The following is a 105596-nucleotide window of genomic DNA, read 5'->3' as shown; positions in this document are numbered from 1 at the left end:
TCTTGGTATCAATCAATGCTCTGTTTAATTTAAATACAATCTCACCCAGCTTCTCTCCACAATATCCGGGAATGTTCACATGACAAGATAGACCAAAACAGTATGAATAGAGAAAACATGTTTCAAATAATGAATAAATACCCGAATGACTGAATGTTAAAAGGGAATTCTAACATTTGTTACACATCTCGTCACAGTTTGTTTTTTTAAAAGACGGTGAGGATGATCATATACGTCAGTTCGTTATAACAGAGTTCGTTATAAACATAGTACATTGCATTTCTTTGAGGAAAATAGAATTGTCCAAGAATTTATGAAAAAATGCCATTTTACATTATGGTTGCCCAGAAAAAATAGTTCGATCCTGCTATCAGAGAAAAATTGCGTTCTTGAAGCAGTGACAGACGGAAATCACATCTTGTCAAAAACAGAAAACCTTCACTATCGATTAGTGACATGAACACAATGCCAGTGATCGATACAGATTGTTCACATTATGTTCGAGAACAGACATTTACCAGCCATTGCCAAACGTCCTCTCACTGTCGGCTGTGTACCAAAAACGAACGAGTTCCGCTTTGGTGCAAGAATTTTCTTAAATCGAAACTTGTTTGTTTTAATCATTTGTTTATTTAAAAAATTGTAATGCAGGTTATATTTGGTTTTGCTATTTCAAAGTTACTTACATGTTCCTCTTTTCTCTTTGCTTCGATTATTTCCGTGTTATTTATTTTCGAATGTTGACGTTTTTGTCCCGTCGATTCTTTTTCCAGTAGTTGCGTTCGAGTTATCTGAATTTTCTTTCGAAAAGTACGACATTTCGAATAACTTCGTTTATTTGCTCGAATGTCCGACTTTTGAAAATACACTTGAAAGTATACTGAACCACAAAAGAAACGTCGCTTTTCAAAACCAAATGCAAGATTTTGCTCTTGCAAAATGGTGTTTTTATTATGATATCGTTTTGTTAACATGTTTTTCAATCCATATTGACAGTAAGTACCAACATCAGTGTGTTTTCTGATGTAAAAGCATATCGACCAAACGCACCTAAAAAGGCAGACTTGGTAAAAGGTCCGTATGACATTCGTCAAAATGAAACTGCGCGTGCATATCGTGACAAACCTACCAATGAAAGCTAGTCCCCAACTCGCCTGAAATCATTTTTGTTTTGACACAATCGTCATGGCACGAATTACGAGAGATCAGAGGAACCAAGTCTTGGGACGATTGCAAGTTGGCCAGACTGGCAATCATTTCAATGTTCATGTTAGGACTCCGACTGCAGGAGTGGTATCAGGTCACTAACAGCATCCAAGACCATCCACGCAGTGGGCGACCTTCAGTAACATCACAATGTCAAGACCGACAGATTGGGCGCCACCATCTGCAGGATCGCTTCCCTAGAGCGACGGAAAGAGCACACCAGACTATTGGGACTCACAACTGACCCATCAGTGCCGCTACAGTGCGTCTGCGTTCGCGCTGAAGAAACCTCTGTTGTCACAGACCATATCGTAGTCCTGTCCTCACCGATCATCACCCCCAAAACCGATTGCAGTGGGCAACTCAGCATCGGAATTGGCGTTATCGACAATGGATAACTGTTCTTTTTTCTCATGACAGCCCATATTGTGTTTCGACAGTCAATGGCAGAGTAAGAGTATGGTGAAGGCGTGGGGAACTGTTTTCTAGTGAGTGTTTTGTTGAATAAGACTCGTGGGGTGGTCCAAGCATCAAGGTGTGGGGTGCAATCGGTCTGAACCAGATAGCTGGCACTGTGGTGTTCCAGAGTCTCGGTCCGGGATGAGGAAATGACGTGACAGTTGCTCGCTATATTGATTAAGTCATGAAACCTCGTTGTACCACAAGTTGGACGTTACAGAAATAACATCTTCAAGCAAGACAACGTTCGTGCCCACACGGCCAGAGTAACATTGGACTTCCTAAAACAACATGGCATTCAAACTCTACTATAGCCTGCACTCAGTCTTGATTTGAGTCCAATAGAACACCTTTGAGACGAAATTTAAAGAAGACCGAATGACCGCTACCCAAGGCCGACAATTGCTGCTGGACTCAATCAGGCATTTTACAGAGTATGGATCCTAAGTGCCTATGGCCTTCATTAACCGGCTAATCCATTCCGTGTACAGACGATGCAACGCTTTCAGCGATGCCCATTTAGGCCACACACAATACTGACTTTGGGGTATCTTAATGATACCATTTTTTGTGATTTTATGTGTGTGAACTCTAAATGTGATTCCCGAAAATGTGTTAACCATAACTGTCAAGTTTGAACTCAATCCTCCGTTTTGATTGTTCATTAGAGTGAATTAAAGTGTGTGTTTTAAGAAACCGCTATCAGTGCGACATTTCTTTTGTGGTTCAGTATATTAGAAAATAATCGAACTAGCGAGAGAAAAAAAGTGAATTTTTGAGCAAATAATTGGGTGATAAACTTTGATGTCCGAAAATAATTTATGCCACCATAGTGGCACCATTAAGCCTTTGTAGTGGTATGGTTGTCCGTTCCATACAGACTAATACCAGGATTAAGTGCAGGAATAGATTCACCTTTGTCCTTCCAGCGATTATATCACGTTGGTCACGGCAAGGGCATGTATTCACACCAGCTTTATCTCCGTCTCAGAGAATCAGATTTACAGCCTCGCCATAACATCAATACAAGCGTGAAACAAGGTTCAGTAATAAAACAAATTACTGCCCTTTATCCAGGCGAAAATGGCTGCTGAGAGCGTTACATGGAAGAATGATGAATATACTTTATGTCACTTAAAAGCGCAAAGGAAAAAGGTTTCAAACAGCACCGAAGCAGCTTTCAAACAGGCAGGTGTTTGTGGTTAGCTCCAAAGTTTTCAAAACAGACAGGGATACAGGCGTAGAAAGCGGGCACTGCCCGAAGATACAGGAACAATTGTAAGGGACAAATAAGTAGCTAAATGTTGGATCATTAAGTTGTTGCAACAATTATCAAAATGTCAGGTGTATCAAGAAGGTCTGCACTTTTAGCCGGTGTTGAACGTTAGGTACTACTTAAAACAACCGTTTGTCTAACTGTGTTGTGTAACCCCGAACGTTATGCTTGTTCTGATGGAGTGTCTGTGGCATGTTTAGTACTCATAATTGATGATTGGTACATTACAACCGATCAATCATCGAAAATAATTGGTTAGCGTCATTTATCAATTTTTCCTGGTTATGTTTGTTAATGCACAAAAAATAAAGAAAAAACATGTAGTTCTCTCGTTTTTTTTCGCAAATTGCACAAAATGCATTTGCAAATTTCACATCTTTAAAGGATGACTAGTGTGTTAGGAACATACATTTCCTGGAGTTGTTAAGATAAACTTAATCATGACTTGGAACGAGCTTGTAGTGCTTATGCAATGTCGAGACAAAATCAACCTTTTGAAAAATATTGTTATTGCAAACAAGTGGTCCAAAATTGTTTGTGCTCGATTATGAGAAAACATGATCGATTGCTTGGTCGTTTTGTCATTGCGACCAATCTTCGATTATTTCAATTAACCGGACCACCACCAATGTACACTAACGCTTAGTGTCTAAAATATACAATTCTGAGAGAAACAAACACTCGAAGTAATATGAAAAGGAGCCCCATTTAGGCGGGAGCTTCAGAGCCGGCGAAAATCTAGACTTTCTTCATTAAGGGCTTCACAAAAAGGGCTGAGTGGTGGGGAATAAATATGCATAAGGGACTGTGAGACAGGCTATTGACCGTGCAGTGGTTCCCGTAGGAGGGCTGGGGAGGGTGGGGTGTGTGTCTTATCAATAACTTGAATTCGAACAGTGGCTTATCACAGCTGGTTTGTTCTCAAAACATTGCATAAGTCAGGTGTATATCATAACCCTGCTCTTGCCGACCTCTTTCTTTGTTATTCTGAGTATTTCCCGCAGTGTCTGCCGAACTCCAGGAGTCCTGAACTCAATAACAGGTAGGTTCTATTCCCAAAGTGGCTTTAGTGACTCGGTTTTATTCCCAAACTGGCTTTGATGGTTCGTCCCACTTTACAGCCGAGAATTAAATCGTTTTTTCAACAGACCATTCTAATAATGAATTCTATTTAAATTGAAATGTTTCATATGTACAGATATGGTGCCGGGCAGAAGTAATTTTAGATATTTCATGGAATTAGTTTTATTGAAAAAACTTGATGCAGATGATTGCCCTTTGAACCTAAAGTTTGCAACGCTTCAGGAACTATTTCAATCCAAGTAGCATTTTGACAGTTTGTAATTTATCGATCAACTTCGAATTTAATGTGTCCATTTTCTTTTCTCCGGCAGGTTAGTTGGTTTAGTGCACCCTCGAGTGTTGATTTCATTGACATTTCGGTAATTTTACTTGTGGTTTAAGATAAATGTGTGGTTTTCGAAAAAGGGATAGTAATATGTTTGCCTGTTAACTACAATGTGGAATTCTGAGTTCACTATTTATCCTTGGTGTGTGTGTGAAATGCAACTGCTACAAACCTTTGAGGTTACCTAACAGTCTTAGAATGAAGTTTCTCGTCCTCTTCACCCTGGTTCTCCTGGCTTCTGGGGGAGACGCCGGTAACGTCAAAGACTTTTTCATAACGTTGGACAAAAACTAGGAGACTTCTTCAAAAATGCTGGAAACACCATTCTGCACGAGCTGGACAAACATGGCGGGGAGCTGCTCAATGCTGGGGTACAGGCTGGGAAGATGTTACTCTCTCAGGGGATTCAAGGTACGTTGTACGTTTTCAGGGCAGCCAAAGCGTATCAGGGTATTCAAGGTACGTTGTACCTTTTCAGGGCAGCCAAAGCGTATCAGGGCATTCATGATACGTTGTGCGTTTTCAGGGCAGCGAAAGCGTATCAGGGTATTCAAGGTACGTTGTACCTTTTCAGGGCAGCCAAAGCGTATCAGGGTATTCATGATACGTTGTGCGTTTTCAGAGCAGCCAAAGCGTATCAGGGTATTCAAGGTACGTTGTGCGTTTTAGGGCAGTGAAAGCGTATCAGGGTATTCAAAGTACATTGTGCGTTTTCAGGGCAGCGAAAGCGTATCAGGGTATTCAAGGTACGTTGTGCGTTTTAGGGCAGTGAAAGCGTATCAGGGTATTCAAGGTACGTTGTGCGTTTTCAGGGCAGCCAAAGAGTGCCAGGTATGCACTGAAGGTAATTCTATTTCCGAGACTCCGAGGCTCGTAGTGGGCATATACGTACTTCCAGGCATTCAGGGCAATCAAGGTTCATTGTATTTTTGTATTCCCGTACCTCAAGGTATTGCAATTGTTATTATTTGCATGAAAACTATGAGCCCGAACATATTTTGTTCTGAAAAGCATCAATATACATTTACTCGCAGACAAATTGCTCTATTTCCAACATTCTGAAGCATAATAAAAAATTCCAAACAGATCGGTCAGTTTATGATTTCACTATCTCAGCAATAAAATAACACATATGATGTCTTTCTAGCATGCTGTGTTTTGCAGCTCTGGCGATGAACACAGCAAATGCCTTTACGAAACCAGCTAAACGATCGGATATGATCAGGTAAGAATATCGAACAATACCACATAACATCAGTCAGACATAAAGATCTATAACAGGTTTAAGGACCACGAAACAAAGCTTCGGACAACTTTAGATATTTTGTCTTGTGAAGAAAAGTATACCAACTTTGAATAAGAAATATGATGATCCAAGAATATAAATATAACAAGAGCTGATAATTGATTCTGGAAAGTTGCTCCAATAGTATTGCGCTTCGGCTTCCACATGCTTGCTCCGTCATGATCCTTGTTAGAACTGGGATTTAGCAATCCATACTTGTCGTCAGAGGCAACTAACGGGATCGGGTGGTCAAGTTCGCTACGGTTCTACGATGAGTAGACCGATGCTCATGACGTCAACCACTGGCCTGTGTGACGCAGATCCCGTTATAAACACGCTGCCAAAACAGGTTCTATAGAAATGACCCAATGACACACTCGACGGAATAGTTCTTCGGCATTAATTGTTTGTCGCCACAACCCACTAGAAAAGATGCAATGTATGATTTATGCGAGTGAGTGAGTTAACATTTTACATCGCATCGGCAATATAACAGCCATATAGCGAGGAAAACAAGGTAATCATTTTAAAAGTATGACTTATGTGATATCGCACTCAACGACGTTGCATTTACTGGAGCACCCTTTACTGGACGCTGTGATACGGCTCCATGTCGGCGTAAAACAACATTCACCTACTTATTCACTGAAATGCAGATGTATAATACGGCATTTTTTTCACATGGACCTGCACATACGACATGCGTTGCACGTGTACGGACACTCGTAAATCAAATAGTTTTTTCATGTGTGCAAAAAAAACCACAAAAAAACCCACCGAAATCTTCGTTGCACGATTCCGGTTACATCGTAGGCATGTGTTTATGAATTTATATGGAATATTATTGAGGTTCGTAAAAGGGAGCGCGTATCCCGTAGCAGCGGTCACAAACACATGCATAGGCAAATCAATTGTTCATCTGAAAACAAATAGGAATCACCACTGGACGTCTTTCTTTGGAACTACGTTACAAAGAGTGGGTGGGTATTTCTGAAACATGATGACTGGGTAAACCATAAAATAGGTCTCATCCATTCTACCTTTGTGTGTCGAATCCGGGTCTCCGGCGTGACAAGCGGGCGCTTTAACAACGAGGCTCCCCAACGCCACTCCCACTTTTAGAACTGTATTTTATAGAAGGATTTAATATTAACTGGTTATTGTGTCTCGATGTTGCCAACAGTCAGTGGTTCACCACTCTGGAGAAAGATGTCCATGGGGTCATCAACAAAGGCCAGGAAGAACTTAAGGCTGTTATGGCGTGGTTCCGGCAAGGTCTCAGCGACGTAATCGACATGGCTGCCAATCTGGAAATGACACCAGAAGAAATAGTTAAGAAGATTGATGCTCTTGTCGGTGAGATATGTAACGTCAAACGACCCGTAAAGATCCGGGTTAGAATTGGCCTTCAGTAACCCATGCTTGACGTAATCTAATTTCAATGTACAAACCGTTTTTCATGTTAAGGTTCTAGATTATATTATAAAAAAATGTTTAACAAAAACATGACGTAAGTTCGCAGAAGACATGATTGTGTCAATGTCCGATGTTTCATTCCCATGAAGTGGTAAGTAGTCTAAAGCGACGCAGGTCACATTACAGACTTACGCCCCTTGCTCGTTCCAGGAACCTGCGATCAGATTCACTCTGACTCTCTTTCTAGGTTGTCAGCACTATAAGCATGTTTTTGAGTCTCTCGAAATAAATAAACATCTGAGATATGCGTCAGTTAGGGATTTCCTTTCACAAAAGGCCTCCACGTTTTAGCACTAAATACTTGTCACTTAGCACTAATACTCACTCGTATTACTTCAGGGGTACACAACAGCATGGTGGACTCGTTCCTCACCACAGTGATATCTGGAATCGAGAGCGTCATCAGGTCGGCTCTCAAGCTTCACAAGAGAAATGGCTTCACTGACTTCTTCTCCCATGTCGGCAGCTCCATTGCATCGGCCTTCTCCCCCATGGTTGACGGTGTGAAACAGGTAGGAATTACGTTTCAAACATTACCTCGTCCTATATTTCATTTATGTTGTCTGCACAAGTGATTTGGGCGAGTTGTAACAATGAATCCTATTTCTGTATCCCCTTTTCAATACTATATGGTTTAAATTACTGTAATTTGTGAAGAACGCAACGCATGATCATAAGTTCAGTATTTCGAACTTCTTTCCTTCTAATATTGACATTTGATATTGTTACAAAGCTGTGAGAACACGTTCGAAAAAAATGTTTAATATTACCACATTGGTGTGCTTGTCAGATATAGATATCAGCTTTTAGATATAGTTTAAGAAAGATATAAAGTATAACACCATCATGTTAAATCGTGGTTTCAAATGAATGAATTGGTATTTCAATGTGGAATAAACATGTCAGCCTCATCAAAATATCGATATCATTGTCTAGGAATACTTGTACTTCAGGGAAACTTTGATAAATCTTCTTCTGGAAATATATCAAGTTATAGGTAATTCGATGCTCCATGTGCCGAGATTTAATGGTAGTTTAGATACTATGAGAGGCGTTCGGGTTAGAGTCGTTTAAAACGCAATAAAACAACATCAGTTACTTACTTGGATGTTTGAATATTGCGAAAATAGCTTCTTGACGACAAAGTCCCACTATAGATGTAAATGTTGACAAACTGTTGTAGATTAGTAAAACATCTAGTTGCGTGACCCACTCACTCACTCATGCAAATGTTTTCAAGATGGCGGCTTCAGCTGGAAATGCCATCAAAACAAGTGCACTAGGTTTCTCCGCGGCAGCCAAGGACTCCATGAACCAGCTGGGCGAGAAGCTCAAGGAACACCTGCACACACTCGGCCAGCACGCGGGCAAGCTCGTGGAGCACGGAAAGAATGCACTGAGTGCCATGAAGGACGCAGCTGGTGATATCATGAGTATGGTCGAAAGATGAAATCAGTTAAATAGATTTAAATATATTTTAACCATCTTTATCATTCACAGAACAAAATACATTGGCAAAAATTCGTTCCTGTTGTCCCTAATAAAAGACAGGCTAGAAGTACTTAGAAACCATTTGTGTGAGGTTGCCCTTACCCCGAGTAGTATAGACATTTGGGAGTCTGGACCACTATGCATCTCGTATAGGTAAGGAAATATATTCATAATTGATTTATTTTGTGGGTTTAGTTAATATGTTGACTATCATATCTCTCTGATTAAACCAGTCGGTTTCAGATTCTTTCAATAATTCATGTGTAAAGACCTAATTATCACTTCAACGGTCTAAGGTGTATAGGTCTAATGTGTTAGCTGTGGGTATCAATGTATCATGGGTAAAATCAAGATTTATGTTCCATAACCCGTCCGCAAAATTCACGAAAGTGGATTCCATTAAAGGTTGAAAGGTATGAGGCAAACAGCACTGAGTTTCTCGAACTAAATCACGTAATATGCCTGCAAAGTGTTGTTAACCATGAAGGGCTGCTATAGCAGAATTGATTCCAAGTAGACTGTGACCCTAAAATTTGACTGAAATGACTGGCTTGTCAGTCTCTTCCCCGATGTCAAGGATCGTTATTGTTGCTTTCAGTCGGTCTAATGGCCACAACGATCCTTGGAAATATATGATGATGATGATGATCCTTGGAAATATATGATGATGATGATGATGATGAGGGAGATGTTTTTACGCTTCATTTGGGACCTACTTGGGCAAACACATAAAGTTGTGATGATGAGTATTATTAACTTATTATACAAATCATAAATCAGATATACTTTTAATTGTTTGGACACAGGGTATCAATTGTAGTGATACAGGTGATACAGTGATACAGCCATTGTCTTTCTCTCTTTCAGAGCAGACACTCAGCAACATGAAAGATCCCCTGACAGGGATTAAACAGACCTTGACCAGCGCTGGGGGCACTATTGTCCAGCAGGTGGTTAACGCCATGAGTGGAGGAGACCACGCCCTAGGCGATAAGGACACCGTCCCTACTAATCAGTAGATGCAGTTGTCCTCTGTTTCATCACTTGCATGATCACCAGCTTCATCCTTTCCTAATAAAACTACAATGGTCACGATCGTTTTGTTTTTTCTAACATGGAATCACCTTGGAGCCTCAATGCATTTTGCAGAGGTACTTTGGCAGAACCCTGTGTTCGTGAGTTCGAATTCCATTTTTATTCATAATTTCGGACCATTCTTGGAAGAAAATGTCCTGAAGACGTTGCTTAAAAACATATAAAAAATTACATTCATTTCCAACCTTTTGTGAAATCCACACATGAGAAAATCCAGTAGAAAAAAGTAACTGTCTAACCTCTGATACCCAATTAAGCTTGCCAATATCATTTTGTAGCTTTAGGAAAATATAACTTTTGCCTAGGGTACCTATAAGAATCCATTTTAAATAATTTTAGCCCTTACCCCGGCTATGCGTAATCATCACCTTTTCTTAAAACTGATTCAAAACATAGTTTTGTTACCACACTCTGCAAGCAATATGACATGAGTCTGTGAATAGTCCTAACTGGACAATCCAGTGATTTACACTATGAGTGTCGATCCTCTCAATTATGACGCAATGACATATCAGCGAGTGAGTGAGTGAGTTTAGTTTTACGCCGCACTCAGAGCAATATTCTAGCTATATGGCGGAGGTTTTACATAATCAAGTCTGTACCAGACAATCCAGTGATCAACAGCATGAGCATCGATCTACGCAAGTGGGACACGATGACATGTGTCAACCAAGTCCACGATCCTGACCACACGATCCAGTTAGTCGCCTCTTATGACCAGCATGGGTTGCTGAAGATCTGTTCTAACCCGGATCTTCACGAGCACAATGACATGTATTCGACCACGTCACAGAGCCTGGCGATCTGATTCATTTAGTCAGTACTTGTTCGCTGTAACCTTATAGTCTTTCCGGGATTTCCCATGGTCCTATATATGTCATCACGATCTGTGGACGTGAAGCATTCTTCGTCCTTGGGGTATAATGCTGAGCAATCAGCTCTTGAAGCTTTGGCGATTCAACCTCCCTCCGACCAAAGCAGAAGGTCGGTAGTTCGATACAAGGTTGCAGCACTCCAAAAGAAGCTAAACTATGGTACTTGTTGTTTTCCTGACCTTCTCAATTCAAAGAATGTCCGTTAATGTCTATATAATTCCAGAGGGGATATATATCTTGAAGCATGCTCAAAGCATCTGATCTCTAATATTAAACCCTACATTAAACTGAATTTCCTTGCATCTGTGTTGATTCGACATTACAAAGGTTTCGTTAAATGCACGCAAATAAGGCAAACACAAATTTATAAAAACCCACCTTTATGTGGTACCATGTGTTTATATGCGCGCGTGTATATTTAGAACTCATTTGAGTGACTGGTATGTGACAATTGTATAAATCATAGCACTTCACCGTTCAGTATCAGTATTAACTATTAGCATGAGTGGACATCTGTGTGTCTCGGTTGGCTGGTCTAGACTAGTACACTTAGCCACACACACGGGCAGGCACGTCGATATGTGTGGCAAATAATATTGAACTCAGCGTTTAGCCCCATTTTCATTTTACTCATTAATCATTGGCTATTTAGAATTATTATTTTTCGATACCACAAAAGTCTCATTTACAGCAAACAGATACGATAAACGCAAAATTATCAAAGCCATTTCTATAGCAACATACATTTGCACTTGTGTGTAATTTGGGGATGACAGAGTTCGTGTGTGAGTCTGTGATTTGGTGAGTATGTGTATTAGTGTGCGAGTGAGAGGGTGCAGAGAGAGACAGAAATGTACTTATAATGATCCGAGATAGTAGTGCACAACATACATACATAAAGTGTGTGTCAAATGGGCTCCCTTTCCCGTTTCAGCAACACAAAAGCTGCTGAATTTACAACAGTGTGACAGTAAATCCTCTCACCAACACATTATATGTAACAACCATGTTTACATCCCATCTGTAGCTCTGTGTATCAGTTAACCCAGTAAAATAAGGTTTTGACATCAACCATAAGCTTCACATCTGTTCTGTTACAAGTATTCCTATTATAAACTTCTAAATGGAAATGGAAATGGAAACATCCTTGAATTTAAAGACCATCACTATTCATTCCATATTCCATAAAACCTGTACGAACAAATATGAAATGAACACAACAGTAACAAGATCAGAACACAAACATGACACAATGCAATCACGAAGCAATCACGATTGGTATACGAATTATGCACGATGTTACACAATATTATGACTAATCAGAATTCTTAACTCCAAACGTACTCCCCTTCACGTCCGTGCTATGGGTATATGCTATGACCAAAAATTATTGAGAATTTTAGAAATATGTTTCATTGGATTTCTGGTATAAACAACCTTGTCCAGCTATCAAGTGCTTGGTTTCATTCAAGAGAGACAACTCCGTTAATCCCTTTTCATAAGTTGCTTTACTTGTTAGCAGACGACATTTTCAGTGACCCTCAGTATGGATGATTTAGAGAAGAGGAAGTTGATTTTAGAGGATTATAACAAGGACATCAGATCAGCTAAAGTGATTTCAAGTAGAACAGGCATCCCTTTGTCCACTGTTTATCGTGTTTTGAAAAATATTGCAAATGGATATGGCATTGAGCACCAGGGAGGCGCAGGTAGGCCCAGAAAATTGACTGTCGGTGACAGGAGGTGGCTTGGTATTCTTGTTTCTAAAAACAAACGAAGGAGCTTAGAAAACTTAAGGCTGAATATGATTGATAGAGGAACGATGGCTGTCTGTAAGGAGACAATTAGAACTGAGCTGCATGCAATGGGTTGGCAGAAAAGTCGAGAAAATCCATCACCGATCATGAAACCTGAACAAAAGGAGCGAGGAACTGGGACAATGTGATTTTCTCAGATGGAAATTCTGTGTGGCTGTTTCCTAATACACTGACATTCTGGACCAAACAAACTGAAAAACCTTTGTATCAGCGCCCAAAGTACAGTCCGAAATTTAACGAAATGTTTGAATTTTCCAGCAGGACAACGACACAAAACATCTTTCAAAGCATTCACAGGCCTGGTTTCGGACCCAAAACATGACATTATTTGATTGACGCAGCTATAGCCCTGACCTAAATCCAATAGAAAATGTTTGGGGACTTATGAGGAAAGTGTCAATAAGAAAAATCTGACACTTATTGCTGAAACAAAAGAAGATGTGGACACTCAGGTGGTCCGATATTGGGACAGCATGGACCACGACTTTCTAACTTCTTTGATCAGTAGTATGCCCCGCCGCATTGAAGCCTGCATTGCTGCCCATGGTGACTTGACAAAATACTAACTGTTCACCTGTCTTTGAATCTGGAGTGAATCTGTTCTGCTAATATTCACATTTAATACGTGAGTAATGAGTGAAAAAAAATTACAATCTTCAATTCTCAATAATTTCTGGTTGTACTGTATAATGCAGTCGAAATGAGGGAAAAGGCCTCAGTGTACAGCAGGTTTCCAAGATGACAACCAGGAGAGGACGATTGGGACTGGAGCTGGAAGTGATTCAAGTGGATTTGGAGATGATGGATGTGGAGGAGAAGATGAGGGAGAGGAGGAGGATGTTGGGGGAAAGGCCACCAAAGAAGAAACGAAAAAGAGGAGTAAGGGCAATGTGGACATGCGATTGGTTGCTCCTCTGTATGGACAGTATGAGATTCTGCTAGTGAAGCTGATCAATGAAGAACTTCCTCAGGTTGGACAATGCTCTCTTCCAAGAGTTGGTCACTCGAATCGGCCCTTACATCAAAAAGACCTAGCAGGAAAGCACTCGACCCAGGCTTGAAGATTGCTGTTACTCTTCTCTGAGGGGAACAGTTACTTGGACCTGCAATGCTCCTTCAGAGTCGGCAAGAACACCATTGGACTCTTCGTGCCACAAGTCTGCGAGACCGTCATAGAAGTATACTCATCAGAAGTCATGTCTCCATGCATTACTCCTGAACAGTAGAAAGTAATTGCTGATGGCTTCCTGGGCAATCTGAACATGCCCCACGCCTGCAGAGTTCTGGATGGGAAATACGTACGCATCAGGTGCCCGAGGAACTCTGGGTAGTTGGCTAGAGTCCCGATCAAAAGTTGATTTCTAACGTAGTTTGGTCTGAAATTAGTCACCAATATTGGTATGTGCTGGAGAGGTCGGGTATGAGCGGCAGTTGGTCGTTATCAATCGGCAGCATCTTTTAGATCGGAGGCCAAGTTCAAAAACATTTCCCGACCTTCCCGACCTGACAAAAGTCGTAGTAACACCGTAACGTAATTGTAAGTTGATCGCAATTTGTCGTGAATTGATCGAATTAGATCGGCATTGATCGTGTACAGCGGGAACGCATCGTGAAAACAGCGGGAATAGACCTTCAACTCATGATCGCAGAAGTTTTATACCCACTCCATTCACAACTTATCCACTCTACTCGCGCGGACATCCGACCTACTCCAAACATATTGTCGTCCTAACACCATTTTAAGGACGCTTTGACACCCCTAATAAGTATTACCAAAGACGTGATTACACTGTTGCCACGCTCCACTGCCAGTGTGCTCCAGACCAATAAGATCGACTACAATTCACTGCCATTCTACTCCCGCTCTACCTCCACTCTGTGTCGATCTAGTCAGGACTATCCCTTTCCTATAAGCCCCAATCTCTACCAATCATTCCGACCTGTGAAAGTCATCATACACACGATGCCAAGAGGAAAGAACCACCAAGCAAATCCAACTCCCCTCACCTGCTAGCAGCCATTGCCTAACACAGCTAGATGATCACATCGGCCGTTGAGGAACAGCCAAAGGCCACGAAATTAAGGCTTAACCGATTGAATCCTGAGGAGGAGGCGGAAATGGTCCAGTTCTCCTCTTACTCTTGCCTCTACAATAAGAAGTTGAGGGACTGGACCAACAAAGGCATGAAAGAGAAGTTGCGGCAGGACCAGGCAGAAAGGATGGGGAAGACGGTCCACGATATCAAAATCTGGTACAATAGTATTCACATCAGGCTGGGGTGGCTGAGAAGGATCAAGTCTTGCTAGATGGACATAGAATTGTCACTGCCACTGGATCTTCGATACTTTTAAGCTTCTTTGGCCCCTTATGGTCAAACGCTGTGTCTTCTAAGTCAAAGGTTGCTGCTGCTGCTTGCTCTGGTCCTGCCCCACCAAATCCATCACAAGATCCAGGAAGACGTTCCCCTGCTGCCATCTCAGGATACACCTGTCACTGAGTTTTTTCCAGAGAGATCCCTGACAACCACTCCAATGTCCACGCCATCCACAATCACACACAGATAAGAAGATCTGATGCATCTGACATAGCCACTGATATCCAAGACAGGGACCTCCGGATATCACAGCATATCATCCAGCAGGTCCTTCCGGACGTAGCTGATACAGAGAGTGCCATCTGTTCCACATGGGTTACAAGTTGCATCCATCAGCTGCCTCAGGACCTGTTCAGGAAGGCAGAATTGGGAGATTTGGAACATCATCAACCGAGTCAATAAGGAGAACGACAGGAGACAGAGTCAATTGCCCCAGACGTCACAGCCTCGGACGCTTTCTGAGCCACAGCTACAGCAGCCTCCGATATCATTGTGGCGTATCCACGGGTATCATGATACTCGCAATGGGTCAACCAGCCGTTCCAGGGGCCTGGGCAGGAACGGATGCAGCAATCAACACCCGTAACATCCCCCGTTGAACCATATCCATCAGTCAGCTGCCCCACATGAGTAATAAGTATGAACCCCAAGAGTGAATACAGCTTAGACAGGGTACCTCATATGCATGATATTGTGTAAACAAACTGCCGCCTCCTCCCTACCGTTGGTAGTTGTTAGTTCGCAGTGCCTGCCAATGGTTTGCAAGGATGCCAAAGGCATTTTCCACAACTCTTCTGGCCCTGGACAATCTGTAGTTGGTGATGACCTCTGCTTCATTCATTCCTGTGTTAGAATAAGGCTTCATAAGGTATGTTCGGAGGGCAAATTCATCATCAGCTACTGTGAAATAGGGCATGTCGACGTCACCATAGGGCATAGGATCCTCATACCTCAATTCTGCCCTGAGTCTGTCATATGTAGCCAAACTGTAGTCTTCTTTCTGTATAAAGCCATCGACGTTCCCCAAAGTCCTTTCTTCTCCTCCTTTTCCTTTTGCGATGCGTAGTAACGTATTTCTGTGTTGGAGTAGTCGGGTTTTTAACTCGATTTTAGGTGATTTTTGCAGCTTTTTACGGGAATACGTCGTAGATTGATCTTACTGAATCGTATACAGCGCAGTAACATGAATCGGATCGTATTAGTTCGATATCAATCGTTGGAATATCGACAAGGAACGGGAATATATTGGCAATGATATAAGTGTATCATATATCTAACGTGAGATATCGCGAAAGACCGGCTTTTAGATCGGTCGAAATTCGTAACTACACTGTACCTTGGTCGTATGTACGTGGATTTTATGTACATCATCAGTTACTCGTCATGTACACGTACATTCAGCGTAGGTGGCCAAAATTGGCCCGACCATGGCGAGTTGGTCGAGAGGAGGAAATCGGGTTGGAACGGGGTGGATTGGCATGGTCGGATAAAAACCGGCTATAGTGAAATGGGGGTATAAAATTATCGATTGCGATTGCAACACGAGAAATTGCTTAAAAGTGTTGTGCTCGTGATGGAATCGTGTCGAGAAGATGAGGCACGATCAACACAATCATAACAGGAACACTAATCGAATTCCTATACAATGACTACACGATCGACACGACCTCATCACGATTTATAAATAAAATAAAACAGGTTTTAATTTGAATAATCGTGATGGGCTAAGATCATGATCAACACAATCACTGTAGGATCACAACACAATCACAACACGATGCCTGCACGATGCCCAAATTATATACTAGGCACATAAAGAAACTGTGCATACAAAATTTAAAATCTAAATTAATCAAACCTGTGTAGACACATAAGGATTTAAACTCAGAGATTAGTGACATGTATCCAACATGCATGCACGTGCCACGTTCCGTGACGTCAGTGGGTTCGTCCTTGAGACGTGCAATACGTTGTTGTACGTGCATTCCGGGAAAGAGAAACAGAGCAAATGAATGCCACACAATACTGTCCCTTTGGAAAGCTCAACCCCTGCCCTTGCGATCTTTCAAAAATTAAACGGCTATTGAAACGCATAGCATGCCAAGGCTCACGTCTGCACAACGTCATGAGGCCATTGGGATGGTCCGTGGGGGGAATGTCTCAACGACAAGTGGTTGCACATTTCCACTGCCACCGGAACACCATTTCTGCACTGGTGAGACGCTACCAGAACACAAATGACGTCATCGATCGGCCACGTTCTGGACGTCCACGTGTAACAACGCCAAGACAGGACAGATGGATAAGGGTGACCTATCTTCGCCACAGGTTTCAGACTGCATTGATGACTGCCCGAACCATCCCAGGACTTCGCCGTAGCCACCCCAACACAGTTCGACAACGTTTACGTCATCACGGGATCAGACCACGACGTCCCGCCATACGGCCTATCCTGACACAATGTCATCGACAAGCTCGCCGAATGTGGTGCCGAAATCATGTCCGCAGACCCTTGTTTTGGTGGAGAAATGTTGTTTTTTACAGATGAGTCCAGGTTTAAAATTTCCCATAGTGATGGACGTCAACGTGCCTATAGACGCGTGGGAAAACGTTATGCACAGGCCTGTGTCTTGGATAGGAATCGCTTTAGTGGTGGTTCCGTGATGATTTGGGGAGGAATAACAGCACGCCAAAGAACTCCTTTGGTGATTGTTCAGGGCAACTTAACTGGTGTGGACTACAGGGATCAGATTCTTCGACCTGTGGCAATTCCTTTTCTGCAATGTCATGGCCCTGGGTTAACATTCCAACAGGACAATGCCCGCCCTCATACGGCAAGGGTTGCTATGGATTTCTTGCAACACCACAACGTTGACTTGCTGCCTTGGACTGCAAATTCACCGGATCTCTCCCCGATAGAGCATGTTTGGGACGAGATGGATCGACGTCTACGCCGTCTTCCTCATCCACCAGATAACGTCCTTGACCTTGCAACAGAACTTGAGAGAATATGGCGTGACATCCCACAAGCCTTCCTTACACGTTTGATAGGCTCTATGCGTCGTCGATGCACTGCTGTTCTCAATGCCGATGGTGGACATACCCGTTATTGAGCTTGTGCCATGGCCGTTTGATCCCTGTCCCGCTTGTGGACTCGTGAGGGGCGGTGGGGTAGCCTAATGGTTAAAGCGTTGGCTCGTCACGCAGAAGACCCGGGTTCGATTCCCCACACGGGTACAATGTGTGAAGCCCATTTCTGGTGTCCCCCGCCGTGATGTTGCTTGAATATTGCTAAAAGCTGTGTAAAACCAAACTCAGTCAGTCAGTCAGTTGTGGACTCGTGACGTCATTGTGATTGACTTTTAAATTGAAATTATCCCGACTTGTTATGGTCTCATGATCCCTCCATTAAAGTTTATATGTACCTTTGACATTGTTATCGTACTTATCAACTGGGATAATATTTTGACAATGCACAGTTTCTTTATGTGGCTAGTATACATTCGTACAGAGATCATGCTTTAGTGCAAATTGGGCTTAAATAAACAAGTCAATATACATACTGTATGTTTACCGTGTGCGTGCAAACATATACCAAAAATAATTTGCCACTTAAATATTTTGCCACTTAAATATTTCGTATTTCAGTTTACACTTGTAAAGATTACTGCGCTGTCATGTGGTTCCATGCGAACTAACATATGAACTAAAACGTTTTTCATGACAGTATATGACAATGCAATCTGGTTGTCAGCATGTGTCAATAAAACAGTGCAGATAAGTCCATATGACACTTTGGAACAGATCCTCATAAAAATCCACTGATAAAATCACGTGATTTCAAACTTTAAAAGGCACATTGACCCATCCTTATTCCAGTTCTGATTCTCACAGGACCATCAGGTAGGTCGAGATTCCGACTGTCATCGCTTTTATAAACAACCCCTTTAACCATTAGGCTATCACTGTCGGGTGACTATTTATCTTAAGATGGGCTTGAAAAGGAGCTGTTTTGAAATTTTAGAAAAACAACTGAAAATAACAAGTTTGTTCTCCAGGTTGCTGAATGTTTTGACAAACGTTATGGTTTTGTTCCTTCAATAATTAAACTGTCTTGATTCTCTTTTTGGTATGATGTTAGCTGTTGGCAATCGGCAGTTGCAATGTATACCGTTACATGGTCAAGATTGCTTTGCGTGACACAGATGAAACAACTTACATAGGTCTTATATAACATGAACTTATTTCAGCACCATGAAGCTCCTGTTCATTTTGTCCGCTGTTTTTCTAACCACGGCCCAGGCCAACTTCTTCACCGATCTCGGTCAAGGTTTCACCAACCTCTTCAAGGCCCTTGGACAGAGCATCTTGCACCAGCTGGACACTACTGGAGTTCAACTTCTGAACGCTAGTGTCGCAGCAGGGAAGACCCTTATATCGCAAGGAATTCAAGGTATGTAACCGTGAGAGTATGTTTTCACCTGGTTTTAACAAAAAAAATCCGTGATCACAGCGGGGGACAACTGAACTTCAGTGGGGACACCTGAACCTGTCTTCATACATGTTACTCATTTTGGGGGTTGAACCCGTGCCTTTGGCTTGACGAACGAATGCAATAACTAAAGACTGTAGCAATGTTAATGGGTGGGCTCAGCTTGACGAAACTATGGAAAGTCCAAAATGATGTTTGCAACGTTTAAACTTTGACTAAATCCATGGTACTGGAAAGCCAAGGAACGCTCTTAAAGACAATGTCGACAGGTTTCAGACAAGCCAAAGGGTTGCAGTCCCTGTACAGTGCACCAGAGACGAGTGTCCAGTATGTAATATAATAATTTCTATGTAGCCCCATTATTCATGTTGACGAAGACATTCCTGTCTGTGTGCTATGTGTCCAGCACCACTTAATAACATGGAGGTTGCCACATCCAACGTGGCTGACCAATGCCTAGGGTGACTTCTAATTAGCAGGGTATGTGTAATGAAATCATCATTACTCCTGAATTGAACTCAATGTGGCTAAATTTGTATTACCTTTGCGCTGATAAAGCATGAAGTACCATTCCTGGATTTAAACTGATTCTGGAAAGATCTCATTCTTTTGGGATTCTAGGAGACATTGAATGCTACTCTATATGATCGTGATCACACGAATTTTCTGCAATATGTTAGTGAGACATTAGTGTGTAACATTGCTTTGAAGATTATATATACGACCAGCTTGTTTGTTTGTTTGGTGTTTAGAGCTGCACTTATTAATATTCCCCCAATGTGACGCTGGTCTGTAACTAATCAAGTCTGTTCCAGACAATCCTGTGATTAACATCATGAGCATCATAAAGTCACGTCGGCATTATGTCGGCCATATTGTGACTCGAACATGTTCTATTGTTGCTATAGCTTAACAACTGCTATATAACTACAGTGTAATAAGTAGTACAGATGTTACTCATTTGCACAGTACAAATGCAAAAGAAGCTGTTATCCATAAATGCCACTTATTTAAACTGTTGGTTAGTTTTCAGATTGACAGTTGGGAATGTGTTTCAACTTAAAGCTCTGTAACTATATTTGAAGGCCAATATGCATTATACCAGACCATGCTTCTTATTTCTATGATTATCTAACACATGTTTCAGCCCTTGCTCTGAATACTGCAAATGCTCTTGCAAAATCATCCCGAGACATACAGTAAGTAAAGACACCGATTCATGTTGTAAACCCATTGTGACTTTGAGGTACTGGCTCTTGTATAACAGTTGGTGCAGTGGGAAGTGACATTTACCTCCTCATCCAGTTCCCATTGTTTCCAACAGGCTCCCCGCCATGCTCAAGAACGTGGAGTCCCCCCTCCACAACGTTGTGGACACTCTGATGGGTGAGATGAAGAACGTGTTCGGTTTCCTGGTCAAGGGTCTGCAGGGCGTCGTGGACAAGATGACCAAGCTGGAGATCACCCATGAGGAGGTCATCAAGGAGGTCGACAAGTTTGTCAGTGAGTTGATTACTGTGTCATCAAACAGAACAATGTGAAATCTGTATGACACAGCTTCAGATGTTGTTTGTCAAAGTTGATTTTTTTCTGTTTTTATGAAAATAACATATTATATAATATGTGAATGTATATAATTTAGTTAGCAAATTGAATATCATTACCGGCATGTTTGGGTTATTTCTTTTTCATAACAAATGCAAAACCCATAAAAAATATTGTCAACAAAATCCACCGACACATGGAGTTGGATAAAGAAACAGAAAAACTTCAGAAAACAACAAAAACGAACAAGTAAAGCTAAACAATCTACAGTTAATCTACATGTACTATTAGACTTATTGAAAGAATCAATTGTGACTGTATCATAAACGCGGGATTTTACCAGGTTTCCACAACAGGGGGGTGATATTCTCATCCTTGTTCTATTGCTGTTCACCTGAATAGAAATGAGAGCATGTCAAAATAATGAATTGATTCAGACGTAATTTTGTTCACAAATTCGTCAAATATTGAAACGCTTCATCCTCGTGTTTTGACACATGTGAACATTGAATGGGCATTGATCTCCTGGGCACAAATAAATAATAAGACAACTTTAATTATTGCGTCTCCAGACACCCACAACCTTATTGCTGATTCCTTCCTGAAGACGACCAAGGACAAGGTCGAGGAGGTCATCTTCAGCCTCATCAAGAGCAAGAGGAATAACTTTACAGATTTCTTCGCAGGCACTGGGGAAAGTCTGACTAAAACCTTCAAGCCAATGGTTGATGGTGTCAAGACTGTACGTGTCGTGTCAATGATTTTCTAATACCTGAAAACCTTCCACGGCTTGTTTTTATGAGGCAGTGTTATACTTTGTGCAACAGTTGTTATTCGTTGTACCTGTATATTCATGTGTGTTATAAAGTAGACTTCACCAGATTAAAACCTAAACATCTTGTTATACAAAATTCAAATTAACATTATTCCGATGGGTTTATGGAGAATCTTGTAGACTTTTTTTCTTGGGTACAAAGGGAAGCACATTACATCCCGAACCACTAAACTCGATTATAAGTAGTTTTTTGTTTTTAAAAACTTCTTGCAATATATATTGCAATATATGCTTTCGCATGACAATATATTGCAATATGAAAATTCTCTGCAATACCCACCCCTAATGGTTTCACACCTCATTATTTCACGGACTGATTCCGGGCGAACCTTTTCGTGTCGTCATCTTGGCCTCCACACGTAACTCGTCAGAAACTCATCGTTCAGTTCAGTTACAGTTGTGTGACTTTATCTGGGAATTCCAGATATTTTTTGTTTGTTCAAATGATATAACTGATTATGAATGACTGAACCACCGATGACCAATAAACGGCCTTTCGTGCATTTGTTCTTTTCCCACAGCTGGCTACCGCAGCTGGAGCGATCCATCAAGAGCGGATCTACCATCCTCCTCCTGAAGGCCAAGGACTCCGTCACCCAGCTGGGGCAGACGTTCCGGCGCACCGTTCAGTGCCCAGCCGGATGCAACTATGTCATATGTTGTTCCCTGTTACCCCCAACGTATGTACTCCATCCAAACTGTATGTCACACAGAGTGTATCTAAGATGTTGTGAACATATGTGGGTAACAGATGTGAGTGTAACCTTTACATGGAAGGAAGACGTTGTGTGGAAGAGATGTGGCAGAGCATGTGTTCATATTGCATGTGTTCTTGCCTAATACAGAATGTGTGAGGATTGTGTTGACCTCCATGCCCTTGCGTGAGAGGGATGTGTTGACATTACAGCCTGTGTGCCACGGCCTTGTATACTTGACAGCTCAGGCTTAAAACAGGTCGTGTGACCTTATTTCTATAAACCTTTGAAACCCCTGTGTGTGAAGGGGATATCAATTTTACATACATACATACATACATACTAACATTTGAATAGCGTCGATATCCAGCTCAGCTCTGCTGCTCAAAGGCGCTTAGTTTTTCCCTCGTTCACTGGATGTCAATCTCAACGGCACATCGTATTGTCAATCTCAACTCCCTGGGGAGTATACAACTCTTGCAGCCATTAGGCGCACCGAGTTACTGTGGCATTCCTATCCTTACGAGGTACCCATTCACAGCTGGGTGGACTGGGACACATAGTCACAGTACTTTGTCCAAGTTTTACTGCACGTTGCTGTACCCGCAACTAGGTGTTTGCACGTATTCACGTGGCCACCATCTGACCATATACCAACGGATTCGTGGGTTCTTTTAAGTGCACTGGGCTGTGCACTGTACACTAGGGGTTGTGACAACACTGAAAGAGTCTGTACACAAAGTTGACTCCAAGGTTTTTACACCCGGTCACAGGTGTGCTCGATCCCGTCACCTCGAGCTCGATGGATCACTAGCCTGGCGCCTTAGCCAGTTCGCCCACCGCCCATGCCAATGTTTACATGTGTCGTGCAATGTTTGCAATTAGTGTCTTTGACAAGAGTCCCTGTGTGTAAACGCTACGCAAATAGATTACATGGACTTTACTTCTCTTGTGTGTGTAGGGTTGGCGAGAGTTTACAGCTTGAAACGCGTGTAAGATATTTGGGAATAGTGAAACCTCTGCATGAGAGGTTCGCATGATTGGTATTAAGTTTGAAAAATCTGTGTGTGAGAGGTTGGATGAGAATGAAGACAATTGTCAAGTTCTGTTTGTAACAAATTGTGTTGGAGGTTATCTTGACTCGGCCTCGATGCTAAAGGTGATTTGGGTGAGGTGAAATGGGCTGCAGTTAAGCATGTATATCCTAATCAGACACATTATACTGACTCCGAGCCGACCAGTCCTTGTTGTACCCATTAATGCCGAGCGCCAGGCAGGGACCAACAAGTACCATATTTTAACGTCTTTTGGTATGACGCGGCCAGGGATCGAGCCCGCGACCCATTCGTAACTACTCGTGTCATTCCGGCAAGCCGGATGGAGCCTCGTACCCCTTTAGTGGCCATGTTTACGACTGGGCCCTGTCACAGCGCAAACAGGCATGGAAATGAAAATAGTCTAGTACTATTATCAAGGAAATATAACTCTGAATTTCCAAACATGGCTACTCCTAGAATATCCTATGTTCCGTGGGCAAAACAGCAATACAGTCATTCTCTTGTAAATATGTTTCAGGTAGAGTAAGTTGCTGATCCTTTAGTTCAAACTTTATGTTTAAAGTGTGCTTTGCGTAGTTCAGCAAAATTTCAAATTTCCACGGTGCCGCCGTTTTCATGCTTTGAAATGCGTTTTACTACGATTCTTGGCAATAATGGCGTATGATAGGGGTACGAGTCTTCTTGTAGATCATCGAAAGAGGCGAGTTGTTACGAATGGCCCGCGACCTTCCTCTCTCCGGGCGGACGCTATAACCACTGCAAGGGGTTGTGGTGATAGTACAGTCTACAATGTTGTTGTGGTTGCCAAGCTTGTATTTGAACGAAGCTCTGACGATTGTAAAACCTATTTGTGTAAAACATGTGTGATGACTCTTGTGTAACAGGTAACAGGTTGTGATTAATGTTTATCTTTTGTGTACAGAAGCATGTCAAGGAGGAAATGTCATGCACGGCTCTAATGCCCTGAACGCCTTGAAACAAGCTGGCGCCAACATACTTCGTACGTACTTCATCCAAACAGTATTCTACACAGAGTGTCGCCAGTGTGTTGTAAATATTCGTATAGCAGTTAAAGTAATGTGGCAGAAGTGTAGGTATTGCAATGTTTTTTGTTGCCTACCACAGCCCTGTGTATGAGGGTTGTGTCGACCTTCAAGCCCTGGTGTGCCTGGAATGTCTTGACGTATAGCCCTCTGTGTGAGGGTTGTATCGACCTTCAAGCCCTTGTGTGCCTGGAATGTATTGACGTATAGCCCTCTGTGTGAGGGTTGTGTCAACCTTTAAGCCCTTGTGTCCCTGGAATGTATTGACATTACAGCCCTGTGTGTGAGAGGTGTGTCGACCTTCAAGCCCTTGTGTGCCTGGAAGGTATTGACATTATAGCCCTGTGCGTGAAGGTTGTGTCGACCTGCAAGCCCTTGTCTGCCTGGAATGTATTGACATCACAGCCCTGTGTGTGAGGGTTGTGTCGACCTTCAAGCCCTTGTGTGGCGGATGTGTGTAAAACCCTGCGGAGGAGGAACGATAAACCCTTGTTCTTGTTGCAGAGCAAACCCTCACCAACATGAAGGAGCCCGCTAACAAGATTGCCCAGACCGTCGTAGATGCTGGACAAACCGTAGTCGGGCACGCCGCTGGGGCTCTCCTTGGCACCAACACCGATCCGGACGCCACAACCGTAGCCCCTTCCACATAGTCTGTTATCAGTTTTTGTGGAATAAATACTTAACCAAGGACTGTTGTCTCGGTTCTTGAGTGAGTGAGTGAGTGAGTGAGTGAGTGAGTGAGTGAGTGAGTGAGTGAGTGAGTGAGTGAGTGAGTGAGTGAGTGAGTGAGTGAGTGAGTGAGTGAGTGAGTGAGTGAGAATCATTCAGAAAAAATATATCAAACCTCGACTCTTTGTCTGGTTAAGTCTAGACGTCTTTTAATGGATTTGTTGAGGGACTGTTCGTTTCGATCTGGTATCCGGGGTAATAATTAATAATGATAAATCATTGAAGGATTGTCGACCTCTTTGGAGAGTGTCCTACTTTGAGAGACCCGTAGCCTAGTGGTTAAAGCGTTGGTTCGTCACGCCGAAGAGCCGGGTTCGAATCCTCACATGGGTAAAATGTGTGAAGCCTATTTCTGGTGTTCCCCGCCTTGATGTTGCTAGAATATTGCTAAAAGCGGCGTAAAACTAAACTCACTGGAAAATGTGCGGAAGGGAAATGACCATGTCAGTTGAGAGACCCATTATCTTGGTATCACACAATGCTCTGTTTAATTTAGATACAATCTCACCAAGCTTCTCTCCCCAATATCCGGGAATGTTCATATGACGAGATAGACCAAAACAGTATGAATAGAGAAAACATGTGTCAAATAATGAATAAATACCCGAATGACTGAATGTGAAAAGGGAATTCTAACATTTGTTACACATCTCGTCACAGTTTGTTTTTCTTTTAAAAGACGGTGAGGATGATCATATCCGTCAGTTCGTTATAACAGAGTTCGTTATAAACATAGTACATTGCATTTCTTTGAGGAAAATAGTATTGTCCGAGAATTTATGAAAAAATGCCATTTTACATTATGGTTGCCCAGAAAAAATAGTTCCCTGCTAAAAAAATGGCGTTCGTGAAGCAGTTACAGAAGGAAATCAAATCTTGTCAAAAACAGAAAACCTTTACTATCGATTAGTGACATGAACACAATGCCAGTGATCGATACAGATTGTTGACATTATGTTCGAGAACAGACATTTACCATCCTCTCACTGTCGGCGATGTACCCAAAACGAACGAGTTCCGCTTTGGTGCAAGAATTTTCTTAAATCGAAACTTGTTTGTTTTAATCATTTGTTTATTTTTCGTTTCGAAATTTCGTTTGTTTTTGGTAAAAACGTCGATATTTAGATAAAAAGTTTGTAATTCAGGTTATATTTGGTTTTGCTATTTCAAGCTTAAGGTTATTTACATGTTCCTCTTTTCTCTTTGCTTCGATTATTTCCGTGTTATTTATTCTCGAAATTGTGACGTTTTTGTCCCGTCGATTCTTTTTACATTAGTTGCGTTCGAGTTATTTGAATTTTCTTTCGAAAAGTACGAAATTTCGAATAACTTCGTTTATTTGCTCGAATGTCCGACTTTTGAAAATACTCTTGAAAGTATACTGAACCAAAAAGAAACGTCGTTTTCAAAACCAAATGCAAGATTTTGCTCTTGCAAACTGGTGTTTTTATTATGATATCGTTTTGTTAACATGTTTTGAATCCATATTGACAGTAAGTACCAACATCAGTGTGTTTTCTGATGTAAAAGCATATCGACCAAACGCACCTAAAAAGGCAGACTTGGTAAAAGATTCCGTATGACATTCTTGAAAATGAAACTGCGCGTGCATATCGTGACAACCCTACCAATGAAAGCTAGTCCCAAACTCGCCTGAAATCATTTTTGTTTTGACACAATCGTCATGGCACGAATTACGAGAGATCAGAGGAACCAAGTCTTGGGACGATTACAAGTTGGCCAGACTGGCAATTATTTTAATGTTCTTGTTAGAACAATCTACCGACTGCAGGAGTGGTATCGGGTCACCAACAGCATCCAAGACCGTCTTCGCAGTGGGCGACCTTCAGTAACATCACAATGTCAAGACCGACAGATTTTGGCGCCACCATCTGCAGGATCGCTTCCCCAGAGCGACGGAAAGAGCACACCAGACCATTGGGACTCACAACAGACCCATCAGTGCCGATACAGTGCGTCTGCGTTTGCGCGGAAGAAACCTCTGTTGTCACAGACCACATCGTAGTCCCGTCCTCACCTGTCATCACCCCCAAAACTGATTGCAATGGGCAACTCAGAATCGGAATTGGCGTTATCGACAATCGAGAACTGTTCTTTTTTCTCACCACAGCCCATATTGTGTTTCGACAGTCAATGGCAGAGTAAGAGTATGGTGAAGGCGTGGGGAACTGTTTTCTAGTGAGTGTATTGTTGAAAGAGACTCGTGGGGTGGTCCAAGCATCATTGTGTGGGGTGCAATCGGTCTGAACCAGATAGCTGGCACTATGGTGTTCGAGGATCTCGGACCAGGATGAGGAAATGACGTGACAGTTGCTCGCTATATTGACCAAGTCATAAAACCCCATGTTGTACCACATTTTGGACGTTACAGAAATCACATCTTCCGGCAAGACAACGCTCGTGCCCACACTGCCAGAGTATCATTGGACTTCCTAAAACAACATGGCATTCAAACTCTACAATAACCTGCACTCAGTCTTGATTTGAGTCCAATAGAACACCTTTGAGACGAGATTCAAAGGTCGACAATTGCTGCTGGACTGGATCAGGCACACACACAATACTGATTTTGGGGTATCTTAATGGTACCATTTTTGTGATTTTTTATGTGTGAACTCTAAATGTGATTCCCGAAAAATGTGTTAACCATAATTGTCAAGTTTGAACTTAATCCTCCGTTTTGATTGTTCATTAGAGTGAATTAAAGTGTGTGTTTTAACAAACCGCTATCAGTGCGAATTTTCGAGCAAATAATTTGTCGAGAAACTTTGATGTTCGAAAATAATTTATGCCACCCAAGTGGCACAATTAAGCCTTTGTAGTGGTATGGTTGTCCATTCCATACAGACCAAACCAGGATTAAGTGCAGGAATAGATTCACCTTTGTCCTTCCAGCGATTATATCACCTTGGTCACGGCAAGGGCATGTATTAACACCAGCTTTATCTCCAGCTCTGAGAATCAGGTTTACAGCCTCGCCATAACATCAATACAAGCGTGAAACAAGGTTCAGTAATAAAAATGTTACTGCCCTATATCCAGAGCGTTACATGGAAGAATGATGAAAATACTTTATGTCACTTAAAAGCACAAAGCAAAACAAAAAAGTTTTCGAACAGCACCGAAGCAGCTTTCAAACAGGCAGGTTTTGTGGTTAGCTCCAAAGTTTTCAAAACAGACAGGGATACAGGCGTAGAAAGCGGGCACTGCCCGAAGATACAGGAACAATTGTTAGGGAAAAATAAGTAGCTAAGTGTTGGATCATTAAGTTGTTGCAACATTCATCAAAATGTCAGGTGTATCACGAAGGTCTGCACTTTTAGCCGGTGTTTAACGTTAGGTACTTCTTAAAACAACCGTTTGTCTAACTGTGTTGTGTAACCCTGAACGTTATGCTTGTTCTGATAGAGTGTCAGTGGCATGTTTAGTACTTAACGTTTCCACGTCGCTGACAATGTACACTAGTGTTGGGAATTGGTGTAAATCTCATAATTGATGATTGGTTCATTACAACCGATCAATCATCGAAAATAATTGGTTAGCGTCATTTATCAATTTTTCCTGGTTATGTTCGTTAATGCACAAAAAATCAAGAAAACACATGTAGTTCTCTCGTTTTTTTCGCAAATTGCACAAAATGCATTTGCAAATTTCACATCTTTAAAGGATGACTAGTGTGTTAGGAACATACATTTCCTGGAGTTGTTAAGATAAACTGAATCATGACTTGGAACGAGCTTGTAGTGCTTATGCAATGTCGAGACAAAGTCAACCTTTTGAAAAATATTGTTATTGCAAACAAGTGGTCCACAACTGTTTGTGCTCGATTATGAGAAAACATGATCGATTGCTTGGTCGTTTTGTCATTGCGACCAATCTTCGATTATTTCAATTAACCGGACCACCACCAATGTACACTAACGCTTAGTCTCTAAAATATACATTTCTGAGAGAAACAAACACTCGAAGTAATATGAAAAGGAGCCCCATTTAGGCGGGAGATTCAGAGCCGGCGAAAATCTAGACTTTCTTTATTAAGGGGGGGCGGTGGGGTAGCCTAATGGTTAAAGCGTTGGCTCGTCACGCCGAAGACCCGGGTTCGAATCCCCACATGGGTAAATTGTGTGAAGCCCATTTCTGGTGTCCCCCGCCGTGATGTTGCTAGAATATTGCTAAAAGCGGCGTAAAACCAAACTCAGTCAGTCAGTCAGTCATTAAGGGCTTTACAAAAAGGGCTGAGTGGTGGGGAATAAATATGCATTAGGAACTGTGAGACAGGCTATTGACCGTGCAGTGGTTCCTGTAGGAGGGGTGGGGGAGGGGTGTTCGTGTGTCTTATCAATAACTTGAATTCGAACAGTGGCTTATCACAGCTGGTTTGTTCTCAAAACATTGCATAAGTCAGGTGTATATCATAACCCTGCTCTTGCCGACTTCTTTCTTTGTTATTCTGAGTATTTCCCGCAGTGTCTGCCGAACTCCAGGAGTCCTGAACTCAATAACAGGTAGGTTCTATTCCCAAAGTGGCTTCAATGACTCGGTTTTTTTCCCAAACTGGCTTTGGAGGTTCGTCTCACTTTACAGTCGAGAATTAAATCGTTTTTTCAACAGACCATTCTAATAATAATTTCTATCTAAATTGAAATGTTTCATATATACAGATATTTTGCCGGGCAGAAGAAATTTTAGATATTTCATGGAATTAGTTTTATTGGAAGAAAAAAAGTTGATGCAGTTGATTGCCCTTTGAACTTAAAGCTTGCAACGCTTCAGAAACTAATTCAATCCAAGTAGCATTTTGACAGTTTGTAATTTTTCGATCAACTTCGAATTTAATGTTTGCATTCCTTTTCTCCTGCAGGTTAGTTAGTTTAGTGTACCCTCGAGTGTTGATTTCATTGACATTTAGGTAATTTTACTTGTGGTTTAAGATAAATGTGTGGTTTTCGAAAAAGGGATAGTAATATGTTTACCTGTTATCCACAATGTGGAATTCTGAGTTCACTATGTATCCTTGGTGTGTGTGTGAAATGCAACTGCTACAAACCTTTGAGGTTACCTAACAGTCTTAGAATGAAGTTTCTCGTCCTCTTCACCCTGGTTCTCCTGGCTTCTGGGGGAGACGCCGGTAACGTCAAAGACTTTTTCCATAACGTTGGACAAAAACTAGGAGACTTCTTCAAAAATGCTGGAAACACAATTCTGCACGAGCTGGACAAACATGGCGGCGAGCTGCTCAGTGCTGGCGTACAGGCTGGGAAGATGTTACTCTCTCAGGGGATTCAAGGTACGTTATGCGTTTTCAGGGCAGTCAAAGCGTACCAGGGAAGTCACGGTACATTGTTGTTTTAGGAACTAAAGCTTACCAGTGCATTCTAGGTACGTTGTAACCTTTCTGGGTAGCCAAAGCGTATCAGGGTATTCATGATACGTTGTGCGTTTTCAGGGCAGCCAAAGCGTATGAGGGTATTCAAGGTACGTTGTGCGTTTTTAGGGCAGTGAAAGCATATCAGGGTATTCAAGGTACGTTGTGCGTTTTCAGGGCAGCCAAAGAGTGCCGGGTATGCACTGAAGGTAATTCTACTTCCGAGACTCCGAGGCTCGTAGTGGGCATTTACGTACTTCCAGGCATTCAGGGCATCAAGGTTCATTGTATTTTTGTATTTCCGTACCTCAAGGTATTACAATTGTTATTATTTGCATGAAAACTATGAGCCCGAACATATTTGGTTCTGAAAAGCATCAATATACATTTACTCGCAGACAAATTGCTCTATTTCCAACATTCTGAAGCATAATAACTGTTTTTCCAAACAGATTGGTCAGTTTATGCTTTCACTCTCTCAGCAATAAAATAACACATATGAAGTCTTTCTAGCATGCTGTGTTTTGCAGCTCTGGCGATGAACACAGCAAATGCCTTTGCGAAACCAGCTAAACGATCGGATATGATCAGGTAAGCATAGCGAAGACTTACACATAGCGTTGTCAGACATAGAGATCTATAACAGGTTTAAGGACCACGAAACAAAGCTTCGGACCACTTTAGATATTTTGTCTTGTGAAGAAAAGTATACCAACTTTGAATACGAAATATAATGATCCAAAAATATAAAAATAACAAGACCTGATAATTGATTCTGGAAAGTTGCTCCAATAGTACTGCGCTTCGGCTTCCACATGCTTGCTCCGTGATGATCCTTGTTAGAACTGGTCTTCAGCAACCTGTACTTGTTGTCAGAGGCAACTAACGGGATCGGGTGGTCAAGTTCGCTACGGTTCTACGATGCGTAGACCGATGCTCATGATGTCAATCACTGGACTGTTTGACGCAGATCCCATTATATACACGCTGCCAAAGCAGGTTCTATAGAAATGATCCATTGACACACTCGACGGAATAGTTCTTCGGCATTAATTGCTTGTCGCCACAACGCACTAAAAAAGATGCAATGTATGATAAATGTGAGTGAGTGAGTTAACATTTTACATCGCATCGGCAATATTACAGCCACATAGCGAGGAAAACAAGGTAATCATTTTAAAAGTATGACTCATGTGATATCGCACTCAACGACGTTGCATTTACTGGAGCACCCTTTACCGGACGCTGTGATATGGCTCCATGTCGCATAAAACAACATTCACCTACTTATTCACTGAAATGGCGATGTATATTACGGCATTTTTTTCACATGGACCGGCACATACGACATGCGTTGCACATGTACGGACACTCGTAAATCAAATCGTTTTTCATGTGTGCAAAAAAGCACACAAAAAACCCCGAAATCTTCGTTGCACGATTCCGGTTACATCGTAGGCATGTGTTTCTGAATTAATATGGAACATTATTGAGGTTCGTAAAAGGGAGCTCGTATCCCGTAGCAGCGGTCACAAACACATGCAGAGGCAAATCAATTGTTCATCTGAAAACAAATAGGAATCACCACTGGACGTCTTTCTTTGGAACTACGTTATGAAGAGTGGGTGGGTATTTCTGAAACATGATGACTGGGTAAACCAGAAATAGGTCTCATCCATTCTACCTTTGTGTGTCGAATCCGGGTCTCCGGCGTGACAAGCGGGCGCTTTAACAACGAGGCTCCCCAACGCCACTCCCACTTTTAGAACTGTATTTTATAGAAGGATTTAATATTAACTGGTTATTGTGTCTCGATGTTGCCAACAGTCAGTGGTTCACCACTCTGGAGAAAGATGTCCATGGGGTCATCAACAAAGGCCAGGAAGAACTTAAGGCTGTTATGGCGTGGTTCCGGCAAGGTCTCAGCGACGTGATCGACATGGCTGCCAATCTGGAAATGACACCAGAAGAAATAGTTAAGAAGATTGATGCTCTTGTCGATTGAGATATGTAACGTCAAATCGACCGTAAAGATCCGGGTTAGAATTGGCCTTCAGTAACCCATGCTTGACGTAATCTAATTTCAATATACAAACCGTTTTTCATGTTAAGGTTCTAGATTATATTATAAAAAAATGTTTAACAAAAACATGACGTAAGTTCGCAGAAGACATGATTGTGTCAATGTCCGATGTTTCATTCCCATGAAGTGGTAAGTAGTCTAAAGCGACGCAGGTCACATTACAGACTTACGCCCCTTGCTCGTTCCAGGAACCTGCGATCAGATTCACTCTGACTCTCTTTCTAGGTTGTCAGCACTATACGCATGTTTTTGAGTCTCTCGAAATAAATAAACATCTGAGATATGCGTCAGTTAGGGACTTCCTTTCACAAGAAGCCTCCACGTTGAAGCACTAAATACTTGTCAATGTGGCGTAAAACATAACTCACTCTTATTACTTCAGGGGTACACAACAGCATGGTGGACTCGTTCCTCACCACAGTTATATCTGGAATCGAGAGCGTCATCAGGTCGGCTCTGAAGCTTCACAAGAGAAATGGCTTCACTGACTTCTTTTCCCATGTCGGCAGCTCCATTGCATCGGCCTTCTCCCCCATGGTTGACGGTGTGAAACAGGTAGGAATTACGTTTCAAACATTACTTCGTCCTTTATTTTATTAATGTTTGTCTGCACAAGTGATTAGGGCGAGTTGTAACAATGAATCCTATTTCTGCATTCCCTTTTCAATACCATATGGTTAAAATTACTGTAATTTGTGAAGAACGCAACGCATGTGTCCAGTATTTCGAACTTCTTTTCTTCTAAGTTTGACATTTGACATTGTTACAAAACTGTGAGAACACTTTCGAAAAAGAAAATGTTTAATGTTACCACATTCTTGTGCTTGTCAGATGTAGATATCGGCTTTTAGATATAGTTTAAGAAAGGTATAACGTATAACTCCATGTTAAATCGTGGTATCAAATGAATGAATTGGTATTTCAATGTGGAATAAACATGTCAGCCTCATTAAAATATCGATATTATTGTCTAGGAATACTTGTACTTCAGTGAAGTTTTGATAACGCTTCTTCTGGAAATATATCAAGTTATAGGTAATTCGATGCACCGTGTGCCAAGATTTAATGGTAGTTTAGATACTATGCGAGGCGTTCGGGTTAGAGTCGTTCAAAACACAATAAAAACATTAGTTACGTACTTGGATGTCTGAATATTGTGACAATAGCTTCTTGACGACAAAGTCCCACTATAGATGTAAATGTTGACAAACTGTTGTAAATTAGTAAAATATCTAGTTGCGTGACCCACTCACTCACTCATGCAAATGTTTTCAAGATGGCGGCTTCAGCTGGAAATGCCATCAAGACAAGTGCACTAGGTTTCTCCGCGGCAGCCAAGGACTCAATGAACCAGCTGGGCGAGAAGCTCAAGGAACACCTGCACACACTCGGCCAGCACGCGGGCAAGCTCGTGGAGCACGGAAAGAATGCACTGAGTGCCATGAAAGACGCGGCTGGTGATATCATGAGTACGGTCGAAAGATGAAATCATTCAAATAGATTTTAACCATCTATATAATTCACAGAACAACATACATTAGTAAAAGTTCGTCCCTGTTGTCCCTTATAAAAGACAGGCTAGAAGTATTTAGAAATCATTTGTGTGAGGTTGCCCTTACCCTGAGTAGTATAGACATTGGGGAGTCTGGACCACTATGCATCTCATAAGGAAAAATATTCATAATTGATTTACTTTGTGGGTTTAGTTAATATGTTGACCATTATATCTCTCTGATTAAACCAGTCGGTTTCAGACTCTTTCCATAATTCATGTTTAAAGAACTTATTATGTAACACGACTTCTAATTGGTCAATGCTATAAATTTCCGACTGTATAATCAGCATATATGGTCGCAATTTGAAAACCTATTCATCAAAAGCTTTGAATGTATCCCTACACTAATTACTGGAGTAACGCTGGTTTTCAGGGCATTGTCATTTTCAGAAGCCCTAGGTCAGTTTAACTCCCATATTCCGCAAAAATGGATGGAATTTGTGTTAAAAGAGAAAAAACAGTATCATAAATTTAATTGTAAGTTCAAACAACTTACTCGCAACGGGCTGTTGACCCAACACTGTTAGATCATGAAACTAAATTTATGACGTCATTATGGAGCGTCACCTGCTGTGACGTCATTTGACAACAAAACAGATAGTGGCCCATAGTTGAGGAATCACCGGGCTCATTTCTGATAATTATACGGCGGTTTCATGATAATCCCATTAGCTATAACGCTATAATTTATTCATCATTGTCAGATTTAGTCAGTGTGCACATAATAAACAAGTTGAAGTTTGGAATAGCTTACGCATCGCCGATATAACTAAAATTTGCGGCTATATAACCACTGGTATACGTCCCCAATTCGTCAAGCAGAGTACAGTTATCCCCATTCTAATTCAACTCGTTTTACGCTGTTTTTGACAATGTTGAATAGATCATAGTATTATAGATAAAATGGACGGAATTATCATGAAACCGCCCTCTAGTTACAGAAATGAGCGACCCACTGATTCCTCAACTACGGGTCATTATCAGTTCTGTCGTCACATGACGTCACAGCAGATGACGTCACGCTCCATAATGAAGTCATTAAACTTGTTTCATGATCTAACAGTGTTGAGTCAACAGCCTGTTGCGCGTAAGTTGTTTGAACTTAAACTTAAATTTATGATACTGTTTTTTCTTTTATAACACAAATTCCACCCTATTAGCTGGATAGGGGTGTTAGTTGACCTATGGCTTTTGAAAATGACAATGTCCCTCAAAGCAGCGTTACCCCAGTAGTGTAGGGATACATTCAAAGGTTTTGGTGAATCGGTTTTCAAATTGCGACCGTATATGCTGATTATACAGTCGGAAATTTATAGCATTGACCAATCAGAACTCTTGTTACATACTAAGTTGATTTAGAATAACTTATAATACAATTCATAAATGAGATATAATTTTAATTGTTTGGACACAGGGTATTAGTTGCAGTGATACAGGTGACTGTGATGTGACATTACATCACTTTAATCAGCGTCTGACAGCCATTGTCTTTCTCTCTTTCAGAGCAGACACTCAGTAACATGAAGGATCCCCTAACAGGGATAAAACAGACCTTGACCAGCGCTGGGGGCACTATCGTCCAGCAGATGGTCAACGCCATTAGTGGAGGAGACCACGCCCTGGGCGATAAGGACACCGTCCCTGCTAATCAGTAGATGCACTTGTCCTCTGTTTCATCACTTGCTTGACCACCAGCTTCATCCTTTCCTAATAAAACTACAATTTTGTCACAATCGTTTTGTGTTTTCTGACATGGAATCAACTTGGAGCCGCAATACATTTCGCACATGTGCGTTGCCAGAAACCTGTGGTCGTGAGTTTGAATCCCAGATAAAGCCCTTAGGCCAGATATGCGTAATCATCATCACCAAACCAGATGCAAAAAACTAATTTTTGTTACACACTCTGCACCATGCAAGCAATATGGCAGGAGTACGTTAATAGTCAAGTCATAACTGGACAATCCAGTGACTGGCATCATGATCGTCGATCCTCACAATTTTGGCACAAAGACATGTAGTCGGCCAAGTCACAGAGCCTGACGATCTGATCCATATAATCACCCCTTGCAGGATACACTTGTTTCTTTGCAAACCTATTCTTTCCCGGAAATCCCACAGGTCCAATACCGTCACAGGGTCTGCATAATCTGTAGATGTGAAGTAGTCTTCGTCCTTCGGGCATGATGATGAACAATGATCTCTTCAGTCCTGGGTGAGTAAACCTCCCTCTGCCCAAAGTGGAAGGTCGGTATTCGATCCAAGATTGCAACATTCCAAAAGAAGCTAAACTATGGTACTTGTTGCTTCCCTGACTGTCATGATCCAAGGACAACCCGTTTATGTCTGTATAATGCCTGAGTAATGATGTATGTTGAAGTGCAGCAAAGCTACTGGGTGGGCACTAATAGTGGCATAAGTCCAGATGAGACACACACACGTGCAAGCACGTCGCTATGATATTAAGCCCTACGTTAAGCCGAATTTTGCATCTATTTTGATTCGAAATCACCAGGATTTTGTTAAAAAGCAAACAAATAAGGCAAAGACAAATTTATCAAACCTGTTCATTTACTAACGTGTGTTAATGGGCATACATGTGTAGGCGTGTGTATTTAGAGATTACATGTATGTGAATGAGCGGTCTGTGACAATTGCATAAATCATAGGACGTGACCGTTCGGTATCAGTATTCTTAGGACATTGTCACAGTGGGCTACTAAACCACACACACACATGCAAGCAAGCCGATATACGTGGCAAATAATCTAGAACCCAACGTTAAATCCCATTTTCCTTTCACTCACTTTTCGAAAAATCATTGGCTATTTGGAACTATTTATACTAATAATAACAATGAGAGTGCTTATACCGCACAATGCTCCACGCCACAAAGGGGCATACTCAATGTGCGCACAAACCTTTAAAAACATGCACATCAAAAGTCACATGAATCAGTATGGTAGAAGATAGTCGTAAATATGAGCTTGGAGAGAGTTAGTTTTTGTATCTGTTGAAAAGGTGTGTTTTGAGGTTACGCTTGAACACTTGAAGGGATGGAGATATACGTAGTTTAAGTGGAAGTGAGTTCCATAGTGCGGTTGCAACTGAAGCAAAAGAACGGGCACCAAATGTCTTGAGGTTGAATGATGGAGGTACCAGCAGGTGTTGGTTACTGGATCTGAGGGCACGAGCAGGAGTGTATGGTGCGAGGAGATCCCACAAGTATGAGGGAGATGTGGAGTTAACAGATTGCAAGGAATCCAGAACGAAATCTACGTCATAGGAGGGCTTAGGAAGGGTAACACGACGGACAGTTTTACTTGGAAAGATTGATAGTGCTTTATCTTGGTTTTGGAGGCACGTGTAAGCAGACTGTTGCAATAGTCCAATCTTGACAGAATGAGGGAGCGAACAAGTGGAGCAGTGGTATCTTGGGTCAGTTGGTGGCGAATGCTGGAGTCTGGAGACTCTGGAGAGACTGCTATCCAAGTAGACTCCAATATTTTTCATAGCACAACTGCATGTCGTGTATGGTGGAGGATCAGATCCAATTTCTCAAGCAATTGCGAATCATCAACACAGAAGTGGCTAATGACCCGGTACTGTGATATAAGGTGACCCAAGGATTTGGTATACATCCTGAAGGGGACTGGTCCCAACACGGAACCCTGGGGTACGCCGCATTTGGGCACTGCGGGAGATGATTGGAGCTCACCAATTTGTACCGAGTCCTGTTAGACAAGTATAAGAGGCACCATTTCAGAACTGTTCCATAGATACCAAATTCGGTATGCAGCCGATCCATTTACCTGTCATGGTCAATGGTATCAAATGCAGACGAAAGGTCAAGCATAACAAGCAATGCAATGCAATTATAGTCGACAGCACTAATGACCTTGTCCAACACACAATCCAAAGCTGTTTCTGTACTGTGTGATGTTCTGTATGCAGATTGATGCTTGTTCATTAACTGAAATTTGTTAAGGTGTCGAGTTAACTGGTGTTTCAGAACTTTCTCCAGCACTTTATACGACAAAGATAAGTTGAAACTGGTCGGGAGCTGGAATACTGTTCAGAATTTAGTGAAGGCTTCTTTATAAGAAGCTTAATCACGGCGGGTTTGAAGCAGGAGGGAAAGATGCCAGTTTCCAAACTTTTGTTGACAATACTGGTGACTGTGGGTAGAAGAGTGTCCAGAGATTTTTTGTAATTTGTAATATCACCTTGAATAACTGATAGTTTCTACAGTATTATGGGTCACAGAGTTTAAAGTTTTGAGTGTGGATTTTGACTCACATCTCGCATCATGTACTTTCAATGGCAATAGAATTTTTAGCTGCACGTCTTTTGAGATAGCGCTTTGTAGTTACCTGCCCTTGGCTGCCTTGTGTATTTGTTTTGGTTCCTGGTGCTGGCCATGGTCTCGCGTGGTGTCTTGTGTTTTCGATGGCGTCCTTTAACGTTCTGAGAGGATAATGATGTAGCCTAGCTTTGCTAGAATGCTCGAGAACTGCATAAGAGCGATATAAAGGATGATTGCTGAGTTGTGTGACGGGACTAACACATGACTTGTCCGTGTTCCATTTTGCTGGTTCAAAGGGTACTCTTAAACCCTTTGTCATGGCAAATTATTAACCGTAACAAAGGGCACAGGACCCAGGTGACAACGTGTTATCTTGGACATAAGGATCTTTCTAATATCAGCATCAAAGACAGGCTCACAAGAAACTATTCCTCATGACGAGATATCCTCACACACCCTAGAGTGACGTAACTTGGCGATTTTCTACATGAAGTATGTGTTGGAACCCTCGGCAGTGGTTTGATATCATAAAGGTTCCGTTCAAAGCAAACACATATGATGAACAAAGTTTCTTTAAAAAGGGCGGGGGTGGTGGGGTGGGGGTGGGGGTTAGCCTAGTGGTTAAAGCGTTTGCTCGTCACACCGAAGACCCGGGTTCGATTTCCCACATGGGTAACATGTGTGAAGCCCATTTCTGGTGTCCCCGCCGTGATATTGCTGTAATATTGCTAAAAGCGGCGTAAAACCATACTCACTCACTCACTCTTTAGAAACATGTGTCAACTGACATTTACGCTTGTGTGTAATTTGGGATGAGCGAGTGAGTTGAGTGGGTGGCTGTCGAAAGATTGAAATGTATCATGGATAATTTTGCGAGATATCATGCACAGCGTACATATACAAGATGTGTTAAATGGGCTCACTTCTCCATAACAACGTAATTTGCTGCTGATTTTACAACAATGTGACAAGAAATCCTCTCACTAACACATTATATGTAACAACTACATAATTATATGCTATCTGTAGCTCTGTGACTTGTTAACCCAGTCACAAAACACATGGAATCAACCATTAGCTTCAAATCTGTTCTGTTGAAACTATCCTTATGCTGGCTTCTCACAGAGGTTGGAAGCTCAAAATATAAACATTACATTAACAAAACAACATTACGAGGTACACATTCCACTCTGTGGATCACCATCTACATAGTGATGATCAACGCCACATATATGTTTCAGGTAAAGGGTGGTAATCTGTAAATATACAAGTCTGAACCAGATGCAAGTGACTGACATCATGAGCATCGATCTACACAAAGTTGGATACGATGACAAGCATAAAGCAAGTCAGTCAACCTGACCCACTGATCCTGTTCTGGATCTTTAGCAATGAGAGATAACTTATTTGATCCGAGTGCCTATACTTTGGCAAGACTTTTGGGTACTATAAATATACTGAACCGCAAAGAAACGTCGCACCGATAGAGGCTTCTTAAAACACACACTATATTTCACTATAATTAACAATCAAACTTTGAAGACTGAGTTCAAACTTGACAATTATGGTTCGGAAATCACAATTCACAATACAATTCGAAAATCACATTTAGAGTTCACACAGACAAAATCACCTTAATTGGTTTCATTAAGTCAGTCAGTATCGTGTGTGGCTCCATGAGCATCGATGACGCGCGTTCCATCATCTGTACATGGAATGAATTAGCCGGTTGATGAAGGCTACTGGGTCCATACTCCGCTAAATACCTGTTCGAGTCCAGCCGCAGTTGTAGGCCTTGGCTGGAGGTCATTCAGTCTTCTTTGAATCTCGGGCCAAAGGTGTTCTACTGGACTTAATTCCGAGTGCAGGCCATTGTAGGGTTTGGATGCCATGTTGTCATAGGAAGTCCAATGATGCTCTGGCAGTGTGGACTCGAGCGTTGTCTTGCTGGAAAATGTGATTTCTGTGACGTCCAAGTGTGGTACAACGTGGGGTCTTATGACTTGGTCAGTATAGCGAGCAGTTGTCACGCCACTTCCTCATTCTGGAACACCATGGTGCCAACTTTATGGTTCAAACCTATTGCAACCCACACCATGATGCTTGGATCATCCCACGAGCCTCTTTCAACAACACGCTCATTGGAAAACCATTCCCCACGCCTTCAACAAACTCTCACTCTGTCATTTACCAATGATGAATTGGTGACTTAAATATTTCATTTTTCAGTTCACATTTGTAAAGATTACTGCGCTGAAATGCGGTTGTATACGAAACATATGAACTAAATCTGTACCTTTTTATGACAGCATATGGCAGTGCAGTTTGGTTGTCAGCATGTGTCAATAAAACAGTGCAGATAAACTCCAAGTCCATATGACACTTTTCGAACAAATTCTAGTAAAAATTCACTGATAAAGTCACGTGATTTCAAACTTTAAAAGGCACATTGACCCATCCTTATTCCAGTTCTGATTCGGACAGAACCACCAGGTACGTAGGTCTTGATTCCAACTGCCATCGCTTTTATACTGCCCCTTTAACCATTAGGCTTGGGGCTTGGAAGGAGCAGCTTTGACATTTTAGAAAAACAACTGAAAATAACTAGTTTGTTCTCCAGGTTGCTGAATGGTTTTGACAAATATTATGATTTTGTTTCATTAATATATAAAATTTCTGGCTTCTCTTTTTTGTATGCTGTTAGCAGTTGGCAATCGGCAATTGCAATGTATACCGTTACATGGTCAAGATTGCTTTGTGTGACACAGATGAAACAACTTTCATCGGTAATTTTATTTCAGCAACATGAAGTTTCTGTTCATTCTGTCCGCTGTTCTTCTTGCCACGGCCCAGGACAACTTCTTCGGTCAAGGTTTCACCAACATCTTCCAGACCCTTGGACAGAGCATCGTGCACCAACTGGACACGACTGGAGTTCAACTTCTAAATGCAAGCGTTACAGCAGGGAAGACCCTTATATCTCAAGGAATTCAAGGTTTGTAAAAGTGAGAGTATGTTTTCCGTGATCACAGCGGGGGACACATGCACTTCAGTGAGGGACACCTGAACCTAACTTCAAACATGTTATTCAATTTGGGAGCCTAACCCGTGTCTTTGTCTTGACGGGCGAATGCTTTAATTACATTCCAAGAATGTAGCGGTGTTAATGAGTGAGCTTGATTTGACGCCACTATGGAAAGCCCAAAAATTACGTTTGCGAGGTTTAAAACTTGGCCAAGCCCACGGTCCTGGAAAGCCAAGGAACGCACGTAAAGAAATTTAGGTTGGAACCCTGGCCACAGGTTTCAGACAAGTCAACGGGTTACAGCAACGGTACAGTGCGCCAGAGACGAGTGTCCAGTATGTAATATAACAATTCTAATGTTGCCCCATTGATTCATGTTGACGAAGACATTCCTGTCTGTGTGATATGTGTCCAGCACCACTTAATAAAATGGATGTTGCCACACCCAGCGCGTCTGACCAATGCCTGGGATGACTTCTAATTAACATGGTATGTGTAGTGAAACCACCAATCGTCCATTATTCCTGTTGTGAACTCAGAGGGGCTACATTACGGTCACCTTAGTGATAAAGCATGAGATAGCATTCTTGGATTTACACTGATGGTGAAAAGATCCCATTCTTTGGGGATTCTAGGAAACATTGAATGCTACTCTATAAAATGGAAGTCGAATCAAATCGAATTTTCTGCAATTGACCCTGTGAGAGAGACATAAGTGTGTAACATTGCTTTGAAGATTATATACACCTTGTCATAAATATCGCACCACCCACTTTTTCACTAAGTAAAACTGGATCTACAACCTCATAAAAATGGTGCTTAGAAAAGCGAATTAAACTGTTTTGATGGCCTCATGTGAGTGTTCAGTGAGAAAATTGATAACACAAGACCGAATTTGAGCACTAATTGAAGGTTTATTTTTGGCAAACTAAAGTTCACTAAGATCACTGTAAAATAAGTTGAAATAAGTATGGCTTCCGGGGTCGTTACAACAGACACACAACACAGTTCACATTTCATTAATGTTGAACACACTAGTAAGGTCCACAATGGCTGGCTAACTCAGTACCTGGTGTAACCGCCTCGTACATGGATAACATTTCACTTTATTTGATTGTTTACTTTTTTGTTTAAAGAGAAATTATTCGGTACGTTTTCACTGCAAACAGACTATTGTTTACGATACAAAGGTAAGAAAGGGGTTATAAGTCACCTTGCTTAGGTCCATGGGGATTTACGGTACCTCTGCTTCCTTCATGGTACTCAAGCAGGATTTATACATTTACCTTATTTACTGGTGATTGTCCAAAGTTTGGGCAGAGTTTGAATAATTGAAAACGTTTCATTCATTAAACGTCGTTGGGGCGATGGGGTAGCCTAGTGGCTAAAGCGTTGGCGCATCACACCTAAGACCCGGGTTCGAATCCCCACATGGGTACAATGTGGGTAGCCAATATCTGGTGTCTCCCGTCAAGATTTGCTAGAATATTGCTAAAGGCGTCCTTACAAATGTTTACAAAGGAAGCGGATAACAACTCCGTTTACATTTGTCTTATCCAGAAATGCCATGTACTTAAAGCGTTGGGTAGTTTTCAGATTAATATTTGGGAACGAGTATTAATTTATAGCTATGCAACTATATTTGAAGGCCAATATGCATTGTACAAGACCATGCTTCTTATTTTTGTGATTATCAAAAATATGTTTGATCGTTGTTTCAGCCCTTGCTCTGAATAATGCAAATGCTCTTGGAAAATCATCTCAAGACATACAGTAAGTAAAGGCACTGATTCATGTTATATTCCCATTGTGAAGGGTATTGTTTTGATGTACTGGCTTTTGTATAACAGTTGGTGCAGTAGGGAGTGACATTTAGTTCCAAAAAATACAGCTATTTTATATCAAAATATATATCTATTGTTATAAACTTCAAATGGAGACCAATACAATCCTAAACTTCAGGATCTGAGCTGAGACAATCGAGACTCTCCAAATCTAACATAACGTTGTGCATAGTATACAATTTATTCTCTAGGGACGAGGAGACAGACCAGTTGTAGACGAACTGTGTTTCGAAGACCCACCTGAATGTATGCCGTAAACGTTTATCTACAGATACTCCGTTGTCAGGCTTATCCCTCCTCATCCAATTCCCTTTGTTTCTTGAAGGCTTCCTCCCATGCTCCAGAACGTGGAGTCCTCCCTCCACAATGTTGTGGACACTCTGATGGGTGAGATGAAGAACGTGTTCGGCTACCTGGTCCAGGGTCTGCAGGGCGTCATGGACAAGCTGACCAAGCTGGCGATCACCCCCCGAGGAGGTCATCAGTGAAGTCGACAAGCTAGTCAGTAAGTTGACTACTGTGCCATGAAACAGAACAAACTGGAAACTGCTGTTTGTCAAAAGTGAATTGTTCCGTTTTTTTGTGAAGGTCTTGAATTAGCAAACTAACTATAATATCCGGAATGTTTCGATTATTTTATATACATAACAAATTCAAAATCCATTGAAAATATTGTAAAACATATCGAGTGAAGAATATACAGAAACGAGCAGGAAAACTGTACAAGTTCAGGTAAAACAATCTACATTTACTGTACATATATTTTAAGACTTTTATTCATGGTTGTTGGGTATTGGGTATGTTGCAATTTTAAAATTTCCCTACATAGCAAATTTTAGCAAACAACCACATGGGTTCATTGTACGGTTCCAGTTGTATCATAAACATGGAGTAATACCAGGTGTGATAAAACTGTGATCATCAATTAGCATTCACATAGAAAAGGTGATTGGTATTATTTCTTGGCAGGTATACATTATTAAAACAATTAATTCTTGGGTCTCCAGACAACCACAAACTTTTTGCTGATGCCTTCTTAAGGTCCACCAGGGACAAGGCTGATGAGGTCATCTCCAGCCTCACCAAGAGCAGGAGGAACGCCTTCACAGACTTCTTCGAATCCTTAAAACCAACGGTTGGTGGTGTCAAGACTGTCCGTGTCTCCTCAGTGATTTTCTTAAAATTGAAAAACGCTTTGGGGTGCGAGAATCAGTTAATCTAATGGGTGGATGATGGAATAGAAGGAGTAAAGGAATGACTACATGAACCTGCCACTTATCTATTCGCCATTGGATGATTGATTTGGGTCGACAAATAATGAGTTTTAATGTGACATGATGAAGGTGTCGGTTAGGGATCAGACGAGAGTAATGGTTGCAGGATTGAGTAAACGACTGTGAATAGAAACATACCAATAGACACAAATGTTCACGTCAGCGAATCAATGACTTGACTTCCAAAGATTCAGTGGTGCTAATCGGTGGCTGAATGGTTGGAATTATGTGATTTGCTCGATAGATTCCGCATTTTTGGGCTCGTACTTTTACATCCCCCACTTTGCATCGTTGAGTTACAGTGGTGTACACTTTATTCGGATATTCCAGGTGTTGGTTTGGATTAATTATAAATTACCCAACCAATGGCAACCATTAAAGGGCCTGAAATGCCTCAATTGTTCTTTTCCTATAGATTGCTACTACAGCGGGAGGTGCAATCAAGTGCGGGGCTACTAACCTCCTCCAAAAAGCCAAAGACTCCGTCGCCCAACTGGGACAGAAGCTCCAACCCCACATCGAAGACATCGGCACCCAGCTCGGCACCCTCGTCATGCACGGCTCTAACGCCATGAACGCCTTGAAGCAAGCTGGCAGCGACATCCTTCGTACGTACTTCATCCAAACAGTATTCTACACAGAGTGTAGCCAATGTTTTGTAAATATGTGTCTAGCTGTTGTGCAAGACGTGGCGTGGAAGTGATGTGGTCCAAATGTAGATAATGCAACGTTTTTTTGTTGCCCAACACAGCCCTCTGTGTGAGGGCTGTGTCGACTTTTAAGCCCTTGTGTGCTTGGAATGTATTGACATTACAGCCCTGTGTGTGAGGGTTGTATCGTCCTTCAAGCCCTTGTGTGCCTGGAATGTATTGACATTATAGCCCTGTGTGTGAGAGTTGTATCGACCTTTAAGCCACTGTGTGCCTGGAATGTATTGACATTACAGCCCTGTGTGTGAGGGTTGTGTCAACCTTCAAGCCACTGTGTGCCTGGAATGTATTGACATTATAGCCCTGTGTGTGAGGGTTGTGTCGTCCTTCAAGTCCTTGTGTGCCTGGAATGTATTGACATTACAGCCCTGTGTGTGAGGGTTGTGTCGTCCTTCAAGTCCTTGTGTGCCTGGAATATACTGACATTACAGCCCTGTGTGTGAGGGTTGTGTCGACCTTCAAGCCCTTGAGTGCCTGGAATGTACTGACATTACAGCCCTGTGTGTGAGGGTTGTGTCAACCTCCAAGCCCTCCTGTGCCCGGAATGTATTGACATTATAGCCCTGCGTGTGAGAGTTGTATCGACCTTTAAGCCCTCCTGTGCTTGGAATGTATTGACATTACAGCCCTGTGTGTGAGAGTTGTATCGACCTTTAAGCCCTCCTGTGCTTGGAATGTATTGACATTTACCTTTAAGCCACTGTGTGCCTGGAATGTATTGACATTATATCCCAGTGTGAGGGTTGTGTCGACCTTTAAGCCCTTGTGTGCCTGGAATGTATTGACATTACAGCCCTGTGTGTGAGGGTTGTGTCGACCTTCAAGTCCTTGTGTGCCTGGAATGTATTGACATTACAGCCCTGTGTGTGAGGGTTGTGTCGTCCTTCAAGTCCTTGTGTGCCTGGAATATACTGACATTACAGCCCTGTGTGTGAGGGTTGTGTCGACCTTCAAGCCCTTGTGTGCCTGGAATGTACTGACATTACAGCCCTGTGTGTGAGGGTTGTGTCAACCTCCAAGCCCTCCTGTGCTCGGAATGTTTTGACATTATAACCCTGCGTGTGAGAGTTGTATCGACCTTTAAGCCCTCCTGTGCTTGGAATGTATTGACATTACAGCCCTGTGTGTGAGAGTTGTATCGACCTTAAAGCCCTTGTGTGCCTGGAATGTATTGACATTACAGCCCTGTGTGTGAGGGTTGCGTCAACCTTCAAGCCCTTGTGTGCCTGGAGTGTATTGTGACATTATAGCCACTGTGTGCCTGGAATGTATTGACATTATAGCCTTGTGTGTGAGAGTTGTGTCGACCTTTAAGCCCTTGTGTGCCTGGAATGTATTGACATTACGGCCCTGTATGTGAGGGTTGGGTCGACCATCAAGCCATTGTGTGCCTGGAATATATTGACATTACAGCCCTGTATGTGAGGGTTGGGTCGACTTTCAAGCCCTTGTGTGCCTGGAATGTATTGGCAGTACAGCCCTGTGTGTGAGGGTTGTGTCGACCTTCAAGCCCTCGAGTGCCTGGAATGTATTGACATTACAGCCCTGTGTGTGAAGGTTCTGTCGACCTTCAAGCCCTTGTGTGCTTGGAATACATTGACATTACAGCCCTATGTGTGAGGGTTGTGTCAACCTTCAAGCCCTTGTGTGCCTGGAATGTATTGACATTGCAGCCCTGTGTTTGAGGGTTGTATCGACCTTTAAGCCCTTGTGTGCCTGGAATGTATTGACATTACAGCCCTGTGTGTGAGGGTTGTTTCAACCTTCAAGCCCTTGTGTGCCTGGAATGTATTGACATTATAGCCCTGTGTGTGAGGGTTGTGTCGACTTTCAAGCCGCTGTGTGCCTGGAATGTATTGACATTATAACCCTGCGTGTGTGAGGGTTGTGTCGACTTTCAAGCCCTTGTGTGCCTGGAATGTATTGACATTACAGCCCTGTGTGTGAGGGTTGTGTCAACCATCAAGCCCTTGTGTGCCTGGAATGTATTGGCAGTACAGCCCTGTGTGTGAGGGTTGTGTCAACCTTCAAGCCCTTGTGTGCATGGAATGTATTTACATTACAGCCCTCGGTGTGAGTGTTGTGTCGACCATCAAGCCCTTGTGTGGCGGATATGTGCAAAAGCCTATAACTCCAACGCATGTGGCGACATCCTACGTATGTATCCAAACAGTATCTCATATCAATTCATGTGTTGTAAATATGTGTATAAGAGTTGAATGTAACCTTCGAGGAAGACGTTGTGTGGAAGGAGTATGTGCTGCCATTGCAGCTTTTCCCGTTGCCTAGTACGACCGCTGTGTGGAGGTTGTGTCGTACTTGAATCCTTTGTGTCCCAGGGATGTGTTGACATTACAGCCGTTAGATAAGTGAGACATGCGTAAAACTGTTGATCACTGGATTGTCTGGTCCAGATTCGACTATTTACAGATCGCCACCACATATCTGTAATATTGCTGAGTGTGACGTTAAACAACCAACCAATCATGCTAAAAACAGGTTGTTTGGACATAGTTCTATAAGGATGGGTGGATTTAACATAGCAGCTCCTGTGTGTGAACGTTGTTTTGACTTTACGCACTTTGGGTATAATAGATTGTTTGGACTTTGCATCTCTTGTTGTGAAGAGTTCACAGCATAAATTGTGTGTAAGAGGTTTTGAGATTGCTAAACCTCTTGTGAGATGATTGTGAAGCACTTCTGTATCAGAGGTGTTGTTTCAAAAATCTTTTTGTGTAAGAGGTTGGATGACAATGAAAGCCATTGTAAAGCCTCTGTAATAAGTTGTGATGATTGTGTCGGAGATTGTGTTGATTTTTCTGTCTCAATACAGAAAGGTTAGTAATGAAAGCTTCTGTGTGGCAGCGGCTGTGATGGTTAATCAGGGTTGTAATGGTTGTGGAGCTTGTATGTGAGTGAGGTTGTGACGATTGTAAACCCTCTGCGTGTACGAGATTCTGATGATTCTTCAACCTGTGTGTAACATATTGCAGTGATCGAGAAGATTCTGTGTACCAAGGTTTTGACCACTGTTATGCTTCTGTAATAAAGAAGTAAAAGATTGTAAACCTCCTGCATGTTAGAGGGTGTCATCATCGTAAGTGGCTCTCATGAGCGTGGAGTCTTTTTTGTGTTACAGGTTATGATAGGTGTTTACCCTATGTGAGCAAAAATCAAGTGATGAACCCAGTAATTTTTTCAGAGCAAATCCTCACCAACATGACGGAGCCCGCTAACAAGATTGCCCAGACCGTCGTAGATGCTGGACAAACCGTCGTCGGCCACATCGGTGGGGCTCTCCTTGGCACCAACACCGACCCCGCCACCACAACCGTTGCCCCCTTGCACATAGTCAGTTATCAGTTGTGGAATAAATAACAATGCCTACTGCCTTCGTTCTTTTTTTAAAATGTCTTCTCGACATTGAAGTCTCATGGAATTCAAACATTTATGTCAGGCATATACGAGAAGGCTGTCGGGGTAAACTCATTTGATCCAGTATAAAGTAAATGAGTGAGAGAGTAAATGCGATTATATTTTTGTTATTGAATGTGTACTCCCAGAACTCGAAATTTCGAGGCTTACATATTATTAAATAGTTCATAATTGCGACTGATATTGTTGATTAAGTTTATAGGTTCGTTAGTTGTTTAACGCCACACTTAGCAATATTCCAGCTATGTGGCGGAGGGTTAGGTTTATAAGTTAAATATTAATATTATAGATTATTGGATTCAACTAGCTGGTTGTCAGGTGCCGTGTGTCAGCTACGCATAGCAATGAATTGTGGATGGAATCCAAGATTCGACCTGATTATGGTTCCGTTGATTGTCCGCAAAATTCACGATCGTAGCTATCACCAAAGAGGCAGAGGTTTGAGCAAACGGCGCGGAGCTTCTCGAACTAAATCACGACGTTTTACATATGCATGACTGTTCAAAGTGGAGATAACTAGATAACTCCAAAAGACTCAATGGCTGAATTTGTTCTCAATAACTAATGCTTCTCCTAAAAAAGTGATGAAATGGATACCTCTGCGGATGACCAAAATTTAATGATATGCATCTCTAAAGTCCAAAAGAAACGATACCACGTCTTTAAGGGACATTAAAGAAAAGCAAAACGATACATAATTTTTAGATTGGTATATTTCATTTGAGAAGTTTTCTAATAACACGAGTATTAAAATTCATTTCAATCAATGCTTTACAATCATTGGAACAGTCTGTAAAGACGTGATGGGTCCACACACACATGACGAGGCAAGTGTGGACAGACGTCTCAAAGTCACGTTAGCACCAGTACACCGTGAGCGTCAATACACGCCAGTACACGTCAACAGGCTGATGACGTCAAACGTCGGATGACGTTGGGAGGATGCATTGCCATTCAGACATCTAGTAACATGAAGGATCCCCTGACGGGGATTAAACAGACCTTGACTAGTCCAGGGGGGCACTATTGTCCAGCAGGTGATCAACGCCATGAGAGGAAGAGACCATGCCCAGGGCCCCGTTCCTCAAAGCTATCGTAGCGCTACGACAGTCGTTAGTCTATGTTAAAGTATGGGAGTTACGATCATCGTAGCGCTACGATCGCCTTGAGGAACGGGGCCCTGAGCGATAAGGACACCGTCACTAGTAATCAGTTGATACACTTGTCCTCTGTTTCATCACTTGCATGATCACCATCTTAATCTTTTTTAGTAACACTACTGTGGTCAAATTCGTTTTGTGTTGTTTTGTTTGTAACATGGAATCAAACAAGTTGAGAGAGGCGAGCTTTAATTTTCTGTGCAAAGGATGTTTCCTGAATCCAGGAGAAAATGGGTTCGATGACCAAATTTATCCTGATAAAGTGTGAAAGTTCATTACCGACTGAACAGTGACAAAGACATGTATGTTGTAAACCATAACACACGATTCCAGCAATGTTGTCGCTAAATTCAGTCAGACAATCAAGTGGTGAATATTATGAGCGCCGTTATTTTGACGCCATGAAATGCAGTAAACCACGTCACAAGCCTCTCATGCCGAACGATATAATTTGCTATCATGGATGCACATGTATATTCTTACCTCTAATCCCTTGAGGTACTATATGCCATCCTGTGAGTGAACGGGTATGGGTTTACGCCGCTTATGGCAAAAATGAAGCAATATCACGGCTGGGGACGCATGAATTGGCTTTACATATTTTACAAATCGAACCCGGATCTTAGGCGGAGCAAGTAAACTCTGCACCAACGACCTCCCACCCAGGCAAAACATTGACTGTAAGCCACAGCAACATTCCCCGCCAGTTGGCCATTCACATCCCTGTGAGAATTGAGCTCCATGGTCCTGTAGATAGAGTGTCCTCGCAGAGGGCGGAAGATCGGTGGTTCGATCCCCTGACCGCGTTAAACGAACAGTTGAACAAACTACACTAGACGCCAAAAGAAACCTTACCCTCCTACCTTAATGAATTACTTTAAAACTATCAAAGATATCTTAGAAGGTAATAGTTTACAAGAAAGCTTAACAACACAGTTTATGCAAATCACGAAATAAAATCTCAAATGCATTCATATTTAGGCGAAATGCATTTTGTTCAGAAGAGTTAAATTGTCCTATTTTCGTCCATGCCGAAATAAACCAATAACAGTGATTTAGATGCCCAAAAGAAAGATTGAAATTAAATTCTGCTTTGGGACAAATATAAACTATTTAAAATCACCATTTTTCAACTATTAAAACAGGAAACAACTGTTGTAGAGTGTGTAAAATTGTAAAATAATCATTCCTAGGATTTCAGTCTTTTAGAACATGTTCTGCTGATTTTCATTAGTGAAAACAAGTAAAACGTGTGTTTGATACTGTGAAAAAAATGTTTAGGAATTTCTACAATGATCTTTAACACTGTTGCTTGTAAAGTAAAAAATTTCCATTTTTTGTTTACACATAGCAATATCAAAACGCCAAAACGCAGCAATATTCAAACAGTATTTGCATCCATTTCATATGTAGAATGATTCTATAGGGTATGAAGAGAGCCTAGAAAAGATGATATGATACACAAGTACGAGAAATATGCCACGATTAACAGCTGAAGAGAGAGAAAGAGCCATTGGGATGGTGCAGATGGGGTCGACATACAGATGGGGTCGACATACAATGCTGTTGCCAACGCCCACGGATGCCACCGTATCACGGTGATAAGACTTATTCAACGCTTCAGAGAGACTGGAGTCACCGTAGACAGACCAAGAAGTGGACGTCCACGCATCACAACGCCAGCTGAAGATAGGTACCTCTGTCTTTAGGGAAGGAGGATAAGGTTTCTTTTGGCGTTTAGTGTATGGCACTTGTTTCCCTAACCTGCAGTCGGTGACAATGGCAAGAATACAGATTGTGTTTGTTTGCTCCCTTATTCGTTGTTTGACGCTGCATAAGCAATATCCCCGCTATATGGCGGCTGTCTGGACCAGACAACCCAGCGATCAACATCATAAGCATCGATCTACACAGTTGGGATACGATGACATGTGTTAACCAAGTTAGCGAGTCTAACCATCCGATCCCGTTATAGTGGAGCAGATAAATGCAAAAATGACCCCAAATGGTTCACTTAATCATGCATCATAAAATTTGGCACATACATTCTCAAAGGACCACGCTTTAATAAACGGGCGTTAGCCACGCAAAAATCCAAGATGGCTGCCTCTTTTTTTAAGATGGGTGCCATCCATTGGCCAATTGCATCAGCATTGAGAACAGGAATGTTAATGATGCATTTATAATGATTTATAATCCCATTCAATCACCAGTTTATTCATTTATTGATGTTTATTTTGTCACGCTTTCAATTCCAAGTACTAAAACAAAGATGGCGTCCAATATGGCGGCCAAAATTAGTATTGATCTGATCTCAGCATCTGTCACTATGAATGACTTTTTTTCATCTACAGAGTTTTGGGGGTCAGAGATTCTAATTGATCTAAAACTTTTATCAAAGGATGTAAACATTATTTACAAGGTGTTGGTATACTAACAGAGTGAATGTCAGTGCACAACCAGGACACACTGGTGACTTCACTGCTGTGGGGTTCAGTGTCAGCTGATCTAGCTTTACTAATGCCGCTCCCAGCTTTACTAACTCTATTGTAGTAGAATAGTATCAGGAATAGTGCAGTTTAGATTAGTGTCCCAAATGCTGTCCAATAGTCCCATATCAATTAGTTAGTAGATAAAGTTAGACGGTCACGCCTCATTTGACAGGGTGTGCCAGCGAGGGACAGCCGAGCCATGGGTAAGGGGCTTTACATGAGTTGTTCATGAACTTACCCGGATGGTGTACATATCACACGGGACTTAAATGGCACTGGATGAATGGTCGGGCTAGGTGTAGGGCAACCAAACCTAGTTGTATCCCATACATGAATGTGCGCTATTACATATTTTAATTAAGGTGGTAAATGATCAACAATCGGCCTTAAATTAAATGTGGAAATCGGGTCATAACTTAGAGGCAGACTGACTGGACACACTGCTGCCTATGTCAAAAAGAACAGAAAAATGAAAATCTCACTTCACCTCCTACTCATCATGTTCCAGAACATGATAGCTACACCATGACTGCCACAAATGTGCCTCTGTTTCGTTCTCTGGGTTCTCTGCTGAAGGATAGTGGTTGGAAGCAGGTGTGGCTTCTTCTGGCACTGCAGATTCATTTCTGGCAGCTTCCAGTGTCACTAAGACACGACAAATGCACCAGGTTACTGCATGCAGCCTTTACAAGTTGCTAAAATGTGCCTACAACAGTTATTGCATAGAACAAGCAGATATCAATGAAGACGTATTGGGCTTTGAGGAATGGTGTCAGACCAATAGCCAACAAAGTCCTCAATTTCAATTCTGGCACTTGGTGTTGTCAATGGAACTTACAGTCTTTGTGCTGATCAGATCATTCCGTGAAGCCAACTTCAGCCTATACTGTCAGGCATTGAGGGATTTGATCCCATACTTGTTTGCCAATAACAACACCAATTATGCCCGATGGTTGCCTATTCATCTGAGGGACATGCTGACTTTGGAAAGTAAGCACCCTGCAGCATTGGCGCAGGATTTCAAGATGGGCAACTTTGTTGTGCACATGACCAAGCGTGACTTCTCAGCGCTTGCTCTTGATCAGGCCAATGAGCAGGCCAATGCTGTGGAGCCGTCAGCCCTGAGGAGATGGATGGTCTCTGGTCCTGAGGTGAGCCGTCTGGTGTTCCTCTATGGAATGGAGGCACAAACAAAAGAGGCCAGCGAGCACTGGCTTCACCATGAGCAGACACCACATGCCCAGAAGACATTCCTAGAAAGGGTCCAGAAACTCTCAGGTCCAGCAAGATTTGGGAAGCCCTTTCGAGGAAGACAGTGTGGATTTGTTTTCAATAGACACCAAAGATGTAGCTCATCCCAGCTCTGCGGAGCTTGTTCACCACTCACTTGCAGAAAGGTAGCACACAATACCAAAACTTTGTGAAAAGATTGGAAGGTAATCCAACATCATTCTATGAGCCCTTCAGAAAGCAAAGACTTGATCTTCTTCTGTCAAGATAAGCCTGTTACAGAACCATCAAAACAGAAACAGCTGAAGGAAGACTGTCAGCTGTTTTACAAGCTGTTCATCTCCTGTCAGAACAGGGAGTGCGACCTGTAGGGGTTCTTTCAGCACGAAAATCAATCATTCCCTGCATCTCTAAGTGATGGTGGAAAGATTTATAGCTGTCAAAAGTCCCAACTGACCTCCATACTTGAGAAACACATCACGCCTCCAGACCAAGAGCCAGTCAGATTACACCATCATTGATGGTTCAGCTTTGATCTATGCACTGCCACCGAAAAGGTCTAAGACATTTTGACATTATGCAGCCCTTGACTTTTGCCACCTATTAATGAATATGCCAGTACATACAAGACAACACATGTTGTCTTTGATATGTACAATCCATTAAGTCTGAAAGCAGACATAAGGTCCAAAAGAGGACAAGGAGTGAGACGCACGGTGACAGAAAAGAATAGCATTCCTTCAAACTGGCACAACTTTCTGAGGCACAATGACAACAAGTCGGAGCTGTTTCACTTCCTGGCAGACAGGATTGTCCAGATGTCTGCACCAAACTTGAATATTGTGACCAAGGGACACAATGCACTTGGCACACACAAAGTGAGTCTGACTGAACTGGACGAATGTTCTCATGAGGAGGCACACAGCCGCATCTTTGTTCATGCCAGATATGCTGCAACCCAAGGGAGCAAATCCATCATAATCAAAGCAAATGACACAGATGTTCTCGTGAGTGGCTTGAGTATGTTCCCAACACTGCAAAGCATGGGTCTGCAGCAGCTGTGGCTCTTATTTGGCCATGGTCAGAGCCTTCGATGGATTGGCTTTCACAACCTGCACACCTCTGTTGGTCAAGAGAAGGCCAAAGACATGTTGTTCTTCCATGCTTTCACAGGTTGTGATGTGGTGTCAGTTATTATGAATAAAGGGAAAAGGACAGCTTGGCAAACATGGGACATTTTCCCAGAGGCAACATCAGTATTTGCCAGACTGAGCCAGCATCCACCAACCATTGAGGATGATGACATGGAGATCCTAGAGAAGTTTGTGGTCATCATGTATGACAGGTCTAGCACTGTAGATGGTGTGAATGAGGCTAGACTCGACTTATTTGCCAGAAAGCAGAGACCATATGAAGCCATCCCTCCAACCAGAGCAGCTCTTATTCAACAAGCTAAATGTGCAGCAAATAACTTTATCAGGCACGTTGTGTGTTGGCTCAGGCAATACTGCGCCAGCCAGAAGCAGAGAGTCCAGCTGACTGGGGATGGGAGAAGACTGGCGAAGAATGGACAACCTTCTGGACAGCCAACTCTCCCATTGCAAACTCTTGTTAACAGCTCCCTAAGTGTGGCTGCAAGTCTGGCTGTCGTGGCAGGTACAAAAGCTACCGGCGTGATCTCACATGCACAGCCTTGTGCAGTTGCAAATGTGAAGTGTAGTTTCTTTGTTATTCTGGGTGCAGTGGTTAGTTCAGGTACAATTTCGACTGTTTTTTGCTAAAACTGCCATTTTATTTATGCACTGTTTCGGTATTGTAATAAAAACAACTTCATTTTGTCATAAAAATTGAAATAGGTTGTTTTACTTGAAGTAGTTACAACTTACAAAGGAATTGTTAGTAATTTTAGTGTAGACGGCGGCCATCTTGAAAATGGTAGCCATCTTGGATTTTTGCGTGGCCTTTTTTGAAAGAGTGGACTCCAATGAACATGTGTGCCAAATTTCATGCTTGCATGATTAAGTGAACTATTTGTGCACTTATCTGCTCCACTATTAGTCCCCTCTTACAAGCATGGATTCCTGCAGACCCGGATCTTCACGGGTGCAATGACTCAAGGACTGGTATACGGTATATGAGTGGACATTTGAGTGCGGCATGGTATCTTGGTTGGCTTGTCGGGACAAGTACACTAAGGCACTCACACATGCAAGCACGTCGATAAATATGTGAAATAATCGTGAACCCAAAGTTAAACCACATTCATTGCCAATTTGGCTACTTGGAGTTATTTTGATTCGATAACTCAAAGGCTCCGTTTAAAGCAAAGAAATACGATAAACACAACTGACATAAGCGTTAATTGACATTTGGTTTGCTTCTATTTTGGGAATGAGTGAGTGAGTGAGTGTGCACAACGTACATATCTGGCCCACGTATCTGGTTCACCAACAAAATCTAAAGCAATTTAACAACAAGTCCATTTAATAACACATAATGCATAACGGTTAAATGTTTACATCTCATTCATCATTCTGATTACGAGTAAACTGCGTCCCAAATCCTAGGTAAAGGCAATGAAATATACCATAAACTGCAAATCTGTTCTATTACAATAATTCTTTCTCGAACTTCTTCCCATGTTCATTAATAATTATGGAACCATCCTGACATTCAAAACGTTTTTGTATTTTTTTACAGAAGAAATTTCCGTCTGTATAATTATTTGCTACGAAAGCCTAATGCTGACACATTTGTGGCATAAATATTTTTTTCGGCTACAATTCTCGTTGCTTCGATTATTTACTCGTTACTTCGAGTATTTTCTCGTTATTTCAGTCATTTTCTCGTTACTTCAATTATTTCGTTGATTCGATTAATTCTCGCTGGTTCAAGTTTCTTTCAAAAGCTTGAAATGTCCAATATGTTCTCGTTACTTCAAAATCCCGAAAATACTCGAAGCAACGAGTGAATACTTGAAATTTCAAGTTTTGAAAAAAATTGAAACGAGAAAATTTTCGAGGCAGTGAGTAAATGATCGAAGTAACGAAAAGATAACATAAGCAAAGTAACGAGAGAGAAAACATAGTAACGAGTAAGTACTCGAAAAGTGTTTGACTTGAAGTAACGAGAAAATAACCACAGCAACGAGAAAATAATCGAAGCAACGAAAATATATTCGAAGCAACGAGAAGTTTCGCTGAAAAAATATTTTATGCTACAAAAGTGACAACATTAATGGTTTCGTACTTTCCAGCACGGTTGAAATGCAGGACGTTTCTGTTGGAATAATTGTCAGAACTAGAGGTCAGTTTCGCTGCCCTGGACATGGCGTTCTACAGCCAAATTAGGATTGTCAAATGAAGTCACCAGAGCTTCACGTCTCCATGTCTGAAACAAATAAAAAATTAAACATAATAATAAAAAATATTGTAACACGCAGCTTTAAAAAATATTTAGGTTTCACGGCTTTCACTTTCAGAGCTCGAAATGAAGTTAACCAACGGAAAACTCCATTGCCTGTCCGCAAAATTCACAAACGTGGCTTTCATCAAAGAGGCAACTAGTATGAGGCAAATAGCACAGTTCTAAATAGCGTCCCGTTCTAAATTACGACATGACGTATATTCATAACTGTCCAAAGTGCGAGAACCTTCCCAGGTGGCCAAAATTTAATTATATACACACTGATTGGAGAGGGTTGAGAGGGATAAGGTGGAAGTGGATATTCTACGTGCGCCTACGTGGGCCCAAAGTCGCTGTCGAACAAACAATAGAAATATAAAGTATTTTAAAACGCAGCTTTATAAATATTTAGGTTTCACGGGATTTCGCTTTCAGAGCTCAAAATGAAGTTATCCACACGGGGAAACACATAAACACTGGTTTCGGGTTGCGACTGATCTGTATCAAACTATGTAGGCCGCAGGAGGTGATGTTAATAGTCGGGAAGTCATGTGAGTGACAAGTTGATTGCGTGTCAAAGTAACCTGATATTAATCACTGCATATCATGATCCAACCTTATTCCATCGTGTCCCAGCTGCGAGGATCGATGTTCCTGACGCCCATCACTGGATTGTCTGATTATTTACAGATTGTGGTTACATAGCAGGAATACAGCTGAGAGGGGCGTAAAATAACATGCACAAATATCTAGCAGTGTTTTGAAAAGGACCGTAACAATCTACAATCTACAGTCTTGTGTAATGTCTGAATACAAAAACCAAAACAAAAGAAAAACAAACCCGAAAAAAAACAAAAAAACCCAACTCAGAATCTTATGAATCTTCACTTCAATATCATTGTTATGATCATATACTTACATATCTGTTTGTTTTAGAACTGGTAGCTTCGGCGCACAGACAGACAACGGCTAGTACAGCGCCGAGTAGGAATAGAACCAGTCCACCTGCAAACTTCCGCACTGTGACAGGATTATCATAAATTAGAGACCCCTTAAACCCCATAGAGTCAATAAAGTCAACACCATCATACACGAGTTCTCTCCCCTTGATAGCATCACATCCCTTGTTGGTCCATTTCTCCTTGATCCTCAACAGCACATCCTCTTCTTTCATTTCAAGGATTTTGTTATCAAGGATGTTACATATATCGCTGTGCAAATTACACGCGAAGGCATATCCTTTATCGTTTAGGGGCTGTCCGAGAGTGATAAGGTCACATGGTTGACTTCCAGACGCGTATTCAGCCATAATTCCTTCCATAAGGAGGGCGTAGGTGCCACGAGATTCTCGAACTTTCGCGATACCAGAGGCAGTTGTTTGAAACAGGTTGGCATCGTCCTTGTTGATCTGCTCCCATAATCGCTTGGCTAACGGTTCCTGGGACGTCTGAAGGTATGATGCGATGTGACCGCTCTTGGCGCAGCCGAAGGAGACATCTTGTTGTTGGACAAGTTCCTCGAAGGATGTGAAGGGCACGCTGTAGATACTGGATTCGTGGGAGAGGAAGAGGGCGGTGAGGCTTGAGGTGAAGGACACGAGCACGAGGATGGAGAAGAGCCACCAGACAGAGGTCAACACACGGCCGGATGATGATCTGGGCAGGCAACGGCTTCCTGGAATGGGAATCATACATTCATTCAGGCGAGAGGTACGCCACTTTTAGCCGGGGAACCCCTAAAATTGTTTTCACACATTGTGCCCATGCATTTGGACAAGCTCCGAAAGAGAGAAACGGAAGGGCTCGTGGATTGACATAGAAAATATCTTTATGTGTCAAAATTAGATTCAGATTTATTTCTCAAAATTATTTACCAATGACAGAAGCAAATTAGGGAGGGAATGATCAGAATGGAAGGACTATGTTACGTAAAAGAGTCATAGAGAATGACATCTACGTTGTCTTTCCATGTCCTACTCTTAATAACCTGATAATTCCGAATATACCTAAACGGCACTTAACTAAACCACCATAAACTGCTTTCCCTTCTTATATGACCTCTAGAAATGACACCATTATTTCACAAAGCATGCACCAATCTTAGGAAATAATGTATTGAAAAATTATTGTATATTCCAGGCGATTCAATACTTGTTGTTACATATTCTGTTTTCTCTGAACGTTGGCCGGTGTCTTAAATGACAATAAACGTCTTTTTCTTCGAGAAGTCGGCTTCCGCATTTACTGGTCCAGACAAACAGTGACTGATATTATGAGCAAACAACTTGATGCCACGCGTCAATCTCGTAATCATCAAGATCCAACCGATTTCTCACACTTCCAAGGGACATATCACACCACTGAATGGCTAGGGGCAGGCATTAAAGACAAAGAAATTGCCCGTTTTGACCATGAAGGTTCCGGAATAGAGCCCCTACGTGTCCAGTACTGGTTTCAAATTGCGCAACCGCCATAAATTACTTTACTAGACCGGACCAAGTGTTCAACCATGCTTGGCTGTCACAACTGTTGACAGTCGTAATATTTGGACGGGTAAAACGGAAATTTGTTATTCCTGCAACTATTATCGGTTCTTTACTGTCAACTGACAACCATGAGACCATTTGCAAAGGTATGAAACGCTGTTTGTTAGCGGAAGTCCTAAAAACGTAAGTTCTCGCGAAGTTCCGTGAACTACATACGGGTCCTAGAGATTCTACTCACTCTGCCACATCAGAGTACTCAGCGTGTAGAAGATGCTACTGGACAGTGACCTCTCCCTCACCGGCTCCTCATCCTCAGTGCCGAGGATAAAGGACCACTTCTCGTATGGGCTGTATCGGACGATGACTGTGAAGAGGGTGGTGATGATGACAAGGATGAGAGCAAGGATGCCCCACATCCAGAGAGTGAAGGGTTTGAGGAGGAGGAAGAAGGCGTGTGTTGCCAACCAATCAGAAGGCTTGGTGTACAATATACGGATCCCTGATGACAGGTATGGCTGGGTGTAGCGGATGACCCTTGACCGGGAGGGCAGGATGACCAGAGGGGCGGCAGCGATGTCAGCTTCCTGTGGGACAACAGATCGGCTTTATCACGTACTGACATAAATGCATCTATCGTAGTGACCATTATCTTAATTGTTTTACACCCGTGAAGATCCGGGTTAGAATTGATCTTCAGTAACCCATGCTTGTCGGAAGAGGCGACAAACGGGATCGGGTGGTCAGGCTCGCTGACTTTAGTTGACACATGTCATCATATCCCAATTACTTAGATCGATGCCCATGCTGTCGATCACCGGATTGTCTGGCCCAGACTCGACTATATACTTACCGCAACCATATAGCTGGAATATTGCTGAATTCGGCTTTCAACAACAAACAAAATAAAGTATTACTTATGAATCTATGTTAAACGAATCTATGAATCTACATGTAAGTTTTCACGGTGTGTAGGTAAAAGTGGGTTATGAAATAGTACGGTTAAACAATGTTCTCACTGTGGTGACGTACATGGTTGATAACCTCTCCGATCATCCCCGTCCACGTCCCATCCGGCCGCTGTCTCCCCCAGGTGTTGTCTTTCACCAGGTCGAGGTTGTAGGTGAAGTTGCAGCGCCGGGCGAGCTCGTCGAGAATGTCCACAATGATGCCTTCAAAGCCCACCCCAAGCCTATAGTTGGGCATCACGAAGGGCCAATGCTGAAAGAATCGTTGTGGTAAATTGTATAGGGTATATATGTCACTTGACTAACAATGTGAAAACAAGTTTGAATGAAACAGTGATTGATTAAAAAATACACCAGTATATTATGAGAGTGAGTGAGTGAGTTTAGTTTTACGCCGTTTTACCAATATTCAAGCAATTTCAGAACAGGGGACACCAGAAAAGGGCCTTACACATTGTACCCATGTGGGGTCTTCGAGCGAACGCTTTAACCACTAGGCTACCCCGCTGCCCCAAAGAGGGAGAGAGACAAAAGGAGACAGATTGTGAGAGAAAGATTTGGGTGATGCAGAACCTATTTTGAGAATTAGGATGTGTGAGAGATGAGAGAGAGAGAGAGAGAGAGAGAGAGAGAGAGAGAGAGAGAGAGAGAGAGAGAGAGAAGCGTGGGTTCGAAACCGATAAGTATGATTTTCAGTTTGTTACCAGCATACTCAGGTGTTTCATAGAGATAGAGAGAGAATCAGGGAGAAGTGATAAAAAGAATCAGAGTGATAGAGAGAAAGTAGGGAGAACGATAATTTACATAACTACACATTATAGAGTGAAATCATTTGTAAAATTTGTGTAATCTCTTCAGTGTGAGGTGAGTTGTAGTGAGATTAAACAGTACATAAAGGGAAATCATGACTCGAACACCCAACAAGGGTTTCAAGTCGTCCCTTTTGTGAAGAATTCCTTAAGACAGAGTTACCTCGATTGTTGTCACTAGGATGTTGCCAGGTATAGCAGCTGAGACCTGGAAAACAGGAAATATACGTCATGGTTACAGAAGAATTACCATAGTAATAGCCACTTTACAATGTTACAGCAACGTCTTCTAACATGTGTAGTTGAAAATAAATAACCCTTCTTACTCATCTGTCCAGCCTATCTTCAATATAGACATAAATATCTCTTGCAATTCTATGTTTTTCCCAGCATACTAAAATATAATTCTTTTTTATCATCCCAAAATGAAGATATTTCCTTGGATAATGCCAAATATTTATTCTATGCATTCGAAAAAAGGAAATTAATTTTGTCATATTAAGATTATATGTGCTGTGCATGCTTTCATTGTTATCATTATATTTCATGTGTGCACCGATAAAGTGTTTTTGAACTCACAGTATTGGAAATAAAGATTCTATTTGATTGATTTGAACATGGGTTTTAAAGGACATATTAGGTGTCTTGTAACACGTATTCAACAGTGTGATGTCATGTGATATGTTGCTAACATGTCCTGTAAGAATGGCAAATCAACGCATTGTAACGATTGAACAGCATTCGATAAGAATTATAGAAAATATAATAAGGGTGTATGCATTCACTATCAAAATTGCGCTACCGCCTTGTACAAAGGATGCATCAACGCCTTTTAATAATGATGCATTGTATTGGAAGAAAGATGCTTCAAAGTGTGACAAGGATGCAATAGTGCATTGTAGGGCTGTGACGGGTCCAAAGTTTCTACCCAGGTACCCCACCCCCTATTACCCTACCCTACCCGGATACCCGTTAAGTTAATTCTTGACATCAAATTTGCAAGAAATGGCAATACATTCTTGAGTTCGGGAGCTAACATTTCGAGTCTTTCAATATCTTAACTATGTGTTTTATTCAAAAGAAGTGACAGTAAATTATGTCTAAATCTTCAAAGACAATACAACCGTCTAATCATGAAAGAATAACATATTGCATTGTTTAATCTATGAGTCACATGATCACAACGGGTCCGGGTATTGAGGTTGGGAGGGGGGTGACAACCATTATTGGCATGAGTATATATAGTATCATCATATATTATATGAGAGCTCTCTGCTCAAAGTCAATTGTACAATTCCGATATCCACAATATCGTGAGCATGTGTTTACCATTTGTTCGCGAACGGGTGGGCATGTTCAAAGCCAAGTCACCTAGAAGAACATGCGAACAAATGTACAAGTTAGGAATTGCATCTGACATCAGTTCTATAACTGAGCAGTTATATCTACCTTATGGAGACTGGTCACAAGGGTGAGGACAAGCAGTAGTGCCGCCATGATGGATGATCATACCAAGCTCCGTACCAAGATGTCAGGAACTGGGTCAAGATGGCTGATACTATCTGTGTCATCGGAGACACCACATGACCGATATCGTCGCGTGATTGATAAGAAACAATAGATGGTCTCATGGATGTGTGGCAGTAGTGTGTCACAAGACATGGTCACTCTATCTATACCCCTCCCTCCACTCGATCTCCACCTTACCAAAGATCCGTTACAAGATATCTTTTCAGCGTTTTCCTGCTGTATGTATGTGTTTAAATGCGTGCGTGCGTGTGTATATGACATATGGACAGACAAATTGATGTTGTCCAACGCCGCTCTCTTCGAAAATCTAGCAACTTGACTGATATCTTAAATATTCTAGGTTGGACCAGACAATCTGGTGACTGATGTTATGAGCATCAACCAGTGCCGTCTGGGTATGGTGTCCCTCCATCGACAAGACCGCCGAGCCTGACCATCGAGTCCATTACATCGCCTTTCGAGACCAGCATGAATTACAGACCATCATATGTCTAGTTCACTCATTCTTTTCTATCATTATTAACACAAGAAAACGTGGATAGCTTTGCAAATTTCTCTGAAAATCCGACTGTGGACAAAGAATGTCATACTATGGTAGTAAAACTTAACTTCATTTCTGAGACTTTTCTTCTGTTCGCGTCCTAGAATTTCAATCGTGCGTAAAAGAATTAAGATTTTTAGATTCCTTTTAAGTAATCAAACAAAAGTATCTGTTCCCTGATTAGTCATGGTTTTGTATGTTTATTTATTTAGTCTCCAGTACTGTCACTAGAGAAGCATGGGTGTCATGGCGCGCCTGCGTTCAATGTCGCACGTATTCCAGCAATATAGTAGATTGTAAATCATTGATTCCATAACAAACATGGGAAATATTTATGTAAAATCAAACGAAATTGATATGAAACGATCAACAACATCCATTTAGTCAGCATTATTGTCTCCTCTGTTCTCCAGTATGAATATTTCGTTACATATTTCTAATAAAATTTCGATAATTTGAATCATAGTGCACTCAAACAAGATATAACATTTCAGTCAGTCAATGGCGGCCTTATCATATGAAGCGATATATTATTATTAAAAACAGCTGTAGTAGTATCTGGGGGCCATGTGTCAATTTGATCAATTATATTGGATGCTTCTGGTTCCCCTCATGCCAAACAGCACGCGACGCGTATGGTTTGGCGGAACTGTTCCAACCGAAAATCTATCACCGAAAGCCCATGTTGAATAATTATTCACAAAGGTCGTGACCTACGTGAAATGTACATGAATCCTATAATCATCTTGGGGGGATGGGGTAGCATAACGGTTAAAGCGTCCGATCGTCCCGCTGAAGATCCGGGTTCGACTTCCCACTTATGTACAATGTGTGAAGCCCATTTCTGGTGTCACCATAGCAAAGCCATGCCCACTCACTGTCCTCGTCGCTACTTGATTGAAACGTCACATGTTGTTCCAATATCGGCTTTCCGCGTCGCTCATTAACGTCAGTATGTACCAAAGAGATAAAATTGACATGATGTCTTTCTAAAACATGATTGGTTTCTAAACAGACATAGAGTCTTAGATTGTGAGCATGTTTCAAGAATGATAGCTTCTCTGTAAAATGTGTTGGTAGAACATTTTGACAAAAAGTAAGCATGCAACCCCACCGACACCAACTGTGCTGCCCTACTTGCGAATCTGTTTTGTTGTGCATCCACATGTATTAATCGCAATTTTTGTTCTAAAAGATAATCTTATCCCAAAATTTCCGTCCACTCAACTTGAAATTAAGGTTAGTTGGGTTTTTTTTAGCGCCGCACTCAATAGTAGTTCAGCTATATGGCGGCGATATGTTAATAATCGAGTTTGGACCAGACAATCCAGTGATCAACAGCATGAGCATCGATATACGCAATTGGGATACAATGACATATGTCAACCAATCCCATTGGTCGCCTCTTACGACAAGCATGGGTTACTGAAGATCAATTCTGACCCGGATCTTCACGGGTCCTTGACACTAAGGACACAGCCTCAACTGTTTCATATTTAGTTCTATGCATACACATTCATAAAGACAACAAAACTGCACAAGGACATGTGCCAAAAGGGATGATTTCAATATTCATATAGTCAACGTTTATTACATGTCGAGCAATATTTCATCCTGATCACATTTCACACCATTTGAGGTACAACACAAGCAATCGTTTTACCAAGATTTCAAGGAACGTACATCCTACGACTTTGGTTCAGATGGTTGATTAAAGTAATAACATTCAAGGCCTCGGTAAAGCTTTCAAACAAACCCCACCCCCACCCCCGTCCACCCCAATTTTTTAAAAAGCAAACAAAAACCACCCAAAAAACAAAAGAACCCCCCTAAAAAAAACCCAGAAAAAACACATACAAACAAACAACCCCCGCCAGAAAAACAAAACAACCCACCAAAACAAGACATAAAACAAAACAAAAAATACACAACGATGCATAATTTGACTTGTACCATACGTTCCCGATGCACAGTTGACTAGCCTTTGCATGTGTTTATGACGGGTGCCACGGTGGAGCAGGATACGCTAATCTTTTCGCAAATACCTTCTATCATCACTATGTGATACTGGTTCATTAACACGTGCTCTGTCATCATATCTCATGGTGTTAATCACTGGATTGTTTGGTCCAGACTGGATTTGTTGTTGTCAAACACATACTCATGATATAGTCAAAATTGTACGATCGTCTCCCGGATGTGGAAAGGGTTCTGTCGTTTCTTTTTACAAAGGAGAATGCAACTCCTTACTGAATATATATTCTAACGGGATACATTAGACAGGTTTTTGACAGAATTTAAAAAAACAATAATATCAACATTGAACCTGATATATAATAATTGGCTTCACAAAGCGTACCCCTGTGATCTGACATTGGATTGAATGTGACACCGTGTGTCGTGTAAGAAGACTTTTGATGTTTGTTAGCTACTAGAGAATGTTCAGTTTGTCCTGGGACAACTGAAGTGCACCTTGCCACATAAACGTAGACTTTCTACTTCGTGTATTGTCCTTTGTTGTATGACGCCATATTTAGGAACAGCCCAGCGGCAGAATAGTCTGCCAATAATCGAGTCTTGACGAGCATCCAGTGATTGACATCATGAGGCACAACTTTTTCCTTTTCTTTGACATTTTCCTTTGTTGTTTGTCCCGCCGTCAGCAATATTCTAACCATATAACGGCGGTCTGTAAATAATCGAGTACGGACCAAACAAGCCAGTGATCAAGATCATGAGCATCGATCTTAGCAATTGGAATACGATGACATGTGTCAGCCAGGACACAGAGCCCGACCATCCGATCCCGTTAGTCGCCCGTTCGTATCTGGAAGTCCAACTGACCAGGCATTGAACATTATCAAGAAGTCTGGATCAAACATCACGGACCTGCACAAATGAAGCTTGTATCCTTCAGCCATGTCTTACAGCTTGAGTTTGTTGGATGTTCTGTTCGTGAGACATGATTCATTGATGATTAGGTGACAACAGTGGTTGGGATTACCATTTTGTGAACTCCCGGCTGTGACCTTGTCGCTAGGACATCATTATGCATTGATGACGTCATTCAGTACTCATATCATCAACCACTAGTTGGCCTTCTACTGGGTAGGTCATAGACTGGGGAGACACAGATACAAAGTTTGCAAAGACCGTATAAGACACCTTTTCGTTCATCGATCGTCAGCCTATACTGGGCTGGCTCGGTCGCCGGTCGCCGGTCGCCAGTCGCGTCTCATCAAATATCAATATCCTGCCTGGATTTCGGGAGATGTGGAATGATAACTGAGCAGATCGGTGTGTACATTGTGTCTGGGAGAGGTGTCCAAATGTGACATGGTAGCTCATTGGCTATCATTGGAAGACAAGTACCGAGCACTACACACAAACAGATGCGCGCGCGCTCGCGCACACACACACACGAATGAACCACACACGCACACAGATACCCGCACACATGCTTGTATATGTGCGACGATCTTGAAGTCGTGAATGAAGTTAAACCCAGTTACACACACGCAAACATATGTATTTGTGCGACGATCTTGAAGTCGTGAATGACGTTAAACCAAATTACACACGCACGCGCGCACACAGGCACACACAAATCTGTATTGCAATAATCTTGAATAGTTAAATAGCGTTAAAGCCAGTTCCACACACATACGCACTCACGCACATACGCACACACGCGCACACATATGTCTTTTCTGTGTTTTTGTCAGTCGGCCATCTGTTATTATCCACTCAAAAAATATCAATTCCTTGCACGTGCTTTTAATAATCTGAACTTTTATAAGCGGTGCGTTTTCAATGATGTTCAGTATATAATTATTTGTATGTACAACAAATGCCTTAAATTCGGGATGTTTCGCATCTGTTGTCGCCGCGAAAGACTTTGACCAATTTCGTCCCACAAGTGCTCCATGGGGGAAACATCTGGCGACCGTGCTGGCCAGTGAATAACCTGGATGTGTTGCTGGGCCAGATACTGCATGGAAAGTCTTGTTGTGTGTGCCCGTGCGTTGTCCTGATGAAAAGTATGGACATCTTCGTGGTGATTAAAGACAGATACGATGTGATTCTGAAGAATCTGCTCACGGTAATAAAGGCCATTAACTCTCCCTAGACAGACATGAAGGCAGTCCTGTGATTGTAATTTATTCCACCCCAGACCATGACACTACCACCATCCAAAGATTTGTCTGAACCGCACACTCATCAGCATAACGTTCGCCACGTCTACGCCAAACTCGTAAGCGGCCGTCAGCATTACGTATATGAAGTGACTACCACGCCATGACATTGTTGTAACCTTTACTGAAAATGCCTGTTAGCCCATTGTATACGCTCATTGCGGTGTCTGTCAGTCAGAATTGGTCCAACGTAAGGACGTCGAGCGTGGAGCCCTGTAGCGTGTAGACGGCATCGCATGGAGTCAGCGCTGATGACCCCCACGTCAACATTGAACTAGTGCAGCAGTCCTGGCAGTCGGCACTGTTCAATCACTGATATGGACAAGGTCAATATGGCGATCCTGATGGAGCGTCGTAACACGTTGTTGCCAAGGTCATTGAAGGTCACGGGTGCTGCCTGTCTACTGATGTCGTCTATGAAGCCTAACGATTGTGGAGTGGCCAAGTCCAAGTTGTCGAGCAATATCCCTGCTGCTGGTGCCAACCTGAATCATGCCTAGTGCACGTTCTCTTTCGTGAGGTGTTAACCTCTGTCCTCGTTTCACAATCGTTATTGAAGCGATGAGAATCGGTTCTCATACACCCGCTTTTAATGTAATGTGATTTCAGAATTAAATTCGCACTTTCTTCATGGCGTGGCTGCATGTTGATGCATTTTGGAATTAAGAGTCATACTTTGGACAGGAATTTATTTCTAAAGCATTTTATCAATTAGACATGCCCTTCGACTTCATGTTAGGTATATTCATTGATCTTTGTCATGCTGAAATCCATCTTGATGAAAATATGGACAATTTTAGACTGGTGCGTTTTCAGTGACGTTCAGTATATTTGTAACTTTGTGAGGGTTTGTTTGTGAGAAGCTGCATATGCTTAGTTTATATATATTAGTTGAGACATAAGAATCTGCCAGCCCCTGCTGCCAGCAGATGTCCGAGGCTACATTCCCAGGACTGGTGACAGCTGTGATTTACCACTGCAACTAAGACTTATAGACTAAATGCCTTTGTGGGGTCCTATGGGTTCTGACCTGATCAACCACGATAAGTGGCCGACATTGAATTTAAGAGACACATGTGGAATGAAAGAGTGTGAGAAAGAGGCAGAGAGCTTTAAGATACTGAAGAAGTAAGACATGTTTTTAAGTTTCTAAGAGAGCGTTATAGGATTGTGTGTTGTGGGCTTAGAGGACGTACGGTTTTTCAACCTGTCCAGCCACTGTCCAGCCACTGTGCATTCATTGTCTAGCCAGTGTCTAGTCACTGTCGAATTAACGTTTAGTTACTGTTATTCTTTCATTGTGTGGATTGTATGTAGAAGAAGTGTCATAAGAAAGATTAAAGGACATTCTGAAACCACTGGATCGAGTTGAAACTTTAACATCCTCTAACCCCAACAGTGAGATAATTTAAGAACACACACAGTGTAACGAATAATACTGAGCTTAAGTTTACTTAGACTGATGTAATAGCAATAATCTTGAAATCGTACATGGCGTTAAAGCCAGATCCACACGCACATGCGCACGCTGACTCGCACGCAGGTACACACGCAGGCATACACATAAGTGCAATAATCTTGAAATATTGAACCCAGTAACACACGCATGAACGCAGGCACGCACGCACGGACGTATAATTGCATTAATCTTGAAATTTTGAATGCGACGTTCTGATTCACCTGTCATCCTTCACAAGCCAACAGTTAAGGGAAAAAAAACACATGTTCTGTGCAAGACTTTTATTTAGATGGTTGTGTATACACATAACTGGGTATGGTGTTCACGATATCACTGACATTTATTCACATTCGGAAGACTAATATTTTCCTTAATGACGGATCACATGGGTTAAATGATTATACAGCTAAAAACATAAGATACCTATATACACTACTTTCAAAAAGGGCCATCCCTACAGAGGATATAGCTTTCACATTAAAAACACATCAACACAAAAATACAAGGGCAATCCCTGCTAGGCCAAGTTAAGATTTAGTCTTGATATATGGATTTACATGAATGAACAAAATCGATAGGTGGCACTAGTATATTCTTCATGACCTATGTACACTGATCCACTCACACAATAGCATAAACACGCCATTTAAGAAGAATTGGCCTAAGAAAGACTTTCAGACACATATCGTCCATACAAACAATCATTTCCTAACGCAGTTCACCTCTTTCCGTCAGCTGTTTAAATAATTGCGTTGGTGTTCTTCAAGGTAGGTAACTCTCAATGTCCTGGACTGTCTAAATATATCCTAGAGTTATCTGCCGCTGTCGAATGAGTCTTGGATTCGTTCTTGGTCTGAAGTCCGCATACTCGGAAGCACCTACACACAACAATGCCACATAAATTATTCATCACTTTTACAAATTGTTTTTATATTTCCTAAAATAGTTTGTCAAAAGTTTAATTATTATTTCATTTACAAAACTGTTGCTCGATATTTCATCAGTATGAATCTCAAAAACATCTTTAATATGAGTGCTTTAAATTGAAAATACTTTTTTCTGCCTCAAATAAAGTGTTATTTCTTTGTATTAAAAATATTCTTCAGCGGATAATTCTCTAAAAAGACGAAGAAACAACCTTAACTGACCCCCCTCTAATGCATTATGTGGCAATTGTCTGCGTCACATATTGAAGAGATCGAAATACAAAAGGCAAACCCCACTCAAGTCTGGAAAGATGTCTAGATTCGGGGATCCATTTGGAGTTTACTGTTTGTTTCGTAGATTGTCATTAGAAAGAAAAAACAATGTTTCTTGGACTTTATGCCCGACTATCGTGTACTTACATTGACAGAGTAACCGCTCTTCTTGGCGTAGATGATTTCAGCAACAAGACAGAGCCCAGCTAAGAATATTCCAAGGAAGAGGAAAATGAAACCGGAAGCGAATCTCTTCAGGGTCACAGACTTGTCTTTCAGTAACCCGGTTTTCCGGCCGAAAGAGTCAAAGAAAGGCACACCGTCATAAATGAGTTCCCTCCCCTTGTCGAGATTGCAGCCCCTTGACGACCATTTGTTGGTGACGTTGATGATGAAGTCTTCTTCCTTCAATTCTAGGATTTTCTGGTCGAGAATTCCACACAGGTTGGTTTTGTTACTACAAGCAAACGCGTAGCCACGGTCGTTCAGTGGCTCGCCGACGACAGTAAGGTCACACGGCGTCTTTCCAGCAGCATAGGCGGCCATGGGACCTTCGACGATGAATGCAAAGTTCCCATCCCTGACTCTTTTGATACCTTGGTCAAGGGTTCTCATCAAGGTGTTCTTGGCATTCATCTTCGCCCACATCCGTCTCGCGAGGGGCATTCTCGTCGTCCGGAAGAACATCTCGGTGGACCCGTATTTGAAAGCGCCATAGGTGATTTTCTTCTGTCGGACAAGTTCTGAGAATGATGTGAAAGGAACCCTGGAGACGTTAGGTTCTCTGGTCATGAAGAAGGCGGTGAGGTTGGCAGTGAAGGCGACGATGGTGAGGAGGGAGAACAGCCACCAGAACGCCACCAGGATGCGACCTGATAATGACCGCGGGGAAGGGGTGTAGTCTGAAACAAGCCAAGGTTATCGTACATTGTACGCGAACAATGAATTTGAAATAGATTTTCCCCATAAACGAAATACCTCGACAATACAGACATTTACATCCAGAGAACACGTTATTCATTCCAGCTGCTGCTGCTACTACCACTCACTTAATAGTAACAATTAATAATTAAAGTTTACTTCTACTACTGCTGCTGCTAAGTAATAATGGAAATAATGCCAACTAATACAACTGCTACTGCTGCTGCTGCTGCTGCACCTAGTATGTAATAATATTTTTTAGCATTAATAACTTCAACTACTTCCTCCACCACCCCCACTGCTACAAATAACTTTAATAATAAAGATATTGTCACAGCCGTTCTTTTTTCATTATACCTATTCTAGTGTTGCTCAGATATGTATTCCAGTTAACATTCTCCACTCCCCGGGGAGGATACAACCTGCTCACAGGTGATCCAGGGGTTTCACAGCCAAATCACATATTCCTTCCTGGGACAGGTTACATTTGAAACGAGTCTCTTCCACAGGGTGACACCACACAACTTCACACTCGGGTGTATGCATGTATTTTAGATGTATGCATGTATTTGTGCATCAATGTTGTTTGTTTTTCAGAGTGTACTAGTCAGTATGTACGTTTGGTTTCTTTCAATCTTCGTTGGTTGTAATCACACCAAAATTTAACCCAACGGTTCCAGCAGTAGATAGGTCCTAGTTTGATTATTATTTTGCAGTGGAATTAACTTTCAATGGATCCGACATTCAGTGACAAAATATTTGAGTATGTTCCCGACTTTATGCCATATTAAGGATAACATCTTTTGTTTATTTTTTTCAAACATATTAATTCAGAGGTACAGATAAGCTGCGTATCTGCGTAAAATACGCAAATATTTATGTGAAACTCAATTCCTATTACGTCTGTTGCGTACATGTACGCTTGTATTTTTGTAAATACTCAATAAATTTGATTGTACATGCGTACACAGAAAACTGTCAAATCTTAGCTTGAGTACCAGTGGATAGATAAAGCAACTGAGGTATATTTACAGGTTCTTTTTCGGCACATGAACACTCAACTAGCAGTCTTTCATATCGTTTCTCATATTACAGATCAAATATAAATAACAAACACTAACATTTAAATTTTATTATATTTTAACAATTAATGGAAAAAGGCAAAATACCCAATTGATTTTGAGTGAGGTGAGTACAATTTGTTTGGTTACTCAGAGGAAAATTAGGATACCCAATTGAGATGAAGGCAAGCGGGTACATAACTCAATGACCAAAAAGGTTATCTGTAGCTCTGTCATATTTTGTCGGGGTGGTGGGCCTAGAGCCAAGAGCCAAGACACTGCTTGGATTCCCCACAGGGGTACAATGTGTCAAGCCAGCTTCTGGTGTTCTCTGCCGTGGCTTTGCTGGTACATTGCCCAAAGGTGGGGTAAAATATGCTCACTCTCAAAGTTAATTTTACCTGGTCAGAGATCATGGTTTGTGATTTCCTCAAAGGCAACAACAATAACATGACGTCATCGTGTTTACTTAAAAACAAACAATGATTCCCACACTGTCGCTGCCCTTTACTTAAGTTTTCTATACTTTGAGTGATTCACATTGCACTTTGTTTGAAGGAATTATATTCTCGTTATCAACTGATATCTAATCATCAGACTTACTTTGCCATCCAAGGACGCTGAAAGTGTACAGGAAGCTGTTGAAGATGGTCAGTCCCTCGTTATCTCGTTTTTTCTCGCCAAGTGAAGCGTCCTCTAGCGGACTGAATCGAGCAATGACGTGGAGGAGAGCTGAAATGGCGGCAATGAGTAGAATGACCACGACCCACAGCCCGGGAGTGAAGACTGACAGAAGGACAAACAAGGGCTCGTTGGTCATCCAATCAGTGGGCCTCTTGTAAAGGATCCTCAGACCGGCATCGACGTAGGGCTGCGTGAAGCGCACGACTGCAGCTCTCTGCGGCATGATGGTCATCGCTGCGGCAGCAATGTGGGCCTCCTGGCGGCAAACATTGACGGTATGATAAAATCATATGTACAAAGGGAGAGAACTCGGAAACCTTTTTTCAAAGGAGTATTATCTTAATCACAGATAAGCCACTACCCGTTTTCCTTGTTTACTCAATCTTTTTTCACAACTTGAAGACGATGACACGGGTCAACCTAAATAAGGTGGATGTCCTGTTGTCGCCTCTAACGACGATAGGATTCGTAAAACCATCTCTAAGTGATTGACTATTGGTAAAAATACATGAGGCCTACGCAGTGGTTGATAGCATGAGAATATCATATAACCTTGAAACCACTCAATCCACATTTTTGAGTGAGTGAGTGAGTTTGGTTTTACGCCGCTTTTAACAATATTCCAGCAATATCACGACGGAGGACACTAGAAATGGGCTTCACACATTGTGCCCATGTGGGGAATCGAACCCGGGTCTTCGGCGTGACGCATGAACGCTTTAACCACTAGGCTACCCCACCGCCCCTCCACATTCGAGCATTTTTCCTTGATAACAATATGTATGTACAGCAAAAACACAGTTTCCCTTCTGCAAAAACGTTCTAAACACTCTCCTAAGTTTGGAAACGTTAAAGATGAATTGCCACAATGTCAACTCTGAAGTACCTTGACCTTCCCGAAACGTAGAACGTCGTAACTGTTTTGACATTAAGACATAGACATACTCATGAGCTTTACGTCTTACTTATATATCCAATGTATTATTTGTTATAGGAATTCAAGGAAAATCAATGTTTTCGCTCCTTTTATTACCGCTTCTTTCAAAATGTCATACACCTATTTCCATCGACTTTTTGTGTTGATATCTCATATCACTGGAGTGTCTGGTCCACGGGAATATTGCTCAGTGTGGCTTTTAAACAACAAACACACACACATGCAGTCGTTTGATCCATACTCGATGTCTTAATTCCTAATTCCTGAGACCACACATATACGTACATTTCTAAGAATTTCCCCAATCATTCCATTCCAAGTACCATTTCCTCCCCTTACAGGGCTGCCATAGGATCCGTCTCTCACAAGTCTGATGGTGTAGGTGAAGTTGGCCCTCTTGGAGAGCTCTTGGAGAATGTCAATGATGATACCTTCATAACCCGACCCACTCGCTTTCGCCATCACATGGGGAGCATTCTGTAAGAGGATCGGACGTATAATACAAGGGTAGACCATTGGATATGTCATTCAGATGTTTCAAATGAGAATAAGATATATCTGATTCAAGACGCATCACAACTCGCTTTCGCCATCACACGGGGAGCATTCTGTAAGAGGATCGGACGTATAATACAAGGGTAGACCTTTGCATATGTCATTCAGAGGTTTCAAATGAGAATAAGATACGTCTGATTCAACACGCATCACAACTCGCTTTCACCATCGCACGAGAAGTATTCAGTGAGAGGATCGGACGTATAATACAAGGGAGGACCTTTGGATATGTCAATCAGAGGCATCAAAACAGTGGAAGAATAATTTATATTTGTCAGATTCAATGCGAGGAGACAGACGTTAATTTACGTGTATCCAATTTGGACCATGGTATTTTTATGATCAAACATATGAATGTTCATTTTGCAACTCTTGTCGTGTGCTGCGGGGGAACTCATATGCCCTGGAACTTGGTGTTCTCGAATATATATTGTATTGATTAACAGTGGATGCAAATATCAACCAGTCAGCCTATCATATAAAAGACGACGCTTTTTATCAGTTCATGGTTCATTGTAAGTACAGCTGTGAGTGAGTGAGTTCAGTTTTCGCCGCACTCAGCAATATTCCAGCTATATGGCGGCGGTCTGTAAATAACCGAGTCTGGAACAGACAATCCAGTGATCAACAGTATGAGCATCGATCTGCGCAATCGGGAACCGATGACATGTGTCAACCAAGCCAGCGAGCCTGACTACCCGATCCCGTTAGTCGCCTCTTACGACAAGCATGGGTTATTGAAGGTTCATTCTAACCCGGATCTTCACGGGTAGTAGGTATATCTTAACTTCACGGTACAGTTAATGACGACATAGCAAAGAACTTCAATAGCATTTCACACGTGTTTCAGGTGTATCTGCTCACTATAGCACAACATCTTTTGTGTCTTTTGGTTGTGTATACAAATAGCATTTTGTTTCTAAAGCTCAAACACCTGTTTGTCTATCAATGTGCCACAAACAAGTCTGATGAATGTCATTGGAGCATTAACCGACGATATCGTAATATAATTAGAAAGATTCTCCCACAATAATAGACTGACTGACTGACTGACTGAGTATGGTTTTACGCCGCTTTTAGCAATATTCCAGCAACATCACGGCGGGGGACACCAGAAATTGGCTTCACACATTGTACCCATGTGGGGATTCGAACCCGGGTCTTCGGCGTGACGAGCCACTAGGCTACCCCACCGCCCCCACAATAATAGAACATCCCAGGCAACTGATAATTGCTGCAATGTGGAACTAAACGAACACTTTGACCAGACTCGGTGCCGCTTACTGAACATATCACGACAATCTGTTTTTGTCAGTCTTAATCTCTTAACCTAGACTAGATTGTGGAAATCGAAATTGGAATCGTTCATTAGGTCATCTTGTCTGAAAATGGACCACCGGTCTATTAACGGGGTTAGTGTCAGTCAGGGACAAGGATCGGAATCATCCTTACCGCAATCGTTGTCACCTCGTAGTTGGGCAACGTTTGTCCTGAAACCTGCAAAGAGAAAATACAAATTTACTTCGTGTAAACACAAGTGTATTGATATCATTGAGATGCGACTATTATTAGCCTACATAAGTACTTATAGTGAATAAATGGGTGAGAGTGAGTGAGTGAGTACATTCTGGACGTCTGCTGGCAGCGAGGTAAGCTGCATGTGTGGGGATAAGGAATGTTACTTGGGGGTAGCGGTGGGGTGGAGTAGGGGTGGGGTTGGGGGTTTTGGTGGGTGAACAGGGCAGGAGCTCATGTCTGTATTAACATGGTAAACGACGTTTCAGAAAATATATATTGTCTCTAAACGTTGAATCAACAGAGGGAGTATTATCACAACCTGAACTACTGATATCAATTCATTCGTCGTATTCATATCGTCACACCGTCATACGGCCGCCGGGCTTATTATTGAAACGAACTGGCACGACGTAAAATATAATTGCGGTAAACCTTTCAGTGAATAACTGAAATCAGGAATTTGACAATAAATTATGCCAAATATGACACGAGGAAAATAATTGCCTAAAATACCAGATATGCATTCTCTGCAGAACAATGCTTCAAATAAACCAGAAACAATACTGTCAATGCAAATGTGATTTTGAAAATATTGTAGTGACAATAAACGTGTGCAGACTGTGAAATCAACACACATTGATAACAGGAACGCATGTTGGTCTGGTTGTGGTCAGTTGTCGCAGGCGAGGTACAATCCAGGCAGCATTCCGCACGTACACTGTTTCAGAGTCTTCTTCTCGTTACTGTGATACGGTTTTTAACATATTTCATATTTCATGATTATTTACTCAATCAAATCCCCAGATTCTAACCCGGATCTTCACGGTAACATGTTTCATGACGACCAACCTGGGTGTTGTACCTGGGACTACGTAGCATTACTTTAAGCCATGACACGTTTGGATATTTCAGGCTTACGACGGCCAGTAACACAAAGCATGGTGTAACTAACTGACCATTTGAAGCGCCCTGAACTCATCTGTCTGAGGCACGGTTGGTAACTGACCAATCCAAGAAAGTGCAATAAACAGTACATGACTGAGAAAGCATAATCGCCCCCACACAATAATACACACACACATACACACAAAATAAAATAAAATTAATAATCGCCAAAATAACAGTTGTGTCTAACGGGACTCTGCATAATGAAGCATACGACTTGTTTCTTGTTTATTGCATAGAACGACATTTCGATGTAGATTCTTACATCGTTATCAAGTTGTCAAGCACTCTTAGTTTCTTAACGGTGTAAGAATCTACGCCGAAACGTCGCGCTATACAATAAACAAGCATCTGTTATCCATAAAGTCGTATGCTGCATTATAGACTCACCAACGTCTAGAATGCAGTTACGAAATTATAGACTATGCATAGCAGAATCGCAAAATACTGCCGACATCATGTTGGAAAACAACACAGCAACATTGAACATTCCGTAAAAAATTTAGATGTTTTGAACGATTTGCAATGTGTTGGTCGTGGAGAGATATTTCCAAATGTTTTTATCAGCTGGTTCTAGAGATTTGACACAGGTGCCTCGCGAGATATAACTCGTATTTCTTTCAGACTGTCGTTTTGTTTGAAGCAAATGCATTCTGAAACGTGGAGTCTTATTGGCCAATAGAAGAGGCATAGAAGGGGCATAACTCGCGAACCAGGCAATTCCAGACTAAGTAGTCAAGGAAGTGAGTGAGTGAGTGAGTGAGTGAGTTTAGTTTTACGCCGCACTCAGCAATATTCCAGCTATATGGCGGCGGTCTGTAAATAATCGAGTCTGGACCAGACAATCCAGTGATCAACAGCATGAGCATCGATCTGCGCAATTGGGAACCGATGACATGTGTCAACCAAGTCAGCGAAACTGACCACCCGATCCCGTTAGTCGCCTCTTACGACAAGATAGTCGCCTTTTTATGGCAAGCACATGGGTTGCTGAAGACCTATTCTACCCCGGATCTTCACGGGTCTAGTCAAGGAAGGAAAATGAACTTATTTATTCAGAAAGTCCATGCTTCAGGAAGATGTCTAGAACTCATGTCCCAGTATCTCGAGCTAGTGCAACAGGAGAATGGATATCGACATATATAGATTGGATTTGCGATGCGAAAGTAGTATCCATTTACTTCATCCTCGAACGACGGCCATGTTTGAAACAAAATGATGGGCGGTAGAGGGCGTTGCTGATTGATATGACAACGGAGAGAGAGCATCGCTAATGCATGTAATACTGGGTGTAATTGAGCGCACCTAACCCTTGATAACAAGACGAACATTGTAACACGACTCGAACATGATCAAAGTGTGCTTATCAGGTCAGATAAGTTGTGCAGGGTCTGTGTGGAGATGTGGCATAGAGATGTTCCACTCCCACTTTTCCAAAGGCTGTTTTAGATCTGACAAGTGACAAATGACACGTTTACTAGCATTTGGAGCCATGTGACCCATATTACTAATACAGACACAATGCTGCACACAGGCACATGCCCGTTTATCATTCACAACAATATCAATACCACGACAAAGGTTTAATACGTTTTTTGTCAGTGGATGCTATCAGTTGATACACTTTTTTAACAGACGGATTATTATAATAATATTCTGGTAAAACAATTTTCTGCTTGTCTTATAATGACAAATAAAAAAAAAGTGAAATTCGTCCTCGGTACAGCCCAGGACACATTTTGTACATAACAATGCATTGGGGTTATCATAACATTTAAATGTATCTAACTGAACTTTCAATTTATGAGATGCACAGCGAAATGTACAATATGCCCGCAGCAGGTCCTTTTCGGAAAATAATTTTAGATCTGTATAATATGATTCCTTGGTCAGCTATGATCTTCGCTGCGTGGAATGACGAGACTTAAATCCCGCCTAAATCTGCTAGCTGCCTGCTCGCATTTAATGTTTATCAATGTACCAGTTGTTGATTCTGTTACAAAACTATAGTTTCATGTCCTGAACAGAGCACGGTTCACCTAAGAGAGAGAGAGAGAGAGAGAGAGAGAGAGAGAGAGAGAGAGAGAGAGAGAGAGAGAGAGAGAGAGAGAGAGAGAGAGAGAGAGAGAGAGAGAGAGAGAGAGAGAGAGAGAGAGAGAGAGAGAGAGAGAGAGAGAGAGAGAGAGAGAGAGAGAGAGAGAGAGAGAGAGAGTGAGTTTAGTTTTACGCCGCACTCAGCAATATTCCAGCTATATGGCGGCGGGAGTGAGTTAAGAACAAGAGTCATATCGGCAATATTTCAGCCATATCTTGACCATAAAAAAGATATGCTTTCTAAAATCTTAAACGCTGTATATATACTTCGATTTTCACAGATTTAAATTTTAAAACTAGTAAATAACCACAAAATAATATTTTCTAAACAACGCAATATGAAAACGGGCAATAGATTGCCAACAACTGGAGGCAGATCACCATACTTGGGACAATAGTGACTTACAGTACATTTCCTACCTGCATGGACCCAAGCTGGTTTTCTATCATCCCCTCAATCACTGTCGATAGTGACCGAGTGCAGCCAAAAATTAAAACGACAAATATACTACGTTTAAAAATACGTCGAAAATAGATACATCTATTAAAGGAAGTCTACAGCTGATCAGGAACTGCATTGATCAATAAACACATACGTTTGTATATTGTCAATGGAACCTAATTCATATCTGACATTTTTTGTGAAAACGAACTGTCGGTATTGTTTAATTTCTGAATACGTCATACTGAGATTCCAGATGTCCTCTCAAACTGCGTTAGTCGACTAAGACGGTCTTGACATAATATCGGGCGGTGGGGTAGTCTAGTGGGTGAAGCGTTCGCTCTCTATGCCAAAGGCCGGCGTCCAATTCCTCACATGGGGACTATGTGTGAAGGTGTGTGAAGCCCATTTCTGGTGTTCCGCGCCGTGATGTTGCTGGAATATTGCTGAAAGCGGCGTAAAACTAAACTCACTCCCTTGACACAATATACCAATGAGCTGAATCGAACCCTACACTTTGGTGTCAGTGCTTTTCCAAAAGGACCTTGTAACTCCTTGTAACTTTATAAACTAGCACCAAGGCTTAATGTCATGTATTAGTAGGACTGCACGTTATTATCGGAATGCCGTTACATCGCAATACGCCTTTCAAAAGATACGTGTTGCAATGTATATATCTCAGGACCGGTATATTGGGTAATGTCAAAATAAATGAAGTTTTGTGATTATCTGTGTGCATTAAGTTAAAATGTACACAGACTTTCATTCACACTGACGTTTTCCATATAATTAATTGACAACAGCATTCAAAATTTACAATCCCTCAAAATCAAATTCGAGATTTCTGTCTTCATAACCATAACATTTATTTTTAGGGCTTTAGGGAAAATAGGCTCTGCATGTACAACCAGTGTCACTTACTGTCAAACACTCCCAATATATCGCAATACGTATCGGAATACCAGAATCGTAACATATTGCAGTACAACTGACTTGTCAATACACGCCGCCATATAGCTGGAATATTGCAGAGTGTGGCGTAAAAACTCAACTCACTCACTCCCAATACACAGCCAACGTTGAAGTATGGGAGTTATCGCTAAGATGGCTTTGTGAATCCGGGACCAGACCCCCGATCCACAAAGCGATCTTAGTTCTACGGTGATCGTAAGCCAGTGTTGGAGTTCAGGAGATAACGTCACCCAAGCAGCAAAGGTTGCTTTCTGACCTGTTCAGCAAGGCGATTTTACCCTTACGGAGCTACGATCATCTTAGTGCAAAGATGGCTTTGAGGGACGGTTGCTGACTGTAATGTAGGGACATCGATATTAAAAGTGGATGGATTGGGTCTTCCTGCCATGCTCATATGTGAGTAACATATATTCTGGAGTGAAGTGCGGTTCCTGGATTTGAAATGGTACGTATGTGCGAAGATTCCTGTATCCATGGTAATTCAATAAATACATTGACTTACCTCAAAGATTATCAGCAATAATCCCAAAACTGGAAAGCAGGGAGAAACCATTTTGCATGGGACGATGCTTCTCTGAGGCTGGACGGCGAGTGAAGGTCAAGGAAAAGAGTGCACGAGACCCAGGTATCAGATTACACGTGGGGATATAAGAGGCCATGGTTGATGCAGGCGGTGGTGTCAGGTGACAGTCATGTGACCGTGGGATGTGGTACCAGGTGACGCCCTACAGTCTCAATGTCACCTTAACACAAAGCAAGCACTGTCAGATGATCAAAGACAATTATAGTTTTCGGTTACAATTTGTTTCAGGACACACATATATCAGTTCAAAGGATACAGAAACCATGATGAGACTCCCAAGAAAGTGCAAGAATCAGTACTTGACTGACTAAGCATAATCTCCAAAACAACAATTATGACATTAGTAGGGATGGGCGATAATACCGGTTTACATGTATATTGCAAACCGAACTTCATAATACGATATATTGCGGTACACTTTTCGATAACCGGTTCATGCGATACGATCGGTAATTTTCGTGATGTAGTGAAAACTACTAATAACATTTGTATTTCGTTGTTGTTTTTTTATTATACATTAATAGTTTTGAGCATTCGCGTGACTTTTATTTTAAACAATATAAATAAAAAAAGATAGAATGGTACCGGCACTCGTTGTAGGGATAAACAAACCAAAATGGCGGACGCCGCTGCAGATGCTTTTTTCCAAACTCCAATAGCCTGCACTATAAACGGAAGTCTTCAATTTGGAAACATTTTCTATTGATCTCTTGTACAATTACATCAAGACCTGACAGTGGCCAGTGGCATTGTTTCAAAAGAAAGGAAACAGTAATGTCGTTACCTTAACCCATGTGTTACACTTTCACAATATATTGCAATGCATATTGCAATACGCCAACACATATCACAATATATCACAATATATGGCCAATAAATTTTGGCCATACCCAACCCTTGACATTGAAACATTTTCTAAAAGGCTTTGTGTATTCATGACGTACAATTATATGCTTAAAACCATTGACCTCACGGGTACTTTGAATGTAATTGTTACTTGAATTACAAAACAAAATATCCATCATGGATTCAGAATATATTTCAAAGATAAAAACAATAGTGTTGATAACATGACAATGGTTTCGAGTGTATGTTCACATGTCACGTGGTGGATTGTACAACAGGGTTCGTCTCCAAACTGTTTTTGCTAATTAAATCCTATGAAGATTGTCAATTGTCTATTCCTTGATAAGGCTGTCCGTATTTTTCTGAGTTTCCCAGTTTCTGAGTTTCCTTCTCGCCGGTGAAGAAGAAATAGTGATTCATCACTGAACCAGACTCGCCTCCAGGTTCCAGTTCCGGACTCTAAGCCACCACCGCAAGCAATTGCTGGGATGGAAGTCTCTCAAAACAGGGGGCGAAAACTGGCCTTCTTGTTCGGGCGATCTTGGGCGGATTTGATCTGCAGGAAACGATCCCAAAAGCGAGATATGGCGCTCTAATGAATGTTGAAATGTCGGGCAACTGCAGACTGGCACTCCCCAACTTCAAGCCAGCCTATGGCAATGTTTCGATTGACGGCACTCAGTCGTGGCATGATGATTTCCTCTTTTCCAGACAAACACGAATGACAACTTTAAACACAACGGTTGCTTTCGTTATAGTTCTTTATAGTTTTCTGTTCACTTGCACGTGCATTTTGCTTTGCATGTTTTCTTGGCGACGTTTGGCGAATATTTCTTCAAACGCTTCTAAAACAAGGGAAGAAAGTTAAAATTGCCGCGTTTTGGTGCTGAAGCTGTTTACAATGACACAACGATGACGTTTTGGAAATAAATAGTATTTGTTATGTTTTTGTTGCAGCTACATGAGTCCAATATTCTCAAAATCACCTATGCGTTTCTTGTTTTTGAAGAGTGTATGTATTCGGTGCTAATCGAAACAAACCTTATATACCCCTTTAAGAGATACCTTTGAAGCTTATGTCTCTTATATAACGCCGCACTCAGCATTCATTTTGGAAAAGGACAGCGACAGAACAGTCTGCAAATAATCGAGTCCAGACACAATCACAACCACAACTTGCGAAAAATAGCATAAAACCATAATCAGTCACTTCATCTAAACGCCAAATCAAAATGAACAGGGGAATCTTGCTGGTCACACAATACCATCCTTGGTGTTGATTGTAGCTCGACAATCTTTCTGGCAGCATATCCAGTAGGGTCGGGTGTTGCCAAATTTTCGTATTGCGATATATTGCGACTTATTACCTACGAGGGCGAACATATCGGGGTTCATATTTTTCATACGATGCCCTAGGGCAAAATATCACTTTGTCATGGTGACGTGAGGTCATGAATAATGCTATGACGTCACGTTTCTTCTGTGACGTTGCGTTCTACATGCGGCGACGGCGGGTAGCCAGCCCATGTTTGAATGTAGATTTGGGTTTATTTTCTTCAATTTGACTACTTCGGAAATAAACAGAATATCGTATTCGTGCCCATGTCATACTATGTTTACGACACTCGTGCCTAAATATCGGTGTATCCCTCGCTCTCGCTCGGGAAATACCGACATTTAGGCACTCGTGTTGCAAACATAGTATGACATGGGCACTCATATGATATCCTCTATATATTGTGATATGTGTTGGCGTATTGCAATATGTACTGCAATACAGTCAAATCCCGATGAGTTTTGTGAAAGTGTAACACATGATTTAAGGTAATGAAATTACTGTTTTCTTTTCTTTTGACACGATGCCATTGATCACTATCAGGACTCAGATGTGATTATACAAGAGATCAATTGAAAATGTTTCCAAACTGAAGACTTCCCTCTAAGGTTTGGAATTCGAGTAAAAAGACTTCGCTCTAAAGTTTGTAGGTCGAGAACAACGTCTGCAGCGGCGTCCGCCATGATTTTGGTTTGTTTATCCCTTCAACGAGTGCCGGTACCAATCTATTTTTTTATGTATTTGGTTTAAAAGTCACGCAAATGCAAATATATGATCAATAGACATTCTCAAAACTATAAATGTATAATAATGTAAAGGAAATACAAATATCATTAGTATTTCTGGCGATATCACGAAAATTACCGATCATTGTAACGGAAATTGCCGATCTCATCGGGTGAACTGATTCCGGAAAATTCGAATTGCAATTACCAGTTAATCGGTATTATAGCTTTGCAGATGCCACTGATGCCAGCATGACTTGGTAGCCAACTAAATGTACCAATAATCTGGAACACATAATTAATTCAATTTCAAACTCGGTTTTGGAAATACCGATGTTCGTGTAACAACGAACAAGATACATGGCATGATAATGATCGTTCATATGCATTATTTATAATTGTTTACGTTTTGCCAAACATCATTTATACCTATTGTGCAATCTTTACGACCGTATTCTTTAGATGCGGGGCTGGGGGTTTGTGGGGTGTGTGTGCGGGTGCACAGCTCATTTTCACCCGATTTTCACGAAAGTTTCAACGGGCAGTTAATAAGCTTTCAGGACCCTGACACACCTCCCCTCCCCCATCCCGCATATGCAGTCACTTCAGAGTTTGTGTGTAAAACAAAATGAACACACGTGCTTTGCTTGTAGGCCTGGCTATCGATATAGATCATAGAGGTCGATAGAAGTTGATTACATATCGATCGATTGTCGATAAATAACAGAGATGTAACTTTGAACAAAAATGTCCCCATAACCTGAAGAAAGTTTGTATAGTTCACATCACTGGTGAGTGGTGACTTATTTATGCATGGATTACTAACAAAACAGCGTCCTATACATAATTTAGGAACAGCCCATGAATAAAAACTTTGTGTATTGTGTGAGTAAAGTATACCCGCGGAAGACCCGGGTTCGATTACCCACATGGGTACAATGTGTGAAGCCCGTTTCCGGTATCCCCCAACATGATATTGCTGGAATATTGCTACAAAATAGTATGAAACTAAACTCACTTACTCGGATTTCATTGTATTGTGATATTGCTGGAATATTGCTCAAAGCGGCGTAAAACCATACTCACTCACTCTTTGTGCCTATCTTCCCACGGACCCACAACGTTGCTGTTGATCGGGACATCCTTACACCCCTCTCACAACAGAAATGGATCACCCCAGTTTGCTGTTGATATGCTTCGGATGTTTATTAATAATAGTTGAGCAGTATTCATCAACAGATCGGTGAGTAAATTTCTATATTCAATATTAATGTGAATATATTGTAGTTCCTCGAAATACACAGATAACAAGTGTTTGTTTATACAAATAATATTGGGTTCAATCAACTGAAAATGAATTTTATTAAAGGTGGCTTGTCATAAGAGGCAACTAATTGTATAAGGTGATCATAGTCAGATCGGAATTAATCGCGCAGGTAGATGCTCATAACATCGATCACTGGATTATCTAGTCATGGCTCGATTTTCACAGATCTCCGTGACAAAGCCAGAATATTGTCGAAAGTGCCGTTAAGCAACGGACAAAGAAAAAACAAAAATCAGCGACCCCCAAAAACACAAAACAAAGAAGAAAAACAACCGAAATACACATACGATTTAACATAAATGCAATTTCTTACGGTCAGCAAAATCAAAGGCTTTCTTAAAGTCGATGAAGCCTGTCGAATCTCCTAAAGAAATGGCTCCACACATTGTAATCATGTGGGGAATCGAACACAGGTCTTCAGCGTGACGAGCCAACGCTTTAACCACTATAGCTAGGCTACCCCACCGCCACATCGTGCCCGAAGCTGCATGGTTCATGCGACCGTACTCCATTACTTCCGGTTTGGTAACTGATAACTGCACGTATCGATAATCATTATCCTGCGTATAAAGTAACTTGTTTCCTTGTTTCATGAACTGTCCTTTCCCTTCTATCTCCATGCTTAACCATAAAGATCCGGTTTAAGAGAATCGGCATTCATTAACCCATGCTAACGGTATCAGGGTGGTAAGACTCGCTGACTTGGTTTGACACATGGCACCATATCATGGCGCCATGTTTTCGGCCTAAACTGGGGGTGAGGGTGGGTGTTTCTGTAATTAGTTAAAGCGTTTACTTGGCACGTTTGTGAAAGTTCCTCAACCACTAACTCACTCTACCCGTGAAGATCCCGGTTAGAATTGGCTTTCAGCAATCCATACTTGTCGTAAAGAGGCGACTAACGGGATCGGGTGGTTGAGACTCGCTGACTTGGTTGACTGCGTAGATCGATGCTCATGATGTTGATCACTGGACCGCCTGGTCAGACTCGATTAATTACGAACCGCCGCCGTATCATGAAGGTGGAATGTTGTGGCGTTAAACATTAAAACCAACCAATCTCCACACTAAATAAATGATAAACAGTCGCTGAAAATATGCAATACCTGACAAGACCCGATTACTTGTGGTCTAAACTGTAACATCAACAATCTTACGGGAACATGTGTACCTTGGGGAGAAACGTTTCTGCCTGACACAAGTATATGTGTTGTGTCAGTGGCATGGTTGAACGTTACAAAATTGCCGTCATTCTCGTGAAGTTCAAGGACGGCTGGAAAAGGTCGAACTGTTTACTGTCCGTTTTGCCGATGTATCTATATTTCGTAATCCTCAGCACTGTAACTATAGAATCACAACACGAGACCGCCTCCGTGGTGTAGTGGTTAGAGCGTCCGCCCGGAGTGCGGAAGGTCGCAGGTTCGATCCCCGACCGCGTAATACCAAAAGACGTTAAAATATGGTACTTGTTGGTCCCTGCCTGGCGCTTGGCATTAATGGGTACAACAAGGACTGGTCGGCTCGGAGTCAGTATAATGTGTCTGAGTGGGGTATTCATGCTTCACTGCGGCATGGTATGTCAGTGGGCTAGCACTATAAAACCAGCTTCAGTCTAGGCTAGTACAAGCAGCCGCACATACATTTAAAAACGCATGCACGTCGTCATATGAGCGAAATATTCTCAAGCACGACGTTAAACCCAATTCCACCACCACCACCACAACACGAATCATAACCGTAACGAACAATTAGGTAGTGACCAAACCGTTCTTAAACAATTAAAAAAATACTTTCGCAAGTCATTCCTTGTTTCATATCTGACACCTGTTTACCGCCATGCAGTTACCCAATGTATATATTAAATGTGATTGTGAATATGTTCCGTGAAGATAATGTAAATGTATGATGTGATAACAAGTCAGGCAGAGAGTCTCTCTCTTTTCTGGGTGCCCCACAAACAGTCGTAAAAAATACTCGTTCAAATGCATTATTTGTTCACGAGTTCCAGTTTTCGATGTTTCTCTATTAATTTGCTGGATATACGGTTACCTCCCTTTCCAAATCCATAAACACTGTTAAAACTTTGTGAAATAAGTAAGGTAAAATATTCAGGTTACGGGTTCGTCCTGCGCTATTGTTTTGTTGGTTGAGGTCAGGTGTCACTTGCTGGGTGAAACACCAAACTGCAGATCACATGTATGCACTGTTTCCCTGTCTCCTTTTCATTATTGTGACATATTTTATGAGTCAAGAATTATAGTTAAAAATACTGAACCACTAAACATAACGGGAATGAGTAAAAGACATATTCCTTAAATTTTATCGACGAGCAGATCGCATGTTTATACTGTTTCCGTGTCTCCTTTTCCTTACTGTGACCTATGTTATGAATCGAGAATTACAGTTAAAAAAAATACTGAACCACAAAAACATAACGGGAATGAGTAAAAGACATATAACTTAAATTTTAACGAAAAGACAATCATGAAAAATTTACAAAAGAATGTGTTTTTGCTTTGATTCTTGCTTAACGCCGTCCTCAGCAAATATTCCAACTATATGGCGGCGGTCTGTAAATAATCGAGTATGGACCAGACAATCCAGTGATCATATCATGAGCATCGATTTACACAATTGGGATAAGATGAGATGTGTGAACCAGGTGAGCGAGCCTGACCACCCGATCCCGTTAGTCGCTTCTTACAAGCATGTCACGGTATCCCAAATGTGTTAATATATAGATCGATGTTCATGCTATTGATCACTTTCTTGCACGATTATTTACAAACTGCCATATAGCTTGAATAATACCGAGTGCGGCGTTAAACAACAAAACAAAACGACAAAGAACAATACCATTTTACATTTAGGCGCACGCGCAATTCAACTAGGCCCCCATAACAGATGTTGCACCCACGTCCAACTGCGGGCTATACCCCGACCTCAAGCTGAAACTGGAAATCTGTTCAAAGCGACGTTCACCCCACTCACCTAGCCACACACTAGCCACAACACACCAGGGAACACGAATATGCCGACATTGCCACACCCTCTGAGGGACGCACATTGCACGAAATCTCTTGGTGCGACCATGCAAATCATCCCCTCTGAAAACCAAACCTTGTCATGTATACATGGTTTCAAGGGAATATGTTAAAAGGTTCAAAACCTTTAAGTTTGCCCCTGGCATGTATCTTGAACGCGGCCGAGAAAAGAGATTTATGGAATCTGAGGTACCTTGCTGTTGATGATGCAAGACATGGCATCATTTTGGGTGAAAAAAAGACGAATTGTTTCACACTTAGTATATAGATCATATCCGGTATATTTCACTGAGAATTGAACAGGTTATTACGGAAGCCGTGTCGATATCATCTTGAACATTCCAGGGGAGCGGTGACGTAGCCAAGTGGTTTACAGCATGAGCGGATCCAGGAATTTTGAAAGGGGTTGGGGGTCGATGTGTCCAACCACCTGAACCCCCATTGGCTCTGTCAACGCAAAACAAATCTTCAATGTGGTCTGAAGTCATTTTCCAAAGGGTGGGGTGGGGGGGGGGGTAAGAGGGGTTTCGAACCCCTGAAACCCCCTCTTGATCCGCCAATGTACAGCGTTCACTTGTCACGCTCAAGACCTGAGTTCGATTTCCCACAAGGGTAAAACCCGGTTCAGTGGCCCCGGCCTGATATAGCTGTGAAAGTGGCACAAAACCATACTCACTCACTCACTTCAACATTCACGATACATAGCTGAAAATTGTGTTGTTTTCTCTCGAAAATTATGATTTTTTGTTTAAAATTGGCGGTTTGTTTATTTAGTTCTTACCTTGAACATAATTCACTTCAAACGTATCTGATATATAGCGCGTTGGGATAGCCGAGTGGTTACAGCGATCGCTCGTTTCCCCTGAAACCGGGGTTCGATTCACAGATGGGTAGAACGTGCGCAGCCCATTTCCGTTTTAGTACATTTTGCTTACACATTACCATTATTCTGTTATATTTACAAAGAAATCTTTAGATTTATTACATGAGTTGGAAAATATGTCAATAATATAGGGGAGTCGCTCCATAGTCAACGGCGCTTATCCCATTCACTACCAATGGTGTATTGCTTAAAACAAAATCACACACTCACTCAAATTGAGTGGATGAACTCAACAGGGGAGGTAACCAGATAGAGGCAAAAACAAAATTTAATGTGAAACATGCAAAACTGGACCTATTTCAACTAGTATTCCTTTTTCTCAGTTTTATGATGTTAATATAATTGTCGCGATAACTTTATTCATTATATGAGTAACAGTTCTGTTAAACGTGAGTGAGTGAGTTTAGCTTTACCCCGCTTTTAACAAAATTCCAGCAATATCACGGCGGGGGACACTAGTAACAGGCTTCGCACATAGTACTCATTTGGGGATTCAAACCCGGGTCTTCGGCGTGACGAGCGAACGCTTTAACCACAAGGCTACCCCAACGCCCCCTGATAAATGTGAGGGAACAGAGCATTGGGGATTTATGGGAAATTGTACAGAAAATTCAAGCGATGTTAATTTAGTTGTCATCGTCACAAGAACGAGAGGAGGACAATGAAATGTCGTTTTCGTGCAGAAAACGCCCTGTGACAGCTGACCTCGACCTGGAAATCGTTTTTCCCTTCTAAATGTGTCTGTGTTGATATAACCCAATGAACAACTCTGTTGTCATTGTCATTTTATAAATTTTAATTTTAATTAACAATGTAATTTTCTGACCTTGTTGTAGTATTTTGCTAGACATGTTTTGCGTTTTAGAAAACAATGCATTTCTGATTTTTTAATGTTTGCAACATTTCGTAGTTCAGTTTTAGTTTTTCTTTACACTGAAATACTTGCCTTTTGTTAGGAGTGAGTGAGTGATTTTAGTTTTACGCCGCACTCAGCAATATCCCAGCTATATGGCGGCGGTCTGTAAATCATCGAGTCTGGACCAGACAATCCAGTGATCAACAGCATGAGCATCGATCTGCGCAATTGGGAACCGGTGACATGTGTCAACCAAGTCAGCGAAACTGACCACCCGATCCCGTTAGTCGCCTCTTACGACAAGCATAGTCGCCTTTTATGGCAAGCACATGGGTTGCTGAAGACCTATTTTACCCCGGATCTTCACGGGTCTTTTGTTAGGACGTTTACCGCAGTCAACGAAGAGATCAGTTTGTTAGAAGAGAATTTATATAGGTGACCACATTGCTGGGATGTTGCTGGCATGTTGCTGAGTGCAGCGTTAGGCGAAACAAAGCCAATACGATCATTTACTGTAGAGATCAATAAAGATTCATTAGCCCAGTGTTCATTATTCATTGACCGACATCTGGACCATTGCTTCGTGCATGTCTGAACACCGTACAAAAAAATGTCAAGTGAATAGTTTTTACAAACGGGTGGTGAACCGTTCACCTTATTAATACAAATGATCAAACTTACATCGATATTGTGTGTTTTCAATTATAGTTTGCCCGCCAAGGGTATCAAATCAGAATGGGTTTGGGAAATGGGATAACACGCCGGTGCTTCCATTCACTCTCTGTGCCAATTGGCAAGGGATGTTTTACATAAACACAGAGGGACACCTTTTATTGGCAATGAGGACGTTTCCAATTAAAACAGCTGAGCGTTAACGAATGGTGTCAATATCAGTTACTCAGTGGCTATCATCGGAAAAATATTTATATGCAGCTGTATATTGTTGTTGTGTGGCAGAATCCACATCACCTCTGCGTTTGCATTTCAGAAACATGTCGTCGCTGTTTTCCATATGCTTCATTATTTTCACAAGTTTCACCAAAAACGTAAGTAGAACAAACAGACTTTATGGAGTGCTCAAGCGTATGAGTGATACGTGCATGCAGGAGTCCATTTAAATCTGAATCTTGACAGAAACATGGTTTTGAACCATCCTGATAAACAATTCCTGATCTGGGAATTGGTCTTCATCAACGCAGAATAAGAGTCGACTAACGGGATCCAGTTCATCTGGTTAACACGGTTGTTGCATATCACAGATGCATAGTCGGATGCTGATAATGTCAGGAACAGGTGAAGATCCAGGTTAGAATTGGTCTTCAACAACCCATGCTTGTCAAGAGGGACTATCGGGATCAGGTATGTGGCTTGCTGGCTTGCTTAACACATGTCATCGTAGACCGATGCTCCATGCTGTTGATCACTGGATTGTCTGGTCCGGGACTCGATTGTTACATACCGCTGCCAAAACTAAAGAAACTAAACTCACCAACTCACCCCTAATAACGTCAAGGACGGGTGTCTGGTGCAGATGTGATGATTAGTAGGACCCATATAGATGGAATATTGCTGAGTGCGGCGTAAAGGCTAAACTCACTCTAACTACGCCAGTTGAAAACGTGAGTATCGTATTTGACAGCCACAATTTAAGTTTACCTCCACGTATATATGGTCACTTTTTTTCCTTGGCGCTTTTCACAGGGTGTCTGTGGTGAACATCATGGAAGTGGCCCTCTCTGCTGGTAAGTCTGTTTCGACATTGCTTCCTTCAACAAAGTGGCCTTTAGCCATCCGTATATATTTACGTGTCCCCCTCAACCCTCAACCAACAGGCAGGCAAGAAATCGTCAAAACTATAATCCGCCAACAAAGTACTAGTTATACAAATGTTTTTCACTTATTGTGTAAAATGTATTCTATATAATTTAGTGATGGTAATATAAGTGATGGTGTAAAATCCTGCTGGGGTCCATGGAGGAAGCAAAATTACCGTAAATCCCCATGGTCCTTAACATGTTGTAACTGTACGTCTGAAATACTGCCGACGTGACTAAAACTCACTTATTCCACTTAGATTTTAAAAACTTGATATTAATCTTTAAAATGATTGATGGGTGGAGATCAATATACAATTCGATGCAGAAGAATACTGAAGTTATTTGTCATCAAGTCCTTGTGGATGTTTTCCGTTCTAGGAGCCACCGTTTGTGATGGAGAGTCCTCTCAGTCTCCGTACGAGGACCCAAGTACGAAGGGATGTTGGTCGACATCCTCGACGAGCTGGCGCGTCGTCTCAACTTCACTTACAACATACACGAGGTCTACGACGGCAGAGTTTGGCTACGAGGTGGAGCCAGGAAAATGGGACGGGCTTGTTTCGGAAGACTGATCAATAACGTAAGCCCAGACGAGGCTTGTTTGCTTTACTTACTTAATGCCTGCTTGGACAATAATGTAGAAAAGCAGAATCACTAGCACGCAGGCTCACACACGTGTAACTTCCTGCAAACAATTTATGTACTATATGAAGTCCTTCAACGCTTAAGGGTCTCTCTCGCTGTGGTTTTCGTTAGTGCTACTACGTTTGTCGATCGATTCTGTGGGTAATAGGGCCTGTAAGTCTCGCGAGGCGCTGCTTTCGGTACTAAGCTGGTTCCCCGCTCCCTTTGCGCGCGTCAACTTGCGATATGCAAAACGGGACCCAGCTTACTTCCGGTACCAGATTTCCAGTCACAAGCGTATATTAAAGAACCAGTTTGGGTTCCAAATATGACTTGACTAAGACCGGACCAAGTGTACAGCCATGGCTTGACTGTCATAGATATTGACAGTTGTAATAGGTAGCTAATTTGGGGATGGTTAGATGGGAAATTGTTATTCCTGCAAATTATCGGTTCCTTAATGTCAACTGACAACCAGCCGACCACTCGAAAGGTATGAAGCACGTTGTTTTATCACTGGACGTACTAAAGGTCTCGTGATAGTACCGTGGCCTACCCACGGACCCTATTCAGGACCGTCCTGTGGTCTAGTGGATAAGGCGTTTGCCTGTAGAGGCTGAAATTCAGTGGTTTCATCCCTGGCCTCGTCTTATCAAAGACGTTAAAGATTGGCGTATTACCCCTGTCAGGGATGGAGCAATATCTGGTCGGCACTGAGTCGGTGTGTTGTCTCCAACCATTGAGTGGGGTGTTAAAGCGTTCGCTCGTCGCGCCTAAGACCAGGGTTCGACGCATGGGTACAAGGTGTGAAGCCCATTCCTGGTGTCCCCAGCCGTGATATTGCTGGAATATTGCTCAAAGCGGCGTAAATCTAAGCTCACTCAGCTTGATTATTCTTTACCAGAGTTGCAGAACCTCTAATGAAATACTCATTTCCACGATTTTTCAAAGTTTATTTCTATCAAAGTGTTATTACTAAAATTTCAAGTTTGAATCTTGCGACAATAATTTCACTTCAATCAAGATTCAATTCATGTCTGGTCTTATCATGATTGTGGTTAATAATTAAATTTCAATTTTCCAGCAATCAGACCTTGCCTTGTCGCATTTGACTATCAACTCCAGAAAACGAGCAAAGGTCGTGAAGTTCACGCACCAGCCGTTCATGTTAGCTGGTCTTCGCATCCTGTACCGGCCACCCGACCGTTATCAATCAGGAACCTTGGTACATCCTGCTTACTCCATTCACTGGGGACTGTGGGTCGTGATATTTGTCATGTGGCTTGTGATTGGCTGTTTTATCATCGCGCCATTGTCAAATTTAGCCCGTTTGAAGATAACTCCAGTACAACGAGTCAGTGATGTTGACTGTAACGGGTGTTATTATTGGGAAGCTGTTGTACACTGTGTGTTTGTATTCTCGTCCAGCGACGTGAGTATTCTCTTACCTTCGGGTGTTTCCGTGCGATTCCGGTATTCTCCTACTCTCGTGACTCCAATTTGAGTTTGCGGAAAGCCCGTGTTGTGACAGAAAGTTCTTCTTTTGGCAATCAAAAATATTTTTGCAAGAATATGTCATTTTATGTAAAGATATGAGTGTTCAGTGATAACGTCAATATAAGTGAATTTCTCTGAAGACTTTACGGAGACATTTTAAAACAATGAATGCCCCCGTTAGCTGCCAGGTACTTCCAGCCATTGGTCGTATCGTACATCAGATTGATCCTGTCCGTGGGCAAACGCCCATTGCCGGCGCCATTTTGTTGTTTTATCTGGCACCAAGCCATAAACTGAGAATTGTACATACTCAAGACCCTGTTAATCTAGACACCCAGGCATCGCTAATGTGGACCTTGATAATCGGAACGATTTCACTTCATGAACCATTGCTAACATGAAATTGAATTTGTTCCGTATTTGTTTTAACCCTCCCCTTTGCGGATGATGACGGTCAATCCTCCCAGGTCTCCGTCTGGGCGTTTCCTTGCTTCCGTCAGGTGGCTCTTCTGTATCCTCACCCTCATCACATACCACCGCCAGCCTCACCGCCATCTTCCTCACCGAGACACCGCCACCCACGACCTCCCTTCCGCGCACCTTCGACGAGATGTCCCGCCAGACGAGGGTCAGTATGGCGTGTACAATCAAGTCTCACCCTCGATTAGAGTACGTCGATACTCTTCAACGTCGACCACCATCAAGATCCGGGTTAAATTAGTCTTCAGCTGCCCATGTTTGTCGTAAAGAGGCGACTGACGGGATCGGGTGGTCAGACTCGCTGATCTGTTTGACTCATGCCATCGTATCTTAGTTACGTAGATCGATGCTCATGATGTCAGTCACTGGATTGACAGACTGCCTTCACATGGAATACTGCTGAATGCAGCGTGAAACAACTAAAGATCCCACCAGTATTTAGGACAGTGGAGTATCGTACATACGTTCCTTAGACACACCGGAGGTCTAGGGTTAAAAGCGTTCAGTCAGACCCGGTTAAAGCGCACAATGTGTGCGCCGAACAATTCTTCCCGCCGTGATAATGCTGGGATATTGTTCAAAGCGGCGTAAAACTAAACTCACTCACTTTTTGACACCGAACCGAAGCACGGCGAGAGTCTTAAAGCTGGGGACAGCGTTGTGGTTAAAGCGTTGTGGTTAACCACTTTCAAAACAAGTTCCTCACTCACTCACTCACTCACCAAACCAACCACACACTCACTGAATCATATGTTTTGTCAACAGGAACTCCCAGCAGCCCATGGTGAAGAGGGATGTGGCGGAGCCATGAACACCTTCCAACCAAGTGTCTTCGCCATCACTAGGCACCAAGCAGGGGGCTGGACGGACTGAGGAGAGGGGGGTGGCAGAGTTTGCCCGCTATCATGGAGAGGGACCGTTAGCCGAGTTCGAAGCCGAAAAGAAGAACCATGCGATTTGGTTGTTCTTGGCAGCGAGTTGGACGAACAAGCGTATGGGTTTGCGTGCAGGTAGACATTGTTTCATCCTCCACAGCAACAGCTGAATCTTTCAGCTCCTCTGTTGTCCAGTGGAGGTGACTGAGTGAATACGTGAGTATGAATTTACGACGCTTTATTCAATGTTGCTTAATATCATCGGATGACATCAAACAAGGTCAGATCGCCTCCGTGGTGTAGTAGTTGGAAGCGTCGCGGAGGCGGAAGGTCGCGGAGTTCGATCCCCGACCGCGTCACCCCTAAAGACGTTAAAATATGGTACTTGTTGGTCCCTGCCTGGCGCTCGGCATTATTAGATTTACACCAAGGACTGGTCGGCTCGGAGTCAGTATAATGTGTCTGAGTGGGGTGATTCATGCTACTGCTGCGGCTCGGTCTGGGCAGGAGGTACAAGCGGCCGCATGCACGCATACGCGCATGCGCACGTCGTCATATAGGCGAAATATTCTCCAGAATACGACGATTCGGCCAAGCCCAGTTCACCTCACCTCACCTCAAACAAGGTCATCACACATTGTACCGTTGGTGGACGATCAGACCCTGATCTTCGGCGCCAGGTGGGAACGCGTTAACTACTAGGCCATGCCGCCCTTGAAGATCCGGGCTAAAACTGGTTTTTCTGCTACCCATGCTTATCGTCCTGACCACTAAAATTGGGTGGTCAGGCTCGCTTTCTTAGTTGACACTTTTTCATCCAGAGCGATTGTTGTAACATTTGATCACTGGATTGTCTGGTCTGGACTTGATTATTTACAGACCGCCGCTTAAATCAGCTGACATATTGCACGTGCGACGTAAAACAGCAGGACATCAAAGCCCTACTTCAGCCGGGCTGCAGTGGCGGGATACATAAGGCTGTGAGTGATTCACGCATATACTCGTTTATGGAATGTAATGGTCCGCCATGGCAACTTTGGAAGGTAGTTAGAGACGGAGAGCGGAAGGTCTTCGGTTTCGATCGAAACAGGCATCCTTACCGCAGACGACGTTAAAATATGGTACTGATTGGCGTCTACACCGGCTCAAGCGTTAATGGGTACAACAAGGACTGGTCGAAAACTCGGAGTCGAATTATAAAATTAATGGCTCTGGAAGGTAAAAGGGTTATTCCTTAGCTTTACGGCATAATGGTATCTCCAATTAAGACACTAATACTCGCAACCGCCGACTGAGCTAGGCCGAAAGTACCAAAGGCAACCTGTCACACATACACGCATGCGATGTCGCCGCCAGAGCGAAATATTCTCAAACACGTGGCGTTAAAATTGAATTTTCTCCTCCACCGCCGGCACGGAGGGCCGAAGCGAACGAATGGAGTTGACAACTCCCAGACCGTTCGATCAATCGTACTTATCACGGAGAAAGGAAGGTGGGAATTGGTAGGTAGGTTGGTTTTACTAAGCCACTTTTAAAGCAAATATTTCAGCAAATATCACAGAGGAGAACACCGAGAATACAGACTTTACGCCAAAGTTTATTCACCCATATGAAATGGGCCCCGGTCTTCCGGTGCGATAAGTGAACGCTTTAACCCTAAGGCTACCCCGCCGCCTTGTCACCTTGCCAAGGAATGATGACTCACGAACAGGGCGGCAAATATGATTCCAATTTTGCATATAAACTTTTGTCAAGGCCGGCAGTTTTCGCCTGGTTGTGTTTCGCCCGGACACTCGGCGCCTTATCAATGCTCGTGAGCGTCACAGTAATGGTAAGAAGAGTTCTGCCTCATTAATCTTCCGAATTTAACTGAGAACTTCATCGCCGCTAACTGGAATACTTTGCAAAATGACAATAATCCTGGTCAAAATTGAATAGATACTCCATTAGAAACGTACATGTGATACCGGTGACCAGTCGAGAAACGGCCTTTATCAAAGCATTTTTTCAATTATTGAAGTGCCAGTGTACTTTTGGGAGAATTGAGAGAAGTTACAAAGAGCGAGTGAGGGTTGAAATGTTTTTCCATATTCAGCTGTCCACGGGTTTTGTGACTTATTCGTTCACTGAGTCAGGTTGAAACCGAAAGTACATCCATGATGACACAAATCAAACGAAGACTGATGCTGGATGTAAAGCAAGGCCAGAGAGGGAAATAAATCTGTCGCAATGGCTTTACTTTATCAGATGAAATATAAAGATTAAGGAAGTGTATTCGATTGAAAAAACTACTATTCCCAGGAATAGGGAATTGATTTGGACTGATCGCACAAACTAATGTTTTGTTTCGGTTGGCATTTTGGTCAAAAGCTTCACTTTGATGGAGTTAAGAAAATGTATTGAATTTTGAAATATCAGGGCGGCAACAGAAGAAGTTCGAGCATAATGACGTCCACGCATCGTTCGGGTAACTGCCTGGCTTGGTTACGGCACTCGTTGGATGCTTTCGCTGGATTTTGCTTGCTCGAAGTGACAGAGTGTCTCATAAAGAGATAATGTTCAGAACGCTTGTGTAATATTAACTGAATTTTGTAACAAGACTGGGAAATGTACTCTTTCCCATCAACATAGGTGGGAAGGAGACACTCTGCGACCGGATCGACCACAAGCTTCTCAGGATGAGGGAAGAGGAGTTTCTCTACTAAGGTCAAGGATCAAATGGATGTACAGCGGATTTTGAGGCTTGAAGCAGGGCAGGAGTTTACACGTTTGGAGGTATACCGTGGTCATGCCGACACGTTTGGTCTCCAGAATTGAGCTGGCGCTTTGCACGGAAAAGACCTCACGCTCAGGGCGTTTTGCTGCGGAGGTTTCTGGCGCCATTTCGATTTGGGTTTTGCCGCCACACCACCAGCAATGCCAGGGCAAGAGTGATGACGTACCTGGAGTCACAGAAATGTTGACAGTGAACGTCGCATTGGCAACTCGCGCAAGGTTTGAAATTACAGTTTATTTACCAGAAAACGCTAGGGTGGGCAGCTTGCTGGTTAACGCGTTAACTTTCGTGATGGAAATCGAAATCCCGGGTTCGATTTCACGCCCGGATACACTGTTTGAAGCCCATTTCTGGTTATTCCGCTGTGTTGCTATTGCTAAAGGGTGGTTTTTGCTACCCACTAGGCTGGCTATCGATATATGATTTATCGAATAGAAATCTGGTGATAATAGTTAACAGAATATCTGGCGAGACGTCGATTCGTGTCAGAACTTTACTTTGAGTGAATAGGAGTTTACGTAGCGAAAAGCTGGAATATTGCTAGAGTGCGGCGTAAATAAACTCACCACTCGCCGACTGGAATATTTACCTACCAAAGCGTGGTTCAATCAGGTCCGCTCCTCATACTCTGCTTGCTATGCACTGGGTGAACATGCTGGGAAGATAAAGTCAAATTGACAAATATCTGTTTAAGGCCAAGTTCTCCCCATGCATCAACCAATGGGAAGCGACTGGCAGGACGGCATAAACCGAGTCCTCCACGAAGCAAACTCGTGAATGATGATCCGCTTCCATGTATTGTTGATAGAAGATATCCTTACATTGCTGACTAATCTAGTGCGCTTGATGTTTAGGAACTTATGTTGAAATTTAAATATACCGTGTAATCAATGATGACAAGATACATCAAATTGTTGGTGTCGATAGCGCCTTTACGAGGAAATTTCAGAGATTGCAAAACTGGTGGGAGTTGGAAATGTTTTCCATATTCCCGTATCCACGGTTTGTGACTTATCCACACTACACACAGAGTCCGGTTAAACCGTGTGATCCATGATGATGACAAATCAAACCGGACAGTGCGGGATGTAAAGCAAATGAAACTGAAAATAACAATGTCATGACTGCGCTTTATAGATGAGAATATAAACCGGTCAAAATATTCAATTGAAAAAACTTACTGTTTCCCCAGGGGAGACCGAAATTGGGAAATGTCTGATTGATCTTTTCAAAATGAACATATTTTACCAATTTGACTGAGTTATACACATTTGTGCCGGATTGTTCATTCGTAGGCACTTCCCTAGTAGGTGAGTGAGTTTAGTTATGCGCCGCGCTCAACAATATTCCAGCTACTTCACATGGCGGTCTGCTGAAATATTCGAGTTTTAGACCAGACCGTCCGGTGACTGGCAGCATTGCCACACCACGATGACATGTAGTCAACCAAATCAACCAAAATTCGTGGGAAGGCTGACCACTGATCACGTTATTGGTCTATCTTACGACGAGGCATGGAGTTTACTGAAGATCAACTCTAGTCCGGATTTTTCGCGGGTCACGTGGGACACTTTCATGTATTGGTTGAAACACCACGGGGTTGACTTCTAGAGATATAAAGCCGCTGTTGGTAATCTGCCAGTTATAGTCGATGGAAGTAGTCGTTAACTGAAATGTCAACGTTGAAGTTATCGATAAATATCAGGAGACGTTATCTTTGCCGTTAGGGCAAGGCAATGTCTGACGAAGAGGTAATGCTATTTCACATCGGCCAAGGTGGTCACATGTTTACATGGATTATTAACAAAACATCCTGAATATAATTTACGTCCACACCGGAGCATAATTTTAGAAGCAGATCATGTGAATAGGAATTATAAATTTGTATATTGTGGCGGAAAAATAAACTTGTTTTAACAATCATTAATGAAATCTTTCCTATCGACGTGTTTTCGGTTATCGATTATTTTAGCCAGCCTAAATGATCAGTTCACCGTAGCAATGTGAAATGCAACCTCAATAGAGGTGATGGTAGTGAATTTGGTGAGTTGGGTACGCACGCTCAGCATGCTCCAAGCTATATGGCGGGCGGTCTGAAAATAATCGAGTCTGGATGGTGCAATTTGAAGTGATCAACAGCATGAGCATCGATCTACGCAATTGAGACCGATGACGTATCCCAGTAAGGTCGGCAAGAAACGTACGATCCCGTTAGTCGCCGCTTTTACGACAGGCATAGTCGCCTTTGCAACGCCTCATCGTATTGATCAGTACGCGAATAAAGAAGCTGGAAATTACAGGGTTAATAAAGGAAACGGCAAACCAGAAGCGGGAACAAACATTATTCACCATGTTATGTTTGTATTTGCAGAATCTATTCAGCTATGGGTAGTCGAGCAAATCGAGATAACTGACAGTCCAGTGATGGCTGGCTCGAGCGTCGTCCTACGCTACTGGGATGCGATGACATGTGTCAACCAAGTCAGCGAGCCTGGCCACCCGATCCCGTTGAATGCTTCTCTTGCATTCGCAATTCTGCGTATATGTATGGTGAGTGTATATCAAAACGGAATATATAATCGAGGAGTTCTAATGCAAAGGAAATTCTGTCACTTCTGAATATCCAGCAATGAGGTTAAGAAGGGGTTAGGGGTGTAGGGTAGCTAATGAACATTGTTGAATAGTGCAGACCGAGGCTATGGATCAAAGGTGACCAGTAACGAAACACAGACAGCCTCTTTGTATTTGGATAAAACGGCATTTTCAGTGCAAATGTTCCATCAATATCACACATAATAACTATGATATTCAAAGATGTACATATAGGTACACAAATGTACCTTTATTGTGATTTTCCTCACAATAGAGTGACTCAGAGTTGTAAAAGTACAGCGCGACATACTGATGGAAACACTTGGAGGGCTGCGTTCCCAAGGGTTTATTCGAATTCCACAGAGTGGGCTTCAACAGTCAACTGCACCTGCTTACATATCGGAGAACGCAATTATAATTAGTATGCCATTATCCCTTCGTTATTTTTCATGGACATTTCCTGGTTGATACATGCGAAGTCTATATAGAACGCCTAAACGTATATCGTTATGACCGGACGGTGATAATAAAAACACAAAGGCTGCCGTTTCGTTTAGCCAAACGTTTCGATTCCCGACCGCCGACTTACTGGTGCGGATTATCATCGATTAGTCAGCATCCGCTCTGGAAGTGACATGCGGCGGTAGCTGTAGTGTGAACAGTTATCTACACAATCACCACGGTATAATACTATACTTACCAGGTATGTATAACGAATGAAAGTCCTCTCGTTTGTGTGAGGAAGAACCACGTACCAGGTACATTTGTGAATTTATATACATTTAGATATCATAGTTATTATGTTTGAGATATTGGTGAAAATATTTGGACTATAACACGTGCATAAAGATTGAGCGGGATACAAGTCTACAATGCCGCACGACAGGAGGAGGTAGAAGTATGTTTGTGTTAAAGACAGAACTCTCCACATCAAGGTAGTAAATGAACCGAATAAAGAAGCCCAATAAAACTTTAACCTCTTTGTGATGTTTAGATCAAAACGGATAAAGCATTCCAGGGTGACGCCATCTACGAAGACCCGCTTTCACGACAGAACTTCTGTTTTCCAATAAATCAAGCGTTCCCTTTGTGAAAAATATTTAAACTGTACCGCTCAGGCGTCTACCGCTGCGGTGAAGACTTACTTCATCGACTACCAAGATCGCGCATTAAACGCGTTTAGAGAGATGTTTGTTCGGGGACTGCAAGCAAAGCCTTATCGCCGAAACTGGACATTGTCAATTGATATTTTTGCTTAGATGGATTCAATGGTTGATGCATGCACAATATAATCAGATGTAATATAATGGGAAATATATATTTTGCAGGGTACCGCAGGGACTTTAGAACGTAAAACCAGAGCTTCAGCCCCGAGCCACGCTAATTCGAATGAGAATTGTGTATTGCCAGTTAGATATTCACACCCTGGGAGTCCACAGATGCCGCTGGTACCGTCCTTTGCGGTTGATTGAACTCGCTGAAAAGATTTATGAATACCTGAAAACCACCGTTTTAGAAGTCTGGTGTATATAGCGCATTCTTGTTGAAACTGCCATGGCTTAGTGGTTTTAGACAGCTGACTTTGTGTTTTCCGGCGTTGATTCGCCTGACGCGACTCCTGAGGGTGCAGGTTTAAATCCCGGATAAGGGCTCAACCAACGAAAGGTATAACAGGTCATACCACGAACGAGAGTTGATCCCAGCTAAGCATAACTAATTCAGAAAATGTTTTTATAATAATTGTTATAATTACGTACCCTTCGCATGCATTTTCAAAGCGAGTTCTGATTTGGCTACATTTGTTGGGCATTTAGTGTATGATAAGAATGTTAAATTAGTACCGAACGCTCATTTCCGTCGGAGAGGTCCCTTTTTGAGTTAACGTTTCCGTGTTGAATTTCACTGAGCCGGATTGAACGGTAATGCGTGTTTTCATTCGAAATGAAAAAACATGGCTTTCAATAATCGTTTGATGTCACGGGAAAATGACAAATTTAACCATTAAAGCGGTATGCAGCTTCCGTCATTGCACGGTATTGAACTCTCAGGTGAGATTTTGCAAACTGTTTACGCTGTATTGTACGTCGCTGCGGTCGATCGGTGGTCCACGCTTGAGTTCGTTCATCAACCCGTTTCCTGGATACAGAAGGCAACCACAGGTAGGCAATCCTGTTGCTTTATAATGTCGATACAATTTCAAAGAAAGGTTTGGATTTTGTAGGTCCGGGCGCAGGGTTGGGGTAACTCAAAATTTGAAGATTTATTGTAGAATCCACAATCGAAAGAAAGGTGTTACAAAATGAACATTTCGCCATTCAACAACTTAGTTTACAAATCAATGTATGATAATAACAGTACAGGATTCAAGGCAGTACACAATGCAATGACGGTGATGACGTACCAAAGGGTGAGTAATAACAGTATCAGCCAGAATAATGGCTGGCAGAAGAGTGGTCAAAGTGGTCAAACTGAATGGTGGGCCCGTAAAGAGGATTCTGGCACTCGGACGTATAAACGTTGTTTAACAAATGCACTTCAATTATTAAACAGCATTTCGCACCGAGTGGTCTCATGGTGCATCAGTTGAAGCAGGAACCGATAATCCTTACAGAATAACGAATTTACGATTTAACTATTCCACTGAAATTAATGGCCAGTATTACGACTGTTAACAGGTCTGGCGGCGAAAGCCAGCGCATGGTTGTTGACTTGCTGGTCCTGTTTTTGCAAGAATACCATTTGGTTGCGGTTTCAGAACCAGGACTGGTTCAGTTGACCGGGATTTTACAGTACCGGAAATCAGCGCAAAGAGAACCAGGAACTGCGAACGCAGGAAGTATCTCGCGAGAACTTACCCTATTGAAGCGCTGGTTGGATCCAGGAATTGGGCAATACAGATCTTCGCAAACAACTGGGTCTTGATTTCACGGGATACAGGGTTTGCGCCATAGAAGTATATTACGAAGATTTAAAGTCAGCTGCGGAAGCTGGAATCAACTTCCGCTGGGCTTCATGCCATTAAGGAGTTATGATTTCGGTCAGCAGTTCGATATATTGTGCGATATCGCGTGGCATGATTTCAATTTTGCAGCCTGTTCCGCTTTGCCTTTATTGGAACACCATTATATTTAGGTTATTCAAAGTTTCAGAGTCGGCATAAATCATATTAGATAGCAAACCCTTTAAAACGTGAGACGGATATAAAACTAATATTTACGCATTCGTATTATTGCGACCAAAGTACCGTTGAGCGTAATCGCTTTCAACTTCGTTTCTTAAGGAAGCAGCAAGGTTCAACATCGATCAATCAGTTCAATCAATCGGTTTATTGCATGAAGGCCGAGAGACCATATACAACGTTTTATGGCGAGTATGCTGGCATACTTCGGCAAATTGCATTGGTCATCTCCATTCGGCATTGATAGAACTATTTGCCGGGATAACTGCTGCTCACGGCCGGAATACCGTTTTGCCAGCATCAATATTTGATTCCCGCCCAAACCGTTCAGAGAAAATCAAGGTGCGCTGATCGTCATTATGCCAGGAACGAAAGAAATAGAAGAGACATGAATTCATTCTCTACAGTACCTGGAAATGGACAGAACCTTTGTGAATTTATAATGGATGGATATCATTTCAGCGATTGATATATAAATCGAACTTTTAGGCCGAGGAAGTCTCAGGCGATACTTCGAAGAAAACGCTGATACAAACTTTTATTACGTGATTGTATGGAGTGACCTTCAGAGTTCCGATGAATTTGCGGCAAAGTAAATCATCTTAATACTAAAGGAATGAATACCGGTCGATTTTAAAAGATAATAAGCCTGAATTTACCCGAAAACATTGCACACCGAATTTTGTTAAACTGCGTACGTTTTGGTTGACACACGACATCGTCCCGGTGCGGATCAATTAATACGCCAGTGGCGAATTTCTTTCGTTATCTGGTCCAGACTCGATTATTACAATTCTTATATGGCTGGATTGTGATGGAGTGCGGCGTTGAACCTGCAAAACAACCGGTTGAACCGCAGTGGATCTGCGCATTTGTAAAAGAGATACACCTTGTTAGAACTATCCATAATGGATAAAATAAAATAAAGTGTTCTTTTAAATTCAGCCAGAATAACTAATAATATTTTTTGGCTGTTTCCATTAGGTTTTCCTATAATCGTTGGGCTCATTTACTATTTCCAGAGAAATCACAAATTTTTAGTGCAACTAAGATTGCTATAAAAATCGCTGAACGATCGGCTTTGCAGGATTCTTTATGCGTACTGGCCAGCGGGAAAATCAATACCGCATACAAAGAACAACTTTGCAGCTAGAGCAAACAATATTTATTGTCTATAAAGAAGTGATTATACAAATCGCTGACATGGGTAGATTCGTCCGCAATGTCATTCTTTCCGGGATACGATGCTGCGTAAATGATTGGATAAGTAAACCGTAGTTTGAATCAGCAGTACGCCGTATTTTATTATACCGCTGATTAATATGATTATATAATTAACCATCCGCGCTGGCGCGTAAAAGAACTGCGTCGTGGACGACGTCGTTTTATCGCTTGCAATAACCGAATCGTTCACCCGGTAGCCCATTTCTGCACGATGTCGTGGGCAGCGTCGTACGCACGACCATCGTTGTCGAGCAACAGTTCTTTTTACGCTGCACAACCCGCGATAGGCAATTATAATTACACCATAATTCAACAAAGTGCATTTGGATCAATTACGGTCGACTAAGGAGAACTAGAGATTATTGCGATGAAAACTACGAAATGGCTGGAAACCAAAGGATGGCACTCAAACATTAAACGAAAAGATATCGTGCGAACATTTGAAAAGGATTGAAACCTAACCACGACCCGATCCAGAGTTTTACATGAAGTTCAGAAATTACAGTCCATAACTACGGTGATTCCGCGTTGAATTTAAAACGCATCCATCCTT

The 105596-nt window shown here is 42.0% G+C and overlaps 5 protein-coding genes and 2 long non-coding RNA genes across 7 annotated transcripts; 5 read left to right on the top strand and 2 right to left on the bottom strand.

Annotated features, from left to right (window-relative positions):
- The first annotated feature begins 7449 nt into the window (after positions 1-7449).
- On the top strand, positions 7450-9693 carry LOC124281012. The gene is made up of 3 exons (XM_046717022.1): positions 7450-7622; positions 8351-8543; positions 9469-9693. The coding sequence occupies exons 1-3, from the start codon at positions 7464-7466 to the stop codon at positions 9618-9620; spliced, it is 504 nt and encodes a 167-aa protein (XP_046572978.1). The 5' UTR covers positions 7450-7463; the 3' UTR covers positions 9621-9693.
- Positions 9694-19009: 9316 nt separating this feature from the next.
- On the top strand, positions 19010-25122 carry LOC124281010. The gene is made up of 6 exons (XM_046717019.1): positions 19010-19216; positions 20403-20454; positions 20580-20758; positions 21373-21542; positions 22157-22315; positions 24936-25122. The coding sequence occupies exons 1-6, from the start codon at positions 19018-19020 to the stop codon at positions 24954-24956; spliced, it is 780 nt and encodes a 259-aa protein (XP_046572975.1). The 5' UTR covers positions 19010-19017; the 3' UTR covers positions 24957-25122.
- A 15850-nt stretch (positions 25123-40972) lies between these two features.
- LOC124281014 lies at positions 40973-48736 on the top strand. Its single transcript, XM_046717023.1, has 7 exons — positions 40973-40985; positions 41294-41487; positions 43239-43290; positions 43687-43866; positions 44369-44496; positions 45051-45243; positions 48548-48736. The coding sequence occupies exons 2-4, from the start codon at positions 41298-41300 to the stop codon at positions 43847-43849; spliced, it is 405 nt and encodes a 134-aa protein (XP_046572979.1). The 5' UTR covers positions 40973-40985; positions 41294-41297; the 3' UTR covers positions 43850-43866; positions 44369-44496; positions 45051-45243; positions 48548-48736.
- A 7880-nt stretch (positions 48737-56616) lies between these two features.
- Positions 56617-62828, bottom strand: LOC124280989 (glutamate receptor 2-like). Its single transcript, XM_046716996.1, has 6 exons — positions 62776-62828; positions 61490-61534; positions 60582-60770; positions 59791-60136; positions 57987-58741; positions 56617-57052 (listed from the first exon to the last, which is right to left on the bottom strand). Exons 1-6 carry the CDS (start codon positions 62821-62823, stop codon positions 56963-56965), a joined length of 1473 nt encoding a protein of 490 aa, XP_046572952.1. The 5' UTR covers positions 62824-62828; the 3' UTR covers positions 56617-56962.
- A 6490-nt stretch (positions 62829-69318) lies between these two features.
- LOC124281038 (glutamate receptor 4-like) lies at positions 69319-80987 on the bottom strand. The gene is made up of 6 exons (XM_046717050.1): positions 80883-80987; positions 75862-75906; positions 74140-74331; positions 72837-73173; positions 70399-71153; positions 69319-69930 (listed from the first exon to the last, which is right to left on the bottom strand). Exons 1-6 carry the CDS (start codon positions 80931-80933, stop codon positions 69865-69867), a joined length of 1446 nt encoding a protein of 481 aa, XP_046573006.1. The 5' UTR covers positions 80934-80987; the 3' UTR covers positions 69319-69864.
- A 4067-nt stretch (positions 80988-85054) lies between these two features.
- Positions 85055-93851, top strand: LOC124281007. The gene is made up of 5 exons (XR_006899815.1): positions 85055-85113; positions 90969-91026; positions 91682-91722; positions 92176-92377; positions 93506-93851. It is a non-coding gene; the product is annotated as an uncharacterized LOC124281007 (long non-coding RNA).
- Positions 93852-94369: 518 nt separating this feature from the next.
- Positions 94370-98009, top strand: LOC124281008. The gene is made up of 3 exons (XR_006899816.1): positions 94370-94591; positions 95164-95408; positions 97905-98009. It is a non-coding gene; the product is annotated as an uncharacterized LOC124281008 (long non-coding RNA).
- Positions 98010-105596: the final 7587 nt, after the last annotated feature.

Source organism: Haliotis rubra, unplaced genomic scaffold (genome assembly GCF_003918875.1).
Source record: "Haliotis rubra isolate DU_JTF1 unplaced genomic scaffold, ASM391887v1 Scf278, whole genome shotgun sequence".
Lineage (NCBI taxonomy): Eukaryota > Metazoa > Mollusca > Gastropoda > Lepetellida > Haliotidae > Haliotis > Haliotis rubra.
The sequence above is the reverse complement of the archived record's forward strand: the minus strand, read 5'-3'. Positions and strand labels throughout refer to the sequence as shown.

Coding starts and splice junctions, on each gene's coding strand:
- LOC124281012 (XM_046717022.1), top strand. CDS start 7,464: ATGGTGGACTCGTTCCTCACCACAGTGATATCTGGAATCGAGAGCGTC. Junction 7,623..8,350: donor TGGTTGACGGTGTGAAACAG/GTAGGAATTACG, acceptor AATGTTTTCAAG/ATGGCGGCTTCAGCTGGAAA. Junction 8,544..9,468: donor CGCAGCTGGTGATATCATGA/GTATGGTCGAAA, acceptor TCTCTCTTTCAG/AGCAGACACTCAGCAACATG.
- LOC124281010 (XM_046717019.1), top strand. CDS start 19,018: ATGAAGCTCCTGTTCATTTTGTCCGCTGTTTTTCTAACCACGGCCCAG. Junction 20,455..20,579: donor AAATCATCCCGAGACATACA/GTAAGTAAAGAC, acceptor TGTTTCCAACAG/GCTCCCCGCCATGCTCAAGA. Junction 22,316..24,935: donor TGTTCCCTGTTACCCCCAAC/GTATGTACTCCA, acceptor TTCTTGTTGCAG/AGCAAACCCTCACCAACATG.
- LOC124281014 (XM_046717023.1), top strand. CDS start 41,298: ATGAAGTTTCTGTTCATTCTGTCCGCTGTTCTTCTTGCCACGGCCCAG. Junction 41,488..43,238: donor TATATCTCAAGGAATTCAAG/GTTTGTAAAAGT, acceptor TCGTTGTTTCAG/CCCTTGCTCTGAATAATGCA. Junction 43,291..43,686: donor AAATCATCTCAAGACATACA/GTAAGTAAAGGC, acceptor TGTTTCTTGAAG/GCTTCCTCCCATGCTCCAGA.
- LOC124280989 (XM_046716996.1), bottom strand. CDS start 62,823: ATGGCGGCACTACTGCTTGTCCTCACCCTTGTGACCAGTCTCCATAAG. Junction 60,137..60,581: donor TCGGAGAGGTTATCAACCAT/GTACGTCACCAC, acceptor GTTGTCCCACAG/GAAGCTGACATCGCTGCCGC. Junction 58,742..59,790: donor GAGTACTCTGATGTGGCAGA/GTGAGTAGAATC, acceptor TTCCCATTCCAG/GAAGCCGTTGCCTGCCCAGA.
- LOC124281038 (XM_046717050.1), bottom strand. CDS start 80,933: ATGGTTTCTCCCTGCTTTCCAGTTTTGGGATTATTGCTGATAATCTTT. Junction 73,174..74,139: donor TTGGGGAAATTCTTAGAAAT/GTACGTATATGT, acceptor GTTTGCCGCCAG/GAGGCCCACATTGCTGCCGC. Junction 69,931..70,398: donor AGAGCGGTTACTCTGTCAAT/GTAAGTACACGA, acceptor TGTTGTGTGTAG/GTGCTTCCGAGTATGCGGAC.